Source organism: Podarcis filfolensis (genome assembly GCF_964270895.1).
Source record: "Podarcis filfolensis genome assembly, chromosome: 8".
NCBI classification, from domain to species: domain Eukaryota; kingdom Metazoa; phylum Chordata; class Lepidosauria; order Squamata; family Lacertidae; genus Podarcis; species Podarcis filfolensis.
This window is the reverse complement of record NC_139611.1, coordinates 12,745,188-12,858,282: the sequence shown is the minus strand read 5'-3', so window position 1 is coordinate 12,858,282 and position 113,095 is coordinate 12,745,188. Positions and strand designations below refer to the sequence as shown.

At 46.3% G+C, this 113,095-nt stretch overlaps 3 protein-coding genes, 2 long non-coding RNA genes and 1 pseudogene across 8 annotated transcripts in view; 2 read left to right on the top strand and 4 right to left on the bottom strand.

The window, feature by feature from the left end:
• TAS1R2 (taste 1 receptor member 2) overlaps positions 1-2,789 on the bottom strand; it is an 11,181-nt gene extending 8,392 nt beyond the window's left edge. The window contains exons 1-2 of the mRNA XM_083625767.1: positions 2,519-2,789; positions 265-1,041 (exon numbers count right to left, since the gene is read on the bottom strand). Coding sequence (XP_083481893.1) covers positions 265-1,041; positions 2,519-2,779 — 1,038 coding nt within the window. The 5' untranslated portion in view covers positions 2,780-2,789. The remainder of the gene's footprint in view (positions 1-264; positions 1,042-2,518) is intronic.
• Positions 2,790-10,207: 7,418 nt separating this feature from the next.
• On the bottom strand, positions 10,208-41,550 carry ALDH4A1 (aldehyde dehydrogenase 4 family member A1). Its single transcript, XM_083628747.1, has 15 exons — positions 41,159-41,550; positions 37,769-37,862; positions 36,359-36,451; positions 35,030-35,077; positions 34,530-34,685; positions 32,682-32,831; positions 31,405-31,479; positions 29,660-29,847; positions 28,504-28,577; positions 26,805-27,001; positions 21,644-21,688; positions 15,710-15,862; positions 14,112-14,233; positions 13,544-13,662; positions 10,208-11,318 (listed from the first exon to the last, which is right to left on the bottom strand). Exons 1-15 carry the CDS (start codon positions 41,197-41,199, stop codon positions 11,206-11,208), a joined length of 1,668 nt encoding a protein of 555 aa, XP_083484873.1. The 5' UTR covers positions 41,200-41,550; the 3' UTR covers positions 10,208-11,205.
• Positions 41,551-45,834: 4,284 nt separating this feature from the next.
• IFFO2 (intermediate filament family orphan 2) lies at positions 45,835-91,295 on the bottom strand (the record flags this gene model as incomplete). Of its 2 annotated transcripts, none has more annotated exons than XM_083628749.1 (9): positions 45,835-52,710; positions 53,206-53,336; positions 54,055-54,147; positions 57,644-57,764; positions 61,394-61,536; positions 62,877-63,017; positions 65,293-65,388; positions 66,481-66,541; positions 90,559-91,295. In XM_083628749.1, the coding sequence occupies 9 exons, from the start codon at positions 91,293-91,295 to the stop codon at positions 52,602-52,604; spliced, it is 1,632 nt and encodes a 543-aa protein (XP_083484875.1). In that variant the 3' UTR covers positions 45,835-52,601. The 2 variants fall into 2 exon arrangements, with proteins under 2 accessions (XP_083484875.1, XP_083484876.1); XM_083628750.1 differs by having other exon boundaries at positions 45,835-52,707.
• On the top strand, positions 66,569-74,796 carry LOC310769531 (ras-related protein Rab-34-like; annotated as a pseudogene). The gene has a single exon. The product of its transcript is annotated as a ras-related protein Rab-34-like (transcript).
• Positions 91,194-107,311, top strand: LOC310769570. Of its 2 annotated transcripts, XR_014551687.1 has the most exons (4): positions 91,194-91,332; positions 103,419-103,660; positions 104,569-105,420; positions 106,148-107,311. It is a non-coding gene; the product is annotated as an uncharacterized lncRNA (long non-coding RNA). The 2 variants fall into 2 exon arrangements; XR_014551688.1 differs by lacking the exons at positions 91,194-91,332; positions 106,148-107,311 and adding an exon at positions 92,164-92,286 and having other exon boundaries at positions 104,569-104,719.
• A 327-nt stretch (positions 107,312-107,638) lies between these two features.
• On the bottom strand, positions 107,639-109,480 carry LOC310769646. The gene is made up of 2 exons (XR_014551775.1): positions 109,125-109,480; positions 107,639-108,754 (listed from the first exon to the last, which is right to left on the bottom strand). It is a non-coding gene; the product is annotated as an uncharacterized lncRNA (long non-coding RNA).
• Between the last annotated feature and the right edge of the window lie 3,615 nt (positions 109,481-113,095).

Genomic DNA, 113,095 nt, shown 5'->3' with positions numbered 1-113,095 from the left:
TATGAGACGCACCAGACCATATGATGCACTTAATTTTTGGAGGAGGAAAACAAGAAAAAAATATTCTGAATCTCAGAAGCCAGAACAGCAAGAGGGATTGCTGCGCAGCGAAAGCAGCGATCCCTCTTCCTGTTCTGGCTTCTGGGATAGCCTGCATTCGCTCCATAAGACGCACACACATTTCCCCTTACTTTTTAGGAGGGAGCAAAAGATACGGTACATTCCCTCCCTCCCCAGCCATGTGGCATTGATGCGGGGGTTCACCTCCCACGGATAAATCTCCCGCCGGTCGCATCGCGTGGCGCTGCATCTTAGCAGCTGGTGCAAGGCGTGCGCGACCACGTAAACCGCCGAGTAGACGTTGAAGTTGATGCGGTCCCCGGTGTCCCGGAGGCTCTTGTCGTGGGAACAAGTCTCCGCCAGACAGTCGTCGCATTCCTGGTTGCACGTCGCTGCGCCGGAGGCGGCCTGGCCTTCGCCGCCTTCCCCCGGGTGGGACGGACCCCTGACACGGAAGTCATCCAACCCTGGGACGGGCACTTCCTGCACGGCCACGCCAAAGATGGTGCCAACACTCGAGATGTTGGCGACGCCGTGGGTGGTCGGGTCGATGGACCAGGCCTCTGAGGCGATCCACACGACGTCCGTCATCTCCTGGCGGATGACCTCTCTGAAGAACGTGGGGAGAGGCAGTTCCAGGCTGAGGATGATCACCACTTTGGCCGTGCTCCTACTGATCTTGGTGACAATGCTGCTGATCCACTCCTGGGTGCTGTTGCCCGAATCATGGAGATCCTTTCCCTGGACCGGGATGGTCTCCTGGAAGGCAATGCAGCCTCGGGTGGCCTGGGCTCGCAACAGCTGCTGGTTTTGTTGGCCATAGTCGTCGTCACTGGCGAGGACAATGAACCAGTTCCACTTGAAGTGCTGCAGGAGCTGGAGCATGACAGCAATCTGCTGCTCGGCGCTTGGGATGGTGCGGAAAGCCACCGGGAAGACCTTGGGGTTGCCCAGGTACTCAGTGGTGGCGCTGTAGGTGATCTGGAGTGGAAGGAGAGCATAGTTGTCAACTTACAGATTTGAAAATAAGGGGCCAGCAGCCTCGAAAATAAGGGATCAGCAGCCAAAATAAGGGATTTTAGTCAACCAACAGCCAAACGAAGCCTCAAGCGGTGGTTTCCACAGCGCAGCAACCCGGCAAAGGGGACGCAGCAAGGAAAACTACCGTCACCTCTCCGCTGGGAAGCGCTGAGCAAAGACAAGTCCCCAGGCAACGCGGCCGATTTGATCGGCACAAGGCATGCAAGCTCCACCCCCCAGTCGTTCTTAGACTCCTTATTGGGTGAGCAACGCAGCCAAGTAACACAGTTGGAGCTTCCCTCCTCCCTGGCCGGCAGGGAGGGAGGGAGAGGAGCTGCTTCCTTTGAAACCCGGGAAATTTAAGGGACATCATCAATAAGGGACAGCAGCGGGACACAGCGCTGGGATAAGGGACTTTCCCGCCAAATAAGGGACGGTTGACAGCTATGAAGGAGAGCCGAGTCACCCTCAGGGCGACCAAAGAAGAGAACTTCACAGGAGGGCACAGCACCAGCAAAGCAGGACTAGCAGATGAAACTGATGGAATATGTAGAAACTGCTAGCTTAAACTAACAGAATGAGAGATTAGGAAGAAAGAGTTTTTAAAGAAGAGTGGGGGGGATTGCGGAATACTTGAAAAATTATTGTAAACAACTTAAAACGTTAGCAGGGTTGGAATAAACTGAGCAGTTGGAATGCAGGTGGAGGGGAAAACTGGAAAAGAAAGAACAAGAAGTGCCGTATTTTTTGCTCTATAAGACGCACCAGACGATAAGACGCACCTAATTTTTGGAGGAGGAAAACAAGAAAAAAAATATTCTGAATCTCAGAAGCCAGAACAGCAAGAGGGATCGCTGCGCAGCGAAAGCAGCAATCCCTCTTGCTGTTCTGGCTTCTGGGATAGCTGCACAGCCTGCATTCGCTCCATAAGACGCACACACATTTCCCCTTACTTTTTAGGAGGGAAAAAGTGAGTCTTATAGAGCAAAAAATACGGTAGTTAGAATATGCAGCAGTAAAGGAAAAATGAAATGAACTATAGAAGGGGGGGAGGGAAGTCAAAGCTAAGTAAGCTGGTAATATGTGCAAATTAGAGTGGCTGGGGAAACCCAGTCACATGGGCGGGCATTATTATTATTATTATTATTATTATTATTATTATTACTATTATTATTATTACTATTATTATTATTATTATTATTATTATTAAACAGGACATCCCTATTTTCATCAGTGAAATTTTGGAGGATATACATAATGCCAGAGCCAGGTGAAAATACTAAAAGAATGACTCCGGGCCGGCCAGAGGCATGGCTTGTGGAGAGGAGGCGTGGCCTTGGGAGGCTTCCAAGGGCCAGACGTTGAGGTGTGAGGGGCCACATTCCACCCCTGGGGCCCACAGTTCCCTGCTCCTGCCTAGGAGGGCCACCAACTTTACCTGTGGGACGAGGAACTGGCTCAAGAGGAAAGCAGCTGTCACCGCTGCCTGAGACGAGTCTGGCCCGATGACGGCTACCACCCTCGGGCGGTGCTGTGTGTAGTTGGTCTCGATATCCACCAGAGAGCGGTTGTTGGAGAGGAAGTATAAGATGGGATGGATGGTGTTGGTGAGGTAGCAGACGTCCACCATCTCGTAGCCCAGCCGCACCCCTGGCAGGAGGGCGCTGGCTTTGTTGATCTCTTCTACCGCGAAGCGCATGGCCTGGAGGTAGCTGTAGCTCACGACTTTCAGATTGTACCTGGGAGAGGGGTGAGAGGCGATGCACTGAGGGCCAGGCTCTGGACCGGGGGGCCGGGCAAAGCTCCAGTTGTGTCTCCTGCTCTTCTTTAAAAGGATTCCAACAAGCATCATTAAAAAATGTGAAACACAAGAACATCAGAAACATAGCTGTCAAGCGTCCCTTATTTGGCGGGACAGTCCCTTATCCCAGGACTATGTCCCGCTGCTGTCCCTTATTGATGATGTCCCTTAAATAAGCTACTGAAGGTAATGGGGCCCTTTCTATGTCCAGCTGTGCTTTGTCAATAACAAATTGTTGCTGTTTTTTTGTGTTGAATATATGCTATATGGTAATTTTTAGGACCTAATAGGTATCTAAAGCCATTTGCATGCAACAAAATATGTATTTCATCAAAGTAATTGTTGATCCCTTATTTTGGCTAGTGATCCCTTATTTTCGAGGCTGCTGGTCCCTTATTTTCAAATCTGTAAGTTGACAGCTATGATCAGAAGCCATCAGACCCATGGTCTAGCTGCCTGCACTGACTGGCAGCAGCTCTCCTGGCCTTCAGGCAAGCCTATCCAGATGCATATTCCACAACTGGAGTCCTGTGTTCAGCTCTGGGCACCACGGAGGAGCTGGGTATGTTTAGCATGGGAAAGAGGAAGCTGAGAGGAGATATCTTCAAATATCTAAAGGATAAGCCGCATGGAAGATGGAGCAAGCTTGTTTCCTCCTGCTCTGGAGAGCGGGGCCCATACCAACGGCTTCACAAGGCTTCACAAGGAAGAAGATTTCAACAAAAGACCAGGAAGAAAAATATACGGTAGAAAGAGCTGTTCCATTAATTTGATTTTGAATTGATTTTAAAATGAATTGATTTTAGAATGCTGTGTTACTTTTATTGTTGTTAGCCGCTCTGAGCCCGGCTTTGGCTGGGGTGGGCGGGATATAAATAAATTATTATTATTATTATTATTATTATTATTATTATTATTATTATTATTATTCCAACAGTAAAATGGACTCCCCTGGAAGGTGGTGGACTCTCTTTCACCAGTGGTTTTTAAGCAGAGATTGGATAGCCACCTGCCAGAGATTGTTTAGCTGTGAATCCTGAATTGCAGGGGTTTGGACTAGATAACTCTTGGACATACCCCAGACACTTCTATGAATCCACACCCACAATCTCATTTCATTCTCCTAAAATGGCCTGCCTCCCCAGTGCCGGATTTACGTATAAGCTAAACAAGCTATAGCTTAGGGCCCCACTCTCTTGCGGGGGGGGGGGGCAAAAAAATTAAAGGGAAAAAAACCTGGATGTACATTTCCAAATTATAAGATAAAAAACAAATAAAACCTACATACAGCAACAGTGTTTTGTGCTGTGTAGGCTCCTATGATGTAAGTAATGTGCCCCGCCTGCTAGCCTGCTCCCTAAAATATCACGGGTTTGCTCATTTCTGTATACAGGGTGCCTGCATTCTGCATGTACTGGTTGCATGGCAACATGGGCAAATGGCTTGAGATACCTATTTGGTCCATAAATTACCATATAGCATATATTCAAGGGGGACGCGGGTGGCGCTGTGGGTTAAACCACAGAGCCTAGGACTAGCTGATCAGAAGGTTGGCAGGTTTGAATCCCCGCGACGGGGTGAGGTCCCGTTGCTCGGTCCCTGCTCCTGCCAACCTAGCAGTTCAAAAGCACGTCAAAGTGCAAGTAGATAAATAGGTACCACTCCGGCGGGAAGGTAAACGGTGTTTCCGTGCGCTGCTCTGGTTCGCCAGAAGCGGCTTAGTCATGCTGGCCACATGACCCAGAAGCTGTACGCTAGCTCCCTTGGCCAATAAAGCGACATGAGCACAGCAACCCCAGAGTCGGCCACGACTGGACTAATGGTCAGGGGTCCCTTTACCTTTACTTTACTATATATTCAACACAAAAAACAGCGACCATTTGTTGTTGACAAAGAACAGCTGGACATATAAAGGACCCCATTATCTTCACTAGCTTTGAGCCTCATCAAACCTAAATCCGGCCCTGGCCCTCCCCCATTTCTGATACCCGGTACATACTTTTTGCAGATGGGGACCTCCTGCGCGGGGCTGAGGTGGGGCCTGCCCACAGCTTCTGCATGCAAGGAGAAGAGACCCCCGAGGATGTAATCTCCTGCCAGGTGGAAATGGGAAGCGGGCGTGGTTATTGAGGCCGCGGCAGCCACCAAGGCATAGACGCAGGCTGCCACTAGTCCGGTGAAGCGCATGGTGGGGCACTTTTTATGGCAGCCTCATATCGGCAGCTGTCCAGCCAGAAGATGGATGAGATGTCTCTGACCTTCCCCTTGCCACCTGCCAGAGCCTTTCGCTAGCTCCTTTGCATAGGAGGCAGGTAAGGACCAGCTTATTTGCATGCATTTATGCATGGGGTGGGCCGGACACGGGTGGTGCTGTGGTCTAAACCACAGAGCCTAGGGATTGCCGATCAGAAGGTCGGCAGTTCAAATCCCCGCGACAGGGTGAGTTCCCGTTGCTCTGTCCCTGCTCCTGCCAACCTAGCAGTTCGAAAGCACGTCAAAGTGCAAGTCGATAAATAGGTACCACTCCGGCGGGAAGGTAGACGGTGTTTCCGTGCGCTGCTCTGGTTCGCCAGAAGCGGCTTAGTCATGCTGGCCACATGACCCTGAAGTTGTACGCCAGCTCCCTCGGCCAGTAAAGCGAGATGAGCGCCACAACCCCAGAGTTGTCCACGACTGGACCTAACGGTCAGGAGTCTCTTTACCTTTATGCATGGTGTGGGGAACCGTGACCTGGGCATTGGACTCAATGGCTCAAGTGAAAACATAGGCCTCAGTCGTTTCGCTGCAATGTGCTGACTGCTTTATATTTTTCAGGGTTGGCCAACGTGGCCCCCTGCAGATGTTAAAGATAAAGGGACCCCTGACCATTAGGTCCAGTCGTGACCGACTCTGGGGTTGTGGCGCTCATCTCGCTTTATTGGCCAAGGGAGCCGGTGTACAGCTTCCGGGTCATGTGGCCAGCAGGACTAAGCCGCTTCTGGCGAACCAGAGCAGCACACGGAAATGCCGTTTACCTTCCCGCCAGAGCGGTACCTATTTATCTACTTGGACTTTGACATACTTTCGAACTGCTAGGTTGGCAGGAGCAGGGACAGAGCAACGGGAGCTCACCCCGTCGCGGGGATTCGAACCACGGACCTTCTTATCGGCAAGTCCTAGGCTCTGTGGTTTAACCCACAGCGCCACCTGCAGATGTTACTGGACTCCAATTCCCATCAGCCCCTGGCAGCTCAACCAATGGTCCAGGATGATGGGTGTCAAGAGTCCTTCAACAGCAGGAGGGCCAGAGTTTCCCCAGCCCTGCCTTAAAAGCTAGGGGCAGTGAAGGCAAGAGATGGTCCGGTTCAGGACTTAGCTGAGATGGCGAAATGACATGTTTAACCAGAGAAAAGTCACTGTTCACATTTGTTGACGACTGGAAGCCTCCCGTAGACTTTGCATGGAAAAGAAAAATAATGACTTTGGATTTGAAGACTGAAGATAATGTTTGTTTCTAGAAAGTGGCTTTGTTATGTATTGAGTGAATGAAGCGAATGTTGTTTGCATATGACAAACAAAGAATTGGAAGTCTTACCTTCTGAATTTTATTTCTCTCTCTCCTTTAACCATTCTATTTCTTTATTTCCCTCTCACTCTTTCTTGATTCCTCCTCCCCCCCCCCCTTATGTTTTTATTGTATTTAGATCAAAGTCTTAATGTGGGCAAAAAAGGAGGGGAAGATATTCAGTATTCAGTATTAAGTTTTGAATTTTTCTCTATCAGCACTAATATTTTTTTTTAAGACTATAGAGAGCCTTTATTCTCAATAATATAGGAACACACAGGTGGATAATACTTTTATTTCTTTATTATTTGTAAATGGAATCTCTGTACAAGTTAATACTTCATGATCCCTTTGGAGCTGTGCTGTATCTTCACATTTTTCCCTTCCAGGATGTGCTTCTTTGTGGTTTAAATATCAGATTCTTTGTTTTCTTCCTCTTTGTTGCCTGTACTTTGGAGGGGAGGGGGCTTAACGAATCAATAAAATTAAAAGAAAGAAAGAAAGAAAGAAAGAAAGAAAGAAAGAAAGAAAGAAAGGGACTTCTGTTCACATTAAAAGGCAAAGCTGCCTCAAAAATGGTTTATGTCAGGGGATCATAAACCAAAAAAACAACCCCTCAGCTCTCTTACCTCCCAGATTTGCACCATGCTGGAAAACTCCTCTCCCCCTTTTTCATGCAAAGCTCAGGGTTTGCTCAGGCAAATAACCCTGTGCTTTGGATTTGCATAAGTAGCCTGTTTGCATTTAACCTTACAAGAACAGGCCAACTGCTCTGTCAAAGCTGTGGAAGGTTGCCCTTTGAGAGCATGACACCAATCTTGATCCAGAGACCCCGGTGTTCTTTGGAGGACGAGGGCAGGGGCAACTTTCTGTTGTTGTGGTGGCTGTTAATTTATTTATTTATACCCCGCCCATCGGGCTGGGTTTCCTCAGCCACTCTGGGCAGCTTCCAATATTAAAAACATAATACAGCATCATAATTAACTTCCCTAAACAGGGCTGCCTTCAGATGTCTTCTAAAAGTATGATAGTTGTTTATTTCCTTGACATCTGATGGGAGGGCGCTCCACAGGGCGGGTGCCACTACCAAGAAGGCCCTCTGCCTGCTTCCCTGTAACCTCACTTCTCACAGGGAGGGAACCACCAGAAGGCCCTCGGCGCTGGACCTCAGTGTCTGGGCTGAACGATGGGGGTGGAGACGCTCCTTCAGGTATACTGAACTGAGGCCGTTTAGGGCTTTAAAGGTCAGCACCAACACTTTAAATGCAAGTTCTACAGCAGGGATTAGGAGGCAGTGATGGGCTTTAAAAGAGAGGATTGGGACAAATTCATGGAGGAAAGAGCTATTTGCGGCTACAGTCCTCAATTGCTATGTGTTATGGTGCATTGTCATAAAACTGTAGAGCTGGAATGGCCATCTAGCCCAGGGATTCCCCGACTTAGGTCTCCAGCTGTTGTGGACTACAACTCCCATCATCCCTAGCTAGCAGGACCAGTGGTCAGGGATGATGGGTATTGTAGTCCCAAAACAGCTGGAGGCCCAAGTTTGGAAAACCCTGCTCTACAGAGACTCATCAACCTTCTTGCCCAAGACTGCAGGGCGCTTGGCCTTTCACCAGCCTGGCGAAATAGAAGAAATACCGTATTTTTTGCTCTATAAGACTCACTTTTTCCCTCCTAAAAAGTAAGGGGAAATGTGTGTGCGTCTTATGGAGCGAATGCAGGCTGCGCAGCTATCCCAGAAGCCAGAACAGCAAGAGGGGTTTCTGCTTTTGCTGCACAGCGATCCCTCTTGCTGTTCTGGCTTCTGAGATTCAGAATTTTTTTTTCTTGTTTTCCTCCTCCAAAACCTAGGTGCGTCTTATTGTCTGCTGCATCTTATAGAGTGAAAAATACGGTAATCTAGATGACCACCCTCCTCGCCCAGAATCTTGCTTACAGAACATGAACACCTGATTTTCCCAGCATCCCAATTACGATTCAGTCTACCGTCCTCTGGGGGCAGGAAGGACACCTGATGAAAAGTCATGCCGAATAAGATGAGTCAGTTGGTGGATATTTCCATCTGATGTTACCGAGGGCTCAGCAATCTGGCTGGTTTGCATACATTTCCCTGCCCTGAAGTATCTGGCCTCAAACCTGGAACAGAGGAGTCCAAAAGCTGCAGCCGACAAACACACCTAAGGCAGAAACCCCTCCCAGGCATTGCCTGGTGAAAAGAATCTCGGGACGCAGGGTTTGGGGAGAGCTGCTGCCAGTCAGAGTAGGCAGTACAGAGTTAGATGGATCAACGGCCCGGCTCAGCAAATGGGCTGTAGCTCAGTGGTAAATCAAACAGTTTGTATATGTTTCAGTCTGAACCCCTAAAAAGTTGTTACCAGTCAGTACAGGCTAATTTTTATCATTTACAGGGGTATCTTGAGTTATGAACTTAATTTGTTCTGGAGGTCCGTTCTTAACCTGAAACCGTTCTTAACCTGAGGTACCACTTTAGCTAATGGGGGCTCCCGCTGCTGCCGGCACGTGATTCCTGTTCTCCTCCTGGGGCAACCTGAGGTACTACTTCCAGGTTAGCGGAGTTTGTAACCTGAAGCGTCTGTAACCCAAGGTGTTTGTAACCCAAGGTAAAGGTAAAGGTAAAGGGACCCCTGATCATTAGGTCTAGTCGTGGCCGACTCTGGGTTTGTGGTGCTCATCTCGCTTTATTGGCCGAGGGAGCCGGCGTACAGCTTCCGGGTCATGTGGCCAGCATGACTAAGCTGCTTCTGGCGAAGCAGAGCAGCGCACAGAAATGCCGTTTACCTTCCCGCCGGAGCGGTACCTATTTATCTACTTGCACTTGGACGTGCTTTTGAACTGCTTGGTTGGCAGGAGCAGGGACTGAGCAACGGGATCTCACCCCATCGCAGGGATTCAAACCGCCGACCTTCTGATCGGCAAGTCCTAGACTGTGGTTTAACCCACAGCACCACCCGCATCCCAGGTACCACTGTATTATTATTATTATTATTATTATTATTATTATTATTATTATTATTATTTGCATTCTTTAGTCTTGTTTTGTTTCATGAAAAGTAAACTCAAAGCAGCTTGCTACACATCTTCACAACTAAGTAGCTACCAACTGGATTTCCAGGACACAAACTGGACTAGAACCTTAGGGTCCTGTGGCAGAGAATGCCCAAGCTAGGTAATGCTGCTGTTGCAATTTATGGGAAATGAATTTTAAGCATAAGGGATGTACGCCTTGTCTGAAGACGAAGAGGCCTATTTACACCGTCAATCGACGGGATGCCTGTAGAATTCATTAAGTGGTTCCGGTTGCGTTTTCGAGACTTTAGTGGAACAAAATGGTGTCCCGGTGGCAGGATCGCGGCACGTGGGACCTCGATTTCCTGAGCAAATGCGCTTAGCTCACCTCTGCAGCTGCTGACGTCACACAAGAGTCCACAAAGTCACACGGCATTTTGTACGACACGTGGCCTCATTCAACCCAACGCTAAAAGGTTTTCACCCACAGATTCCACTTGTGGGATCCCCAAGAGCTGGGTTCTTACACCGGAGGAAAGTTGCCTCTAACCCCCTGATCCAGATAACCAGAACAAACTCAAGTGTGCGCATGTCACATGAATTGAAATCCTCAAGCCCAATGGCAGGATGTGGCCCTCCAGACCTCTGTATCTGGCCCTCAGGATCTCAAACCACAAAACTTCCCATCAGGCAACTTCTCCACCCCTTCCCTAAGTAAATGTATTTTAATAAGCCAAGTCCGAAAACGCATAAAATCTTAATCAGATTTACTAAGCTCTCTTTGTTCCAAAGGCACATACAAATATACACCCTATTACATTATTATTAACACTGAATTTAACAGCCGCGTTGAGCTGTTAAACATATTGCATGTTAGCCGCCCGCAAACCAATCATTCCATTTGAACTTCCCCCTCCAAATAACCCTTCTTTTATTTTCTTTGGAAAGTTGATGCCGGAATCTGGATAAAAATATATGGGCTGCAAAAATAGGCATCCTTAAAAAAAAATAAAAACCACCTTTGCCTTGCCCCACTTCAGTGATCAAATCTACAGCAGGTGAGGTTTATAAAGAAAGTGGCATTGTTGTCCAAATAATATTGGCCAATGGGAACTTGGGTTTTGGAGATTCTGTCCAAAAAAACCACAAAACCCCACAGGGGTTGGAAGGAACATGTCAGTAGTCAGCAAGCTTGCAATGCTCGCTGCTGATACGATCCATGCTCAGTCTGAAACCCAGAGGTCTTTTGGAGGATGCAACCCTCTTTTTCCAACCCACAATTCTGAGTGCAAAGGCTGCAGGATCAGCTCAGACAAGCGAATGCCCCTATAAACCAACGTTTTAACGAAGCTGCGCTTGGCAGAGAAACCGTATTCCTCTGCCCGGGTGGGAGCAGGGCACAGTTTAAGGTGGAAAAATGGAATGATGCAAACTTTTTAGAGACCTGGATCAAGATATCAGCATATCTGGAATCCTACCAAGGTTTAAAATGTGTTGAAATTAAGAGAGCTTTTTAAAGATTAAAATAATATTAATAATTAAAGGTTATTCCAAAGGCTAACATTGCACTGAGCCTCAATGTTTCCTCCAAAACAGGAAATAAGGTTCCCCAAGGGATTTGGGGAGGGGGCATCAGTTCCTAAACACACCTGTGCATTATGAGAGATTGCCACTACTTTAGCAGATCCACAGTGCGGTAGGTCAGTAACCCAACTGCAGCTCCAAGATAAAGGCACCGTCAAGAGCTGCATCATTGCATGTACGGATACTTCCAGTCCCCCAGGGGTGCGTGGGTTTCTTTGACGGCTTGGGGGGACGTCCAGCGCAGGATGTAGTGGGGGCTCCCGGGCTTGTCGTTCGTTCCTGTTTCCAAAAGGGGGAAATGCAAAAGGCAATCTGAGAACAACGATTTCCTTTTTTTTTTCAAAACACAAAACAAGCAAAGCAAGCTGCTAGACCTCATTGCGCCTCCGGCTACTTATTTCACGTTAGGGATCTTCTGTTGCTAACACCGTTTTCTTCTTCTTTTGCCTGCCTTTTCATTGGTCTTTACCTCTTTGCATTTTTAACTTTTTCTATGTTTTTCTTGCATGGTTCTGTTTTTATTGCTGTAAACCGCTTTGACGTACATTTTTGAAATGCTAATTTTTTAAAAAACAACAAGATATTCAATAAATAAATCTTGGGATTTGGAAGTATGCACTATTACAAGGAAATGTAATGTTACATTTCTTCTCAGCACTCCCTGTTAAGTCCTTTTGGACAGCCAACATGGTGTAGAGCAGGGATGTCCAACAGGTCGATCGCTATCTACTGGTAGATCCCTACGAGGTCTTGGTAGATCGCTGTTTGATCTCCGGCTCCCTTTCCTCAGCATCGTTGAAACTGACTCCTGCCCTGCCCTCCACTGTTGTCTGATCAGTGGAAGGGAAGACAGAGCTTTCCCTCTGTGGCTGTTATCACTCAAAGCAATATTATTGTGAGTGACTTTTTCCCTTCGACTTTAACACCCCCCCTAAAATGGAAAAAGCTCCCTAAGAAAAGCTCAACAACTTTGACCTGAACCCCCAAAAAGTGGGGGTAGACATTGCCAGATTTTAATTCTGAAAGTAGATCGCAGTCTCTCGGGAGTTGGCCACTCCTGGTGTAGAGTGTCAGACCTGGGAGAGACCCGGGTTCAAATCACCCCATTTGGCCACTTGAAGCACGCCCCCTGGGAGACCTTGGGGGACAGCCGCTGTCCCTCAGCCTAGCCTACCCCACAGGGTCGTTGTGAGGATAAAATGAGGGGGAGCACTAGGTATGCCACTTTAAGAAGAAGAAGAAGAAGAAGAAGAGTTTGGATTTGATATCCCGCTTTATCACTACCCTAAGGAGTCTCAAAGCGGCTAACAATCTCCTTTCCCTTCCTCCCCCACAACAAGCACTCTGTGAGGTGAGTGAGGCTGAGAGACTTCAGAGAAGTGTGACTGGCCCAAGGTCACCCAGCAGCTGCATGTGAAGGAGCGGAGACGCGAACCTGGTTCACCAGATTACGAGTCCACCACTCTTAACCACTACACCACACTAGCTCCTTGTAGGAAAGAAGATGGTTGTAGAATTGCAAGGGATTCCAAAGGCTCACCTAGGCCTCCTTCCACCTGCCTTGCCCCACCCCCTGGCCCTGAGTCTCCTCATAAGGAAGCTATGCCTGGAGGAAGAACTGTGAGGGGAGAGACTTCATCAGGCAAGGCCTCCTTCCACCTGCCTTGCCCCACCCTCCAGTCTCTGCTTCTCATTTTGTATTGTATTATGTTGTGCACTGTGGTTTGCTGTTGTTTTATTGATTGGAGTTTAGAAATTACTTGTTGTAACTGTTGAGTAGATTTCTGTTTAATTTTGAAATGCTGATATTTAATATTATTCTATATTGTTTTAATGAATGTTGAACATTATTTTATTTGCATATTGTATATTGTATTATGCATATTGTCTTATTTAGATGATGTTAGCTGCTCTGAGCCTGGCTTTGGCTGGGGAGAGCGGGATACAAATAAAAATTTATTATTATTATTATTATTATTATTGGCCAATTCCATGACAGATGGCCATCCAACCTCTGCTTAAATGCAATTATTATTGTTATTGTTATTGTTATTGTTATTGTTATTGTTACTGTTATCATTATTATTTATACCCCACCCATCTGGCTGGGTTTCCCCAGCCACTCTGGGCGGCTTCCAACAGAATATTAAAACACAATAACCTATCAAACATTAAAAGTTTCCCTAAACAGGGCTGGCTTCGGATGTCTTCTAAAAGTCTGGTAGTTGTTCTTCTCTTTGACATCTGGTGGAAGGGCGTTCCACAAGGCGGGTGCCACTACCGAGAAGGCCCTCTGCCTGGTTCCCTGTAACTTGGCTTCTCGCAGCGAGGGAACCGCCAGAAGGCCCTCGGCGCTGGACCTCAGTGCCCGGGCAGAATAGTGGAGGTGGAGACGCTCCTTCAGGTATACTGGGCCGAGGCCGTTTAGGGCTTAAAAGTGACTAAAACAGAGGAGGAAGGCAGAACCCAGCGCAAAACCCCACCCAACTTTCGCTCTCGCACACCTGAGGCCCGGGATCCGCCGAACGGCTGCTGCGCCACGACGGAGCCAGTTGACTTGTCGTTGATGTAGAAGTTGCCGGCTGCGTTCCTCAGGACCTTTGACGCTTCGTCAATGACGGCTCTGTAAGAGACATAGAAACGGGGGGGGGGGGGAGGAAATCATGTTAAGACAGCACGAGGCCACACCTGCGCGACAGGTCACACAGACAACCCAGAAGACCAGGGATGGAGTCACTGGATGTGCTGGGGGGGCAGCCAATGCCTCTCTCAGCCTAACCTTCCTTGCAGGGTCATTGTGGGGTTGAAATGAGGAGCACAGACAGAACCATGCACACCGCACTGAGCTCTTCGGAGGGGAAAAAGTGGGGTACCAACCCAATGAAATAATAAGGAACAATAATAAAAGTGGATCCTTGTCTTGGAAAGACGGCCCAGAATCAAAACCCATACCTATCTAAAATTAGTTCCTCCTCTGTTGACTTGCTCGCACCACCTGATTTGTACTATGCTGGCAAATGTGGTCAGGATGAGACCCTGTAGGGGGTGGGGGGGGTGGACTCCAGTGCTTACTTATCTTGGGCAAACACTGCCCCCGTGAGGCCATACGGAGAAGTGTTGTCAATCAGCTGAAGGATGTCTTTGTACTGACTCTCCGGGTAAACATACACAGTCAGGATGGGCCCGAAAATTTCCTGAATGGGGGGGGGGGAGAAGGGGGGGTATAGATAAGAGACAAGAGATGCATCTCTGAGAACAGCATTGGTGTGAGTGTCTAAACCTCTGCAGATCTTCAGGATCTGTCCCGAAGCTTCCAACATTCAGCTTAGATAACACCTAGAGTCGAACTTAGCTGGATGCCACATAATGGGTCTACTCTGAGTAGGATCCCAACTCCCAGTGTTGTCCCAGACCACTGGCCAAGCTTGGCTAAAGCTGATGGGAGCTGGAGCCCCAATAACACAAAGAGAGTTGCAAGTTCCCAATCCCTGAACCAGGCTGTCACTTTTGCCTTTACTGTCCCTAGATGCCTCCATCGCTTGCCTTCACTGCCCCCCAGCTACCTCCATCACATCATATAGTGCAGAGATGGGCGATCTATTGATCTCTGGATGCTGCTGGACTACAGCTCCCATCATCCCTGACCATTGTCCCTACTGGATGAAGCTAATGGGACCTGGAGTCCAACGACCTCTGGGTTTTTCCCCGGAGTAGAACGTGAGATCCAACATAAAATGTTTCTGCCTCCAGTCTTAACAGATCAAAGGCTTTTTTCTTTCTAAGGTAAAGGGACTCCTGACTGTTAGGTCCAGTCGCGGACGACTCTGGGGTTGCGGCGCTCATCTCGCTTTACTGGCCGAGGGAGCCAGCGTACAGCTTCCGGGTCATGTGGCCAGCATGACTAAGCCGCTTCTGGCGAACCAGAGCAGCGCACAGAAACACCGTTTACCTTCCCGCTGGAGCGGTACCTATTTATCTACTTGCACTTTGACGTGCTTTCGAACTGCTAGGTTGGCAGGAGCAGGAACCAAGCAACGGGAGCTCACCCTGTCGCAGGGATTCGAACCGCCAACCTTCTGATCAGCAAGCCCTAGGCTCTGTGGTTTAACCCACAGCACCACCTGCGTCCCTTTTCCTTTCTAGAGTAGGGTAAATGCCTTCATCCATGGTACCCACCTTGGAAGCTGTGTTTTTTGGGGGGGATACACACAAATACTGTTGGCAATTTTTGCTTTAGCAGCCAGCTGGATCAGGCACATGCCTCATCCCAGCATCCTGTTCTCTCAGTGGCCAGCCTGATGAAACCCACAAGCAAGACCCGAACCCAATCCCCAATAATAATAATTTCTTATTTATACCCCGCCCATCTGGCTGGGTCTCCCCAGCCACCCTGGGCGGCTTCCAACAAAGTATTAAAATACAATCCCTTCTTGCAATTTCCAGCAACTAGTATCAGGAACATTGCTGCTTCTGACTGTGGAGGCAGAGCACAGCCATTCAAACCCACCCACCCAAAATTTGTCCAATCCCCTTTCAAAGCCACCCAAGTTGGATCTTGTGACTTCCTAGCCACACCCTAGCTTTCCGGCTTCACACAAAATGTGTGTGTGAGCCACGGAGGATGGTCAACGTTCCCCTGGGAAGAAACGCTGCCCCCTTCGAAGACTCACCTCTTGCATGATGGGGTCTTTCGGGTCCTTCGTCTCAATAATGCACGGCTGGACGAAATACCCAACCTTATCGTCGCACCCGCCTCCGGCCAGGATGCTGAGGTTCGACGACGTCTTGGCGTGGCCGAGCCACTTCTTGATGCGCTCAAAAGACTGGAAGAGAAGAAGGACATAAGAGCATAAAGAGAACCTTCCAGATCAGGCCAATGACCCATCAAGTCCACCATCCTGTTCTCACGGTGGCAGAAGAGGAAACCAGCAAGCAGGATCTGGTCACAAGAGCCCTCTTCCCCTTCAAAGAGCTAGTGTGGTGTAGTGGTTAATAGCGATAGACTCGTAATCTGGGGAACCGGGTTCGATTCCCTGCTCCTCCACATGCAGCTGCTGGGTGACCTTGGGCCAGTCACACTTCTTTGAAGTCTCTCAGCCCCACTCACCTCACAGAGTGTTTGTTGTGGGGGAGGAAGGGAAAGGAGAATGTTAGCCGCTTTGAGACCCCATTCGGGTAGTGATAAAGCAGGATATCAAATCCAAACTCTTCAAACTCTTTCCGCTGTTTCCAGAAACTAGCATTCAGAAGCATGGCTGCCTGTGGCTAGCAGCCATCGATAGTCTCCTCCTCCTCCATGAATTTGTCCAATCATCTTTTAAAGCCACACAAGCTGGTGGCCATCACTGCCTCCTGTGGCAGGGAGTTCCGTAGTTTAACGATGTGCTGCATAAAGAAGTTCTTTTATCCCTCCTGAATTACCATATCCCACGTTCAGCTTCATCGGATGCCTACGAGTTCTAGTGCTATTTTGAGAGGGAGAAAAAACCCTTTCTCTATCCACTTTCTCCGTGCCACCCATAAATTTATAAGCTTCTATCGGCTCGCCTCTTACTTACCAGTGTTTTCCAAACTTGGGCCTCCAGCTGTTTGTTTTGGACTACAACTCCCATCATTCCTAGTTAGCAGGACCAGCGGTCATGGATGATGGGAATTGTGGTCCAAAAACAGCCGGAGACCCAAGTTTGGGAAAACATTGCTCTAAACCAAAAAGTCCCAAACGCTGCAACATTCCTTCATAGGGGAGTCACTCCACCACCACCACCACCCTTTTGATTAGTTTGCTTGTCCTTTTCTGAATCTTTTCCAACTCTATAATATCCCTTTTGAAGGGAGGCAACCAGAACGACACACAGTATTCCAGATGCAGTCGCACCACAGGTTTGTATAATGGCATTATGGCACGGGCAGTTTCCATCCCCGCCCTACAAAATTTGGGTCCGACCACCGGAATGGAGGGTTTGTGAAGGAAGGCCCAAGTCCTGCACCCACCCAGATTGCATTCGCACAACCGCCTGCATTTGGGTGATTGATGCCAGCACCCCGACAGCACTCTACTGTGTCGACTTCAGAGTTGTTCTCCGCTGAAAATCGAGCATCACCAAGGAGGTTAACATTACTTAGACTCCACAAGGCATTACTAGCATATACAGTGGTACCTTGGGTTACATACGCTTCAGGTTACATATGCTTCAGGTTACACACTCCGCTAACCCAGAAATAGTGCTTCAGGTTAAGAACTTTGCTTCAGGATAAGAACAGAAATCGGGCTCCGGCTGTGCGGAAGCAGCAGGAGACCCCATTAGCTAAAGTGGTGCTTCAGGTTAAGAACAGTTTCAGGTTAAGAACGGACCTCCAGAACGAATTAAGTACTTAACCTGAGGTACCACTGTAAAGCCCTTAATAGCTTGGGACCAGTTTGCTTACAGGGTCGCCTTAATAGACACCCACACGACTGCTAAATTCTGCAAAACTGCCACTGTTACAGGTGCCTGTTGTACACTATGCAAAAGATCTTTTTCATGAAGGCGGCACCTACACTTTGGAACTCCCGGCCTTTTGAAGTCCAGAACGTGCCAAAACTCACGGTGCCCTTTTCGGCGCCCACCAGAAACATTTTTTTTTGCCTATCCACGCGTTCTTCGGCTGACCACCAGTTTTAATTCTTTCGGAAGTTTTCGGATACTCGCCGATTTCATCATTTTGTTTGTTTCCGTAAAGCGCTCAGAGGTTACACAGTGGTACCTCTGGTTGAGAACTTAATTCGTTCTGGAGGTCCGTTCTTAACCTGAAACTGTTCTTAACCTGAGGTACCACTTTAGCTAATGGGGCCTCCCGCTGCTGTTGCGCCGTCGCTGCACGATTTCTGTTCTCATCCTGAAGCAAAGTTCTTAACCTGAGGTAAAATTTATGGGTTAGCAGAGTCTGTAACCTGAAGCATATGTAACCTGAAGCGTCTGTAACCCAAGGTACCACTGTAATGCCCCCAAGCGGTGGCTCCACTTGGGGGTGGGTTGAGCTAGATGGAAGGGACGGAGGCCGCCCCTGACCTTCTTAGGAGGGCCAAGCAAAGGAAAGAAGAGGAGGATTCTGGGAAACAAGAAACTTGCCCCAAAGATAGATCCCCGTGGTCAGTGGCGCCTATTCCCAACCCCTTTGGGTGTGACGAGAGATTAGCCCGATTCAACAGGAGAAGCAAAGGACTTCAAAGGGAAAGTCTTCGGCTACGGGAAAGGGGAAATGTGCCTAGACGGAGCGAAGCAGGGGAACGTGAGGGCGGGGAGCGAAGAGGAGGAGGAGGAGGAGGAGGCGATGGCAGCGGTGGGGTTATCATTATTGACAGATGCCTGCTCCTAAGCTGTGAAAATACGTCTTTAAAGAAAGCATTTGCCGGCTCAGCCGTAATCTCAGCAGGGATTCGCTCAGCAGAAAAGGCAGGAATGGAGGAAGCTCAGCTCCTGGGAGGTGGAGATAGCAGAGCGAGGGGGGGCGAGGAAGGAACCGAGGTGGGGGTAACGCCACGCAGGACCCAGAGACTGGGGAGGGGGGTGGGACAGGGAGCCATGGAAAGCGGGACAGGGAAGGGGAGGTGGCTGTGGGATCGCTGGCTGTGGGTCGGAGAAGTATGGGGAGGCCAGACCTATATCCCTAGGTGGAAGGAGGAAACAGGTTTGCTAATTTGGGCCTTTTTTGGTTCCTTTTTATCCCACCTTTTTCTCCCGAGGAGCTCAAAGCAGCCGACGTCGTTCTCCTCCTCTAATCCCCACAACAAACCTGTGAGGTAGTTTAGGCTGCCCCAAGGCCACCAAGCGAGTTTCATGGCCAAGTGGGGGGTGGGTGAATTCGAACTCTGGTCTCTGGGGTCCTAGCCCAACGCCATAACCACTACATCACACTGCCTGCAGTGCAAGTGATGCACTCCGGAGTTTCATTGAGGATTATCCCGAGAGAGGTTTTCCACCAAGTTTTCCAGGACTAAGCAGCAACCTGCACTGCAGAAGGGCAAAAATCTGCCATAGCCATGAACGTCTTTTGAACCCCTGTCTGGACAGGGATAGACTAACTTCTGTAGTCTATGCTCTGGTAATCTCTAGGTTGTTGTTGTTGTTTAGTCGTTTAGTCGTGTCCGACTCTTCGTGACCCATGGACCAGAGCACGCCAGGCACTCCTGTCTTCCACTGCCTCCTGCAGCTTGGTCAAACTCATGCTGGTAGCTTCGAGAACACTGTCCAACCATCGTCCCCTTCTCCTTGTGTCCTCCATCTTTCCCAACATCAGGGTCTTTTCCAGGGAGTTTTCTCTTCTCATGAGGTGGCCAAAGTATTGGAGCCTCAGCTTCAGGATCTGTCCTTCCAGTGAGCACTCAGGGCTGATTTCCTTCAGAATGGATAGGTTTGATCTTCTTGCAGTCCATGGGACTCTCAAGAGTCTCCTCCAGCACCATAATTCAAAAGCATCAATTCTTCGGCGATCAGCCTTCTTTGTGGTCCAGCTCTCACTTCCATGCATCACTACTGGGAAAACCATAGCTTTAACTATATGGACCTTTGTCGGCAAGGTGATGTCTCTGCTTTTTAAGATGCTGTCTAGGTTTGTCATTGCTTTTCTCGCGGGCGTCTTTTAATTTCATCACTGCCCCTTCATGGATCACTGCCTTGCCGTGGCGAAGGAGCTTGAATAACTCAGAGAAGCTATGAGCTATGCCGTGCAGGGCCAGCCAAGATGGAAGGTCATAGTGGAGAGTTTTGACCAAACGTGATCCACCTGGAGCAGGAACCGGCAAGCCACTCCAGTATCCCTGCCAAAAAAACTCCATGGACAAAGACTTCTAGGTTAGATCACTGCAATTGCATCTGAGAATGGTTCGGAGGCTTCAAGCTGGTCCAGAATTTGGTGGCCAGGTTGCTCACTGGAGCAAGACGGCATGAGCATATTGCACCGATTCTGGCCCGACTGCGCTGCTTGCCAATTTGTTTCCGGGCCCAATTCGAAGTGCTGCTTTCGATGTATAAAGCCTTAAACGCCTCAGGACCGCAATACCTCAAGGACAGACTCTCCCCATAAAACTGACCTGGACCCTGGGCCCTTCTTCACGTGCCTCTTCTGTGAGAAGTCCAGAGGGTGGCAACACAAGAACGGGGCCTTTTCTGCAGTGGCTCCCTGTCTGTGGAATGCTCACCCCAGGGAGGCTCGCCTGGCACCTTCATTGTACACCTTTAGGCACCAGGCAAAAACATTCCTCTTCAACCAGGCCTTCCACCTCTATCTGTGGTTTTTGAGAAGTGGGTGAGACGCATTTCCCCACCCCCACCTTGATTTTAGTGCATCTATGTTGCAGGGGTGTAGTTGTGAGTTGCTCTGGGTTGCCTTGGGCAAGATAAAGCAACTAGCCAAGTTTATTAGGGAATAAATGGGGGTCTCAGGCCCAGGAGCTGATTTGAGGTCCTCTAAGCCTCTCTGTCTAGCCCCTAGGACTCTTGCCAGGCCACACCCCCTCCTCTGAGGCCACACCCCTCACTGCCCCTGCTTTGCACCCCACTTCCCTGGCTGGGAAGTGCTTCCCTTGAACTCTGAAAATGCCTCTTCCTTCCTTGGGTGGGGGCACAGAGAAGGACATGCGACTGTTTTATTAAAGTACCCAGTGCCGGATTTACGTATAAGCTAAACAAGCTATAGCTTAGGGCCCCACTTTCTTGGGGGGCCCCCAAAAAATTTAAAGAGGGAAAAAACTGGATGTACATTTCCAAAATATAAGATAAAAAATCAAGTAATATAAAACCTATATACAGCAACAGTAGTGTAGGTCCATCAATTACCATATAGCATACATTCAACACAAAAACCAGCGACCATTTGTTGTTGACAGCTGGACATATAAAAGGCCCCATTAGCTTCAGTAGCTTAGGGCCTCACCAAGCCTAAATCCAGCCCTGAAAGTACCCTATTGCGCAAAGGCAAAATTTACCTTTCTTGCCCCTCCCACTTTTGCCTCTGCCCCCACCCACCATGACACATGGCCCCCGAAAGCCTGCCTAGAAGGGAATGTGGCCCTCGGTCTGCAAAAGGCTGGGCAAGCAGTGGCCAAAGGATAAGGAGTGTGCACATGTGTTGTTGCTGCTAAATTTGTTGCATCCCAATCTTTCTCAAAAAAAGCCCTGGGGTGGTGGCTACCAGCAGCTAAGACACAAAACGGATTTTACAGAAACCATAATCTAGAATCCGGTTTGATGCTCAAAATAACCAAGAATCCCAGCTTGGCCATACAATTCTCCATTAGTGATGGCGGTTGGCGCCCACTGGGCCCAGTAGGGCAGAAGGCAGGGAGCCAAACAGCAGGTGGCGCTAGAGCAAAAGACAGGGAGAGCGAAAGACTGGTCTGGTTGCAATACAAAACCCAGGCAGGGAATCACTAGCTTAGGACAGAGTCTACTGGGCCAATGAGATCAACGCTACAGCATCCCGAAAGTCTGCAAGGATAAATGAACAAAACCAGCGTAGGGGGCAGTCAGAGGTGCACAGGGACAGAATTTCCATAGAGAAATCCTGATTTCACCGTACAGAATTACTGGAGCAACCAAAAAAAAGATACCAATGAAGCCCGTTACCTTGTGGTCGATGACAGCAGAGAAGAACGTCTCAAAATCTGTCGGCTGGGGAGAAAAGAAAATGAGGAAGAAAAAAGTGAGATGCCACTTGGTTTCTGTTCTGCCCATCTCCCACCAAAGCGAGGGCTGCATTCATGTCTTACGTTGAAGGTACTGTGATACCATTTCAACACCTCTTTGGCTTCCTCTGAAGGATTCTGGGAACTGTAGTTTGTTAAAGGTGCTGAGGGTGGTCTGAGATCCCTCTTCCCCTCCCAAGTTATTCCCTGGGAAGATGGATTGATTGCTAAACTGCTTTGGAAATTGTAACTCTGGGAGGGGAATGGGGGAACCGCCTAACAAATCTCAGCAGCCTTAACAAACTACAGTTCCCAGAATCCTTTGGAGGAAGCCATGAATGTTTAAAGTGACATGATAATGCTTCAAATTTTCAGTGCAGATGGGGGCTTTTGTTGCGATCAGCGCTGTTTCCGTCACACTACAGTTCCGAGTCCCACTAAAAACTATTAATCTCGCTATCTGCAATGGCCGAAACTAATGTAATTAATTGCCAAATGAAGTTCAGTGTCTTTAGGTACAGAAGCTACTATCATCAATGCTTTCCCCAAAGAATTCAGGGAGCTGTAGTCTGTTATGGCCCCTTCATGGATCACTGCCTTGCCGTAGCAAAGGGGCTTGAATAACTCAGAGAAGCTATGAACTATGCCGAGCAGGGCACCCAAGATGAACAGGTCATAGTGGAGAGAAAAGTTATGATGCTGGAAGATGAGCCCCGCAGGTCGGAAGGCGTCCAACATGCTACTGGGGAAGAGCGGAGGACAAGTACAAGTAGATCCAGAGCTGATGAAGCAGCTGGGCCAAAGCCGAAAGGACGCTCAGTTGCGGATATGCATGGAAGCGAAAGGAAAGTCCAATGCTGTAAAGAAAAATATTGCATAGGAACCTGGAATGTAAGAACCATAAATCTGGGTAAGTTGGATGTGGTCAAAAATGAGATGGCAAGAATAAATATTGACATCCTGGGAATCAGTGAACTGAAATGGACGGGAATGGGCGAATTCAGTTCGGATGACTATCATATCTACTACTGTGGGCAAGAAACCCGTAAAAGAAATGGAGTGGCCTTCATAGTCAACAAAAGAGTGGCGAAAGCTGTACTGGGATGCAATCTCAAAAATGATAGAATGATCTCGATACGAATCCAAGGCAGACCTTTTAACATCACAGTAATCCAAGTTTATGCACCAACTACTGGTGCTGAAGAAACTGAAATTGACCAATTCTATGAAGACTTACAAGACCTTATAGAAGTGACACCAAAGAAGGATGTTCTTCTCATTATAGGGGATTGGAATGCTAAAGTAGGGAATAAAGAGATAAAAGGGAAAACTGGCAAGTTTGGCCTTGGAGATCAAAACGAAGCAGGGCAAAGGCTAATAGAGTTCTGTCAAGAGAACAAGCTGGTCATCACAAACACGCTTTTCCAACAACACAAGAGACGACTCTACACGTGGACATCACCAGATGGGCAACATCGAAATCAGACTGATTATATTCTCTGCAGCCAAAGATGGAGAAGCTCTATACAGTCAGCAAAAACAAGACCTGGAGCTGACTGTGGCTCAGATCATCAGCTTCTTATAGCAAAATTCAAGCTTAAACTGAAGAAAGTAGGAAAGACCACTGGGCCGGTAAGATACAATCTAAACCAAATCCCTTATGAATACACAGTGGAAGTGAGGAACAGGTTTAAGGATTTAGATTTGCTGGACAGAGTGCCTGAAGAACTATGGGTGGAGGCTCGCAACATTATACAGGAGGCAGCAACTAAAACCATCCCAATGAAAAAGAAATGCAAGAAAGCAAAGTGGCTGTCCAACGAGGCCTTACAAATAGCGGGGGAGAGAAGGCAAGCAAAATGCGAGGGAGATAGAGAAAGATACAGGAAATTGAATGCAGATTTCCAAAAAATAGCAAGGAGAGATAAGAAGGCCTTCTTAAACGAGCAATGCAAAGAAATAGAGGAAAACAACAGAATGGGAAGAACCAGAGATCTTTTCAAGAAAATTGGAAATATGAAAGGAACATTTCGTACAAAGATTACCATAATAAAGGACAAAAGTGGTAAGGACCTAACAGAAGCAGAAGACATCAAGAAGAGGTGGCAAGAATACACAGAGGAATTATACCAGAAAGATATGGATGTCTCGTACACCCCAGGTAGTGTGATTGCTGACCTTGAGCCAGACATCCTGGAGAGTGAAGTCAAATGGGCCTTAGAAAGCACTGCAAATAACAAGGCCAGTGGAAGTGATGGTATTCCAGCTGAACTATTTAAAATTTTAAAAGATGATGCTGTTAAGGTGCTACACTCAATATGCCAGCAAGTTTGGAAAACTCAGCAGTGGCCAGAGGATTGGAGAAGATCAGTCTACATCCCAATCCCAAAGAAGGGCAGTGCCAAAGAATGCTCCAACTACCGCACAATTGCACTCATTTCACACACTAGCAAGGTTATGCTTAAAATTCTACAAGGAAGGCTCAAGCAGTATGTGGACCGAGAACTCCCAGAAGTGCAAGCTGGATTTAGAAAAGGCAGAGGAACCAGAGACCAAATTGCAAACATGCGCTGGAATATGGAGAAAGCTAGAGAGTTCCAGAAAGACATCTACTTCTGCTTCATTGACTATGCAAAAGCCTTTGACTGTGTCGACCACAGCAAACTATGGCAAGTTGTTAAAGAAATGGGGAGTGCCTGATCACCTCATCTGTCTCCTGAGAAATCTCTATGTGGGACAAGAAGCTACAGTTAGAACTGGATATGGAACAACTGATTGGTTCAAAATTGGGAAAAGAGTACGACAAGGCTGTATAATGTCTCCCTGCTTATTTAACTTATATGCAGAATTCATCATGCGAAAGGCTGGGCTGGATGAATCCGAAGCCAGAATTAAGATTGCCGGAAGAAATATCAACAACCTCAGATATGCAGATGACACAACCTTGATGGCAGAAAGTGAGGAGGAATTAAAGAACCTTTTATTGAGGGTGAAAGAGGAGAGCGCAAAATATGGTCTGAAGCTCAATATCAAAAAAACGAAGATCATGGCCACTGGTCCCATCACCTCCTGGCAAATAGAAGAGGAAGAAATGGAGGCAGTAAGAGATTTTACTTTCTTGGGCTCCATGATCACTGCAGATGGTGACAGCAGTCACGAAATTAAAAGACACCTGCTTCTTGGGAGAAAAGCAATGACAAACCGAGACACCATCTTAAAAAGTAGAGGCATCACCTTGCCAACAAAGGTCCGTATAGTTAAAGCTATGGTTTTCACAGTAGTGATGTATGGAAGTGAGAGCTGGACCATAAAGAAGGCTGATCGCCAAAGAATTGATGCTTTTGAATTATGGTGCTGGAGGAGACTCTTGAGAGTCCCATGGACTGCAAGAAGATCAAACCTATCCATTCTGAAGGAAATCAGCCCTGAGTGCTCACTGGAAGGACAGATCCTGAAGCTGAGCTTCCAATACTTTGGCCACCTCATGAGAAGAGAAGACTCCCTGGAAAAGACCCTGATGTTGGGAAAGATGGAGGGCACAAGGAGAAGGGGACGACAGAGGATGAGATGGTTGGATGGTGTTCTTGAAGCTACCAGCATGAGTTTGATCAAACTGCGGGAGGCAGTGGAAGACAGGAGTGCCTGGCGTGCTCTGGTCCATGGGGTCACGAAGAGTCAGACACGACTAAACGACTAAACAACAACAACAACAAGTCTGTTATGGGTGCTGAGAATTGTTCTTCCCCACACAGAGCTACAGTTCCCAGCACTCTGTGAATGTTCTCAATGAAGACACGAATCACAGAGCATGAGATTTGGATGGGGAAGGGATCTAGGTTCAACCCTCGCTATCTATGGCTGGAAGGGGAGCCACCACATGTTTTGGGGACCCCTCCTGTTTTTGTGACCGCTTGCAATATTGTGCTCAGACGTTGTGAGCCGCCCTGCAGCCTTGACCCAGGCCAATGGCCCAAGTAGCCCAGCTGCCCCAAAGGGGAAACCTGCAAGTGGGATCTAGGAGCAAGGGCCCTCTCTCTCCTCCTGTGTTTTCCAGAAACTGGGACTCGGAAGCATCTCGGCCTCTGACTGTGGAGCCAGAGAACTGCCACCATGGCTAGTAAGGTAAAGGTAAAGGTAAAGGGAGCCCTGACCATTAGGTCCAGTCGTGGCCAACTCTGGGGTTGCGGCGCTCATTTCGCTTCACTGGCCGAGGGAGCTGGTGTACAGCTTCCGGGTCATGTGGCCAGCATGACTAAGCCACTTCTGGCAAACCAGAGCAGCGCACGGAAACGCCGTTTACCTTCCCACCGGAGCGGTACCTATTTATCTACTTGCACTTGACGTGCTTTCGAACTGCTAGGTTGGCAGGAGCAGGGACCGAGCAACGGGAGCTCACCCCATCACGGGGATTCAAACCGCCGACCTTCTGATCGGCAAGCCCTAGGCTCTGTGGTTTAACCCACAGCACCACCCGCGTCCCACCACCATGGCTAGTAGCCATCAATAGCTTTCTGAAGAAAAAAAGGGGGGTGGCAAAAGGCAGTGGTTTGTTGGTTTGTTTTTTAATTAGTCTGTTCCGTGCAACCAACCCTTGCCTGTGTAGGCAACAAGTTAATTTCTAATTGCCAGAGAGAGAGAGGAAGTATAATGGTACCTCGGGTTAAGTACTTAATTCATTCCGGAGGTCCGTTCTTAACCTGAAACTGTTCTTAACCTGAAGCACCACTTTAGCTAATGGGGCCTCCTGCTACTGCTGCACCACCAGAGCACAATTTCTGTTCTCATCCTGAAGCAAAGTACTTAACCCGAGGTACTATTTCTGGGTTAGCGGAGTCTGTAACCTGAAGCGTATGTAACCTGAAGCGTATGTAACCCGAGGTACCACTGTACTAAGGACGAAGGAGAGAGTTCTGTAGGGAAAGGGGGTGTCAGGCATTGCGGGGAGGGGGCAGGGATGGTCCCGAAAGCGGGGAGGGGGAAAGCAGGGGATAAAGAGGTGCCTTCAATGGGAATTAGCAGCCAGCCAAGTGCAGCCTCTAATCCCATCAGCCACCCGCTGAGCCGCAAAGCCCCTTCAGCGGGAGAGGAGTCTTCCCACTCACATCGCCCACTTTGATCTTCCGGTGCTCTTCCAGGAGCGCGGCTTTGATGCGGGGCCACAGAGAGTCGGGGGCGTAGAGGCGGGAGCAGGCCGAGCACTTCTGCCCGCCGTACTCGAAGGCCGAGCGCAGGGTCCCGCTCACCACGCTGGGCACGTCCGCCGAGGCATGGACAAAGTGGAAGTTCTTGCCGCCGCACTCTGCGCAGAGGGAGAGAGAGAAGGGAGACATTGGCACGGGAGTTGAGCGGCAGCATGGCGTCGTCTTCCGTGCTTCGTGAGAACGTTGGAAGAGCCCTGCGGATGGATCAGGACCCTGGCCCAGTGTCCTCTTCTCAGAGCGGCCAGCCAGGTACCCTGAGCATGACCCGAGTCCAGCGGCGACACTCTCCTACAGTTTCTGGGAGCTGAAATCCTCTCTCTCTCACACACACACCCTAATCAAACACTGAATTGCTGCTTGTTTTTTATATAATTTTATGTTGCGGTCGTGACGCTCTGCTATGTTATCATCATATGCAAAACCGCTTTGCGGCTCAGGCAAGTGAAAAGCAGCACTGAAATACAGTTGTACCTTGGAAGTCGAACGGAATCCGTTCCGGAAGTCCGTTCAACTTCCAAAATGTTCAGATACCAAAGCACAGCTTCCGATTGGCTGCAGGAAGCCCCTGCAGCCAATCGGAAGCCCCGCCAGACATTCACAAACCGGAACAGTCACTTCTGGGTTTGCGGCATTCAGGAGCCAAAACGTTCAAGAACTAAGCTGTTCGAAAACCAAGGTACAGTCATACCTCGGGTTACAGACGCTTCAGGTTGCGTTTTTTTGGGTTACAGGCTGCCAAAACCCAGAAGTACCGAAACGGGTGACTTCCGGGTTTCAGCGGTCACACATGCGTAGAAGCGCTAAATCGTGCTTTGCGCATGCGCAGAAGCGCCGAATCGCAACCCACGTGTGCGCAGACGTGCCGCTGCGGGTTGCGAAAGTGCATCCCGCACGGATCACGTTTGCAACCCGAGCATCCACTGTACAGTTGTATAATGAAGGAATGAAAAAATGGCAGAAGTCAACTCGGAGTCTCCGTGCAAACCATCACCTGAATTTCAGCCTTTCAATCCACATGCCTCCCGGAGGTATATAAGAAGACCCCAGCTGGATCAAGCCATCTAGCGCAGCATCCTGTTCTCACAGCGGCCAAACAGATGCCCATTACAGGAAGTCCACAAGCAAAGCTCAAGGACAAGGGTGCTCTCTCCTAAGAGCCTTGAGGGGTGGGGAGAGTTGCTGTTCTGCTCAGGTCCTGCAGCAGCGAGTTCCAAAGGTTCGCTGCACATCGCACAGCGCAGATCTGTTTATTTCTAGCCTGCCTGAGCACTTCATGCATTCACTGAGTGACTAACAACCACAATGGCTACAGCTGGAGGCAGCTATGCTTCTGAATACCAGTTGCTAAACGTGGCAGGATGGGGAGAGGGCTCTGGGGCTCAGATCCTGCTTGGCCTCAGGATCTGAGGCATCAGCTTGGCCACTGTGAGGACAGGATTCTGGGCTAGATGAGCCACGTGTCCTGATCTTGCAGGCTGTTGGTATGTTCTTAGCTCCTCGGGGGAAAGGAGTAAATAACAGCAACTCATGCAAGGAAAAACTCAAGTCTTTCCAGCCTCTGTGGAGAATTGGGGCGGCATCACCCACATCAGATGCTTACCCCCAGCAAGCCGTGGGAAGGTGCGGTACCGATCTAGGTTCTTGGAGACCTGCTTCCAGAGGCGTTTGAAGGTTCTGGAAAGGAGGGGAGGAAAAGAACTTCTCATGATGCAGAATTTCAGAACTCAGGCTCTTCCGAATGTTCGTATGAACAGTGATGTTACACACACACACACATAATCTCTCTTTCGATCTGTCAAGCCTGCCCCTAAACATATTGTATGTGATCCTGGGTTCAATCTCTAGGGGGCTGGACTAGATGTCCCTGTGGAGTCCCTTCCAGCTCTAACAATTCTACAATTCTCAGGGCACCAAATTCTCTGTTTGCCACCAGCCAGCCGCTTAATTTCTGGCAGAGGCTGCATCAGCAGATTCTCTTTCTCCCTCCCATTACAATTTGCTGTTTTCTGGGGCGAGCGGGAGTTGCCATTTCCACCCCGGCCTGACCCCCCTCTCCTGCAATCTCTGGCTCTCAGAAGACTGCGAGGCTATTAAAAGCGCCAGCCTCCTCTAAACCTCTGAACGAGCGCCACGCTCGGATGCGCCCCTGCTCCTTAAAAGGTGGGGAGCTCATAAATTAGCGCCGGAGTGTGGGACTCCTGGTGTGACAGCATTAGCATTTTTATTGTTTTGAAAAGCAAGAGTTTGGTCACACTTGAAATCAAAAAGAAAAAAAAAGAGGGGAGAGAGAGAGAGAGAACGAAATGAAGTACTTCGGGCTTTGCCTCTCCTGCACTCTGCCACGAACAGGAAGTGTCAACCTATAAACAGGAAGTTGAGCAACCTGTAAACACACCTTCCAGGAAGTATCAGCCAATAAACAGGAAGTTGAGCAACAAGCAAAGACAACTTCCAGGAAGTGTCAGTGTGTAAGCAGGAAGCTCAGCATCCTGTAAACAACTCTTCCAGGAAGTGGTGCCTATAAACAGGAAGTCAAGCATGCTGCAAATTCATCTTGCAGGAAGTATCAGTTTATAAACAGGAAGTTGAGAAACTTGCAAATACAACTTCCAGGAAGTGTCAGTGTGTAAGCAGGAAGCGTAAACAACTCTTCCGGGAAGTGGCAGCCTATGAACAGGAAACTGAACAACCTGTAAACACAACTTCAAATCGGTGGCAGCCTACAAACAGGAGCTCTCCCACCCCTCCTAACTCACGGTACACTGCCGGTGAAGTTCAGCCCACAAAAGTGCTCCGAGGCGGTCACTGTATCGCCAAAAACGGGGCCGTCGGCCGGGATGAACTGGATGACGTTGGGCGGGAGCCCCGCTTCCAAAAGGATCTTGTAGACGGCATAGCTGGACAGCATGGCTGTGTCGCTAGGTTTCCAGAGGACCACGTTCCCCTGGAAGGGGAGAAAGCAAAGGCCACAAAGCAAATCAGGTTTGTCACAGAATCATAGAATTGTAGAGCAGGAAGGGATTCTAGTCCACCTGCCTGCAATGCAATTGGTATTTAGTTAGGACAGTTAAATGGAACCTCCAAGTTCAGGGGCAGTGTACCTGAGAATGCCAGCTGCTTTGCAGAAACAAGGGCAGAGGGCTGTTGCCTTCGTGCCCTGCATTATGGGCTTCCCAGAGGCGTCTGATCAGCTGGCGTGGGAAGCAGGAGGCTGGCTTGACTTTGGGCCTTTGGATGTTCTTAAGTAGCCACTGTGGCATGGAATGGAGCCTTCGTGTACGGGGGCAGTCTATCTCCAAAATGCCAGTCGCTTGGGGACAAGCAGTAGGAGAGGCAAGAATAGGTGGGCTCGCTGCGGTCTCACTCAGCAGGCTGAACACTGAACAGGAAGCTGCCTTATCAGACCAACTGGTACATATACCTCAGTATTGTCTACACTGACTGGCAGCTTCACAAAGAGGACATATCAAGCCTACCTGGAGATGGCAGGGATAAACCCTGCAGCTACGAAAGACTTTCCCAGGTTGAGCCTCACCTCAAAAAGGACACTGTAGAGTTTCAAAAGGTTTCAGAACAGGGCAACTAAAGCGATTGAGTGGGTGGAGAGACTCCCCTGCAACAAAAGGTTACATCATTTGGGACTTTTTAGTTTAGAGCAGGGTTTCCCAAACTTGGGTCTCCAGCTGTTATTGGACTACAACTCCCATCATCCATGTCTAGCAGGACCAGTGGTCATGGATGATGGGAATTGTAGTCCAAAAACAGCTGGAGGCCCAAGTTTGGGAAACCCTGCTCTAAACTAAAAAGTCCCAAATGATGTAACCTTTCATGGCTTTGAGAAAAAGCAAGGAAGAGGGGGCATGATAGAAGTTTACAAATTTGTGCGTGGCATGGAGAAAGCGGAGAGAGAAAATATTTCTCCCTCTCTCATAACACTAGAACTCCTCCAATGCAGCCGAACATTGGAAGATAAAAGAAATAACTTCTTCATGCAGCGTATAAACTATGGAACTGCCTGCCACAGGAGGCAGTGATGGCTACCAACCTCTATTTTTGCGGAAAACTACAGGAGGGGAGAAGGCCCTTGCGCTTGAGGGACTAGTTGGGACAGTGGCCTGATTATTCCTAAATTCTTACGTTCTTGAATTTGAGAGATTTGGATAGGTGCTTTTGTCCCTAACCCACTCTCCTCCCCGTCTCAGGATTGCCTAGCAAACTTTGAGGAAGTTTCCTAGTTTTAAAAAAAGACTTTTTTAAAAAAAATGTCCAGAGGATGGTGAGGGGAGGGAGGGTGATGTTTAAGAACTGGAACGCTTTCCCTGTGAGATGCTCAGCAGGCAGCAGGAGGGACCCCCTCTGGTGTTCAAAAAGCACAGGGCCGGGTGTAGAAATACGTGCTGCACAGAGGGGGGAGGGGGGAGAAACACTTCTCCCCAAAACTCCCCCTGCCACTGGCTGGTGGGGGGAGGACAAAACACCAGCCCCCCCCCCGATTACTCACCATCAAAGCAGGAGCTCCTGCCAGGTTCCCTCCGATGGCGGTGAAGTTGAAGGGGGAGACGGCAGCAACGAAACCCTGCAGGAGTAGGGAAAAAAGGATGAATTAGGACCGTGGAATAAGCAGCCACGGAAGAGTTTCTCGGGGGGGGGAGGCGCGAGCGATTGAGCGAGCGAATGAGCCCACAAAAGCGTCTGTAGCATCTGTTTTTTTAAAAATATGCACAGGGCTGCAGCTCCCTGAGAAACTTTGCTTTCATTAAAAAAAACAAACACCACAGCCCTGCAAAGCTTCTAGCCCTCATTGTGCACAGGCGAGCTTGAAACCATGCAGAAGTCAGAAAAGGTGGGTGGGCGGGACTAATAAGATGGTCAGAAGTTGGGGGGGCAAACGTCTTCTCGCCATTTAGCAAAGCGTTTATTCATTCATTCATTCATTCATTCATTCATTCATACCCCGCCCATCTGGCTAGGTTTCCCCAGCCACTCTGGGCGGCTTCCAACAAAAGATTAAAATACAGTGGTCTGTTAAACATTAAACGCTTCCCTGAACAGGGCTGCCTTCAGATGCCTTCTAAAAGTGAGATAGTTGTTTATTTCCTTGACATCTGATGGGAGGGCGTTCCACAGGGCGGGTGCCACTACCGAGAAGGCCCTCTGCCTGGTTCCCTGTAACTTGGCTTCTCGCAGCGAGGGAACCACCAGAAGGCCCTCAGCGCTGGACCTCAGTGTCCGGGCTGAACGATGGGGGTGAAGATGCTTCTTCAGGTATTCTGGGCCGAGGCCGTTTAGGGCTTTCAAGGTCAGCACCAACACTTTGAATTGTTCTTGGAAACGTACTGGGAGCCAGTGTAGATCTTTCAGGACCGGTGTTATGTGGTCTTGGTGACCACTCCCAGTCACCAGTCTAGCTGCCGCATACTGGATTATTTGCAGTTTCCGGATCACCTTCAAAGGTAGCCCCACGTAGTGCGCATTGCAGTAGTCCAAGCAAAAGATAACCAGAGCATGCACCACTCTGTCGAGACAGTCTGCGGGCAGATAGGGTCTCAGCCTGCATACCAGATGGAGCTGGTAAACAGCTGCCCTGGACACAGAACTGACCTGCGCCTCCATGGATTGTTGTCTTTATGATCATAGAATTACAGAGTTGGAAGGAACCCTCAAGGATTTTCTGGTCCAACTCGCCCCCCCCCCCGCCCCCGCAGTCACAATGGTCTCTATCCTGACTGTCGCATACAGGGTACCCCACCCCAGGGGGGAACAACCTTTGTGCCCTACCTCCAGCCCCCTATAGATCATGCTGTTGGTACTGGGGGGAACACTGAGCGGCTGCTGTTCCTCCAGCTCCACAGCGTATTTGGCATTGAAACGGAAGAAGTCGATGAGCTCCGCAGCCGCGTCAATCTCCGCCTGGATGACGGTCTTTGCCTGGTTTAAAGAAACAAAACTTTCCAAAGCTGCCATTCTCCCAAGTTCATGTTCGGTCCCTTATCCACATGGGCCTCTGCTTCCCTCCCCTTAACGCAGAGCTACCACATAATACGCGTTCAGCGTTCGTAAAAAATGAGCAGAACAATGAAATTACAGTGGTACCTCGGATTAAGTACTTAATTTGTTCCGGAAGTCCGTTCTTAACCTGAAACTGTTCTTAACCTTAACCATATTTCGGATCTTGAACCATATTTCGGATCTTGAAATATGGGTCCCCCCAACAAAATTTTAAATTTGGCTTTGTAATTCGGAATTTATGTGATGTGATTTAATTTGATGTGATTGGCCAGTTAATAAAAATTACTTTAAAAAAAAAGAAGAAACTATGCTTAACCTGAAGCACCACTTTAGCTAATGGGGCCTCCTGCTGCTGCTGCTGCTGTGCCGCCGGAGCACGATTTCTGTTCTCATCCTGAAGCAAAGTTCTTAACCCGAGGTACTATTTTTGGGTTAGCGGAGTCTGTAACCTGAAGTGTCTGTAACCCGAGGTACCACTGTATTACTTTTTTAAAAAAAGAAAAGCTAAAATCAAACATTTGAAACACTGGGGGGAAAATAACAAAAAGCAACAAGGTGTTAAAAATCGGGTCAAAACCCTCACATGCATTTGACGCGTCTGGATCAGCTTTGCCTAATCAAAAACATTTTCAGCAGGCACCAGAAAGTGTATGGTGAAGATGCTTGTCCAGTGTCAAGGGGCAGGGAGTTCCAAAGTCTAGGTGCTAATAGATTGAGTTTCTTTTCTTTTGCAATCATACAATCCAAGGACTGTAGAGTTGGAAGGAACTGCCAAGGGTCAACCCCCTGCAATCAAGCAGTACAGTGGTACCTCGGGTTAAGTACTTAATTTGTTCCGGAGGTCCGTTCTTAACCTGAAACTGTTCTTAACCTGAAGCACCCCTTTAGCTAATGGGGCCTCCTGCTGCTGCTGCGCCGCCGGAGCACGATTTCTGGTTGGCAGGAGCAGGGACCGAGCAACAGGAGCTCACCCCGTCTCAGGGATTCAAACCACCGACCTTTTGATTGGCAAGCCCTAGGCTCTGTGGTTTAACCCACAGCGCCACCTGCGTCCCACCACCATGGCTAGTAGCCATCAAAAGCTTTCTGAAGAAAAAGGGGGGGGATGGCAAAAGGCAGTGGTTTTTTTGGTTTTAATTAGTCTGTTCTGTGTGATCAACCCTTTCCTATGCAGGAAACAATTTCTAATTGCCAGAGAGAGAGAGAAGAGAATGTACAGTGGTACCTCAAGTTAAGTACTTAATTCGTTCCGGAGGTCCATTCTTAACCTGAAACTGTTCTTAACCTGAAGCACCACTTTAGCTAATGGTGCCTCCTGCTGCCTCCGCGCTACTGGAGAACAATTTCTGTTCTCATCCTGAAACAAATTACTTAACCCAAGGTACTATTTCTGGATTAGCGGAGTCTGTAACCTGAAGCGTCTGTAACCCGAGGTACCACTGTATATAAAATTTTAGTAAAAATAAATAAATAAATGATATTGCTTCTTCTTTCAGATTTTTGTTTCTAACTCAACACAGCCCACGGGAAGGCAGAGGAGGGTCCCAACCACAGAAACATCTCCCAGAAACCCTTGCACAGCCTGCTGGGATTTTAGACCCGTGACACACCACACACCTGTCCCACCATGGTCTTGGCCAAGATTTCCGCCCTCCTGGGACCGCTCAGCAGGTCAGCCGCTTTGAAAAATATCTCTGCACGGTCCTGGACAGGCCGCAGGTCCCATTCTCTTCGGGCGGCCACAGCGGCGTTGATGGCCTTGTTCAGCAAGTCCTGGTTGGCAGGGAAGATAACAGGGGAGGTTTATAAGAATTAAATGCAGTTTGGAGAGAACAGAAAGAGAGAATAACTCCCTCGGCTGTGCGATGCAAACAGCACCAGCGGCACTCCCTGCCACAGGACAGCAGCATTCATCTGTGTACTGGATGGTGGGGAGTTTTGCACCCTGCTGGTGGGCCAACCAGAGGCATCTGATTGGCCGTCGTGGGAAGTAAGAGAGGGACTGTAGCTCAATGGGTAGAGCATGCAGGAAATCCCATTTCTGCCACCAGGAAACTATCCGTGCCCAAGCAGCACATCTGCCTCCAGACACAGCTTCCGACGAAGGCGCTGCTCACCTTATCTGCATAGCAGTATTTGGCCACTTTGTGGGAATGGTTGAAAGGCTGAAAAAGAAAAAGAAAGGTCACAGTGATCCATGTGACAGTCACCTCCAGGCCTGACTACTGTAATTCGCTCTACGTGGGGCTGCCCTTGAAGCTGTCCCAGAAACTCCAGCGGGTGCAGAATGCTGCAGCGAGACTCCTCACAGGGTCTCTGCCATGGGAGCATATTCACCCAGTGGAGTACAGGGTCAGATTTAAGGTGCTGGTTTTGACCTTTAAAGCCCTTCACGGCCTCAGACCCTCGTACCTACAGGACCGCCTCTCCCGGTATGCCCCACGGAGAGCCTCAAGGTCCATAAATAGCAACACCCTAGAGGTCCCGGGCCCTAAGGAAGTTAGATTAGCTTCAACCAGAGCCAGGGCTTTTTCAACACTGGCTTCGGCCTGGTGGAACGCACTGCCTCATGGGACCAGGGCCCTGCAGGATCTGATTTCTTTCTGCAGGACCTGTAAGACAGAGTTGTTCCGCCTAGCCTTTGGCTTGGAGCCAATTTGATTCCCTCCCCCTCTTTCTTTTTTCCTTTCTCCTCCTGTGATGAGGCTGCATTTTAATATTTTAATGTTGTATTTTAAGCTTGTTTTTAGGTTGTATTCATTCAACTTGTTTTTATTATTGGTTGTTAGCCATCCTGAGACCAGCCTTGGCTGGGGAGGGTGGGGTATATATAAAATTTATTATTATTATTATTATTATTGGTGGTCCTTATAGTAACGTTCTGCCCGTCTACTCAGAAGCCAGCCCCGTCTCCCAAGGTTCGATGGGATTTACTCCCAGGTAAGTTTATATAGGATAGCAGTAGTCTTAGCTAGGAATAAAGCCCATTGGCATTCCAGAAGATATTTCAAGGAATATTTCAAGCTCATATCAAGGGCTACCCAGGTAGCAACTAATCCCAACAAGATTTTCTTTCATTAGATTTATATCCCGCCTTTTTCTCCAGGGTGTTCAAGGGGTGTACATAGTTCCTCCCTGCCCTCACTTAAACCCAGCAACAACCCTGCAAGATAGGCAAAAGCAGCAACTGGCCCCCAAGGTCCCCACAGAGAGTTTTATGGCTGAGTCAGGATTTGAACCCGGGTCTCCCAGGTCCTAGCCTGACACTCAAACCACTACATCGCCACAGGCTCCAGCGACAGAGAGGTTATCCTTCCCAAACAAAATCTAAAAACAAAATCTCGACAGCTTAGTGATTTTGGGAAGTGGAGGGAAAATTCATCAAAGGCTATATCAGGCCACTAACAAAATATAAATATAAGCGGAAGTTTGCCAATGGAACTCACCGAGACTTGATACCTCACATCGGCCGTCCACACGTCCTCTCCTCCGACGACACACGGGATGGATTCGGTCTTGCCTTTCAAGTCATTTAGAGCCTACAGAAAGAGTAAGTTTGAAGAGTTAAGTTTTCCTTTAGAGCCTTCCCTAAGGAATTGCTCCCCTCTCGTTACAAAATGGGGGTCCCTATCCATATTCCCTTCTGGGGCTCACATGCCAGTGGTGAAAAATGAGAGGAGTAATGGAAGCAACTTCAAAATCAGGCTGGTTTCTTCACAGACTCGCACACCCCTCTCTATCTCCCATCCAGGCAAGAAAGAGGCATTATCAAGGATAATCATAATCATAATCAAGGATACATTTCCAATGAGGCAAAAGGGTTCAAAGGGTGTGTGAACAAGGTCCAGAGGGCAGTGCAGCCTGGAGAGAAGGGATTTTGTCTGGGAGAGTCCTGGGAGCCAGACAGAGAGGTGTGGATCCCTTTTCCAGATTTGCCATTCCCCTGCTACAGAGCCCTGCCGCTGCCCCTTGAAACAACTCCACCCATTTTTCCTTGCTGCTCCCATATTCCTGGAACCCCCACCCAGGACCCCACATATCTCTCTCTCCCACTCCTCAGACCAGGAAAGGAGAACAGCCAAGGTCCTCCAGACATGGTTGGACTCTTCCATCAGCCCCAACTAGCGCGGCCAATGGTCAAGGGCGGTGATGGGGGCTGGAGCCCAATCACATCTCGAGGGCCACAGGTTCCCCATCCCTGCATTAAGAGAAGGCAGAGCTGTGATTGAGTTAGCTGGGGCAGTGACGGTCAAGTGATGGTCTTGCTCAGGAATGAGGAAACTGTGGGCCCTCCAGAGGTTGGTAGACTCGAACTCCTATCAAGTCGCAGCCAGCATGACCAACCATCAGGGATAATGGGAGCAGTGTTCGAAATTAGATTGGCGCTTGCTTTTGGCGAGTGTGCAGATGATTGGTGGCTTTGTGGATGTGCGTGCGACTGGCTGTGGCAGTCCTGTGGGGGAGCAATTTTCAAGAAGTCTAGGCAATTCCCCCCGAAAAAGTTCAGCAACTGCGGGCAATCCCCTCCCCAAAAAAGCTCAACAACTCTGGGCAATCTCCCCCCATTTTCTCAATTTTTAGTCTTATACACGGGGGCATGTTATACATGGAAAAATACAGTAGCTGGGGGCAGTAAAGGCAAGTGATGGTCTAGTTTAGGGATGGGGGAACTGTGGGCCTTCCAGATGTTGCTAGACTTCCCATCAGCCGTGGCAGCAACATCTGGAGGGCAAAGGCTTCCCCATTCCGGCATTAAAAGAAGGCAGAGTTGTGACGGAGGCAGTGAGGGGCAGTAAAGGCAAGTGATGGTCAAGTTCAGCGATTCCCAAATTGCGTATATCTCCTCTATGCAATACCTTCTGGAGAGCTGCTCGTTCGGGGCTGCCGGACTTGAATGCCAAAATGGGTTCGTTGGCCACCTCTGCAGTGGCTCGGTGCTGCCATCGCAGCCTGGTAGCGGGGCAGGTGGGAGAAGGGAGAAAGAAAAGGGAGAAATGTTAGTTCTCGGGTCCCTTTGGGAATTACCCCCTATTAAGCTGCTGGGTCCTTTTACAGAAAGGCCGTGGCGGATGACGGCCACAGAATGACATCCACAACAGCGCCATAGCTGTCAACTTACAGATTTGAAAATAAGGGACCTCGAAAATAAGGGATCAGCAGCCAAAATAAGGGATTTTCCGAACACAGGTATGTTCAACTTCTGAGCCCCTCCAAGCCAAATGCAGAAAGCCCAGCCAGCAGCCAAACGAAGCCTCAAGCAGTGGTCCCACAGCGCAGCAACCCGGCAAAGGGGATGCAGCAAGGAAAACCACCATGACCTCTCCGCTGGGAAGCGCTGAGCAAAGGCGAGTCTCCAGGCAACGCAGCCGATTTGATCAGCACAAGGCATGCAAGCTCCACCCCCCAGTCGTTCTTAGACTCCTTATTGGGTGAGCAACGCAGCCAAGTAACACAGTTGGAGCTTCCCTCCTCCCTGGCCGGCAGGGAGGGAGGGAGAGGAGCTGCTTCCTTTGAAACCCGGGAAATTTAAGGGACATCATCAATAAAGGACAGCAGCGGGACACAGCGCTGGGATAAGGGACTTTCCCGCCAAATAAGGGACGGTTGACAGCTATGAACAGCGCTAGCAAAAGATCTTGCTACAGGGAGGCTGCCACTGCCAAAGCAGCCTGCCCAGTGTTTTGGCCTTCAGTCCAAAGTTCAACAGTTTGTTCAGCATGCTGTAGCTGGACCAGTGCGTCTTGGTGCAAAGTTTGACATTCTTCTCTGCACCGGGCCGGCGAGCCAGCTCAAATTTTCTTTAAGAACTTTAGGGCAAGTGCAGTTGGAGAGACATGGGGAAAGCAGACTGGCTGGGTGTGTTTACTTTCCTAAGATGGTGGCTTTGCCGGTCTGTTATCTCATGCAAGTGCTGATAAAATCCAAGCCCTCATTAGCTGCGATAAGGAAAGGAAAGGTGCGAGGCAGATAGAGATAACAGGACTGTGGGACTGTTGGAATTACCAGGAATCTATGTCAGCGGAAGGCAAGAGATAGACTTAAGAATTAAGGGCCTCTGGATGTTGCTGAACTACAACTCCCGGCAGACCCAGCAAGCACAGCCAGCAGTGGTGGGAGTTGTAGTTCAGCTACATCTGAAAGGGGCATAGTAGAAGGTCCCAGATTCAATAACTAGTATCTCTAGCTAGGGCTGGGATTCCCCCTGCCTGAAACCCTGGAGAGCTGCTGCCAGTCCGAGTAGACAGCACTGAACTAAATGGGCAAATGATTTGAGTTGGTAAGACCACACCAAAATTGCGATGTTTCCATTTGGGAATGGGAACTATTGCCCTGTTGCTAACTTTTTAAATATTTTATTTAATTTTTATTTCAGTCTGAATTTTAAAAAACAACACAAGTGTGTCTTTTAAAAAAATCACATATCGTTTTTACCACCTCAAGGACCTGATCGCCTTAGGGTGAAGGTTGGGTATAGTAATTATCACTAATAATGAATTTAGCAGAAAAGCCAGGGATCAGCATTTTAATTTAAAGCCTATAAATAATTCTTTTCCAAATAAGTTAAGGGAAGCACTCTGAAGGGCAAAAATGCAGAAGTTCTCCTCCTGCAGTTTAATTTTTAAGAGGTCGAATCATTTTTTAACCTGCCACTGAAGTTCTTTTGCTGGTGGGGGGAGAGAGAGAAAAAATTCCACTTGCTGACGACAGGCCAGAAAATTTCATCAGAGCAGCCACCCGACCTCTGTCAAAGTTCTTGCCTTGAAGCTCCTTGCAAAATCTTTGACTGCCTAGGGAGAAAGGGAAATACACCTAACAACCCCTCCCCCAAGTCTGTTTTTTTCCAGGTTATCTGAATTTGGGGAAATTGCTCTGTTCGGGCATGGTCAAAGTCTCAGAAAGCGAAAGGCTTCTGGAGATAAAAAGAGAGGAACTGGGTGCTTGTCCCAGGAGATAAATACTATGGGTTAGTTTTACCCAGATTAGGCCTACTGAAATTAATGGTCTCAAGTTTGCCAATGTCCATCAAGTTTATGAGTTTACTCAAAGGAAGGCTAATGTTAGAAACAACTCAATAAATGCAGATCTCAATCCCCTGCTACCACCCGCCAATAGAATGTTTACTGACAGTTTGAAATTGCAAATCCTTACAACAGCACAAGAAAGTAAGATCCAGGAGACAAAAAGAGATCATGGCTGAAATCCTAACCATGTATACATAAATGTCCCATTGAAATGAATGGAGCGTAACTCACAGGTTAAGTGAAGTTAGGCTTGCAGGAAGGGGCCCTTACGTTAGGAATCAGTAGAAGGGGGCTATTCATTGAGGAATGAATAGAAAAGTAGTTCCTGGGGAGCCTACTAGGAGGTTCCCTACCCCCCCCCCAAAAGTAGAAAGGACTGCCCAGTTTTGATCTTCGTTTACTGGAGGGGTACTTTTGCAGGCAGGGAAGGAGGTTACTCCAGAGATACCCCTAGAACTAAGGGCTCCAGACTCCCCACCACCAGCCCGAAGGGTGATCAGATAGTGGCAAGAAGACCTTCCTTTCAAAATGGGGTGGGTCACTTTCAGACTTCTATAAGAAGGGCTCTGCAATACCCAATATAAAAGCCAGCCAGGAAACTACAACTAATCCAGAATGCGACAGCTAGACTGGGAGCGGCCGCCGAGACCATATAGCACCAGTCTTGAAAGACCTACACTGGCTCCCAGTACATTTCTGAGCACAATTCAAAGTGTTGAGCGTCTCCACCCCCATCATTTTGCCCGGACGCTGAGGTCCAGCGCAGAGGGCCTTCTGGCAGTTCCCTCATTGCGAGAAGCAAAGCTACAGGGAACCAGGCAGAGGGCCTTCTTGGTAGTGGCACCCACCCTGTGGAACGCCCTCCCATCAGATGTCAAAGAGAAAAACAACTACCAAACTTTTAGAAGACATCTGAAGGCAGCCCTGTTTAGGGAAGCTTTTAATGTTTAACAGACTACTGTATTTTAATGTTTTGTTGGAAGCCACCCATTTATACCCAGATGGGCTGGGTATAAATAAACTACTACTACTAATATTATTATTATTATTATTATTATTATTATTATTATTATTATTATTATTATATACAGGAGCACAGTTTGCGATGGGGTGGTTTCAGCCTGACTGCCCCACACTTGGAAAATCGGGATTCAAGACAGGAAAGAGAAGATTTGCCCCCCTCCCCAAATAATCTCCCCCTCCCCCCCAATAATCCAAACTCACCCCACCCTGGGTAGCGTTCTCTGTAACAGAGGAAGCAACATCCTACGTATATACACTGTATATAACTCTCTCTTTAGAGGCTTTGCAAAAAGGAATCCCAAACTGGGAGCAAAGCACGCATGGAAAGGGGTAACCCCTCCCTGTTCCTTAATTTGGAATGGACCATTCTCTTAGCAATGCGGGGGAGGATATCTGCATTACCCCCCCCCAGAGAAGAACAACCCATTACGCATTGCTACAGAACATAGCTCCGAAAAGTATTTTTGTTATGTATATTTTCTCAGCAGAGTTCAGCCTCAAATATCCCTAGCTGAAAGTATCTATATTTAGATTCTTCCTTTGCCCCCCTCCAAAGAAAGGCAAGTAGGCTAACCCAATGCTCTTCGGAAAACGGGGAGGGAGCCGCGGGAACCAACCAGAAGGCGGCACCGCAGAGTTCCGGCCAATCAGACGCCGGCTTCAAGTTGCAACCTTTAAATGAGAGAAGTAAAGGGGAAACGCAGCAAAGATGTCTTAAAGGGGGAATCAGCTAAGAGAGCGGGTGTGGAATTGTGGGGGGCAAACTAAGGAATCCTGCAGCATTTCCAGTGCATTCACAAAGGGTTGGATATCGGCCCCAGACCCAAGCAAGCATTTTCCCTTAGTCTGCGGCAGCTGGACCACAGGCAGAAATGCAACCGGTGCAGCTGTCCGTGCTATGAAGATGCATCTAGAGCAGGGGTCAGCAAACTTTTTCAGCAGGGGGCCGGTCCATTGTCCCTCAGACCTTGTGGAGGGCCGGACTATATTTGGGGGGCGGAATATGAACGAATTCCTATGCCCCACAAATAACCCAGAGATGCATTTCTAGTAAAAGCACACATTCTACTCAAGTAAAAACACACTGATTCCCGGACTGTCCGCGGGCTGGATTTAGAAGGCGATTGTAATAAACGTAAATCTGCCCTTATTCCCTTATGGGGGACACAAGAGCCCTTATAGAGTCCTTTGCAGGTTCTTCATCGGTCAGAGAAAATAACAGAGGCCAACCTGAGAATATTGAGAAGCAAAGCCTGATCTTTATTGAACTGTTGCAACAGGGTGCCCCCTTCACATGCAGGAGAAGAAGGACCCAGATCAAAGGTGTGTCCGCCCTTATATAGACATTTTAAATTGCCCGCCTTGGAGTCCAAGACCACCCCCAGAAACATCATACCTACATCACAGAAGGGGTGTAGCTCAAGACCACCACCCCCAGATACATCATACCTACATCACAGAAAGGGTGGTCTACAGCAGAAATCTGAGTGCGTTGTTTCCCTCCTGTCTTTCAGGTTACCTGTTAATGCTTACTTGATTGGATACCCTGGGGAGCCTGGCCCGTCTTTTGTAATGACAAATACTTGGTTCCTGAGCCAGGTCGCAGGCTCACCCTATTCATACACAAACATACCCTTAAGACAGGATTTGTGAACAAAAAGACAATGGAGAGGCTCCCCCACCTCCTCCCTCCTTGCAGAAAACACATTTGAAAATGGTTTCAGAGTGCTACTCCAGACATGTGGTCCACACATCTATGTATGCGCTTGGTTGGTACATTTATGAACGTTTATTATAGATATAAGACCTTAATTTTTTTATTTCACTACCTATGCAGCCTTTCTCAACCTTGGGTTCCCAGATGTTTTTGGCCTACAACTCCCATCATCCCTGACCACTGGTCCTGTGAGCTAGGGATCATGGGAGTTGTAGGCCAGAAACATCTGGGGACCCAAGGTTGAGAACCACTGATAGAGGGAAGAGCTTTCTCTGTGGGATATCTGCGTGGTATTGCTGGAGAACATAAAAAGAGCCCTGCTGGATCAGGCCAAAGGCCCATCCAGTCCAGCATCCTGTTCTCACTGTGGCCAACCAGATAGATGCCCAAAGGGAAGTCTGAGAGCAGGATCTGAGCACAAGAGGCCTCTCTCCTCCTGGGATCCCCAGCAACTACAGTGCAGTTGGGTCAAGAGCTCTTGAGTCGTCATGGGCAGGTTCTACCTCCTGTTAAGAACGGTGCCAGGGACCTTGAAATATTAGTTGCTGGAAATCACAAGCAGGGCTGCTAGTGGTGATGGCTATGTTCTACCTTCTCTGCCATTGGTGGCAGTGTGCTTCTTGCAAGAAAACTGGGGTTGGCTTTTGCAGGCCAACTCCCCATCAAGGGACTTCGGGTCCCCTGAGGTCTGCTATCAGTCAGAGATACAAATGGAGGAAGCAAGGCAAGCTGTTGATCTTTATTGGCCTCTTGCAACAGGGTCCCTTGCCCTGCTCGCTTGCAAGAAGGCGAGGAGCCCAGAACAAAAGCATGTTAAAAATTCCAAACACCTAAATGGCCACCTCCTTCCCTACAGAGCCTTCTGGGTGCTGAAATCAGCAGAGGGGGCCTCTCTTGGTAGTTCCACTGCCCTCAGAAGCTATGGGGGGGTGGCATTCTCGGTGGCACCTTCTGAATTGTGGAACTCCCACCCCCCAGAGGTCCATCAAGTACTTTCATTATGCAGCTTTTATTGTACGCTGAAGACACACTTCTTTGGCCTGGCCTTTTGACACATGAGATGTGTTTTCGGAACGCAGCCCGTTATTTGTTTTAACCATTGTTAATGCTGAATTAGGGGCGCGGGTGGCGCTGTGGCCTAAACCACAGAGCCTAGGGCTTGCCGATCAGAAGGTCACGGTTCGAATCCCTGCGACGGGGTGAGCTCCCGTTGCTCGCTCCCTGCTCCTGCCAACCTAGTAGTTCGAAAGCATGTCAATGTGCAAGTAGATAAATAGGTACCGCTCCGGCGGGAAGGTAAACGGCATTTCTGTGCGCTGCTCTGGTTCGCCAGAAGCAGCTTAGTCAGGGGTCCCTTTACCTTTACTGCTGAATTTTAAGGTTGTTCTAGCCCACCCTGGGGACCTGTTGGCAAAGGGCAGGTAATAAATGAAATAATATTTTCAAGAAATGTGTTGTTGTTTTTTTAAAAAAACTAATTCTGTTTTAAATGAGGTAGTGGAGGCTGAGCAACAAGGAAAGGTGCTCTCGGCGCACAGATCTATCCAGACAGACCATTATCAGCATTACCTTGAAGTGAGCTATTATTAGCATTCTAAGGCTATAAGTAGAAAACAGGGGTAACAGAACACTGCATGATCAATGGGCCTGCTGGAAGTACTAGGAGAAAGTTATATGCAAGTTTCACTTAAAAAAGAAAGCCTGATGACACAGTGAGGGACTGAATACAAGAGGCTTGACGCGGTTGGCACTGTGGCCTCTTGGGCTTGCTGATCGGAAGGTCGCAGTTCAAATCCGTGCAACAGGGTGAGCTCCCGTTCCTCTGTCCCAGCTTCTGCCAGTCTAGAAGTTTGAAAGCACACTAGTGCAAGCAGATAGATAGGTACCACTGCAGCGGGAAGGTAAACAGCGTTTCCATGCGCTCTGGCTTCCATCATGGTGTTTCGTGACCCGGAAAGCTGTCTGTGGACAAACGCCAGCTCCCTCGGCCTGAAAGTGAGATGAGCGCCACAATCCCATAGTCTCCTTTGACTGGACTTAACCATTCAGGGGTTGTTTACCTTTTTACCTTACAAAAGGCTTGAGGGAGAATTGTCCAGTTTTGCAGGATCCTGCGCTCATAAGGGGCAGGTCTTCACAGGCTTCACCTAAGTTGGAAAGAGTTGGTGCAGATCAGTCACTACCAACCTGGTGCCCTCCAGGTGCTTTGAACTGTAATTCCCATCAACACTGGGTGGGGCTGATGGGAGATTTAGTCCACAACACTTACAAGGCACCAGGGTTGGTGGAGCCTGGTGTGCAACACAGAGGATTAACTACAGCCTTGTTCTGTAGCAGCAACATGGGCTTGCTACTACTTGCAGCGTGGAACACTCCATTCCAGGTTCTTACCAGCCTTACACCCTTCCAGGACACTCCATTCCATCCCCCAACTTTCTCCCCCCTACTCCCCAGACAGGCACTCAGTTCTGTGACCACTGAGCATGCTCAGTCTTCACTGGACTAAATTAAGGGTGGGGAACCTCAGGTCCAGGAGCTGAATGAGATCCAAGCCTCAAGCCAAACCACCCCCCAACTCCAACCCTTCTCTACAGCCACTTCCTAGAGAGCTTTTGGACGCAGGTGGCACTGTGGGTTAAACCACAGAGCCTAGGACTTGCCAATCAGAAGGTCGGTGGTTCAAATCCCTGCAACGGGGTGAGCTCCCGTTGCTCGGTCCCTGCTCCTGCCAACCTAGCAGTTCAAAAGCACGTCCAAGTGCAAGTAGATAAATAGGTACCGCTCCGGCGGGAAGGTAAATGGTGTTTCCGTGCGCTGCTCTGGTTCGCCAGAAGCGGCTTAGTCATGCTGGCCACATGACCCGGAAGCTGTACGCCGGCTCCCTTGGCCAATAAAGCGAGATGAGTGCTGCAACCCCAGAGTCGGCCACGACTGGACCTAATGGTCAGGGGTCCCTTTACCTTTTTACCTTTACCTGAGAGCTTTTGCCTGGAAAAAGGACGGTGTGTGTATGAGAGGGACATGCAAACCTGATTTCTGCCTGGATGAAATGTAACAAAAGGGGGCAGTCACATCCACTGCCGCACCCATTCTGCTACTGGCTCTGCCCACCATTGCCATGCGGCCCAGCCCCGCAGAAAAAGATAGACACACACGAAACTTTCAATAACCAGGAAGTTTGGCGTTTATTGTAAGGGTTTTTTTTCCTTTTAAACAAAGAATTACCAGAACCCGTTTTCCCCACCAACAAGCTTCAGGTACATCCCTGATTCACAGAGAAGCCCGTTTGGTATGTGAAAGAAAGGGAAGGGAAGGGGAGGAGAGAGATTATTCAAAACCAAAACATTTGCTAGAAAGAACTTGAGAAATGAAGGATGAACCATGTTTCAGAGCTCCTCTCCTAGAAGCAGGACCAGCAGCACAGGGCAGTTCAAGCAGAGATGGACGGGATTCGTGGGTGTGCTTCCTTTTCCAAAAGAGGAAAAGTCCCCACAGTGCTTTGGGACATCAGATTGGATGTGTAAGATGGGAGCTTTTTGGCACTCATGAATGCATGGCAGCAATCCACTTGGAGCATGGAAGTGCCAGGATGCTCACACAATTTCTGGGTGCCCTATCCAAAATGAAAGTTTCTGAACCATCAGTAAAACACAAGCTCATGTGAGGCTGTGCTACAGATGAGGAACAGGGAAATCCCACTTTGATGGGGGGTGGGAGGCATGTGCTTCTGGAGTAAGCTTAAGAAATGGTTAACCCTTGGACCTTTCTCCCAATTAGAGCACAAATACATTACATCTGGTTATCCCCACTCCCTTAAAATGCTAATATACAGAATATAAAGCACAATATGTACAACAACACAGTAAACAGTTTCTTTCCCCATCCCACACTCGTTAAGTAGTCAGGTTTTTTTGCGGTTGGAAAGGAAATACTTCAGCAACTTCAGTCATAAAGAGAAAGGCGGCGGCAGCGGGGTTAATCCAGATTACCCTTTTTGGCCCCAAAATTGAGCCACCTTAAAAAAATTAAATAAAAAACCACAGGATACCAGCATTTGGAGGACGTTATAAATTTCTTATAGCTTATACATTCCTTATAGCAGAAATAAAACAATTTATGCCCACATTACTACTCACAAACTTCTCTGCTGCATTATTATTTTTTAGGCAACAGTGCAAATTCAGAATTTGCAAGGGAACAGAGGGGCCTTGTGGTCCCTTTGCTGGAGGAACATCAGCCATCAGTTGCAAACAAAAAACCAACAAGCAAACCAACAGCAAACAGACAACACCCAAGCCCTTGTACCTAGGTTTCTGCAAGACAGCCAGCCGAGCAGCTATTTTGCACCATGCAATTCCTATGACACCACCTGCCAAGATCAACAGGGCCTCCATTTTAGAACTTACCTTGCCTAATAAAGTGCAGTTTGTGGATTTCTAAAAGCAGCTCTGCAAGATACATTCACAAAAAAGTTACCAGCTCACAGAAGTTTTTAGTAGCCCACCTGCCTTCTCACAACACATCCCCTATGTCAGTCATTTAGGGGCCTAAGGTGGAAAAAAATAAGGCCTCTGCTTTGGTACAGCTTTTTATCTGCAACTAATTATACACATGTCAGGTTACCTACAAGCCTGTTGGAGCTATGAAGGGTGTGAAATGCTAATAAGCTCTTTGAAAATAGCAAAAACACCAACCCAAACTTTTGTGTCTCCGCTTCTTCAGAACAGGAGAGGCTATATAACAAACAATGGCTGAAATCTCCAAACCAGACACAAATGCTGAGAATCGCCATTTTTAAAGCAGGCTGCTTAAAAAGTGGTCTTGCCTTGGCTCTCCTGCCAAGATGGATCAAGGCCCTTCCTTTTCTACATCTCTCACAAAGAGTCAGAGTCAGCAAAGGATGGAAGTACAGAGCTTGGCAGACAGAAGCTTTCAAGTTCACCTCTATGAATTATCTGGAAAACTGGTCTGAAAACCTACCAGGAAGGAAAAGTTGAGTTTGTGCTATTGACCATCTGGAGCAGCAAGTTTTACAGAGGCAGGCAAACAGTCTGCAGCAGCATGACTGTGTTTTGAAACCTGCATCCTCTTCTAGTCTGCTTCCGAGAGAGACACAACAATCAAGTAATCTGTTGTGGAAACTCTGGCACTGGCACATGACATGAATGCTGCAAGGCTAGAATGGCTCTCTCATCAATTTATGCTCAATGTGTTTGAAGGGATGGAGGAGCCAATACAAGACAGAGAGACTCCTGCATACACCAGGAGCATGCCTAGGGCTCTGTAGGGAAATCCATACAATCATTTTTGCAGGTGGAAGCACCTTCCAGAAACTATCTGCTTGTTGCTGCAGATATTGTTGGAAACAAAGGCAGACAACATCTTTGCTATTATTAATCTTCCATCCAGAGTACTGGCTGGGCAAATCAGCTAGTTATATTTTTGCTACTGTGAAAATTTGGGACATTGAACTTTGCTGTTTTTGACTGCCAAGCCAAGCTGCAATAGGTAGCAAAGTGCTAAGTCAGGTACAACCTTCCTAAAACTCTGAATTCTTTTTGTGAGCACCATCGACCTGGGCCAACTCAAAAATGAAGTGGTGAGAGGATAAGGCGGCCACCCACCCACCGCACAGGTTCCCATCATTCAGATTCTAATTTGCTACAACCCCCTCTGATACATTTTGAGTATGTGAGCTAGCCAGGAATGGTGTTGAGCACAGGAATCCTTTGGGTTGGAGCCAAATCAGCTTTACTCAGAGTAGACCCACTGAAATCAACAGTTCATGTCCATTATCTTCATGCAGAACTAGCATTAGATACACCCTCTTGAGATTTGAGCGTTACTTCATGTTATGCAGAAAACTGATTTTGACCCATTTCTTTGTGTATGTGTGTGTTTGTGTACACACATGCACACAAATAATTCAGACTGAATAATAATAATAATAATAATAATAATAATAATGCCACATCCTTACCTCCATTTCAGTTCCCACATGGGGAAATCTAGAAGGGTTTGTTTCTTGAATAATGCATGTGGAGCGACTGACAGGACAGGAGGTTTGCTCTGTTTTCCCTCTAGTGAGAGGCAAAAACCTTGGAGAGTCCTGACTGAAGGATGATGAGCATGTTTTTCAGCTATTGCAGTTTGTTACACGGCTTCCCCCAAATGCTGCCAAACAACGGTTATGATGTCTGAACTTAACACCTTTAAAAATACAGCATCCCCTTTGAAGAGTACACATTTAAGCTAAGTGAATTTCATTAGGGGGTGGTTTTCCTTTTTGTCCTTGGCATTCATCTTCAAAGCAGCTTTGCATACTTGTTCACTGCCTGAGCCAAGATGTAGTAATAAAACACTGGGAATAATTCAACATTATTGTTCTTTGGACAATTTTTTCTAAAACAACAACAACATGCATCCATAAAGCAGGCACAAGGCCCGTCTATTGAATTCGCCTATTCTTTTTTTCCTTTTTTTTTTTACAAACCCAGTTTGCTTAGGAATCTTGACAGATCTTCATCCTCTCACTAACAAGTAAAGGAAATTAGCCGGCTTAAAAAATCCCTTAAAAACCCACAAGAAAATAAGATTCCCACCCCCACTCCCACCCAATTGTAATTCATTTTTTAAAAAAGTGTCAATATGACACTGCCTCAAGAATAGAAAATAAAGTATTTACAGCTTTACAGAAAGGGGGGGGGGGACGAAGTCATTACAATTCACGTCCAGCATTTTCACATTTTTTTTCCTGACAAGCTTTAAATCTGGTTGCTACGGACGGACAAGACTAAATGCAAATCTAGAGGTGCCACTGTCTACTAAAGCCAGCAGCACTGACGGAAAGAAATGCAATACGAAGGAAACTGTACCGTTAAGGGACTGATCCATTTGCGAACTCACCCTGATGCTCCCTAAGATGTAATAAAACCTCATATTCAAAATGTGAAGGGAAATTTTTAAATTCAGGTTGCATATGATAAAAAAGATACCAACCACCACCTTAACCACTACTATTCTGTTCTATCATTATTCTTACACAGGTAATCCCCACCTACCTCTAACACATACAAATAATAATAATTGCTTACTTGAGTACCCACCTAGTCATTACAAAATGAACCATTTTGTTGATGCCCTCTGTGTTGACCAGTGAAACCTCATCCCCCTACCCACTTATACAACCATACAAGAACCAGTTCCCCCTGCCATGCCTACCCACTACACTCTACCTTGAGCATGCCAGCCATTAAAAGCAAACACATTGACACATGCTCTTAAAGTTTAAAACACACCCTTCCCCCCAAAGAAGATTAGCAGCAATGAAGTTGGATGGCCTTAAGTAAAAACTGCTCAAATTCTCAGTTTCAGAAATAGTAAATCCTACAATTTCTGGGCAACTGAAGTTTAGCAGGTACACATACAGCCTGCACTCAGGAGCTGCCAGATTGGGTAGACGGGTCTCCCAGTGTCTGGAGAAACTGCAGAGCGAAAGAGCCAACATTCAATGCTGGCTTCGGGACCCTGAGATGCTATTTATGAAAGTGCCAAGGCCCAACCCTTTGGAAAGGACAGGGCTGCTGGTCTCCCCTCCACCCCCCCCCAAAAAAAGCTGCAAAACTCAGTCAGAAAAGGGTACAGCTTTGGATAGAAATGGGGTGAAAAGAATAAGGGCTTAGGAATGAGATTCCTTTTCCAAAGCAGAGAGAGAAAGCGATGAAGCGCTTGACCAAAAGTTGCAAAAACAAGCTTTTTAAGGGTTGCTAAGCAATGGGGCATAAAGCTACTAACCAGAAGCAGCAAACTTGAGTTTCAAGCAGCAAATCAGGACGAACACAAAGTGTCCCTTTTTATATTGCATCTTCCACCCCCACCCCTTTTTTTTTTGCATGGATGGGAATATAGTAAAGCTCCCCTTCGGAAGCCAAATACTATCCCACCCAGGAGTGTCTCCTTCACATGACAGATGTGTTTCATCTGCCTAGGAACCAGCCATCACCTTCAGCAACCCAAAGCAGCAGCCAATGGGACAAGAAAGTACTCCGGAGACAGGGAGGGGAAGGAGCCCATCAGCCACAGAACAGCTTTTACTAGGGGTTGATCTGTAGGCATGAGGGGAGAGGTTTCTTCTTCTAGGCATTTCGTATCATTAAGAAGCATTTTGCAGGAGAGATAAATATCTGACACCCACCCACCCACCCACAGCAGCTTTGCCAGGAGGGTGATTGTGCCTCCAAATCTGGGCAGCATAAAATGATACCATGTTGGCAAAGAGCTACTCTTTTGTTCTGGATAACAGCAAGTGATCTGGACCAAGATGATACTGGTTCATGGCACCAACCCCAGCTGACTATCTAGCAAATAAACATCAGATGTTTGCGTTTAAGCCACCAAAGGATGGAGTGGGGGGGGGGGCTAGTCTCACTTGCTTTTCAGAAAAGCAAAGCACGTGACAGTTATACCTTAGTGCCAGACAATACAATACTGTACTCTTGATTTAAAAAAAAAAAAATCCACATCTTGTAATACTTATTTTCAGTGTACCTGAAATACAGTGGTACCTCGGGTTACATACGCTTCAGGTTACAGACTCCGCTAACCCAGAAATAGTACCTCGGGTTAAGAACTTTGCTTCAGGATGAGAAATCGTGCTGCGGCAGCACGAGGCCCCATTAGCTAAAGTGGTGCTTCAGGTTAAGAACAGTTTCAGGTTAAGAACGGACCTCCGGAACGAATTAAGTACTTAACCCGAGGTACCACTGTACAGGTGCAGGACCTGACATGCTTCAAGACATCTAAAGCTGTGTTCCTTGCTGAGGGGTCTTGGGAAAGGTAATGCCACTCACCCCATAATTTAGTTAACACTGATTCTGAGGATGGTGTGGAAAGCTATCACGCTCCAAGCTTCCAAGAGCAGCACAAAAATGCAGTCCTTCCTCAACAGTAACTTTTTGAGAGGAAATCATTTGATGGCTAAAGTACAAATGAAGGGGGAGGGTGAAGAAAAGAGGGAGGGAAGGGAGAAAGTTTGGAACCAAAGGATCACTGGGAGCAGATGCAGCAGGAGGAAGCTCCCTTGGCCAAAACAAGCTCCACAAACAAGTAAAGGTGTGCAAAGTGAATGCTCAGCTTCCTTCCCAACAGGAGACAGAGAAGCCCAGCAGTGACCTAACATTCCATACAAATAAGGCGAACGCTTTGCTTGCTTGTTTTTGCATAGTAATTAAAAAACAGTGTTATTCCCACCCCATCAGACTTTTGCTATTCTTGCCTTGCCACCAAGCTTCTAATAGAGTTCTGGACCTCAGCAGAAAAGGTGTTGTGCAGGTCTCTGAAAGGATTCTCTGAAAGGATTCTCTCAAGCCACAATTCACATCCCTTCTAACTGCATGAGCCAAGAGCAGGTGTCATTAAAGGGCTAAGATTGGGAGGGGAGGACACTTTCAATCCTGTTCACGCAAGACACTTGTCCTCATTGCTGCTCAATGGTGTGATATTTGCTACTTAGTTGCCACGGGGCCTGCTCTGCCAATTTGCGCAGCACTTCAGTCCAGTGCTAAACTTCCATAGCAATTCATTCTTCTGCTATCAGAAGCTTATTTAGAATCATCATTTTTATATAAAAAGCACTATGATATTCCAGTGGAGCTCAAAGTGGCTCAGCTTGGGGCAAAGGCACAATTAAAATACCATATACACATACTTTTTCTTACAGAACTCCACATCTGTCATCTGTAGAACAGTATAAATGTTTTTTACAGCACCAAATCCTTGGATGGGGTGGGAAAAAATACTAGATCAAGTCCTTGGCACCCCCAAGGCTAGGGGCTTTGAAGTCTCTGATCTCTCTGCATTTGTGAAATCTCTTCTTTTTCTGGGTTTTCTTTTTCTTCTCTCCTTGCGCCAGAACGTTCTGGTTATTTATCAGCTGACCATGGGCTCAACGTCTGCTTCTCTGTCAAACTCATCCTGAATTTCATCCGTGTTTCCTGAGTCGCTGCTGGCTACCGAACTGGGAGACGGGGAATTTCTGCTGACAAAGAAAAGGTGAGAGAGAGGAAGAGTGTGGTTAGGTCCATCCTCTTAATAAGCCGTCTTTCCATGTTAAACAGCGGCAAAAGCATGTTCAACTTACATGGATGTAAAGTAGGGAAGTACTGGCTCCTCAGAATGCAAAGGGCAATATGTTAGCTGCATTTCAGGCATCAACAGTTTTATAGCGACATGTAAAACCCTTTGCAGACATTGCAAAAAGTGAGATGACAATTGGAGAAGACAGCACCCTAGTGCTCTGGACCACTGGCTGCCATAAAGTATTTGCCGCTCTTAAACAGTATTGCTGTTAAACTGGATTTTCAAGGTAAACAGTTACATCTTGAGGCCTGCTGTGTTTGGTACTTTCAGCGAAACCAGACACCTCAGAACAGTCTTCAGATTATCGAGTCCCTCCCAATACCTCAGAACGAAAGCTCTCCATCACCATCCTACTTGGGCAAATAAAAGTTATCAGGTGTGGATTCTGTGTTACCTTTCAGCAGAGCCTTTAATGAGCCGCCGGCAAGTCTCCATTTGCACATCCAGGCCCCGTTTCATGCTGCACATTTCCATGTACTCGTGGAGGTGGCGATTCATGTCACTCTTGGCCGTGGCAAGCTCAAGCTGCACAGAAGGAGAGGGCCAAGTCAAGCAAAGCAAAGCATGAGAACCACCTTGTGCCCTCCCTGTCCTCCTGCACATTTTGATGGAATGTCAATTTATTACCACCAGCTGGCCTAAAGGCTGCTAACAGAAGTGAGCATCGCTATTTATAAAGGAGGTAATAAGCTACCTCCTCATTTTTCTTGACAAAGTTCTGAGCTTGTGATATACATAGATTCCAAAAGATTCAAGGCAAAGAAGTATCCCTTCACCAATAACATACACAAGCCCTCTCAAGTTGCACCCAACTCTTCCCTGATTTGCCTATCTGAAGTTTGCACACGAAAGCTCATACCAATAACTAACTTAGTTGGTCTCTAAGGTGCTACTGGAAGGATTTTTTAAAATTTTGTTTTGACTACGGCAGACCAACACGGCTACCTAACTGTAACTAGAACCTTTATTTCCTATTACCTTCTGTCATTCTGCCCACCCCAGAAAACTTTGCCCACCTTGTTTCTCTTCTCATGTCCAATTCAACCACACATAGCCCTCATTAGCAAAAAGAGATGGAGAAGGTAACTGCCTCGAAAGTTACCCCTCAGCATTAAGGCAAAAGCCTGACCATTTTGATCCATGACCAGCCTGTGGCTGCTCATCAGATTTGATCATTTGCTGCCCTTAATTAAACACAACCAGGTCACACAGACAAACAATTCTTAGGCTCCTCGTTCCTTACCTCAATCTGTCCTATCGTTTCTTGGTATTCTTTGTCCCTCGTTTTGAAGAAAGATTCTGTTTCATGGATCAAGTTGCCCAAGTTCTCCTCTTGCTATAAAATAAAGAAAATCAGGAAGAGGTGAGCAAGGAATTCTGTCACCCAGAACCAGCCAAACAGCCAGGCAATACTGTAGATCCTATCCAGCTCAGTATTGTCTACAATGACTTGCAGTGGCTCTCCAAGATTTCAGGCCAGGATCTCTCCCAGGCCCTACCTAGAGATGCTGCAGATTGAACCTAGGACCTTCTCCATGCATTTAGTATATTATGGTAACATTCAAGATCATCTGTTCTAAGATAGTGTCCACTTGACAGAATTTAGCCTAGCAGAGCTTTACAGACAGAAGCCTGCAGTGCAGAAAAATGGTTCAGTTCTGGCTCCGTCTGGGGAGCTAGAGGCCTGGAGAGAGGGAGTTGCAGCACTCTGTGCTCAGCTCCCTGAGTCAATTAGCCTTTTATTCCCGATCTCGATCTACAAGGCAAATCTACCCTTTCGTTGTGTAATTTTCAGTTAGAAGGGATTTAAGCCTCTTAAAACCTTTAGAGCTGCAGCAATGTAGGCCTGAACTCCGTAATACTCCACTGATAGCTATACTTCTAACACACAGGCACATGGTTATATGCAAATAATCTGTCACTTAATTCCAGCCCATCACTAAAACTGCTTTATCGCCCTGGCAGTTGCAGCTCACTAGAAAGACGCCTTCACAAACGTCTGCCACATTTTGCAACTGTAGCACTTTGGTGTAATCTCTCACCGTTTTGCAGTGCACACCACCACAGTTCACAAAATGGAAATAACAACTTAACATGCGCTCCTGGCAGTCAGTATAAGGTGGATTGCTGAGGAGATGTGGCTGCTGCAGTGGCTTTCTAGCCAAGGAGACAAAGCTTCCTACCTCCCACCATCACCACCCTCTATCATGTTACTGAGAAAGGGAGGAATGGAGGTACACTGAGAATTTGACTCTCCCAGTGTCAAGGCACTCAAGGCTCAAATGCATCATCAGAAAGGGACATCAGAAAGGTTTCCGAGCAGTACGTCTCCCAGTACGTTTCCGAGCACAATTTAAAGTGTTAAAGCCCTAAACGGCCTTGGTCCAGTATATCTGAAGGAGCGTCTCCACCCCCATCGTTCCACCCGGACACTGAGGTCCAGCACCGAGGGCCTTCTGGCGGTTCCCTCGCTGCGAGAAGCCAAGTTACAGGGAACCAGACAGAGGGCCTTCTCAGTAGTGGCGCCCTCCCTGTGGAACGCCCTCCCACCAGACGTCAAAGAGAACAACTACCAGACTTTTAGAAGACATCTGAAGGCAGCCCTGTTTAGGGAAGCTTTTAATGTTTGATGTATTACAGTATTTTAATATTTTTTTGGAAGCCGCCCAGAGTGGCTGGGGAAGCCCAGCCAGATGGGCGGGGTATGTATGTATGTATGTATAAATAAATTATTATTATTATTATTATTATTATTATTATTATTATTATTATTACACACCCATTAAACACAGAAACTATTCCCTACAGACTTTATCGGGCAACAGGGACAGGATTCTGTTGCTCTACCCAAACAGTTCAGCAAGCAGCTCAAGGCTCTTCTGAACCAGGCATCCTAAAAAGAGAATTTGCAAACCAGTTGACTTGATGCCCTTGGAGAAAGATGTCTAGGCCACTCCATCATTCCTGTTCTCTCATTTTAGCTTAGTGTTTCTGATATATGTCAGCTAAATAAAAGTCCCATTCATTAAAAACTAGTAAGACTTTGTTAACTGTGCCTGGCCTGCTTCCTTTGTGACTAACTTCCTGTGCTGCTGTGTTTCCTGTGTTTCAATCTCTCTGTTGTTGGCTTTAAAAAAATTGTTAAAATATTATCAGACATACAACAAGCCTACATTTTTAATACCAAAGCTTGACCAGCTTCCTGTGAAGTCCCTTCTCACTTTGCTCCAATGTTTAAGCAGCTTCAGCTTTATTTCTCCAATATGGGACAAATCAAAATCAATTTCTACAGAATCACCAAGTGCCTATCAGTTTAAGAAATTTATGCTACGTTCCAGAAGTTGTCAGCCACTTGTAAGTTGTTGATAAAAGCATAATTTAACATAGTAAAAATAAAGATTCTCAAATTCACAATCAGTGCTCTTGAGTCCTATATGATCTCATAGGCCCATGTTACTACTGTTGAAGGGAGATAAGTTAAGAGTTGCTTCCCCTCCTCCCCATTTTCTTGTTTACAAACACCACCATTATCATTTAACGAGACCTTGAGTGCCTGGCCACCAGTCACAAACATCATTTACAAACAGCCACTGCCTGCAGAAGAGCATGTGATGGAAGGTTCAAACCACCGGATCATGCGGTAACAGGAGGCTCCACATGAAAAAGCACTGCCATGTGATTCCAGAAACACAGCACAAAACTTAAGAATCCCCAGCAGAAAACCGCACTAGTTTCTGGAGTTGTAGCCAATGCTAGACCCATTTAACTTGGTAGCCATGACAAAGCTGGGTTCCATTAATTTCCAAGGGTCTACTCTGAGTAGGCCCAATGTAATGAGTATTATTAATTAATTAAATTTGTATACTGCCCCTCGTACGCAGACCTCAGGGCAGGTTCACAACATAAAAATACAATATAATAGGCCTGTGTGGTGCAGTGGAGTGTTAGACTAAGACAGAGCTTTCCAAACTGTGTGTTGTGACAAGTTAGTGTGTCTGCTGCAATGTGTAGGTGTGTCGGCGAATGCTCCAAATGCTCCTGGGGAGGTCTCCCCGACCTGGTCTTTGAGGCTCGCTGTGGGGGAAAGCAGCGCTTCCCCCCACCAGCCCCAAAGAGCAGGTCAAAAGGAACCTGAAGCCTCTGGAGCCCAGAGGGAACTCCCGCCGCACTCCAGAGGCTTCGGGTTGCCTTCACTGAAGCCTGGAGAGCGAGAGGGGTCAGTGCGCACCGACCCCTCTCGCTCTCCAGGCTTCCAAGGTAGCCGCCTGAAGCCTCCAGAGCACAGCGGGAACTCCCGCTGCGCTCCGGAGGCTTTGGATGAATGCACCTTGAACGCACCTTGTTTTAGAGGGGAAGAACAAGGGGGAAAAAATTTCCTGTTCTCCCCCTCCTATGGTCCGGTGCATCCTATGGTCCGGTGTGTCCTATAGAGCGAAAAATACGGTAATACAGTACATGTGTGTTGAGACGGTGGGGAGCTGAAGGTGGGTGGAGAAAATATAAAAATGTAGCCAACACTATGGCAAAGCTTTAAACTCCATGTTGGTTTTTTTCTGCACAAAAAAAGGAGCCTCAACAACACAACTTCAGGTGCAGATCAAAAACAATCGCCTGTCAATTATACAGCAGCAAGTAAACCAATCTTTGCAAAAGTGGCCATTTTTATTCTCCAGCAGAGAGGATTTGCCAAATTCTAACACAATGGAGGCTTTTGAAAATTTGGATTTATGTTTTTGATAATAAAAAAATCATTACTTTTTAAAACCCTTCCAGAAATCAGTCACAACCTTACTAGAGAGCCATCCCACGAAGAGCCCAGATCCAAAACTCACCTCTCCCTGGAGCTCGATTGATGGGTTACAGTTGGTGAAGTCTTCCCAGAGGAGCAAAGTATCCTCATTCTCCTCCCACGTTAAACTGTCACAGTCATCATCAAAATCGAAGGTTTCACGCCTGACAGGGAAATATATATACATATATTTTCATTAAAAATCCTTGTAATCCTTCTTCAAAACAAGCTTAGGAGACGGTATTAGTGCTAGAACACACACATAAAGGCATAGGATTTTGATGTGGCTATCTCGCCCTCTGCTGAAAAGAGGCTCCACATTTGCCTTTTATTCTGCTGCAGGATAGACAGACTTGAAATTCCAAGCTAATCTTAGTGTGACAGTTCAGCTGTTCCCCTCCAGGTGGTGCTGCACATCAAAACAACAGTCCAGAGCTTTACACAAAGGTTCTAGTGTCTGAATTAAAAAGATTTCTGCCCATCACTAACAAAAGATACAAAATGCCCAAGACGTACAAATGTAATTAAAAAGTCATGCTTTAAAGCAGTGAAAGGATGGGCAGTTTCACTAACCACCTATGATCATTGCTCTGTGCTGCTTTAGTTTCATATGCCGTACAATAGGGGTTGGCAAAAAATTTTAGCCGCAGGCCGGTCCACTGTCCCTCAGACAGTGGCGGACTGGAGAAGTGGTACTGGGGGGGGGCAAGTAGTCCTCCTCCTCACCCCCCACCTTCACCTCCACCCACAGCCGCTGCGCTTACCTTCCCTGGCCGCTGCTGCTTCTCATGGGTAGGCAGAGTGAGCTCGTCTGCTCCGCTCTCTGGCCCACAGGAGCACCAGGGCAGTGGTAGCGGAGGGAAGATGAGTGGCGCAAAAGGGCTGATGCTGGAGAGGGGCTGCTTAAAATGGTGCTTAGCCAGCTCAGCCCAGCCCCCTTCCTCCTCTAGGCAGGGCAAGAAGAAGCCAGGAGGAGGGAGGGAGGAGGCGCCACCACAGTGTGTGTTAGGGAGAGGGGGGTAAATGGAATGGCGCGGGGGGGGGGGGAATGGCGCAGCCCGAACGAACAGAATCCCCACACCGATCCACGGACAGTCCGCGGGCCGGATCCTGAAGGCAATTGGGCCTGATCCGGCCCGCGAACCTTAGTTTGCCAACCCCTGACTTACAACAAGCATTACTAGAAACTGGGGGCCCCTGATGGTTTCATCACTAATCCTGCCCCCTCCCCAGATTCTCTGACCCAATTTTGAAATCTCCAGGGGACAGAGCTGCATGTGGGAGGTGCACAGCGAATGAGGAGTCCCAGAAGCTCATTTAGCTCTGATGTCTAAATTGGAAGCGGTTTTATATACAGTCTGACTGTTGATCCACTTAGATCAGTATTGTCTGAATAGATGGGTGGCAGGAGTTCTACACCGTACCAAGCAAGACTCTTTTCCCAGTTCTACCTGGGGATGCCAAGAAGTGAATGTAGTGACTTCTGCAGGTAAAGCAGGTGCTTTGCAAGGACCTTTGGACTACAGACCTGTAAGCAGTTAAATGCCATACAAATGAAGTAACGCAACAGCTCTGATCATTAAGTAAGCAAACATTACTATGGCAGTTCCAGGGAACACATCACATCAAAACTGATGCCTTTTATGGGACCAATTTGGGCTAGCCAAAGGAACACAATCAGGCTTAAGAAGTTACATCTAGTCAAGGTCACAAGGCAGTGATGCCTGAATTTTCAGCTAAAAACTAACAGGATGAAACTTTGAAAAGATTTACACTAGCTTCTTTTAAAGAATTGCCTGAGAGGGGACTGCTTGATCCCATCCTCCAGGAATCTTGCGGCTACTCTGCTGAGCTCCACAATGGCAGACATTTTTGTCTCCTGAGTTCATTTCCTTCCCAGCAGAGCATATATAAAGCAGGAAGTCGAGGTCAACACTTCATCTTATGACGAATGAATTCAAAACTTGGCAGTGGACTGGAAGAGGCAGCGTGGGAGCACATGCCAGCTTCTAAAATCGGCCAAGCCTCCCAGTTTAAAACTACTGCTTTCCTTCAGCTGCATTTATTTTGCAACCATGGCTATTTGTATAATCTGAATAATTTGAACCCTCTTACGAAAAGACACAGCACTAACACAGTTGTTGTTCCTTAGGGGTTTTAGAAGGGATTTCTTTTCACTTCCAACAATGCAATGGACTGGCCTATTAAGTGTATAGTCAGAACTGTCAACCGTGTCCACAGTGTTTAAACCCAAAACATTACTTGCAGAGTGTCCCAAAGAATCAGCCCTCAGTAAGCCACATTCAAAATAAACTGCAGGATTTCTGGGTGGGCTTGCAGACACTGGGGTTGTACTCCATCACTGCCGTAGTCCAAGCATGTAGCATTTTAAGAGTAAAGGTACGCAGCAAAAGGTGATGTTGGCACATGCCATTCAAAATAAGAGCTGGAACAAATCCCATGTCCCGAAAACATGCCACAGGGGTGGGGCTCCTACGTAAGGCGCATGGCATGAATGAGAGCTGCTAACTGCAGATCCTTCTGAGGGAGAGTGCATATGCACAATGGCCTGGAAATTCCGCTTCTTGAAAGAGGCAAAGTGTTTAAAAGCATTGGCTCTATAAAAACAGTCATAAAGACCAGCATTATGATTACTAAGCAAGAGTTTCACTTGGGGACATAATTTCTGAGTGACGAAGACTCTTATCTTTTATTGGCATTTAAGAAGAGGACTGCTGGGTGAAGTCATGATGGATTCCAGTAACGGTATGTATAAGCTAGCCAATCCTGCCTAGCTCATTTTCAGCAAGCTTCCCTCCCACTGGATAAGAAGGGTTGCTTAGACAGCAGGGCATGCAGTGCAATGTAGGCTGTCCCAAACTGTGTGTTGTGATGCCCCTGCATTAGGGTTGCACTTACAGCAAAAGGCTGCAGGCCCTCTTGTCAGCAAGTCTTGCTCAGGGGATCTACATGCAGAATTTCAGATACCTGTATTTTCAGGTATCTGAAATTCTGCATATAGATCCCCACCCTTTTCATTTTCTTTTTGAAAACCAAGTTGTTTCTGGCCATGATGACTGCAAAGCATACAACTGGAAGTGTGTAGGCAATTACCACCGAGATCTCAAGAGGTGGCAGGGAGTGAAAAGCTAATATTTCCAGCAGACAGGCTTGAGTGCCCTGTGGTATCCCTGTGATATGAAGACTCTATCTTAGCTGTATTTAGAACAGAGCTAGGGAACCTGATGCCCTCCAGATGTGGTTGAACTACCACTCCATCTTTCTATGACTGGGGCTGATGAGAGCTGGAGTCCAACATCTGGAAAGCACTTGGTTCCCCACCTGTGCTTTAAATAGACATATTCATGGAGGATAGGTCTAGCAATAGTTATTAGCTAGGACAACTATCTGGAATCTCCAGGTTCTGGAAGCAGTGGCCCTCTAGTTACCAGTTCCTGGGGGACAAATTGGCCAAGGATTCCTGGCTTTGAGTATTGCTTGTGGATTTTCCCAGAGGCACCTGGCTAGCCAACAAGAGAAGCAGGATGCTGGAATAGATGGGCACTTGGTCTGCTCTAGCAAGGTTACTCTTATGTTCTTCCAGCAGAAGCAGAATTATGCAAAACAAGCAGATCTATGCGAGTTCTCTGATTTGCATGATTAAAAGCTACAAAATCCTACTTGCCTCAGTGAAGAACAGAAACTACCTCGAAGCCATATTTTGGTGTGTGACCCTTCCAAGGGCCACAGCCAAAAGGATGCCAAGACATTCCCCAGCCTCTGAAATACTCACAGCTGATTAAACATCCTCTTCATTTCATCCGTGATGTTCAGAGAACAACTGACTTCATCGTCCGAAAATCGGGCATTGTCTGGATCCTGCTCAGAGAGGTCATCATCCGACACGAGTTTCCGTTCTTTCTTCTTGGAAGCCACCTGAATTGGAGAGAAGGGCAGTGACTAGAAGGTTCAGGTGAGCTGCTACGCCAAGAAGGGGCAGAGATAAAGGAGAGGTATGAGGTGGGGAAAAATATTGTGAGCCATCAGCCACCCCCACCCCACTTCCAATGGTTTGAGTGAGCAAGTGACAGCTGACACAGATTCATTAAATCACAAGTGTTACAGGTGGCAGAACACACAGCACAGGGAAGCAAATTGAGACAGCACGCGGCAAAAAAGCAAGCTGCTAGCGCTTCAGATGGGCCATGCCTCAGTGGCACAGCCATTTGGGCTACAGTCGGCCATGCGAAGGCTAGGAGGATGACGCACAAGCGGTTGGAGATGCTCAAGGTGACAAGCTGGAGAGCAACAGGCACCCCTTGGCGGTCCCCTGCCTGGCCTCAGCTAACAGTGACAAGGGGGGGGGACTCAGCTGTGCCATACAGCCAGGAAGAAGAACCCCGAGTCCTGCACCATTTTCCACCTAGAAGCAGAGCTAGTCAGGCACCAGTTTTGACAGGAAAACAGAATGAAATTGGAGGAAGGAGTTTGGAAACACAAAGAAATTTCATTTCAAATATCCATCCACCATAAACAAAAGTGGATCACAGCTAACAAACAGAGTTATAATCAATAAGCATATATGAGTGAACTGATTCCTTAGTATGACTCTGGGATGGTTTTATGAATTTTGTTTTATTGGTTTAAGGTTGTATGGGACAGTGTGCTTCTTGGGATTTAATAACGGATAGCAGAATAATCAGGGGCATAAATACTAAGAGGAGGGGCAGGGTGCCCTGTGGTGATGGCCTGTCTCCTACTCCCTGGACCAAAATCTACTTGTGGATGGAGGTTTTCACAGCTGCCTACACACTTGCAATGTCATGACAGCTAACTGTTTGTTTTCTCCTAGAGTTCTCCCAGGGTCAGAAAAAAATATCTGATTTTTATTTTACAAGGAACATAAAAGCCAAGTGGGACATCATAATGCATTTTTGTGGTGTCTCAAGAGGACCAGCAGACATACAAGCTTGCTCTTATGATTTATCTGAAGACTTCTAAAGAGATTGAGGTCTTAATGTTGCTGTGTGAGACCCAAGGCCTGGTGACACCTGTGCAGACCTTTGTAGATGCAAGAACACAACTCCCTGCTTCAGTTAGGTTATTCCCAACATGGGAACAGAGCACATGAAACTGGGGTGTTCTCTACAGAGGCTTGTCAGCTGGTCCCATGATTTACAGTGGGAATCCTGAACAGCAACTCCAAATCCAAAACACAGCTCCATCTCTCTCTGGCACAGCCATGTTCTCCACAGGACAGGATGGAGCCTAATCACCTGGAATATCTTGGAAACGTCTTCAGAGTTGCGCTGCTGCGCTACATCACACAGTTTGGCTGTGATATCGATTCGTCGGCAGATGTCCATGTCCACCTTCATGGCTTTTTCTTGGATCTTTGTGTCCAGGTCTGTCATAGGCTGCAGGAAGGACAGCAGTGGATTATCTTCCATTAATACAGTTCAGAAGATAAGAAGGAGATGACCTACAGTATCTCCATCAATGCAGATCACGCCAGCCTCCATATTAAATGCTGCCTGGTTTCCAGGCATGCTAAACATCCAAGGGACAGCAGCATTTGGGGTAGGTAGTCAATTCACTGCAAGTTGAACACTGATTTCTAACAAAGGCAAATGTTCAAGGAAGGTTACGCTTTAAACAAACTCTCAACCCAAAGCCTTACATTTGCAATGCTATTTATTTTATGGAATGTACATGGAAAAACCTATTCCAGAAGTCCCCCACATGATGTGTGGGGTGCAGGTTCTGTTTTATGTAGAAAGACAGTAGTACTTCATGTCAGAAAATTCACCTAGCTACTTCACACTAAAAATAGTTTCTCTTACAGGACAATGATATTATTGAATTCCAACATCTTTCAAGAACTTACAAGATGAAACCTGGCACATGATATATGCGTGCAGAAAGTAATGAGCGTTTAAAAAAAAATCTACAACCTAAAATATTTAATTCTAGGAGAAAAGGGACCTTCCAAATTTTCTAATCTTGTTCAGATTTTCACTTCCTAGGTTTGTTTGTGTATATATATTGTTTTGCTGCTCATTATTTGCAGTTCTGAGCTCCTTTAGGAGGAAGAGAAGCACAGAAATGTAAGAAATTCAGTGGCTATAAATGGAGGAGCATTTCCCAAATATTCTGTAACTGTGCTTTTTGCACTACATAACCCTTAAAAATACACACACACAAGTCTTTCTAGAGAAAAGCATCTACTTTCTTAAAAAAAATAAAAAATCCAAATCTGACCAAAGCCAAATATTTATTCCACATACAATACTGATAAGGACAATGTTTTACACCTCATACCCTTCCATTATGGAAATGTCTCTTAAACAATCATTTATCCAAAAAACCTTGCGCTACTCTCTATGAAATTCTGCAGCTTCTGCTATCTACACAAGATGTACATTTTTCTGTATTCCCTCACCCTTAGTTAGACTGTGCTCTGACTGGGCTGCTGCTCTCTGCACACACTAACAGTATTTATTTTAAGCTATTAAGTTTTAACAGTCCATAACTGCGCCACCTATAAATTACAAAGATAAAATTATGCCCTGCATGTTTACATCATGAAAGTTACAAGGTATGTAAACTCAACTGAGATCCTGCCCTAGAGCCACTTTGTGGAGCACAATGACACATCCACACTTGGCCGAAAGAATGGATTTCCCTCATAAAAAGCAGAGTGCAAATACTTGCGCCCATTGACATTTTCTTTGGAGTCTGACTTTCAGAACAACAATATGCACCAACAGGTTCTCCCCCCGCCCTGCCCACAGTTTTTATAAGGAGCCAGGGCAACATGCTTCTGATATGTCCCAGAGCAATGTTTGAAGTTCCCAACTGAAAACAATACTACAGAGGGGGGTGGAAAAAGAGAAAAAAGAGGAGGGCTGGGGTAGCTCTGCTGTTGAGCCCAGAGATAAATGTGAGCAAGGCCTTAAAGTGAAGTGTGTGGAAAATCAGGAGTGGCTTTTCTTCATGTGAACTAGAATCTTTGAACACTCAAGTTCCCTACATCAGCTAAATAGTTATCACATAAATGAGGTTTGTCATGCTTTCTACCTGTTCTGATTGTCAGGCCACACTATTGACAATTGAAGTTTCCAAAGGAGGAAGCTGCTCCCTGAAACGACTCCCTAAAATGACATTCACAGTTCTAAATATGCACACAGTTTACTCAATATGCTCAAATGGCAGGCTTGAAACTAAGTGACCCAGCAAAGTAGATCTGAACTGGAGTTTCTGAAATCATTTTGGTTAGATGAAACTGAAAGGAGTATTTTTAGCATTTTTCTAACTGATGGCACCTGCATGGTGCTTCTTCAAACCTGCAATTAATGGGAAAGCCTAAACCCTTTAAAGAACATTCTTTCCAGAGGTTGCAGCACTGGAGGGGTGGGGGGGGGGAAGTACCCAGCACTGCTAGCTGGTGTGAAGCCATCGGGGAACACTCAGGGTTGTGTGATAAGCAGCAAGTTAAATGCATCTACACAGACCAGACAGGAAGCAGGGAGAGGACAAGGGAATTGGTCTGATGCATTAGATCATACAAGGCAGCCATAATACTAACTGCAAGCAGCACTTACTGATATCATAACTTTTTCATTAATGAAGCTATGAAGATGACTCCCCCCCCTTTAAACCTGGTGCAACTCAGCCTGCCAGGGTACTTACATCACTCATCAGACCCTTGAAGACAACAAGTTCCGCTTTCAGTCTCTCAATCTTCTCATTTAACTCTTCTTGGAGGGCTTCGGCTTCTTGTGCCTCCTAGAGGACAAATGGTACAAAGAAATGTGGTGCAGAAGGGCACAAGCTTCAGACACAAAGCTCTAAAGAAATAATCAAATACAGATCAGGAAGCTAATTTCAGTTTGCTCCTATCTTGTGTATCAGCCTCACTAACTCCCAGGTAAGCCATGGAGTGGAAAACGACATGTGGTCCTCTGGGTCCCCACAGTGCTATCTCAGATGCCTCAAATACTGTAATAAACATTATCTCTGGATGTTGGAAGGTCAACAATGTGAATTAGATCTACATAAGTAGCTGTGACCATCTTAACTGCTAATGAAAAGCTATGCCATTATGCAACCCACACCTCTGGACTGCCAGCTTTATTGATTTATCAGATTTCCAATGCATCCTTCACCATAACACCCTAGAGTGAGTTACAACAATTGAAAATACAATAGAAAAAAAATCAAATTATTACAATTATATAACTGTTCAAAATGCAACAGAACAATATAAATTCAGTGAAAGAGGTGGGTCTCACAAAACAAAATGTCTTAATGATCAAATACTTGGATTATGATATGCATCTTCAGCATATGACAAAAGCTGTACAATTAAGATACTTAGATGCACCTCTGTGGGGAAGGAGTTCTACAATTTAGGGGCCACCACAGAGAAAGCCCTATCTCAGACTACCACTGAGGATGGTGGAATTATCAAGAACCCCTGTCACACCCCACTGTTCTTAACATCTGAGAAGGCTAGTAGAGATGAAGACAGTTTTTCAGATATTTGGGGCCTACATCCTTTAGAATAATGAAGCTGTTCTTCTATTGCTGAAGTGCCACTGCATACCAGGAATCGAAGTCCTCTTTATAAAAAAATAAAATCAGAGTTCTTTATTATCCTGTAGTACAATTTACAGAAGAGCAGCTGTGAACTAGTATCCCATTTAGGGTCTGATTTTTTACAAATGAAGTGATACACACACCTGGCCATTAATCCCAGGCAGTCCCTAACCCCAGGCCACAGGCAGCTCATGAAGCCAGCTGGGTATCAATAAAAATAAGAAATGGCCGCTATCCACCTTTGAAGAAACATACATTTAGGTGCTCTCCGAAACCTACCTCTTGGAGAGTCTCTACCATTGATTCCAGATTCATTCGCTTTGCCAGTTCCTCCTCCCATCTGAAAAAAGAAGGGTTGTGAATTAGAGATAAGAGAGAAGTATGTGACAATGGCACTCTTAAACAGCACGGCCCAAGTTGAAGAGAGCCTTACGAGCTCTGAACCCAATTTCAAATTGAAAGATCTGACAAGCAGTTGTCCTGGCCTTGGATAGTCCTGTATGGGATCCAGTTTTCCTTGCTGGTCACAGATTGTTACATACTGCCTAAAGCCAGCCTTCTCCAACTTGAGGCCCTTTAGATGTTTTGGTCCACAACTTCCATAAACCCTTCCATAAGCCCTAGTCAGCATGGCCATAAGATGCTGGGACTGATGGGAGCTGTGATCCAACCATCTGGAGGGCACAAAGTTGGAGAAGGCTGGCCTAGGTTAGGGCGAATGCATGCCCTACCCCAGAATTTAAATACAGTACTGAATCTCACTTACTGGAAAAACTTGCCAGGAATACTTTGGTTCAGTAAAAACATGTTAACCTCCAAATGATCATATCTCATAATAAAGGACACTCTTTTAACAACTACAACTTCATAGGTGAAGCCAAAGCCTGCCTCCTCCTACAAGCACAGTGGCAGCCCAAGGCACCAGGAGCTACTGCTGACTCCATCAGATAAAACATTCTGCAGAAAGCTTCCCTTAAGTAAGCCTCAGGAATGCATCAGGTCACGTTTGCAGAGACCTTTCGCTCCACAAATCCCTCAGCAGAAGTGCTGGAGAACTTGAAAGCTTGGTTACGAAACTATGATTGATGACTGCCATTACACGTCTGGAAAAAAGCATCAACGCAAGGATGATTAAAATACTCCCAACAGTCTAATTAAAAGCACGGTATGAAATTACACTTGTTTACTTATCCAATTGGCTAACATTAACAAGGTTACATTGGTGGAAGAACAGAAAACACAAGATCTACCCACAACACTTCATCAAAACTACAAAAGTTTGAGAACTGTTCCTGTGTCGTTTGCTGACAGATTCATGCAATGATTTGCCAGCATTCCCATTTCCAAAACAATCTAGTGATGTTTGTGTTTACCATTCAACCACATCCCACTGAACTCTTTCCAAAAGCAGCTTCTGTGCAGAACCAACATTTTACAAGTCGTAACACACACACCCTTAAGGGCTGCATTTAGAACACAGCCACATGCCAAGGGGATCATTTCAGAAGGGGACAACAAAGGCAGCTGTTAGGCTGTCATTTTCCGTACTAATCCTTGACAAACTGCACCTGAACGTGTCGTTTTCCTGAAGCGGGAGGAGGAACTCTTGTGAACCACAAGCATTATTTGCAACCCACAATGGCCAGGTTTACTTTTGTGTCTGCAGGGCAGATCTATTGGCATGAGGTGAACTCTCCCTAATAAGCAACTGCACACTTGAGCAGAAAGATATTTCTAACCTTGCTTTTCAACACCAGCCATTTAAAATATTGGTGCTGGGGTTTGTTTTTAACACATGTGTTTTTAGACTTCAACTCTAGTGACCCTGCTTGCACACAAGTTACTGGTTACCAGGGTATTTATATACAAGCAATGATGCTTTTCCAAATCTGCATCTATCTTCTGACCTGCAGGAAATATACTTGGAGGTAAAAAAAAAAAAAAAGTTGCCATTCTAGACAACAGATTTAGAGATAAATAGTTGAGTTATTTTTCCAAATCATTTACACAAGGAATATTGATGAGATCATTACAATTTACATGCCAGGTAGGATGTTGTACCTCCAGTACTTAAACTGATAGATCAGTTGCTGCTCTCAGAGGCTTATCTTCCTTGATTTCAACTTCTTGAACTACAAGGCAGAGCAAGAGACAGACAACCTGGTATTTTTAAAAAAAATAAAAAGCAAAAGCAAAATGTTAGGTGGGTCCTTCCCCAGTACTTGAGTCATTCTAAACAAGTGTCATAAAGTTATGACAAATCACTGTCCTCTCATAGTCTGCAGGGTGTTTGCTAACCACAATCACACAAGTAGAACTGTGAAAAGTTTCATTATCTTTGTTTAAACCTAGTTAATTTGCTTCATGCGGTGTAAGGACCCAATCCCAGTTTAACTGACTTAGCAACATGCTTTCCTGGTGACACAGAGGAACCTCAGGCCCAGGGGCTGGATGCAACCCTCCAGGCCTCTGTCTGGTCCCAAGGCCCCACACCCTCCCAAGCTGCACCCATTGCCAGACTGTCCTTGTACCCTCCTTGAATGTTTTTGCCTGGCTGGAGTATGTCCTTAAACTCTGATGCTGCCTCTGGCTTGCTTGAATGGAGGATAGAGAGGGAAATGTAAGGGTGAAGAAATACGTTGCCTTTGCCAACCCCTCTCATGTGGCCTCTAAAATGGTTTTCCAGGAGAGAATGGGCTGAAAAAGGTTCTGCGCCCCTGGCATACAGTGATGGAGTCATATGCATGCTATGTGAATGTACACATGTAAAGAACAATCCACCCCCACCCCACCCCCTGCTTTTAGTTGCAAGGCTAGCTGAGCCAGATAGGCAATTTTTATCTGCCAATGACTCTCTCTGAAGAAGAGCCAGCCGCTACATTTCACTAATGGCACGCAAGGTTTCCCCAATGGAAGTCATAACCAAAATCCCTTTTTGTTCTTGGCTTTGACTGTTTCTCCCATGACACTGATTAATTTCATACCAGCCCTGTGTGAACACATTTAAAAACCAAAGTGTCTCGACTCCCTGGTGTAAACCAACTCCTGCAGTCTTGAGTCTGACACAAGAACACAAATTAAAGCAACCCACCAGCCTTGCTCCTTTCAGATTAATATGTTAAAATAGGCAAGGGTAGAGTCATGACATACAGATCCTATTCACAAACAAATATTGTTAAAACGGATTCTGAAACAATCCACCACTGTTGCTGCTAGAAGCATCACCAGCAATATAGAGGTAGTGATGAAGGAAATGCTTGCAGCTGACTGCTATGTTCTTTAGCCATTCCTATAAGGCCTCATTCATTGCCAAGAGAGCTTTAAGATGCTGGTGCAGCATGTTTCAGCTGTCCTTAAGATATGCTCAAGCTCTGAAGCAACCTGAGAGGCCAGCATATAAGTGGGGCTGCTGTGAAGTAGCCTAAGGAGATGCTGAGGCAGCCATTCTTGATCACACACGTCACCTTCCCCCTTCCAACAAAGCAGAGGAAAACGCCTGACTGCTTCATTAGCATCCCTCTGGCAGTAAGAACATAGGAGCCTGTCCTTCTATTGGTAGGCCCACTTCCAGCCGGTGAGACTGCAAGGTGTCTGGGAAGGCAGCCCAAAGGACAGCAGTTCTCACACTTATGCTGCAGACAGCTGCTCTTCCTAGGTTCAAAATTTTCTTGGCTCAGACCTCAGTTCCCACAATGTCCAGCTGCAATCAAGGCAGAACATTCAGCGCTGGAGCAAATTTTGCCAGCCAGAATTTACAGACTGCAAAAATGCCATTAGCAGCCACGTCACAGGCTACTGGGATTATTTTTAAATAAGGTATCAATTCCAAAACATTTAAACGCCGAGCATGATCTAAGCTCCTTCCTCTCTCTAAGGGCAGCTGTGTGTTTTGACTACTCTCAACATTCACATGGCTCATTGTTATAGTTACTGGGAAATGATGGACCAGTCAAGCTGAAGCTAGGAATCCAGCCCTGTTTCCATAGGCAATAGGGCATTCCTCACTTATTCCATCACTGCAGCCCCAGACCTCAAACTACCTCCAATGTCATATGCTTCTTTGACAGGCTGGGAGGAGGGAAATACTTTCTAGAGGTAGCATAAAAACAGTTACAGTATTACACAGCAAGGCAACAAGGCAAACCACACCGAGCTGATGAAAGCAGTGTTGGCTATAGAAAAGAGTCAAGAGTTTAACTACGTACTTCAGCCTTAGAAATATTATTCATGAATTGAACTGACTTCTAAAGAAATATGAACAGTGACAGAAGGAATTTTAAAAGGTGGCCATTATGTAAATGTTTATCTTGATCGGGAGTTTCCATAAATACTCACTTCCTTTTGCATTAGTTTGAACCATTTGGTTTAACTCTTGCATTACAGTGGGGGGGGGGATACCAATGCCTACAATGATTCTGGGTCCACACCTTCCTTTCCTGTTGGGCCCCAGGAAATTTCAATTGCCCTCTACCCTCTGAAAAAAGGCACCCCTCCCTCCTCCTCTTACCCCCATCCAGGAGTGGTGTTGAGGCCTGCTGGTATATCTGCTCCCTCCCTGTCTGATGGAGGATTTGAAAAACAAGCTTTGATATTTTGGGAGTAGCTCTGACAGAGCAGCTGCTTTGCATTCAGAAGGCACAAAGTTCAGTCCAGGTGGGAATACTGTAGAGCTCTGCAGTCAAACCTCATGTCCCAATGAGGAACATCCTTGCCCCCATCAGAAGAAACCACATCATTGCTGAACTGCCACGGTGCTTCACCAAAGGGGCTGCCCTCCTTCCACTCCAAAGTGGTTGGGATGCGCCAGGCCCAGTGGACAGGGACCGTGGGATTTAGTTTCCAAGATCATTGTGGTTGGCGACCTCTGTGGGGAAGAACCACTTGATCAATCAGTCTGCTGAGACACTATTGACAATAACTACAAAGTCACCTTTGGGGTGGACTTAGAGATGGAGCATTTTGAGGTGCCTGCAGCTGTGGGACAGCTGGCCAGGAGTGCTTCAAATGCATCGCCTCCACCTACTACCACGGGGCTCAACCTATAATCATCATCTTCGACCTGAATGACATGGCCTCCCTGGGCCATACCAGGCAGTCACTGGTTGATGCCCTGAAGGAGAAAAACCCTTCCAACATCATTCTCAGGAAGGATCTTAGCTCTCCAGTGAAATACAGCTTCATCAAGAGGGATACCCTCAAGGTGACAAAAGAAATGGAGGTTGAATACTGGACTGTCTCCTCACTCAGAGATGAGAACGTGTGGCGAGTTCTTTTTCCTGGTGGCAGAAGTGACTTTCAAGGGCAGTGTGGTGGCAGAGCTGGAGAGGAGCAACACACTCAGGATTGGCGATGCCAAGTGGATCCACAGTGACGAGTGAGACCTGTACCTGACTGATAAGTGGTGGAGAGTCAAATGCTGCTAGTGATGCAAACTGTACAGATGGGGAAGAAGTTGCATTGGCCTGAACATTTGCACTGAACTTATTTCTATACTAAAGGAAAGTGTTGTTTTTTAGTGTGTGTGTGTTTTTTAAAGAATAGAACAAATAACTCCAGGTTGTCTCACATAGGACCATCACAAGCTGCTTTGTACTAAGTCAAACCATTGGTCCATCTAGTCCAGTACTGTCTACACTGACTGGCAGCAGAGGCTGCCCAGGATTTCAGGTAGAGGATCTTCCCAGCCCCAGTTGGACATGCTGCTGGGGACTGAGCTTGAGATCTTCTTCATGCAAAGAGCAGGTGAGCAATGTGCGATTCCTGCATCGCAGGGGGCTAGACTGGAAGACCCTTGGGGATCCCTTCCAACAATAAAATTCTTTGATTCTATGAGCGGGGAGGTGTTAAAGAAAATCTCTCCCCCCAAAAAATCCTGCATACCTAGGCAGTATGTGGGGAAACCATGACCTTCCCAGAGAGTGATCACATTTTGCTGCCAAACCAAACAGACACCAAACCAACAAGCTTGATAGGATGAGGATTATGTCACAGTCACAGACTGAAAATCACCCCTACCAGGGAGACAAACCATTAAACAATTATTGGGTACAATTTTAAAATGCCTCTTAACTGCACATGGAGAGCTAAAGAACATTGTGAAGAAAGGAGGGCGGGCCATGTTTGCTCCTAATATGAACCAATAGAGAGATTGGTTCTCAAGCTTCCATGGAAATAATTGATTATCAGGTGCATGCTTTAATCAACATACTAGCGGCAGAATTCCACAGTTCCAATGTCAAGTGATAATTTCAAGGGATGATCGAACATACATGCACACCTAGGTGTTGAAAGGAATTCTTCATTTGGTGAGAGCCAAGGATGAGAGAGTGTAATAACAGATGTCAGCTTTTCATCTGGACATGAGGGTTACACCTAGTTTGCTCATCTCTTCGATGAGAAGCATCTAAGGTATTCTGTCATGAGCCCCGCCAGCATTAGACAAAAGGATGAAGAACAAAGAACAGCGAGTGCCAGGCCCAGGTAATTGCACCCTGGGTGGTACCCCCTTGCCCCACAGTCACGGGCTTGAGACACGTTTTTCCACTTGCTGCCCCATGGCAACGCTGCTTGTCTTAAATCGCTTCAGATCTCTTGATGGCCATGTTTTCCCAAGGTGCACCTGACTGGCAGGGTGTGCCGTACTGTTTGCTAATGCTGGCAAGAGATTTTATGTTCCTCATGCTCAAACACAACCAGTTTACTTTGAAATTACTCATGTGTGGGTCTGTAGCAACATGCATACTAATCTCTTTCTCCCTATATCCATCTAAAGAGTCATTTCCCAATCACCAGGACTGGCATTAATGGTTTTTTAGTTGCTGGTTACATCACTGTGGCAACTGCCAAGGATGTCTGATTGGAAATCATCATTCAAGGAGAACTACATCTCTCATCTACGTCAATGCCATTAAAAAAAAAAAAATGTCAAAAGGCAACATTTGATGTACTAGTTCCACGAATACGATGCAAAAATGACGCTTATAACTAAGATAAAACAGAATTGTGGAAAATTAGTACCCTCCATCTAGGTAATTTTTGAAGTTTATACCAGCTCGCCTTGGTGCAGAATTCAGGTAATAAAGATGCAGCGTTTTGAGTTAGCTTCTCTAAATACACTGTATGCCATTAGGTGCTCCTTTAAACCATTAACAGCAGAGACAAGTATACCACAGACAAGAGCTTTTCAAATCATTGATGATAGTCAGCACTTGGTAGGCGATGCTGAGGAGGGAGCAAGAAGATGACAAATAGCTGTAAGTAACCAGAATAACTGCATGCATTTTAGCAATTCTGTGTTTATATTTTTAGTAAGATGCTTACTGAAACACAAAATTGAATGGATACTGAACAGCTCTGTGCAAAATGTTTTAATTTAATGGGAATATCCAATTCCATTAAAAGCTGGCTGAAGCTGCTCAGGGGTTGCAACTTAGAGCATCATTTCCTCAAACCATGGATGAAGTTCAGTATACTAATTTTAACAAAAACAACATTATATACTGTCAACACTGGCAGGCAGCTGCTCTCCAGAGTTCCCTGTCCTTCCCAGCTCTACTTGGAGAATGATGCTGCCAATGACAGACCCTCAGACTTTCTGCACAGAATTAACTAATCTACCTGTGAACTACACCCTCTCCTCTCTTAGTTTTCGATATGATGCTACCAAGTACCAAGTTTCTATATGCAGGAGACTTGAGCAAACAGTCCCATCAAGTTGGCTTCTGTACCTGTTCTCATTAATTATGCCCCAAAATGGTAATACTATTTCTCCTGATGGTGGAAAATGTTAGCAAGAGATTTCATAGGTCTGGTATGCACATGTCAGAACAATGATAATGCCTGGTGAGCCAGTACCTTGTAAGCACTGAACAATTATGCATGGTGATTAAATTCACCTGAAGGGGGGAAGCAACAACTTGTTGTTGGAGCCACAATAAACACTCTGCACTGTAACAAAGAGCAAAGTTGTATTTGTTCCAAGCTTTGTAATAGCAAAACTCCTCCATGCTTAAGTTTACGAAGAGCTGAGAGGAATGTGTTGGGTTGTGGTTTTGACCGCATTCTTCAAAGTTCTGTTGTTAATTTCAGCAGGGCAACACCTCCTCAAGCAGCTCTTGTGCAGAACTTGCAAATAAATACATTTCAATCTATTGTGGCAAGATCTGTATGCATGCTATGCTCCAGCTACCATTGCAAAGATTTTATTTGCTTAAAGCAAAGGAACTTCACTGAAATAAGAGCTGGGATATCTCTGTCCTAGCCTGCTCCACGTGCTCAACAGCTCAGAGTCCTTCTAATATAACCAAGCAGCCTGATCACATGCTATTTGCAACACACATTGTAAACTGCATAATTTTAAAATTAGCATTCTGAATATTAAACAATGCCACAATTTTTCAGCCTTACCTGAATAGCAGGGATGGAGAACTAGTGACACTCTAAATATTTTTGGACCACAGCTCCCATAATCACTGAAAACTGACCATGTTGGCTGGGGTTGATGGGAGTCCACTGTCATCTAGAGAACCACAGGCTCCTCATCCCTGCCATACAGCTCTGATGGCATGGCATCCATATAATTTAGGTCAGGGGTCAGCAAACCTTTTCAGCAGGGGCTGGTCCACTGTCCCTCAGATCTTGTGGGGGGTCGGACTATATATATATTTTTTTGGGGGGGGATGAATGAATTCCTATACCCCACAAATAACCCAGAGATGCATTTTAAATAATAGCACACATTCTACTCATGTAAGAACACCAGGCAGGCCCCACAAACAACCCAGAGATGCATTTTAAATAAAAGGGCACATTCTACTCAACTCATGTAAAAACACGCTGATTCCTGGACTGTCCGCAGGCTGGATTTAGAAGGCAACTGGGCTGGATCCGGCCCCCAGGCCTTAGTTTGCCTACCCATGATTTAGGTGATATATGGAGATTCCCATGACAATTTAGTCAGCTGTCAGGGATGATGGGAGCTGTGGTTTAGCAACATCTGAGGAACCAAGGTTGCAGAACATTTCTCTAGGCATCATGAACTATTTATAGCACTCTCCAGACATAAAACTGTACTAAAGAGAACCACCTCAAAGGATGGATCAGAAACAACCTTATTTTTTTTATTATTATAATAATATTTTATTAGATTTTAACAAGAAACAACCTTATTTTTAAGGCCATCCTAAAAAATAGGGGAACCCTTCAAAAGAGCTACTCCTTAAAATCACACTGAAACATGCCATGGTAAACAGGACACATGTTTTGTAGGCTTAGTTGAAGCAACAGGAAAGTTAGTAGCTTGAAAAAGGAAAAGTGAATGTAGCAAGTTTTCTACAATACGTTTTCTTCCAAGTTGCCAAGACTGAACAAATGCTTCTGAATCACCTTCCTGACGTTTTCTGAAGGGCAGACTGTAGCAGTTTATAACTGGGATGAAAGCCACAAAGGCCTTTGTATTACTGATCTCCAGATTCAGCAGAAAGGAACCAATTCAGAGAGGAAAATAAAAGACAACAAGGAAACCAGCTCCACGGCAGCTTGGGGAATTATTCAAAACCACATCCTGCAGTACATAGCTGCTGTATTGTAGCAGCTATTCCTAGTCAGTAAAAATCTGAGGGGTTTACCTAGAATCATTATAGGGAATAATAGTAAAAAGCCATAAACCGCTCTGCTCACATTTAAGAAGAAATTCATCATATCACACAGATTTCAGGTAGAGCTACAGATACATTGTATTTCTTATTTCATTCTTGTTTGTTTTAACTATCACACATTGAAATGACTTATTGTATATTAAGAGTTCCTCAGTGTCAGGCAATAATGTCCATCTGCTTAAGACACCAGTCACAAGAATGATTCACTTACAACTCGAATATGCTTACAGGGGAGTAAACAAGTTTCTAGAGAAGACTATTCCTGTGCATATATCACATTCCTTCCCACTGAACAGTGTGATGGCCAAGTCAGCCAGCGTGCCAGCTCTTCAGCAAGAGCCTCCTTCTACAGAGTCAGTCTACCCTACATGGATACGTCAAAAGGAATGCCATTCTCTATCTGACCAAAACTAGTTCAAAAGTTGCAGTAAGCTATCCTTTCTGCAGACTAATTTATGTGGTAAATTTTTATTCCAAAAATATCCCTTAGCAAACTGAATGTTAACTGCTTTCATATGATCTAAGTCCTACTGGAAAAACAATTAGCAGCAAGGCTTATGAAACATCTGTGGTAAAAAAAAAGAGAAAGTCATTCTTTGCTTTTTGTAGTAACTGCAGTTATTATAACTGGAGGTAAAAACAGAATTCTTTTGGCTCACTTTTGAAAGAGGTAATTATTTTGGCAATCTGAAGAGCAGAGGATTAGCTTGCTGAAAAGAGCTCCAGGGTGCAAGATAATTAAATACAGAACTCATGTTTTGGAGAGCATTTTCTTGCCTAAGCAATATCTATATCGCCACATTGTAAACTACCTGTCAGACTAGCTGCATTACATTAATACTCAAATGTCTACTGAATTTTAAGCAACATTTTACTATGCTGAAAGAAATATGATGAAATTTTTACACACACACACACACACACACACACACAATGATCATGCAGGCTAAGAAACAATGTAGGTGTATGCATGGTGAAGGCACATTTAAAAATTTTTGATCAACTCACCAAATGCAACTTGGATATTTGTTTGAACAAAAAGCAAAGTATGCTGCATTACCCTTGTAAACATTACAGGATTAAAAAAAAAAGATTACAGGATATATTTGCACTAAAACTGCTAATTTTCGGTTTAGAAAAAAAAGTCTACTTCCTTTAAATAAAAGTGGCTAGCAATACAAGGAGCTTACAAGCACGTAAACATTAACGCTGGTGCATTTTTTGAACAGCCACAAGCAGAATACTACCCGAGTCGAATATTGTACATTTTAAGAACTTCAGATTTAGGCCTTTATACTTGGTGGTGTTTTAGAAGATCCAGTGAGAGTGAAGCTGCACAACTATTACTGGTGTTTCTTTCATCTTCATTCTAGCAACCTATCTGATACTGATACACTGCAATAAGATAACCATAAGGCTGTTGTATTTCAAGTAAATGTATTGTTATTCTCTACCACAGAATTTTGCAAGCAAAATTTCAGATAGGAATCAGGACTAGAGTATCACTCTAATTGACACAGTCATGTTTAATGAAATATACTTTCCTCAAAGAAGAATTTCTGGTGTATCACAATTTGATCAGAAGCTTTACAAACAGCAATGACATACTTGCTTTTGAAAACTGAATGAATTTATTTTGGTACAACAAGGAAGTGTCAGGGTACCAATGTCATAAGCTTTTGTGGGAGAAGATGGTTGCAATCTGGTTTCCAGGATGCTGGGAGTTCACCTCCCTAAGTGGCACAGACTCAAAATATCTACTCAAATAAACTTTCCTACACTGGATTTCCCTCCAAACAGGGTGACTGGATGTGCATGGTCTTCAGCACTCTCTTCAAGTTATTACTGATAGATTTGTCCTAACTTAGATCTCCAGGGCAGTGTATTCTCTTGAAGTGATAGCTGTATAATAAGAAAGCAGTTCTTTCATATTCCTGACCCAATATATTGGACAAGGATTAGAAGGATTTGAACATATGAACCACCAATGGGGAGGCAGTTGAAGTGGGACCCACACTAATGCCAAGACTCCTCCTCTCCCATACATATAGCAGAATCCTATATATGTTTGTTCAGTGGAGCTAACTCTCAGGTAAGTAGGTGCAGTATTACAGCCTTATTCTCTGTATCAGTTCCACTGTTGGTGGCTTTATGTCAGCCAGTGTAGTAGCTATTTAGTAATCTCTGCAAGTGCATGGAGTTGCAAGAGTTATAGCATTGGAAGTATTACAGCCCCAACAATGTTCACTTTAATAAAAAGAACTGGTTGCATGGAACACACTGGCAGATGCTATAACTTCATCATTCACTCCTCAATAGAGCAATGTGCAATTACTAGAGTGCTTGGCTGGGTGGGTCATGTGCTTGCATCCTCTTTAAATCACATGCAAGGCAAAGTCAACAGGAAGTAAAGCAACCAAGAGAAGTTATAAATCTATCCAGCCTCCTAAAGCATCTATGCAATACGAAGTTGAGAGCAGATGAAAAGCACACTGGAAATAAAGCCAGTTGATACACCTGAAACCAGCAATGTGCGTGAGAGAACTGCAGTAGCAAGTGGCAATTCAGATTTTCAAACAGGCAATTCCACAAATTTATTTCTACACTGATAAAGGTTTTTATTTTATTTTTTTAGAAAAAGTCTAACCAGCCCCACACGCTGCAGGTAAACAAAAACCCTTCACAAAATATTATAAAAAGAGCATTTGTGGTGCACAACAGTTATTCCAGCCTATCATTTGCGGCATCTATATAACAATATACCCACTTCAATGTCTCCCTCTAAGCCTATATCTAAATTCATCTACGTGTGCAATCCTAGTAGCTAATAATTTTTCTGCCCCTCATGACAATTATTGAACACATATAAATTATTATTTCGTTCACACAGTTTTAGACATTAAATAAACTTACAGCACAGCCCTATACATTGATGTTCATTTCCAACGAACCATAGACTTCCAATATGGAGGCAAGAGGAATATTATATCAACATTATATCTCTGAGCTTTGCTCCTGAACTGTGGTAGCTGATTCCGAGCGAATTTTCAAAGGAAAAAATACTAAGAAACATTCAAGATAAGATTACATTTCTATCACTAGTGTGGGTTAATATTGTATTCCAAGTAATTATGGCTGGATAAAGCAGACTATGTGAATCCTGGCAGGATTACAGCAGCCAGTGAATGAATATTTGCCACATGAGTGCAGATTACCCTTTGCCAGACATGCCCATACTTAAAATGCACCATCTATGATTCAGTTTCACACAATAACGCAACCAGAGTGCAGATCTGTGTTATTAACAAGCAAAGCACATCATTAATGGAGACAGAATACCATTCTCTCTGCTGCTCTAACGTTCTTGTTTGCAAAGGAGATTTAGGGACGGGGCTGATGTAATAGGCTGTAGATGAAACAACTCTACATCCATGGCATAGAATTATTCTTCTCCTCTGAGATTAAAATGGAAGTCTTCTCACATACTTTAAAATGAAGAAAAACAGGCAAGTGAGGGACTATGGAGGATAAAGCTTGCCAGTTGCTGGATTTTGCTGAGCATTTTGTGGTCAGGATCCAAAGAAATGTTCTTAAGGTGCCACAAGGCTGCAAGAGACTGAAAAATCTACCCACTCACCCATCAAAACAAGTGGAATTGGGACTTCACATCTTTATTTCATTTCAGCAGTTCCAATACCGGAGACAAGCTGCTGTAAGGTTTGAGTGACTGGTCACTCGGTCCTTGGAACCTGCACAGCAACACCTGAACTCCAAAGCATTGACTGGTTGTATGTGCTATTCTCTCCAGAGCATGCACATATCCCTCTTCTGGATCACCATCACTTTAGACAGAAGAAACGATATATATTTACATCCCCACACCTCAATATTTACAGTGCAATCACACATTTGCTTACTCAGAATCAAATCCTACTGTGTTGAATAGGACTTACTTCCAGGTAATCGTGTATAAGATTGCAGCCTTTGATATCTAAATAATTTTGTGCTCAATGAGGATCAAGGAAATAAAGATATGAATCATAATAAAGAAACACTTCTATATTTCTTCCAGGTTGGTGGTACAGCTCGTAGATCTTCTGACAGGGGAAAAAGCCTCTAGAAGCCAGCATCCATCTGCCATTAACAGAACCTAAGAAACAGTTGGTACATTACTATGCTGCAGATCTACCTGCACACACATTTCAAACACTGAAAGAGAGGTTGAAAAACAGCAATGGAAACTAGGCTAGTGGAAACAGCACTCAGCAGGACTTTAGTAAGGCAACTGAAGACAAAAGAAAGCTGAAACCTGTTATAGCCAGAGTTTTATTTAAGCACTGAAGCATAACATTGAGCTCTACTGGTTGTGTGGCCAATGAGTCAAACCTTTCAAGAGCATTAAAATATTCTTGATTTTATTTACTGGCTGGGCAGCTATCCACACTAGAAAAATGTTTGATGGAGCACTCTACACTAGATCCTATGGAAAAATACAAAAATATTGATCATTTTTCAAAAAGTCTTGCATTCAGATTTTAAGCAATGGCAACAGCCATCTTCATTCCTTTTCACAGATCTGTAGCTTTGCCATATATTAAACACAATCCAAATTACAAATCTTCACATTCTCAACTTTTAAAAGCACAGCCCTAAGATTAGTCAACAGCCCTGGGGAAAAATAAAAGCTGCACAGGAGTCAAAAGGCAAAATCCTGGCAGTGTCCCCACAAAGCCTGAACTGCAGTTTTTTTAAAAAGCAGCTGCTGAGCTTTACATCAGCCTCATTCTTACTTTAGCTACAGACAGTCCAGCACTTGGACTGCTTTCTACAGCCATTTAAGCCTATGATTACACATAATGAAGAGCTAGAAATATCTTGTGTCTAGGTTTCTATTTTCACCCAAGTCGTCCCTGCTCATGTCTTCAGATACTATTTGAATTGGATTTAAGAGGCTGGTGCTGCAGAGCTACTTAAAAGAAAAGGAAATATAAAGTAGAACTTCCTAGAATATTAGTGGTCAAAACACTCAAATGGCAAGATACACCAGACACTTCAAGAATGTAAAGACTCCTTGAAAGCTTAAACTACTAACTAGTATGTATTATGAGGATTTTGTATGGGGGAGAAGAACCAAGCTTTTTATTTAGCTAAATTCTGCAGCAGCGCAACCAGATGCCTTAATCTGCAACAAAACATGTCTCTCCCGCATCAGTTTCTACAGCCACAGCAGGCACTGCGACCCTCCAACACAGGCTTCCTCAACCTCGGCCCTCCAGATGTTTTGAGACTACAATTCCCATCATCCATGACCACTGGTCCTGCTAGCTAGGGATCATGCGAGTTGTAGGCCAAAAACATCTGGAAGGCCGAGGTTGAGGAAGCCTGCTCCAACAGTTCCGACTCCACTCCATTGTCTCCCAAAACAGATGGATCCCAGCAACAAAGTCAGAGAAGACTCACTGAAATCAGTGGGAATGTCCATTATTTTCCATGAATCTACTCAGAGTATGGTGAATTCTGGATACAACCCCAAATCTTATCTACATGGTTAAGTGGCACAATTTTTTTCATAACCCTTAGAGAGTCTTGCTTAGCCTTCTCCAAACTAATTCCCTCCAGATGTTTTGAACTACAACCCCCATCAACTCTAACCACTGGCCATGCTGGTTGGAACTGATATGAGCTGTAGTTCAAAACACCAGGACAGCAACAGGCGGAGGAAAGCTGGCCTTGGTGATCACCTCAACACACTTTCACATAATTAACAGCAACACGTTTGTGACTTCTGATTACAACCCTAGCAGAGATAAGCACAAGAATGTTAGATAAGGAGAAATTAGACTGACTCAGTGAAAACAGCCAAAGAATTATCAGAAGCAGTTTTACGGCATGAGATTTATTGCCCATTTATTCTCAATTCTATTGATTCAGCATCAGTATTTAAGCCTTAGCCTATGGCTCACAAGGCAGCAGCTCACCTAGCATTGACTGTGATGGAAATACCACAACCAATGAGAAGAAAGAGTGCATATCAAGCTGCCTATCCAGCTACCTCATTTTAAAGGCCATATTCACTGCATTTGCTCCCCCTTCCCATCTCTAAATCAGGCTGAATCTTAAATATAAAAATACTATGGGTAACAGCCAACAATATTCCCACTGAAATTAAGCCCATTGATTTCAATGGGTCTACTTTGATTACTTGCACTGGATATCACCTTAATAATTCAAAGTTTCTTGAAAGATAGAATCATGTGTATACCAGCAAAATGGCTGGCACACATATGTGCGGAGATTCCCAGTGAAAAAAACAAAATGCATCCAAGATTGTGGTATTTATAGCTCTACTGTTAGGAAACTTGCACTTAAAACGTTAGAATTGGCTCTGCCCTGCATTTAAAAACTGACACCAATCAGTTGGCAATACCAACTTTCTGCATCAAAGCTATTCATTAGTACAAACTCCTAATGAAAAAGCAAACAAAAAAAGAACTCTTGGAAACTATAGTGATTAGACATTTTCTCATTAAGAAAAACCCACACCAAAAATCATCAGAAATGCAATGAAGCCATAGCAAGGTAGCACAAGGAACATGGTCAGAAGAGAATTATAATTTCACTGGAATTCCTTCCCATATCAAAAATCATTTGTTTTTGATTGGCCTTTGCTAGTATAACATTTGCATCTTGTTACAGTGATATTTTAACTTAAAAGTTGATTTAGACATTCCTCACAGATTGCTTTTAATAAAAATGTGCTTAAGTTCCTTAGATTTGGAAAACAAAAGTTTGTTAGTTTTGTCACGCTTTCCCTTTGGCAATGATAACCTTTCCCCTCCCCAGCTGCAGAAAATTTGGAATAATCCCTGTCCTCAACTGGACTTTATTAATCTGCCAAATCAAAGTGCAACCTGAGGAAAAGCAATTATTTCCAGCTCAACCAATATTAACAAGTTAGTTTTCTCTCCACAGTCACAAGAGGACCCAACTGCCTGATAAACACTCAATGTCTGGACCAATTAAAGACAATTTTGGAACCATAATATACAAATCCATTCAAGTGCTGGAACTAAAGTTCCAGACAGACTGATCAATAGGCTTTCTGCAAAGAAAAGACCTCTTCAGAAATGAGAATACTGAAGACTCTATGAGGGATTTTCACTAACTAGGCAGTCTTTAGCTGGCCACACAGAGTTATTAATTCAAACCACACACCAAGATCTTATTGCAATATTTATCAACATATACTGCACCACCAGAGATAAAAATCTAAGCATCTTTAAACAGACACACCCTAAACATTTCAGACCAAATGCTACAATAGAAACAAGAAGTCTGAGTGAAGACTTTTGTAATGCAAAAAATAAATATCAGATTTTAGAGCAAGTGTCATAAGCATCAAAAAGAAAGAAAACAAGTCGTGAGATGATAGTAATATGGGGGGAGTGTGGGGTGTTTTTTTACTATTACACCTCACAGAGCATTACTCTGACCCAAAAACATGAAAGTTTAAGCTAACTACCTGGTCCAAGAAATGTCTTATTTGCCTTTTGTTCAAAGCACATGGTATTCCTAACACCATACAGTCAGTAATCTTTATGATATGAAGCCGATGAAAAACAGATCAGCTAATGGTTCTTCTACAAGTTAGTAGATACCACAGCAAAAAATCTAATGTGGACCAAGAGCTGCAATCCTAAGCAAGTTTCAACTGGTTTACTTATGAGTAAACATGCATACACCAGCTGACAACCAAGTGTGATTACAGGACTGGTTCCCTTGATCAGTTGCACATGTGTATGGATTAGTTTTCCTTCAAACCACTTGCAAAGACTGTAATGTCTTTATTTCTCCTTTTTCAGTTGAGAACTGCAGTCACATAGATTCTTAATCCACCATAGCCTCATTTACAAATTTTATGTATCAGTGTGCCACTCATGGATTTATTTGTGGAGGATACTATTTTGCAGGAACAAGAAAATGGGAGCATAGAAGTTACAATAATAACTTGTATTCTCATTTGTCAACTTCTGCTTAAAAAAACAACAACTATGAACCTGAACTCATACATTCTCTTTGAGATTTCAGTGGTTTTTCACTTAAAACAACTGAAGTCTTAGATTAAAGTGGCATGTCAGACTTCCCACGGAAATAAATTATTGTAATATCCATGTATTTGTTCTGGGCCTTGAGTTACAATGAGTTTATTGCTCTCCTATCCCCTAATACCATGCCAGTCATGTTTCCTTATGCCCAATCACACACAAGCAGCCAGCAATGCAAAGTGAGTCCACAAAAACTGTGTATCCTGTGGACACCCACATACACACTGAAGAAAGGAGGGAAGAGAAGGAATTATTTCTCTAGCACATTTTAAAAAATTCAGTGACTGATGATCATTCTTACCCACTGCTGAGAGGCAGTATGGAGTAGCCTAGGGCAACCCAGTCAGTCGGGCAGGGTGGTACTACTACTACTAATATAGTGTTGGCCCATATTCAGCCTCTACTCAGGCATGAAACTCACCATCTCCTAGCCTAGCCTAGCCCACAGGGTTGCTGTGAACAAAAGTGCCATGCCCTAAGTGCCATGGAGAAAGAACAAAATAAAAATGTAATTAAAATGTTTTAAGAGAAGTGATCGGTAACAAACCTCTGTGAATTTGCTACTTAAAAGAGGGACCATATATAGCTTATAGAATTACACACCAGGGGGAGGAGAGCGCCAGCAATTGTATCTACAGTTGAATTCTCCAATTGACGACAGAGGAAATTCAGGACTTTTCACTTTTTGGGTTGTATCCAATAAGTTTTACTCAGAGAAGATCCACTGAAACTAATGGACCTTAGTAGGACATTTCTATCAACTTCAATGGGTTTACTCAGAGTAGGACCAGCTTCAGAAACAGTCCTATGTTAGATTATTTGTTCTGCTGTAAAAACATAGCCAATATATGCTGTACCGCCTTATGACATTTCCATGGGCTCTTACCCACAACAGCACCATCAGGATCACTTACGTGTTGCAATACCTTTTAGAACATCCACAGTAAGCTACCAAAACCATGAATAAATAACATACATTTACAATGCCATCTGCTTCGCATAATAACAGTAAAGAGTTTAAATACCCAAACAAGACTTGGGTAAGCAACTTCAAAATAAAGAGTCAGAACATAAAGAGCAAGGACACAGTTTCTTTAAAAGTAGCAAAAACTATGAGCGTTATTTTAAAAAATAGTGCTGGAGACTGAGCCCTTAAAATAACGAAAAACAGAAAAGATTATTATGTTCTTTTTAATTATTTTGTTATCATCTATAAATAAAAGCCGTAATAATGACAAAAATCTTTTTATTGCTGTTTACAAACCCAAAGGTCAACATCTTCAAATATATTCATTCTTCTCTAAACTCAGCATCAATGTATCTCAAAAGTATTTGATAGTTAAGAGTTCCAGCCAACTTTTAAAGGTAATGTATGCCACCATTACTCCATATAGAGTAAATTTCATATGAAATATACAGAACAGGAACCAAGAGGAAGCCTGTTTGCTGACTAGAAACCTAGAAACAATACAGCGTGGAAGTGGGAGCCAAGACTGACTATAACATTTCCTTCTCAATTTTTAAAGTCATGATTACATTATATCTACAGAATATTTCAAAAGTATTATGAGGAAAATCACAAGTTCCAGTCCAACATGAAATATGACGATAAGGACAGGCAGAATAGCCGGGCCCTAAAAAAGAGTGGGTGCCTACCAATTAAAAAGAGAATACTTACACCCAGTTTATAAAGGCGACAGAAGGTCTAGCTTAAGGAAGGTTGCATCCTGCAGCTTTCTCAAGGCAGTTACCTATTCAAATAGCCATCTTCCTACATTCCTATTTACACCTACACAACACACATACCATATAACAGGGGAGAAAGTCAGCATACTAAAGAGGCAACTCAATATGCTCAAATCTACTTTTGAGTTTATAGGAAATGAGGCTGCACAGGTGCTTTTTTCTTTTTTTAAAGGCAAGCATTATATTCAAACAGCTTTGTTTGGATGCAATCCCTTCCTCTGCAGTGTTCTCAGTCTAAATACTGCACCACTGAGCTCATACACAGGAGCCAAAAAGCAGGCTCATCAAGGAGAAATCCCCAACCAGCTTTTGCTACCAAATTGTAAACACAGAGCAAAAAAACAGATGTCTCTATAATGTCCTTGCCAGAGGTATCTTCTTAATCGGGCAGGAACCCACCCACAACCCTGACTACCAGTGTTCAAGAAATGCTCAATTTGCTTGATTTGATCGTTTCCCTTGTGTAGATTAGGCGGAGAGTCTTTTGTATATGTTTCCTTCTCTACAACCCAAACCCTAATTCTATGGTGTGTCATCTTACAAATAATTTTAACCCCTCTTTCTTTGACATGAGGACACAGGTACTCATTATCCAATTTTTATTGAGGTGACATTGCAGCCACTCAGCTCAACAGGCAGGGCATCACCTTTACCCTCTATCCCATAACCTAAAGCACTCATTTCATCTCCTGCTGCAGTTCTCTCTCTCTCTCTCTCCACCCTCCCACCTTTTCCAACAGTGACAGTCAGAAAACCAGTACTGCACAGAGAGATTCCCTAACCATTCATGCTGCCATCTTGTACCGAACATAGGCCTTTTCCAGTGCCCTAATTGAAACATCATGCAAAGTACCCACCTTATGAAAATTACTCCTCTGTCAAGGGTCATAAACTCAATTCCCACTCTGCACTAGAGCATGCAGCATCACAGTATTTAAATTTGACAACTGCATCCTGCTCTGCACAGAACCACCATATGCTTCCCCATGAAGCCACCTCACAATCCCTTTCACTCCTCTTCATCCTCCATCAGTCTCAGACTTTATACTGAAGGAGGAAAGTGTAAGACAAAAACCACTGTCTATTTCTTCCACAACTAGGGAGCCCACTGAACTAATCAGCAAACTGTTTTGCCTAATTCATGTGAAATACAGCACCTCATCCCACCACTTATCATCATGAAGTCTACCCCAGGGCCCATCTGTCACCATTCTCTTGTCCTAAAGGAAGAAGGTAAAAATTGTATTCAAACAACCACTTCCCTTTTTATCTCACTGTTTTCAAAACTCACACCCTCCCTCTCCAGTTCCCCCAAGAACTCACTTCCTGCTCTATTGGCATGTGCGTGGGTGGAATGGGAAGTGCTGTTCCCACCCATGTTCATCATCTCCCCCTTTAGATCCCCTCCCCCCACCTGATGTGCTGCCCCCACTTCCTACTGGGTTGGGAAGGAGTAGAGATTTACATACCAAAATCCCGGCTGCCATCTGTCACCTCAGAGGCCCTCATTCTATGTCGCATCAAACCCCCTCCCCTCCAGCCCATTATCAACTCTCCCCATACCCCTCAACTCTACCAAGATAAGCTAAGAAACACAAAGCCCTGACAAGGATAAGTCTTTAAGCACTGCATTATAAATATGACTTTCTGCCAGAAGGACCAGGATTCCCCCCTTCAGTGTTATCTATGGTAAACAGTGACTCTTTGCCTAACTCTTTGAGCTCTGGAGAGTAAGAACTGATGTACTATTTATTACTTATATCCTGCTCTCTCTTACTCCTGCCCCCATCCCAAATTTTGTAATTGCCTGATAGTGGCATATCTTCCCCTCCCCCTTATTTATCCTCTTCCCCAATTGCAGATTCCCTCATCTTTCTCCCCCCCCCCCCGCCCCCCAGAAATCCTCCTTATTTATTAATTTGAATATCCAATTCCTACTCTGCAAACATACTTCTGAATATCAGGTACTGGGATAGACAATGGGTTGAAGTTATCCAGAAGCATCTGGTGGCTCAGTCTTAAGACAGAAATAGACTAAGTGAACTTCTGGCAATTTTTGTGACTGTACCTTTATTTCAATGTCCTTTTCTTTCTTTACCACCCCCTCTCTTTCTGCTCCATTCCAAGCTGGCCTCCCTACTCTATTTGTGTACTCCTTTCCAGCATATTTCAGTCCTCTCCCTCCCCCCCTGCATTCCTAACAGTCTCTATTCCCTCCCCCCCTTTTCATTCATCCCCATGTCCCTACTGCCCTGCTCTCCACCCCCACTTCTTCTCTCCTACACTACAATCTTTCATCCCTGACTTATTTCTCTCTCTTCCCCAATTCCCACTATCCTTCCAGTATCTTCACTTCCTCTGTCATCCTCCATCCATTTTCTCCTCCCCTTCTTACTCAGTGTTTCCCTTTCTTCACTTCCTCTTCTCCACATCCCTCTACTCCCATTCTTATTCAGCCCTTCAGTTTCATTCATTCCATTCCCCAGCTGTATATTTCTATCCCTCTTCCTTCCATCCATCTCTCTTCTCTCATTTCTCCTCCGCTGCATTTCACCTTGAGCCCTTCTCCCCCTGCAAAAAAGCTTCAAATGTCTGGGAAAGATGGGGGCAGGGGCAAAAGGAAGGTTAATATTCTTACATCATTATCACCACCACCACCACCTAAACCCATCCAATGCTAATTTGCTAAACAGTCTCAGGCCTATCAGAGGAAAGGCAGAGTAGGAAGCTAAGTAAAGAAAGAAATATACTATCCAAACCCCCTCCAAAGACTCCTGAGAGCTAGATCCATTGGTCAGGGGGGCAAGAGGCCCTCTCTACTACTTTCACTATAAATGTACCAAAGGAAAGGTTAACTATATCAAAGTCCCAATCCTATGCACTTACCCAAGAATAAGCCCCAACATACAGCAGGACATAGCTCTGAGTAAACGTGCATAGAATTGTGCTTCTAATAATACAGGTGAAATTAACCTTCCGGATGAACTACAATTGTTTAGGAAGGCCAAAGGAGCTATTTCTTCCTAAACTCCATCCATCCAGCTGACATTTTACTAGAACTGCAAGCAAACATCCCTTTAAAAAGAACCTTTGAGAGTTAAAACCCCATTTATTTTATGTGGCCTTCTCTTTAACAAGAGAGAGAGAGCTATTTTAAGATGGATAGGTTTTCTATGAGTACAGGAACTTTATGATACTGCTTTAAGTAGCCTATATTTTTAAATGATTGTTAATGTTGCTGCTTTATGTTTTTGAAGTTCTGTTGAGTTTTCATACTACAGAAAATGCCATAAGTGGAGCTTATGAGTGATGTGGAACCCGTGTGGTCCTCTAGATGCTGTTGGATTCTAACTTCCATCAGTCCCAGCCAACATGGCCAGAGTTTAGGGATGACTATGGAAGCTGAAATTCCACCACATCTGGAAGGGCATAGATTTTCCATCTCTGATGTACAGGAAATGTACCCTTGCAATCATTTCCAATCATACAAAAAGTAAAAGAGTGAGCCAATAAACATAAAAGGGAAATGCTTTTTTTTCTAATACAAAGTATAACTAAATCATAAGATGGAAATGTAAAAGGATGGATATTAGCCAACCTTCTGCCCTCCAGATGTTGCTGGACTCCACCTCCCAGCAGCCAGCAAGCCTAATAGTGTGGTCTAGCAACATCTGAAGGGCTACAAACTACCCATTTCTCTGTCAGAAATACAGTAAAAGATTGTATGCAACACTGGTCATGCCCATAGCAGAATCACTGAAATTAATGGACATGATTAACTAACATCCATAAAGCAACAACCAACAGCTGCTTCAGATGTCTTGTGAAGACTTGCCAGAGCTTTCCAATGAAACTGGCCCCTGTTTTGGGTGTCTAGTTTTGTTTCTGATTAAATGATGAAAAGTTGTGGGGTTTTTAAAGACTGTTATGCCACTTAAATTACTATTTTTTTTTCAAATTCTAGGTTTCTAAATTCTTCTAAATAACCAAAGCTTAGATCCATTAATCTTGGTGGGTCTACCCTTAAGACTTAGCTGGGATATAGCCCAAATATCTCCACTTAACACCACCACACTCTCTCCTACATGTGCCCAGTTTCCTCAGGTGCCACAAGTGCTCCCCATAGGAAAGACTGCTTAGGACACTCTCCCCCACCCCAAATAATGAGTCCTATTCCAACCAACTTCCCACAATCCTCATGTCCCAACCCTCCCCCATGATCCACGTGTCACCCCCCCCCCACACACACATAACACTTACAGATTCAGGTGGATAGCCGTGTTGATCTGTCATAGTCATAATAAATAAGATGAAAGATGAAAAAATCTTTTTTAACAATTCCAGTGGCACCTTAAGGATCAACTAAATATAAGTTTTCAAGGTATGAGCTTTCGTGTGCAAATTCTGACAAAGTGTGCATTACACACAAAAGCTCATACCTTGAAAGCTTATATTTAGTTGATCTTTAAGGTGCCACTGGAATTATTAAAAAATATTTTTTCATCTTGTTATTTATTGTAATACTTACAGGTCACCCCCCACAGGCCAACCACATACATGTCCCACTGATTGAATAATTCACTCCCACACAAGCACAGACCATTCCCACACACATCATTCCCATACATAGACACAATTAACGTGTTATCCTACCCCACAAACCATTAACATGTCCCACTCACCCCATAATCCACGCGTCATTTCCATACACACTAACAGACCATTCACGTGTCAATCCCATACACGCAAAGATTGCCAATTCGCGAGTCGGGGTCCTCTCCGGCCCCGCCCCACCCCCCAATATCCACGTGTCACTCTCCCCCCCATCCCCGCGGCGGCCTTCCACCCACCTCCTCTTGTAGTCGTCCCTCTCCCGCTTGACTTTGGCCAGGACGTTGTAGAGGGCGCGGATCTCGGGCGTGATGGTGTCGATCTGGACGCCGACGCCGTCCGGGTGCACCCAGGAGACGCCGGGCCCTTGCAGGGTCTCCAGGCCGCCTCCGCCCGTCCGCCTCACCTGCGTGTAGCTCCAGATGGTGCCGGGCAAGCGGCTGTAGTGCTGCTGCGAGGAGGAGGAGGAGGAGTGGTGCGACGGCGGGTGCGAGTGCGAGTGAGGCAGCTGCGAGGCGGGAGCCGATGCCGGCGGGAACGAGGAGAACGAAGCCGACGACGGAGGAGGCGGGTGAGGAGGAGGAGGCCCGGCCGCCGCCGCCGCCGCGGACGGCACGTAAGGGGGCATGGAGGGCGGCACGGGGTCCGTCTGCACGGCCTGGTGCCTGGGGAAGCGCTTGTAGTGGAGGCGCCGCTCGCGCTCGCTCAGCTGCTGCGCCTGCAGCTGCTTCTCCAGCAGCCGGTTCCGCCGCTCCAGCTCGTGCACCTTGGCCAGGAAGCAGCGGAAGCGCACGTTGAGCCCCTTCAGGAGGTGGATGTTGGAGCCCAGGTCGTTCCGCAGCGCCGCCGTCACCGGCGGGGCCCCGCCGACGCCGTCGTCCATCTCGCCCCCGACCCCCGACGAGGAGGCCGGCCCCGCCGACGCCGGGAAAGCCCGCGCCGCCATCTCGCCGAACAGCATCGAGTTGAGCATCATTTTCAGCGGCGTCGCCCTCCCTTTATCCTTCACTGAGGTAAAAAAATTGTTTCTTTTCAATATCTATATATCTCTTCCTCTTGCCACACGGGACGTCGCTTTCCCTGATATTATTTCTAATATGCAAATTAAAAAAAAATAGAAGTTATTTCATTCTTATCGTTTGAATTATTCGGCCGTTGGGATCCGGCCGTTGGAGCGGTAACGGCCGCCGCCGCCGTGGAATTCAAACGCCCGAACGTTCGAAACGGCCATCCTCGCAGCTTCCTCCTCGCGCCGAGGTGAAAATGGACTCGATGGCCGGGAGGGGGGAGGGGGGAAGAAGAAGAGGAAGATGCGCCGGCGCCGCCGATGCTGCTGCCGCCTCTGCAGTGCTCGCCGGCTAACTAACCCAAAAGGCGGCCACTGAGCGGCTTGGGGTTGGCTGGTGGGGTGGGGACTGCGCGGAGAAGGACCCGCCCACTCCGCAACGCCTCCTTTTTTCCTCTAGTCCCTTTCCTATAGCTTGAGCCCGCCCCTTCTGTCTCAGCCACGCCCTCTCCTCCCGTTCTCTTTTCTATATGCCTGTCTTGGCCACGCCTCTCATTCTTTTATGCAGCATCCCTCCCTCTCAGCATCGAGCCGCGCCTCAGACTCCGCCCACTCCCTTCCCTCCGCGTTGCGGTCCTCCGGCGTGCTCCTGCTGGCCACGCCCCCCTCCTTGCGCGGCTTGAGCTCAGGCGTTGCTCCACGTGGGCCACGCCCACGTCGCTGCCGGCGTCGCCCGCTCTAACCACGCCCACGAATCTGCGTGTGTTGAACACGTGCTCCGTGCGGTGGGTTTCTATGTTGAATTAAAAAAGAGTCGGGTTAAAAAGGGGGCCGGGTTCGTCCGGGATTCACATCGTGGCTGCTCAGTGGTGCTGAGGTGCATGAACTCTGAGTATGCTCGGGGACATTTTTTGTTTTAACTGCGCATGGCCCCTTGACTCATTCTTCCCTCCAGTTCAAGGTAAGCCAAAATCACATATATTTAAAACCCATTGGCTTCAATGGCCGGCTAGATTGCCAAGGTCATTTTTCCTGGAACTTTGCCCTCTTTCCTCCCCCTTTTACATTTTTAAATATACATAATTTTACCCTGCGCATAAAGCTGAATGCACACTAGTTAAATGTGCATAAGTTGCAGGCTTACTTTTCAGCTACACTCAGTGTGGGGAACCTGGGGTCTTCCACGTGGTGCTGAACTGCAACTTCCATCATCCCTAGCCATTCGTCATGTGGCTGGTGGGTGTTGTAGTCCACCAGCATTCTCCACGCTGATCTACACCAGCACACTATATCAGGAGCTAGTGTGACCTTGAAGCTGGGTAAATTTCTCTCTTTTAATGCAGCAGACTGCTAAGAGAGGTCATGCTGCGAAAGTGGCTTGCAGTCTCAGAATGCTTTGCAGTGTTGGAGGGGGCACTGGGGAGGAGAGGTGGAGCTCTCTTGGGTCACAAGCTGTTCTAGCTGTACCCTGGAATAATAATAATAAATTTTTATTTATATCCCGCCCTCCCTGGGCTCAGAGCAGCTAACAACAATAAATTTTTGAACTGGAAAAGAACTAAGAGCCTGCTGGATCAGGCCATTGACCCATCTAGTCCAGCATCCTGTTCTCACATTGGCCAACTAGATGCCTTTGGGAAGCCTGCAATCAGGATATGAGCACAACAGCACTCTGCCCCCCCGTGATTCCCAGCAACTGATATTTAGAGACATGGTGCCTCTTTGGGGCAGCTCCTGTGCTTTAGATGTTAACACTGATACGGGTTAGCTGAGTACTCTCTGAGTCAAATACAGCCACCAGGTACGCATTGGGGCATGCTAGATGTTGTGAGAAGCCCCTGTTTTTGCATACCCAAGCAGGCAGTAAATCACGGGTGCTGTTTTCCGTTTTATCCCAAGCCCCTGCAAGTCACCAAACACGACCAGGTGACTGTGGCCAGGCTGCGCTTGAAGGCCTGGACTACAGTAAGAAAAAAGTCTGCTTTCATCAGAGTGGAGATTCACCACCCAGCCTCCAGGCTGTTCGTCACCACATTCGTTGCCCCCCCCTCTCCTCTCTCCCTCCAGCTGCACAGAAGGAGCATTGTGTTCAAATGGAGAGGCTGCCTTTCTTTGCTGGCTTCACCAAAGCCTCCCGCAGCCGCCACTGCTGACGTACTAGGGAGCTGGACAACTTGGGCATTGTGAAGTTCACATGGGACATTAAGAAGGGGGGCTCTGAAGAAGGCACTTGTTTTGCTTCTGCTTAAAAGCACATCAAAGCTTGTATGGTTCACTGCAGAGGCACTGGCAGAGTTTATCTGACCATTAACAGGCTTTAATTCTAATTAAAATCCACACGGTTCATTTTTCCTGCAGCAAACACACTAGTATGTTTCCTCACCAACGTTATTTGGTTACAGCTCCTCTCATAATAGCCTCATTTGCCTCAATTTCTGTGGAGTTAATAAATGCCAATACAACTCATAAACGAGTAGTTTTGGAAAACACCACTGCAATCCTCAATTCTTAGGGAAGAGGCCATCCCAGCAGCATGAACTTGTCAATCAACCCTTTGCTTCTCATCTAGGCACTGTAACAGCCCCTGCACCATCTGCACCATTGGCTGAGTGTCTCTGATGCCATGGAATGCTCAGAAATGCCCATTTGGTGAAAGTGCAACCAATGGCAAGCAGTGTACAGAAGTAAGAAAAGTGGAAGATCAGTTTGAGCGAAAGAAAAGAAAAACAAAGCAGGATCTTGTTTCCGGAAGTTTTCTATGCTATGGAAAGGCAAAAGCGTTTGGGAAAGTGGCAGGAGCTATTGGCCAGGAAGCCAAGAGAAATTGAAGCACAGGTGACTTTCATGCTAGGCCCCATTTCCACATTCCTTTCAGGGCTCGCCATCTCACACTACGAAGTCTGTGATCTTCCACTTGAACTTGGGGCCTTATTTTGGTCATCTGGTTTGTAGAAGCAAAGCATGAATTGTCTGGGAGGCATTTGGGGTTTGGCTACTTTAAGGCGTAGCACTTTCTTTCAGGTGGAGAGGCAGTGTGTGCCTTGTGCGTTCTCAGCATACCTCAGGCAAGGAAGCTTCCATCATTGTTGTTCTGTCTGCTTGCTGAAATAATTGCACTGGGTGGGTGTGTTAATCCAGATGAGAGAAAGAGGTATTACATAGAGGCGTACGTTCTTCCTGTATGGAGAAATTAGGGTGCCCTGTTTGCTCCAGCAATGCCGTGTTTTGTGGTTTGACAGTAGGCTGGGGGCCAGGGTTGGGGCAGTATCCTTCTTGTGCACTGAACTGCTGGCAGTTAAATGCGAGGATTTAACATGTGACCTTCCATCCTAGAGTTGCCTTTAGAGAACTTCTGGAAAGTGTTAAAGAATTAAAGGTTCTTGGGAAACCCAAAGCACCCGACCAGAGAACAGGCCACTGGTTGCATCTCTGCATGATGTCTCAATCCAGTCAGCCACTGTGGAAGGAGATAGTTTTGACCACATATCTGTGTTAGATGCAATTGTTTTATCCATCAAACACCCAGACAGGCTAGAGTCATCTGCCCTCAAAGGAGGCTGCCTGCCACATCTCAGCATGAGGAAAGTTAATCCCAGACAATGACAAGAGAAGCAAATGCATAGGCTGCCAAAATCCTGGAACTGCAAACAGGTTTGGAGGCTGAGGCCTGGCTTTTTTGTCTCCGTCTCCCATCTATGAGTCCTTTTTATGTGAAAAAGTACAGAATCCAAATGGATCAAGATTGCCTCAGCCAAGCTCTCAGTTGGCAGGTTCAATTCAAAAGGATGACACAGAGTAGGAGACAATAGAGACCTTTCATCTGGTTAGCATTTTAAGCCACTGCCTAATTGCATTATGGTCTCATTTCATCCCTTGACGAAGTGATTGAATTTCAATTAATAACTCTCGGAAACAATTCTTTCCACTGAAGTCTGAGTGACTTTGGAGAAACAAAAAGCTTTGTCTTGCGAAAGGATCCATCCGGTCGTAGATTAGATGTGCTGCTGTTGATCTTACAGAGGTTAGAAGGGACTTTTTCAGTCTTTTACTTCTATGGAGTTGCTGCCTCATGGACTGCCCCCATAATTACTCAGGATGTCCCTAAAGCAATTCCAGGCACGCCTGGAGGATGCGGACCATTTGGATCCCTTCCAATCGGGATTCAGGCCTCATCATGGGACTGAAACTGCCTTGGTCGCGCTGGTTGATGATCTCCGGCGAGCTAGGGACAAAGGTGAGAGTTGTTTCCTAGTTCTGCTGGATCTCTCAGCGGCCTTTGATACAATCGACCATAACATCCTTCTGGACCGTCTAGAGGGGCTGGGAGCTGGGGGCACTGTTATACAGTGGTTTCGCTCCTTCCTCTTGGGCCGTGTTCAGAAAGTGGTGGTGGGGGATGAGTGTTCAGACCCCTGGGCCCTCACTTGTGGGGTGCCTCAGGGTTCTGTCCTCTCCCCCATGCTTTTTAACATCTATATGAAGCCGCTGGGAGAGATCATCAGGGGGTTTGGACTGGGTGTCCATCAATATGCAGATGATACCCAGCTCTACCTCTCTTTCAAATCAGAACCAGTGAAGGCGGTGAAGGTCCTGTGTGAGTGCCTGGAGGCGGTTGGAGGATGGATGGCGGCTAATGGATTGAGGTTGAATCCTGACAAGACAGAAGTACTGTTTTTGGGGGATAGGGGGCGGGCTGGTGTGGAGGACTCCCTGGTCCTGAATAGGGTAACTGTGCCCCTGAAGGACCAGGTGTGCAGCCTGGGAGTCATTTTGGACTCACAGCTGTCCATGGAGGCGCAGGTCAATTCTGTATCCAGGGCAGCTGTCTACCAACTCCACCTGGTACGCAGGCTGAGACCCTACCTGCCCGCGGACTGTCCCGCCAGAGTGGTGCATGCTCTGGTTATCTCCCACTTGGACTACTGCAATGCGCTCTACGTGGGGCTACCTTTGAAGGTGACTCGGAAACTACAACTAATCCAGAATGCGGCAGCTAGACTGGTGACTGGGGGCGGCCGCCGAGACCACATAACACCGGTCTTGAAAGACCTACATTGGCTCCCAGTACGTTTCCGAGCACAATTCAAAGTGCTGGTGTTGACCTTTAAAGCCCTAAACGGCCTCAGCCCAGTATACCTGAAGGAGCGTCTCCACCCCCATCGTTCTGCCTGGACGCTGAGGTCCAGCGCCGAGGGCCTTCTGGCGGTTCCCTCATTGCGAGAAGCAAAGCTACAGGGAACTAGGCAGAGGGCCTTCTCGGTAGTGGCGCCTGCCCTGTGGAACGCCCTCCCATCAGATGTCAAAGCGATAAATAACTACCTGACATTCAGAAGACATCTTAAGGCAGCCCTGTTCAGGGAAGTTTTTAATCTGTGATATTTTAGTGTATTTTTGGTTTCTATGGAAGCCGCCCAGAGTGGCTGGGGAAACCCAGCCAGATGGGCGGGGTACAAATAATAAATTATTATTATTATTATTCCATTATACTTTTGTGGCTGAGAACTGCTGATTCTCACCAATCACAGATAGTAATAATGATGTCCCCCATTGTTATCTTTTCCTTCCTGGTTTTCAAGGACTAAGTAACCCTCAAGTTCAAGCAGTAAACTCTCTAATTAAGAAACAAAACAGGCTGATTCCATTCACTGTGCCCACAAAGACTTGGTAAAATACCAAGAGACTGACTTCCAAACTTCAACTGTAGGAGGTATGATCTTTAACATATAATTGATGGGTGTTAATTGCTGCTGGGATGGCCAGTGCAATAAGTACGTTTCAGAAATACATTTGGTAAGTGTACCAAGGTCTGGTAATTAGCAGTGAAAGGTAAGAGTGGAATCTGTGCATTGAGAGGCAGGACACTTCCCAGTGACCTAATACTATGTGTGAGTTTTCCTGGGGTACTGGAGAGTGCTGTGCTCAAGGGATTTGTGTGGTTCCCCCACATCATGGCAATTATTGCATCTAACTGTACTGTAAAATTTGACGTAAGCTGCAGAGATGTAGCCTGACGACAGTCATGGGTGAGGTCCATTGTGCGAGTACTTCGTTCCAGCTGAATGCCACACATGCTAACACCTCACAAATGACATTTACTGAGCCCATTAGAGGGAGGAGAGGTCTGTCATGCCTGCACACTGGAACATCCATGCATCCAACAACATTTCTGTTGCACTCAAATTATTTGTGTTGGATTTTAATTGTCGTGAAATCAGTTCAGATTGCATAGGAATATCAATAATACGGGAACGCTCTTCTGCGAAAAGCAGAGTCAGGGCGTGGGAAATCAGGTTCCAGAACAAGAGGATAATGGATTCATTTCAGCCATTAATTCCAGGCTACACCTCTTGTGTCTAATTTGTCAAAAGCAAATGGTTCAGGGGTTCCTAACGATCCGGGCCCAGCAGCTCCTGTGACCTTACTTGGAGAAAAAAATGTGTGGCAAAGCAGAAAGGAATGCAATGCCCAGACAGGAGCGGTCCAGCATGGGCAATGGACAAGAACTTGCATGTTCTGAGGAAGAGCACCAACATGACTTCAACAGTTGTGGTGACTCAGAGCCCACAGCCTCAAAAGCGGTGACTTTATAACATCAACTCTAAAAGGCGGCGCCTCTTGTGTTCTTCTCAGAGCCTTTTTTCAACCTGTCAAGGTGGGAAGAAGGAAAGGTGGATGAGTCACGCAGGTGATCCAGCCTCACCATATAAGGGATAGGGCTTTGGTATTTCCTGGAAGCATCGCCCATAATTCTGGACCAAGAACAAGAGAATTTGCTGGTGGGACTGTACCTGGCTCTTTCGCAGAGGCAGAGATAACAAAAGAGCAAATGACATCACCGGCAGCTTGACTCACGGATAATCTGGCTACCAACACAGCAAACAATATGTGAGCAAGCTGTACAGGATTTGGCCAGGACTTGCAAAGATAAGATTTAAGACTCTAGAGAAAGCAAATGCTGAGAGATAACCAGGAATGCAATGCTGAGAGCTGGTTTATGGGCTAATGGTTTTTAAAATCTTTGCAGCAACTAAAAAAGTCCACCTGATTGACTGGGCCTCAGATCGCTTGCATGAAGAACAGTTAAAGCTACTACAGATGGCAAAACGTAATCTTGGAAAGGCTTCTACTTCTCTCATAAGCACATGGGTGTAGCCAGGATTTTTGTTGGGGGGGCAGACCTTTTGTTGGGGGAGGCAGAACCTTAGTTTGCTATGGGTTTTTATTGACGGGGGGGGGGGGAGCTGCCCCTCCCTGCCCCCTTGGCTACGCCTATGCATAGGCTGTAGAGCAGGATGCCCCTGTGGATGCAGTTAAGATTCCACATGAGCTCTAGCTGGTCAGGGATGATGGGAGTTGTAGTCCAGTAACATCTGGAGGGCCAAAGATGTGTTTTATTTCTATAGTGTGCATTAATTGTTCAAAACAGTTACTACCTACTATGGAAGGTTGGTTATTGAAATTAATGAATTTGGCTGAGATGGCACAGCTGACGTGTTTGGTTAGAGAAAAATCATTGTTGACATTTATTATTGATTGGAAACCCCTTGTGGACTTTTTGTGCAAAAAGGAAAATGAGCTTGTGATATCTGGGTTTGAAGACTGAAAAAGGTTGGTTTATGGAAAGTAGAAGAGTTGAATGCTATTATGGAGCAAGCAGTTTGCATAAGTCTATAAAGCTGATAGACGGTGAATCGGAAGTATTTTCTTTTTTCTTATTTTCTTTCTTTTAGTTTTTATGTTTAAAATGCTTGGTATTTGATATTAACTTTTCTATATTGCTTTTTCTTTCTTTTTTCAAGTTTTAATAAAGACAGCTTTCTCCCCAAAAAGGAAACGGAAACAATACCCAACAATACCCAACTCCCCCAGTTTAAAAGGCCATAGATTGTTTCATTAGCCAAAAGGGGAAGATGAATGTTTTTTGCCTCATTCATTTATTAGACTGGTGCTTAATTATGGGAATTGGAGTCCAACAGCTCCTAGAGGGCACCAGTATTTTACCCCTAGTGTAGACAATACTGAGCTAGATGAAGCAAGGAATGCATGGTCAAAGGCACCTCCCTATAGGCCTATGTCTTGAAGGGGAGAGCCATAGCCATAGGTAGAGCATCTGCATTCAGAAGGTCCCAGGTTCAATCCCTGGCAGCACCTCCAGGTAGGACTGGGACAGATCTCCTGCCTGAAGCACCACTGCCACTCAACACAGACAGTACTGAACTAGGTGGGCCAATGCATCTAAATATCAAGCAGTTTCCAGTGCTCATTTTAGGTGGACAGCTGTGGTTGTATGGCAGAGTTGGATGAACGAAGGGGCTGACTGTGCAAGGGATACCCGATCTGCCAGCTGGAGCTAGCAACTTGACCCAAGGCTGTCCAGAAAGCTTCTGGGTCACCTTGGTTCTCTTACATTTCAACTAGGTCTTTATTACATTTGTTTCCTATCCTATTCTTGGAACCCAAGATGATGTACAGGCAGGCGCCCATCCAAGCACTTACCAGACTCCAGACCTCCAGAGTTTTAGCCAGGCAGTGTATAGGGATCTTCAAGGTTCCTGGTGCCTAAGTGGTGGGTCACAACCCACTACCAGGTTGCGACCTGATCTAAGCTGGGACACAACAGCAGCAGTACCATACAAATAAATGGTAAAAGAACTAGACGACTCTTCTAGATCCTTAGAAGTAAAGGTAAAGGGACCCCTGACCATTAGGTCCAGTCGTGACCGACTCTGGGGTTGCGGCGCTCATCTCGCTTTATTGGCCAAGGGAGCCAGCGTACAGCTTCCGGGTCATGTGGCCAGCATGACTAAGCCGCTTCTGGCAAACCAGAGCAGCACACGGAAATGCCGTTTACCTTCCCGCCGGAGTGGTACCTGTTTATCTACTTGCACTTTGACATGCTTTCAAACTGCTTAGGTTGGGAGGAGCAGGGACCTAGCAACAGGAGCTCACCCCTTCACAGGGATTCGAACCGCCAATCTTAGAAGACTGTGCTCTAATTAGGAATGGGTGAGACATGCTTGGATGCTTCCTCTGAAATTCATAAATCAACAACTAGATGGGTGGTGGCTACACCACAGCTATACAGATATGTCAGAACAGGTACAGACTGAGACAAGGACAGCAGCCATTTCCTCACTAACTTTACTGGACAGGTTGATGGACAGCTTGGTGTCTAAGGCAAACCTCGCCCGCTCATCATCATCTGAAAAAATTGCTCTATGTCAGGCCAGAGGGAGACACCATGATCCAGAATAACCCAAAGCAAACGTGTTTTTTAAAAAAGGCGCTGCATCAGCAAAAGTTGAGTCAGCTAAATTCTGGGGTGTCTCCTTCATAACAGCATTTCCTAAGATCTCAAGTGTGCTTTTAGGGTGATGGCCAAGGGTGGAGTAAGAAATGCCATCCCACACCCAGCACCCCATTTCTTCCCGTTCCCATTCCACAGGAAGAGTCATGATTAAGATAGGGATCTTCTTCATTGCACCACTGCAGTCTTCCCCAACCTGGTGACCTCCAGATGTTTTGGACCAAAAATTCAGTTGTGCTGGCTGGGGGCTGATGGGAGTTGTGGGTCTAAAACATCTGGAGAAGGGAAGGCTGTCCTCATCGTGCCTGATAGCCCTACAGCTCAAACCTATCTGAAGAAATCTGAAGTACTGTCACACCACACCCCCATCCTGTTGAATAGACAGAGGGAGAAGCCTGGGAGGAAGAGGTGTCAGAAGCTGAAGAGGCAACAGAGTTTAGTGAGCAGGTAGAGTCTGTGGCACAGAGAAGCCAGAAGAAGAGGCGGAAGCAGGAGAGGAGGGAGGCCAAGGGGCAGAGATGAGCCCAACTGGTGAAGAAGCCAGGCATTCCTCCCTGCCCTGCTGCAAGAAGCTCCCCTCCCCGCTGGTCTCCCAGAACCAGGAGAGGTATTCAGAGGGATGTGGAGAGGCAGGAGCATGGTGGAATCTCAGATTGCTTGGGAATGACCCAGGAGAGGAGGAGATTTAGGCGGCTGTAGGAAGCCTTCACAACTGCGTCACAGGGTCAAGACCTACCAAGAAGAGTTGTTGTGTCCATTAGACCTGGCGCTCCTGAGCTGACTCTGTTTCTTCTAATAAAGAGTTACCGTATTTTTCGCTCTATAGGACGCACCGGACCACAAGACGCGCCTAGTTTTTAGAGGGGGAAATCAAGAAAAAAAGTATTATTGCGCACAGCCTGTCCGCTTCTCCCAGAGCTTCTCGGGGCTGCGGGGGAAGCCCGCCCCCCCCCCCAGCCCCAAAGAGCAAAGAGGCCAAGACAGCGAGCGGGATCCATCCCGCTGGCTCTCTTGGCTTCTGCCATAGCCGCACAACCTCTCCAGCCGGGAGCTAAACCTCTTCCGCTCGCTGCCTTGGCTTCCTCTTTAGCCTTGCGCAGCCTCTCCCGGCTGGAGAGGCTGCGCGCGGCTATGGCAATTCCCCGACCTCCCGCAAAAGCCCACAGGAGCCGCACACCCTTTAAGGATCGCGCGGCTCCTGCAGGCTTTTCTACGAGGAGGGAGAAGGGACTGACTGGCCACGTCAGTCCCTTCTCCCTCCTGGGGAAAAGTCTGCAAGAGCCGCGCAAAGCTATGGAGCGAAAAATACAGTAACTTCACTTATTGTGTGTGATTTCCTCCTGACACAAGCTATGATGGCTGTGCTTTGCCTCCATGGTCAGAGGCAAGAATGCTTCTGAATACCAGCTGCTGGAAGCCACAGGAGGAGAGAGGGCTTTTGTGCTTGAATCTTGCGTGCTGGTTTTCCTTTGGGACATCTGGTTGGCCCCTGTAAGAAGAGGATGCTGGACTAGATGGGCCATTGACCTCATGCAGCAGGCTGTCCTTATTTTCTTAAGTTTGGGGCAGGTGTGGAAACCTGAATTTGGTGTGAGCTGTTGTAGCCTAGCAGCCGAGAAGCTGAGCCGCAAACCAGCCAATACCCAGTTCAAACCACCCCTTATCAAGTGGACATCAGGGAAACCATGCTCTCATTGCCTCAGCAATGGAGTGGTAATATTTCCCTATGTTAAAGGCTCACTGTAAGGATTAAAACAATATATGTTAAGCTGCAAGAATGCAGATGCCCCATGTACAAATACCAATCCCAATTCTCCAGGTCCTTGGCCTCATTTAGCCAGAGCGGTCAGGCTTGCACATCAGAGAGAGGTATGTTCATGCTTGGAGAAACCTCAAGGTATGCAGACATACAAAGCAAACTTTTTGAGGCAGCAGGGAGCCAAGGGGCACCCCTCTTCCCAAAAGAGTCCAATGAAGATTGATGGTTGGAGGGGAGAGAATTGTGAGGGTGAAATGGCACCTCTTCAGGATTTCAGTCTTTCCCTTTTTGGACAGAGAACAGGCATTCTGCATCGGAGCTACAGCCCTTCCCTTGCGTCCATCTAGCTCAGTATTGTGTATGCCAACTCACAGCAGCACACCAAGGTTAAAGACAGGGTTCTCTCCCAGCCCTAAATGGAGATGACGCTTGGGACCAAACCTAGGACTTTCTGTGTGCAAGACAGGTGCTCTACTACTGAGCTGTGGTCCATGCCCTAAAAATAAAGCAAGATCCTAGTCCTCATGGTTCTCAGTAAATGGATGATTTAACCAAAAGCATGGGAAGCTGCCTTATATGGAGCCAGGCCATAGGGTCAATCTAGCTCAGCACTGTCCACACGGACCACCTACGGATTTGAGGGATTATAGGCAGGGTGATGCCACTGAGGGTTGAACTTGGGAACATCTGCATGCAAAGCAGGGGCTGTAGCTGGGCTCCCCTCTGTGGCTCCCTTCTGAAGCCCCTGTGCTTCTGTCTCTGTTTTGTTGCAAAGCAAGTTTGGAAAAGGCAGTGGGTGGGGAGGACAATTTCTAGCTGCCCAGCTGTGCTGTCTGGTTAACCAAAACACAAGCACAAATGCCCATTGAACAAGTTGGTGCAATTTTCCCACATGTGTCTGTGGTTCATCCTATTAAACAGGAGCACCTATTAGGCCTCCTTCAGCATGTTTTTGTCAGAGGCATGTTGCAACCTCACCTGCCCCAATGAGGCTGAGATCTTAATTACTTTTTTTTTTTTTTTGCAGGCATCAAAAGACATCTTTGGAAGCAACCCCATCCCTTTGATATGCCCAGATGCAAATAAAGGGAAGAAAAAGAACTGGGGAAAACAGCTGACACAAGTCCAGAGATTTTGCTGTAGTAATCCAGAAAAAGACACTGCCCCACCCTAGGCTTGGGGTGGATTAACTAACAGATGTGGGGCTGAACCCAATTCCTGGAAGGCCAGAGAGGAAAACAAATTCTCCTGGAACATTAAAATGCCTAGGTAAGCACAGCCAGGTTTATATATGGTTTGTCCATTTGAGACCCACATTATTTTGTCCGGCTCTGAGTTGTTTCAACAGGTCTTGTACTAGAATATTTGGATGGCCCTCTTCAGGGATTATTTAGCTGTGGTTCCTTCATTGCACAGCATTGGACTAGATCATCCTTAATGTCCCTTCCAACTCTACAACTCTATGATTCTATTTTCCAATAAACCGTGCTCTTAATTTTTCCCAATTTAAAGTACTAATTCAGTTCTGCTAACTATTCCAACTAGAGCCTGAGACCCATCTGATCTTAAAGCTGATCTCCCAAAAGTTTTGCATGTGTTCTGACTCAGTTTTATTTTGCGGTTTCCAAAGCTGAGTTGTCAAGTTCAGGCACATTGCACAGGAGCTGAGCTACCTAGATAAAAGCGGGGGGTGGGGGGAGGGCCATAGCTCAGAGCACATGCTTGGCACATCCAGGCAGCATCTCCAGGGAGAACTGGAAGAGACCCCTGCCTGAGACCCTGGAGAGCTGCTGCCGGTCAAAGCAGACAGTACTGAACTAAATGGACTTTCAAAGTATGTTCCAGTATAAGGCAGCTTCCTATGTTCCAGACACTGTCAAGACACTGAAGAATTGTATCAAACCAGAGCAGCAACATAGCTCACCTCTAAGGACTCACAAAGAGACCTCCCAAGTAAGCTGTTGAGTCAAGTTATCATCTGTTATACTGCCCAGGAGCTGAGCTGGCTCAATCAAAGCTTGTTGGAGCAGCAACTCATTTGCAAAGGTCACCGAGGGAACTGTGCTGGATCTCACCGGCTACACGGCTCCTGACTACAATCCTATCTGCCTACACACCTTAGATGTGAGCAATGCGGCTTCTCTGGTGTCTATTCAGCTCATTATCTCTTTTGCTAGCAAAGCTCGGCAGATCAAGAAGCACAGATCAGAACATCCCACCAGACTAGAAAGGCAACAACATGAACCATCGAGAATACTTCACGGATTTGGAACTGCAGTCTGAATCGGAGAACAAGATTTGTAAAAAATAAAACACCATCTAGTGTTACTGAGTCCTCACTGAGATTTTGAAAGCCAAGGGTGGAACCTCGGAGTGAAATTGGCACATTGTGCTGTTGTGGAGCTCCCATTCACTCTCAACAGCGCTTGTTGTGTGCCCCTAAAAAATCTCCATGTTCGGGGGTTTCAAAAACTGGTTTCAGCCAGAAATCTCCACCGTCTCCTTTGTGTTTAGGAGCATTAGAAGAGACAGCTGAATCAGGCCAATGGCCCATCTAGCCCCACATCCTGTTCTCACTGTGGCCAACCAGATGCCTGTGGGAAACCACAGCACTCTCCCCTTCTAACCGTGGAGGCAGAGCAGAGCCATCATGCTTAGTAGCCATCAAAAGGCCTCTCCCCTCCATGAATTTGCCCATTCCTCTCTTAAAGCTATCCAAGTTGGTGACCCATTGGCAGGTCAGCTGTCTGCTTCATGAAGTCATCCTTTCTTTTCTCTGTCCCAACATGCAGCTTTGTTGGCTGTCCATGAATACTAGTGTTAGGAGAGAAGGAGGAGAACTTTTGAGAACAGCCTCTGCCAAACTGGTTCTTGCCTTGCCAGATATTGGACTATGACATCCATCAGCCCCAGCATCATGGACTGGCAGGAGTTGTGATCTGAAACATCTGGAGGGTGCTGGGTTTGCAAAGCCTATGTCAGAAGGAAGAGGATATTGATTTGTAGCAAGCTTTACTCAACTACTTCAGGTAGGAATCTGGGCCTGGAGGGGAGAAGCAGACTTAAATTCCTTAAGAAGCTAATGGAGGGCAAAATGGGCTCTTACATAACCATTCTTTCATCTCCCACACCCCTTGGGATAGTGGGAGAACATTTAAAGCCACATGGAAATCCTCAGATAAATCATTCAGCAACCCTCCACCACACCCACCCCTTGGGGCTTCCTAAGAGGGGAGGGGAGGGTGCCACGTTATTAGGCACGAGAGTTGTATAGACTATGTAACACATTTGTATGTGTGCGCATTTCCAGTCACTGTTGGTTTAGCAGAATTTCTGCAGAAATCAGAGCTGTGCCAGGAGATGGGAGGACGAGGTGGTCCAGAGAGGAACAACTATGAAGAACCTCTTTAGAAGAAGAAGAAAAAGCACACCAGATGACAGTTCAGTGGTGTGCGGTCAGTGGACTAAGGGGACTAGGCTAGCCCCCTAAACGTTTCCCTGGCGCCTCCTTCCCAAAGCCTGGGCAGCTTCTGCCTGGCTTAGGGAGGGAGGTGCAATGCTCACATGTGTGACATCGGGACATGTGCGGCATCCCCCCTCCCCAATCACCCTCGCAAGTTTGCGCCTCAGGCCCTAACTGTTCCCCTGTGAAAAATTTCACCGCACACCACTGTTACAGTTCCGGGCATGCACCTGGGAACTTGCACAAACAGAGGCTCCAAACAGATAAAAGGCCATCTTGTTAATTTTTTATAGGAGTGAGCTAATAAGAAATCTTAGGGACGACTACAAGGTTTCAGAATGAGAGAGAGAAGCTCCACCACCTCCATTGGCTGGTTTTCAGCATCTGTGAGCATTGCCTCACCCAGAACAGAACTGATGTGACTCTCTGCAGCTCAAACTTCAAGAAGAGACGTGCTGTCAGAATCATGCCCACAGAAGTGCAGAAAGTGGAGGCAACACAATTGCAGCAGCATGAAGGGTAGGCCTTGGCCGCTATTGGGGGAAAAATACTTAGGGGTCAAGTTAATGAGCAGCCCAGCTTGTGTAACTCTGCAATTCCAGGGTAGTGCAGAAAGTTCACAGAAAGGGGTGTTGGACACAGAATTCAGCTTCCAAAAACTTTTTAAACCCAAAGATTCTGGTCTGGGCGACACAGCTGTGAAAATTGGCTTGAAAGCATGTGAGCCATTGTTGTCGAAACCTCAGAAGCCGGAGATGGCAGCCCCGTAAGATGTCCGTAGTTGGGGTTGTTAGCAAAGTCAGTTGAAAAATGCGAATGGGAGTCCAGAGAGAGAGAAGATCCTGGTCAGACTTTACTGAGGAAACAGAACACAAACAGTTTATAATTTGAGGAAAGAGGAACAGAAAAGCATACAGCAAGAATGACCTTGTCCCAATATTTCAGCCTGATGTACATCATTTCACAGGGGACTAATCTCTTCCCTCCCTCTTTCTCAGTTCAGCCAAGGGCAGATGTCATTATAGCAACTGGGTGTTGAAGCCTCACTTCAAGGCTGTCTCCATGGCGCCTTCCGCAAAAAGCTTAATGAGCTGGAGCAAAACCCGGTTTCCCAGCCGTTGGCCGCTTGCACCTCAGAAGGATCACTCCCAGGCACAGCTGCGATGATGATACAAGAAAACTGACGCAGAACTTTGCTGCATCGACTGAAAGCATCCCTCTTGGGAGTTTAGCACCAAGCCCTTCCACCACCACCTCCTCGCCCACGACACACCTTTCCTGACCACAAGCACTTGTATATGCAAAAAATTTCATACACTCCTGAAGAGAGATCCAGACAACACCTCTGTGTTGGCTCTTGCTGCTGGAGGTGGAAGGCTTGCCCATCTCACTCCTGTGCCCTGCTTCTCTTACAGCAGGCCGCGTATGAAATAAAACGCAAAGTGTACGTAGATTAATCAAGCGGTTCCATGCGAATACATGTGACTTCAACATTCGTCTTAATAAATCCCCCCCATGTTAATTAGCTGACCAATGACAGGGCTGAGGGAAGGGGTGTCTTGTCTTCTGGGCAGCTCAGGATTTCCATACACACTGCCCAGGCTTGCACCTTGAGGAGGTCACTATGGTGCTGTTAACACAGTGGTTTGACTTCACCCCCCAGAGGCACACTCCATTGCCTCTTGACATAGACGGATGGCAACAACAGCAGCTTAGGTGGGATAAGCAGATACATGCAATGCTTTTATTTACCATATTTTTACATGTATAAGACTATGTTTCCCCCCTAAAAAATAATGTCCAGAATTTGTGGGCATCTTATACATGGGGGCCATCTACCCCCATTTTCTTAAATCGTAGTCCCCCAAAATAGGGGGCATCTTATCCATGGGGGCGTCTTATAGACGGAAAAATACGGTACCCTTACATCACAGTTCCATCGCAGAGGATGGCTAATGTGTGTGTGTGTGTGATGAGTGAGAGAGCTCTTCTCCCAACATCAGGCCGGGGACAGATTGACTACATGCCCACTAGGAAACAGAATGACTCCAGACAGCATTCAGAGACACCTGAAATGTGATGTTCAGAAACAACAGCAGTCAGAATTCATTCATTTATATACCCCACCTTTCCTCCAAGAAGCTCAAGGTGGCATACATAGGGGGGAAAGAATGTGGTCTGGCATCCAACCTGTCAACGGGGCACTGCTGAATGATAGCATGAAGGTCTGCAACAAACACTGCCTCGAAGTGGGGCAGGATCTGTGGCCATTTGTTATTTAGTTGTTTAGCTGTGTCCGACGCTTCGTGACCCCATGGACCAGAGCACCCCAGGCACTCCTGTCTCCCACTGCCTCCCGCAGTTTGGTCAAACTCATGTTGGTAGCTTCAAGAACACTGTCCAACCATCTCGTCCTCTGTATTCCCCTTCTCCTTGTGCCCTCCATCTTTCCCAACATCAGGGTCTTTTCCAGAGAGTCTTCTCTGTTCATGAGGTGCCCAAAGCACTGGAGCCTCAGCTTCAGGATCTGTCCTTCCAGTGAGCACTCAGGGCTGATTTCCTTCAGAATGGAGAGGTTTGATCTTCTTGCAGTCCATGGGACTCTCAAGAGTCTCCTCCAGCACCATAATTCAAAAGCATCAATTCTTCGGCAATCAGCCTTCTTGATGGTCCAGCTCTCACCTCCATACATCACTACTGGGAAAACCATAGCTTTAACTATACGGACCTTTGTCGGCAAGGTGATGTCTTTGCTTTTTAAGATGCTGGCTAGGTTTGTCATTGCTTTTCTCCCAAGAAGCAGGCGTCTTTTAATTTCGTGGCTGCTGTCACCATCTGTGGCCATTACCTGTCAGCAAAGAGTTGGCTTCCCCCAATGCTTCCAGGAAGAGTGAACAGCTCTTCTCATAAGGCCTGGAGAGAAAAAAAAGACTCATTTTGCAACTCGGGGGGAGGCTGCTTGATTGTTTCTTCTTGAACTCCTCCAAAATTTGGGAGCTGGCAGCTCTAGCTGGGGCTGCATCCTTCAGTATCCTGACAAGGGCCATAGTTCAGTAGTGGAGCACTTGTTTTGCACGCAGAAGGTTCCAGTTTCTATCCCCATTGGCATCTAATGGTAGGGCTGGGAAGCACCTTTGTTGAAAACCCTGGAGAGCTACTGTCCGTCAGTATCAGCAGTACTGAATTAGATGGACCAATGGCCTGGCTTGGTATAAGGTGGCTTCCTGTTTTCAGTCTTCAATCCACTATCTTTGATCCATCTTGGTCAACACTCTACATGTTTATCCAGGAGTCTCTCCAGGAGTTGAAACGTTCTTACTCTGCACATTAGTGCCAGGGGCAAGAATGAAGCAACTGCTCACGTGCCCAAAAACAAGAGTCAGAAAGCAGGGGGAACGACATCGCTTGGCTTGGATGGGAAGGCAGATCGTGGCGCCTTCTCTCATCCAGGTTGGTGCAAAGGCCACGTGAATTGCCAGAACTGACGCTCCCACCTGGCAACAAAGTGGTTCTAGATGGTAAACACTGAGTGGGGTAAAAGGCGCCGTCCAACTGCAGAAACTGAATCTGGGCCCTAAAGACTGGGGAAAAAGACGGCTGCAGTTCTTGCACATTGTGAATTCTGCATAGGAGTAATAATAATAATTTATTGGTAGAAAGGAATTGTGGCTGTTGCTTGCTTATTTATTTATTTATTTATTTATTTATTAATAAATGACACAGAAAATTAAAGTAAAGTAAACAAATACTAATACAAAATTAAACTAAAGGAAATACATGTAACCTCTGCCCTGCAAACATAAACCCTACATACCCCCGTGACTTCCCTCCAACCCGGCTCGACTTCCTTTAGCTCAAATTTAAATACTATCCTTGCATTCTTTGGATAGTACATCTCTTAGAGCCATTTCTAATTTTTGTTCTCACTTAGACTTTACATACTTAATCCATGCATATCAACATACGCTTTTTAGAGCAATGTTTTCCCAGATACTCCTCAAAGCATTCCTCCAGGAATCATGGCTGTTGCTTTTTAGTGGTGCCCTGTCATGCACTCTACCAGGGACAGCCCGTCCCATTTCGCCACCTGTGGCTCCCAACCTGCATGTGCCCCACTGGCTGAAGGCTCACTTGCCAGTGTCTCAGGAAGGTCACATGAGGCCTCTGCACAATTTCATGGGGCTCTCGCAAGATCTCACCAGAACCCAGAAGACAACGCAGCTGCTTCTCCTCACTTCTCCAGCAGCAGGGCCGCACCCTTGGATTTCACCACCTGAGGCAGCTGCCTCAGTCTGCCTCATGGTCGGGCCGGCCCTGCTTTCTACCCTACCTAAAGCCAGATGGGCTATTTGCAGTAATCATCTTTATATCTCAGCCTCATTCACAAGATGCCAACAGGGAGTTCCATCCAGCAAGCCCATGGAGTAAATCCTGGCAAAGAGAAAGCAACTCCTACCCTAGACAACACCCAGTAATGAATGAACCTCACGTGGCTGTGCTGTGCATCTGGATCCAGATTCTCATTGACTCAAATCATACTGTGTCCTACTCTCCACCTCTACAGTGGCCCTTTCCAGTAACATTTCCTAGTTTCTCTCAATACCCACCTCCCTTCACTTGTTCTGGTCCAACATCACCTCCCAAAAGTTTCATTTCCCCAACATCCATTCTCTTGTGTAGGTGCCAACCTGGATCTTCTAAACCAGGTTTCTCCAGTCTGATTCTCTCACCCTACAAGTCCCACCAGCCCCAGGCAGCCAGTCGTTGGAACACTGGATTAAGAGGGAGCCTTGACCTGATACAGCAGGATGGTGCTGAGCCTATTTCAGAATACACTAATAGATAGCATTGGTTCCATTGTTCAAGATTCAGAGGCAACTTGTCCCTGAGTGCCAGTTGCCAGGGAACAGAAGCATTTTATGTAACTGACAGGCAGAGAATCAGAAGCCTTCTTTCTTTTCTCCCCGCCCCCAATTTCTTTTAATCTTGCTGTATCAAAAAAACCTTCAATTTAAAAAAAGCATTTTAAAATGGATACTGTTAGGAAAGAAGGGACACGGGTGGTGCTGTGGTCTAATCCACAGAGCCTAGGGCTTGCTGATCAGAAGGTCGGCGGTTTGAATCCCCGCGACGGGGTGAGCTCCCGTTGCTCGGTCCCTGCTCCTGCCAACCTAGCAGTTTGAAAGCACATCAAAGTGCAAGTAGATAAATAGGTACCACTCCAGCGGGAAGGTAAACAGCGTTTCTGTACACTGCTCTGGTTTGCCAGGAGCAGCTTAGTCATGCTGGCCACATGACATGGAAGCTGTATGCCAGCTCCCTTGGCCAGTAAAGCGAGATGAGCGCCCCAACCCCAGAGTCATCTGCAACTGGACCTAATGGTCAGGGGTCCCTTCAACATTACTGTTAGGAAAAGGATGCTGAACTAGATGGAGCTTTGATCTGACCCAACAGGCTTTTGTGTTCTTACCAGACTTTTCCTACCCCTTACCGACACTGCTGTCTGAATATTCTGTTAACTCATGAGAGTATCCAGAACAAGGCAGCACACACATACTACATTTGGATTGGGCCCAGTGGCGTAGTGGTCCAGGGTTGTGGGGGATCCACTACCCATTACAGTTTCTGCGGAAAGGTCCCTGTCTCCTGCATCCTAGAGGTTATGAATCAGCAGCTCTTACCAGCAGAAGATATGAAAGAGCAGCTCTTTTGTCATTGAGAAGGAATCTCCTCCTGGAGTCCCCACTGGAGCCAGCGTGAAATGAGGTACATCAGCCATTGAGGTTCAGCTCCTAGGATCACGCTGGAGAAGAACATTGAGGAATTGTTCTGTATCCTCCAAAGCTAAGCATTTCGTAACCCTGAAAACACAAGAAGGTAGTGCACAAGTTCTGTTACATAAAGTGGAACTTCAAGGGAAACACATTTTAAGCCACTCCGAAGGAAGATATTGGAGCACTCGAAATAATTTGCCCACATAGGTGTCCAGAAAATAGTTGATCTAGCTGAGAGGCAACACATAGAACTCTGCAGTGATTGCTGCAATGCATGCCCAATTGCTATTATTTATCATGAAAAGTTTGTTGCATGATCTCGGAAGGGGTGTGGCTGCACTTCTGCATCTGCCGCACTGCTGGCTGGGCCAAAGGTAGTAGAGCAGGGATGTGGAACCTGTGAGGCCTTCCAGATCCTGTTAGATCCCAACTTGTCCTCATCCCGGGCCATGCTGGCTGCTGAGGGTCTAAATCCAATATCATCTGAAGCGAGACCTGTGTCTAAAATCCTCCTGACGGTGCCGTGTGTTCCTCAAATGTGATCTGAGCCGGAAAGAGCTTGTGATTCCTTTGAGGCATTTGCGTTGGTGCAGATGGCACTGTTTTAAGGCAACAACAACATTTCCGAGGGTTTGGAGAGATGATCCCAAACAGGCATCTGATGGAAAAGGAGAAGTTGCTGGAGGCAAAGAAATAGGGGATGACTCAAGACAGCGTATGTCAGAGCAAAGGGGACACGACTGGAGAATAAACAACTCTGCTGACATTTGTACATGGATGGCACTGCCAATTATTCCCCAATTGGGAACAACCTACACAGCTGGCAATGCACATCTGCTGTAAGCCCTTCACTACGTGCGCAGACACACAGCCCTGCGCTTATCATACCAGTTGAAATATAAATGGGCGAAGCACTTCGTCACTGCAAATATTGACCAAGCAGGCGAAACTGTTTTATAACTTGTTCTATTTGGTCCTGCCGTGAATCTCTGTTTTCCCCCTGTTTTAACTGCTTGGCTCGCAGAGCTTGTTTTTCTTTAAATCCCTGGATTAAGACAATTACAAGCAAGTTTACAAACTGGGACTGCTCTTAAAATTGTTAATAGAGGCTATTAAAAGTATCACCACACACAAATGGGGTACATAGTTTGCCACCAAAAGCCTTCACCACTAGGCCTTTTGAAAGAGGCGCCTCAAGGTCTGGGCCAATTTATCTTACAGCCACTACAACATCAAGGGTACCCTTTGCTACAGTTGCAGAAACACAACCCTGGCCTGGGTTTTTGCTCCAAAAGCAGCCATCTCATGGTCAGCAGTGGGGGCGGAAAAACTTCCGAGAGCCCCAAGGCAGCGCTCGTCAATTGCGTGCCCATGAAGGCACCATTCAGAAAAAATCCAGTAATACACCATGTGTTTGGTGGGTCTAGCAAGTGAGTGCCTATTTTACACTCTCTTCAGAATGGACTT

Coding starts and splice junctions, on each gene's coding strand:
- ALDH4A1 (XM_083628747.1), bottom strand. CDS start 41,199: ATGTTGCTTCCTCTGTTACAGAGAACGCTACCCAGGGTGGG. Junction 32,832..34,529: donor CCAAGACCATGGTGGGACAG/GTGTGTGGTGTG, acceptor TCTTTAAACCAG/GCAAAGACCGTCATCCAGGC. Junction 21,689..26,804: donor GGAAGATCAAAGTGGGCGAT/GTGAGTGGGAAG, acceptor TTTTCTCCCCAG/CCGACAGATTTTGAGACGTT.